The sequence below is a fragment of the Ambystoma mexicanum genome, chromosome 7q, assembly GCF_040938575.1.
Source record: "Ambystoma mexicanum isolate Mex_15411 chromosome 7q, UKY_AmexF1_1, whole genome shotgun sequence".
In the NCBI taxonomy this organism is placed as follows: domain Eukaryota; kingdom Metazoa; phylum Chordata; class Amphibia; order Caudata; family Ambystomatidae; genus Ambystoma; species Ambystoma mexicanum.
In genome coordinates this window covers 1156366110-1156507488 of record NC_090941.1, presented here as the reverse complement: position 1 = coordinate 1156507488, position 141379 = coordinate 1156366110, and positions in this window count along the sequence as shown.

Sequence of the window (141379 nt, the reverse complement as noted above, 5' to 3'; positions counted from 1 at the left end):
CACCCACCCAAAAATATAGCTCTTGCCGACTGGGAGACTCAACAGGATGAAATGTGTAAACCGAATGGTAGTGCGTAAAAAGGGCCAACAAAGGACGTCTTTCTCTTTTTTAATGTGAAGTGGAAAAAAACAAAGGTGAAGTAGTTCCTTGGTTTTGTAGACAGTAGGGGAATAGTTCTATTTTGATATTTGTGTTTGTACCATGCTGCGCTGCCATCATTTCCAGGGTCTCTAGGCACTCTGCAAGTCCTGAAAGAGAGGAGGGAGGGTGGGTGGGTGGGTGGGTGAGGTTAGTGGGGAGAGCGGGGAACATGCAAGCTAACTTTGCTGTTGTGTTGATGGGTGCAGGGGAGTGCTTGAGGGGATGCAACTTCACTTTTCTCTCATTGTGACTGTCAGAGCCTGCTCCCTCTCTCTCTCTCACTCTCTCTGGCTCCCTCTCTCTCTCTCTCACATAGATACATTTGCCCTGTCTGCCACAGAGATCTGGGAATTGACAAATGTGCAGAGGGGGAAGTATAGGGGCTCCACTCATTACCATATGCTAGGTGCTAAGGATGGTGGGAGGAAACATGTTTTGGATAAGAGAAGCAGATCCCTGAGACATGAGGACCCCATGCCCCCATTCAGCTGCCATAGTGCATAGGTTGGCAGGCTTGTCCCTGAGTCAAACCTCACTCTAATTTCCTCAGGTACTGCGCTCAGTGTCCACCCGGGGCATTTGCCCGCCAGGCGTTTGTAAGGCGTTCGTAAGGCGATCGGGGCAGGGGCCAGAATCTCTGGCGCTTTCGCCCAGAAATCTGTTCCGGTGTCTTCTGCAGTCCTCAAACTCTTCTGACACTGCGCACACAGCCAAAGGACAGAATGAAATGGAATGAAATCCCCCTGCCGCCATTCCCCTGGTTTTGTAGCTGTTCCATAACTTCAGTTTCAAAATGATGCTGAAATGCTGCCAGTGGTTCTTCATGGTGAAATGAGGAGCAGGACAGATAAAAGGTGGAGACTGGACCTTCAAGTGCCCCATGAAGCTTGGTGTTCCACCCGTTGGGCATAGAGGGGTGCTGTATTTGCAGGAAGGTAAGGAGAAGCATGTTGACAGAGTAAATGGGAGAGGTTTGGGGCAGGGGGATAGGTCGGCGATCCAGTAACAATGCAATCTGGAGGAGGCCCTTCAGGGTCTCCAGTATGTGCGAGGCAGAGGGATAGCTCTGCTGTCCAATGCCTAACCCTTTAAAGTGCAGTGTGCCCAATGTAGGAGGCTTGAGTTGCTGTCTTTAGCCAGACCATGTGTGAATGAAGCTTGCAGTGAGGTTGCGCCCATTCTCTGTGACAGGAGTTTGTCCTGCTGCACCCGTTCAGTAGGAGGGAAGCCCCTGCTGTAGCACTGTGTGAGTGAAGCTTCCCCTGCTGTTGCCCTGGCCTGGACCGGTCATGTAGTGTGACACTCAGATGTCTGTTAAAGCTGTGCCGGGGAAGCAGATTTGTCAGGGCCCTGCACTTTTCTTGGTTCATCCTTGATGGCTCGGAAATATGCTGAGGAGGGTTTTAGTGGAGCTAGACATGTGAACAGCATGTCCCAAATGGCATGACACATGTTGCTTTTGTATATGTACAGAGCTTAAAATGGTTTGTAGGAGTCACCAAGAAGGAAAGGACCTTCCAATAAATCGCCCTTCCTGGCTCTCACCACCAGCCCTGGGGCCCCGGGGCCCTGAGGGGTCGAGCTCTGGAGCAGCTCAGGAGAAGCTGAGCTGAGGTGTGCCTTTGCCTTGCAAGCTCCCAGCCCTGGGCCCAGGCCCCAGCGGCGGGGGAGGGGAGGCTGTCATTTCACAATGCTCTGCCTGCCTGCCTGAGGGTTCCGTTGGCACGGCGACGGCAGCAGGTGAGCCCTGGAGCAGGGGGCATGGAGAGGTCGAGGCAGACAGAGCTGGGAGCCCCAGGAACAGGACCCAGGCCAGTGGAGGTGGCTCGCAGGAGCCCGCCTGATCGCTCGAGGCCACTCCTCACAGGGCCTCTGCTGCTGTCAGAAGCCCTGGGACCCTGCTACTGGCGGAGGAAGCATTCAGGCCTCAAGGTGCACCGGCCTTCTCTGAGGACTGCGGCTGGGCTCAAAGACAGAAGATGTGAAAAATAGGGCCCAGAAACTGCAGTGAAAACAGGTAGGTTAAGGTGTGAAAACAGAAACACCAGAAAGAAAGGAAAAAGCATAGCTCCTGACACACCACCCTCATATGGACATTGTGGCCAGTCCCTGTAGATTCATTTTCAGTCCCCTAGTCAAGGCTAGGGGTGGGCAAAGTTATCCTCACTGCTGGTGGAACTATATTGCCTAAATTCGCCTCCAGCTCTGTTCTGCCTGCAGGGACTTTTTTTAGCTGTTGTGCCAATTTTCTCTGCAGATTTTGCTTCCTGAAATGTGCTTTTTCCCTGAAATATCATGTTTTTGACCGCTAAAACAACATTTCATGGAAAAAATAAATGTCTTCTGGCAAACCATCTGAAATGGTGTTTTTTTCACAAACTGTCTGTTTTCAGTCTGAAACTTTTTGGGGCCACCAAAAAACAAAATTTCCCATAAAAAACAGAATTTCAGGGAGAAAAAGCCTGAAATTGGCAATTTCTCTGTGTGGGAAGAGCAGGCGAAGTGGCAGAATTTGCCCAGAATTCTGCATTGTTTCTGCTGAGCAAATTTTCGGCCGTTTCGACCACCCCCTAGTCAAGGCCATGCCCTCTATGGACTTCAAGGGGAAGACACTAGCAGCACACAACCCTCACCGTTCTAACACCTTCTCTATTTCCATTGACTTCATAGGGATCACCCACCCAAATATATAGCTCTTGCCGACTGGGAGACTCAACAGGATGAAATGTGTAAACCGAATGGTAGTGCGTAAAAAGGGCCAACAAAGGACGTCTTTCTCTTTTTTAATGTGAAGTGGAAAAAAACAAAGGTGAAGTAGTTCCTTGGTTTTGTAGACAGTAGGGGAATAGTTCTATTTTGATATTTGTGTTTGTACCATGCTGCGCTGCCATCATTTCCAGGGTCTCTAGGCACTCTGCAAGTCCTGAAAGAGAGGAGGGAGGGTGGGTGGGTGAGGTTAGTGGGGAGAGCGGGGAACATGCAAGCTAACTTTGCTGTTGTGTTGATGGGTGCAGGGGAGTGCTTGAGGGGATGCAACTTCACTTTTCTCTCATTGTGACTGTCAGAGCCTGCTCCCTCTCTCTCTCTCACTCTCTCTGGCTCCCTCTCTCTCTCTCACATAGATAAATTTGCCCTGTCTGCCACAGAGATCTGGGAATTGACAAATGTGCAGAGGGGGAAGTATAGGGGCTCCACTCATTACCATATGCTAGGTGCTAAGGATGATGGGAGGAAAGATGTTTTGGATAAGAGAAGCAGATCCCTGAGACATGAGGACCCCATGCCGCCATTCAGCTGCCATAGTGCATAGGTTGGCAGGCTTGTCCCTGAGTCAAACCTCACTCTAATTTCCTCAGGTACTGCGCTCAGTGTCCACCCGGGGCATTTGCCCGCCAGGCATTTGTAAGGCGTTCGTAAGGCGATCGGGGCAGGGGCCAGAATCTCTGGCGCTTTCGCCCAGAAATCTGTTCCAGTGTCTTCTGCAGTCCTCAAACTCTTCTGACACTGCGCACACAGCCAAAGGACATAATGAAATGGAATTAAATCCCCCTGCCGCCATTCCCCTGGTTTTGTAGCTGTTCCATAACTTCAGTTTCAAAATGATGCTGAAATGCTGCCAGTGGTTCTTCATGGTGAAATGAGGAGCAGGACAGATAAAAGGTGGAGACTGGATACCTTCAAGTGCCCCATGAAGCTTGGTGTTCCACCCGTTGGGCATAGAGGGGTGCTGTATTTGCAGGAAGGTAAGGAGAAGCATGTTGACAGAGTAAATGGGAGAGGTTTGGGGCAGGGGGATAGGTCGGCGATCCAGTAACAATGCAATCTGGAGGAGGCCCTTCAGGGTCACCAGTATGTGCGAGGCAGAGGGATAGCTCTGCTGTCCAATGCCTAACCCTTTAAAGTGCAGTGTGCCCAATGTAGGAGGCTTGAGTTGCTGTCTTTAGCCAGACCATGTGTGAATGAAGCTTGCAGTGAGGTTGCGCCCATTCTCTGTGACAGGAGTTTGTCCTGCTGCACCCGTTCAGTAGGAGGGAAGCCCCTGCTGTAGCACTGTGTGAGTGAAGCTTCCCCTGCTGTTGCCCTGGCCTGGACCGGTCATGTAGTGTGACACTCAGATGTCTGTTAAAGCTGTGCCGGGGAAGCAGATTTGTCAGGGCCCTGCACTTTTCTTGGTTCATCCTTGATGGCTCGGAAATATGCTGAGGAGGGTTTTAGTGGAGCTAGACATGTGAACAGCATGTCCCAAATGGCATGACACATGTTGCTTTTGTATATGTACAGAGCTTAAAATGGTTTGTAGGAGTCACCAAGAAGGAAAGGACCTTCCAATAAATCGCCCTTCCTGGCTCTCACCACCAGCCCTGGGGCCCCGGGGCCCTGAGGGGTCGAGCTCTGGAGCAGCTCAGGAGAAGCTGAGCTGAGGTGTGCCTTTGCCTTGCAAGCTCCCAGCCCTGGGCCCAGGCCCAGGCGGGGGAGGGGAGGCTGTCATTTCACAATGCTCTGCCTGCCTGCCTGAGGGTTCCGTTGGCACGGCGACGGCAGCAGGTGAGCCCTGGAGCAGGGGGCATGGAGAGGTCGAGGCAGACAGAGCTGGGAGCCCCAGGAACAGGACCCAGGCCAGTGGAGGTGGCTCGCAGGAGCCCGCCTGATCGCTCGAGGCCACTCCTCACCGGGCCTCTGCTGCTGTCAGAAGCCCTGGGGCCCTGCTACTGGTGGAGGAAGCCTTCAGGCCTCAAGGTGCACTGGCCTTCACTGAGGCCTGTGGCTGGGCTCAAAAACAGAAGATGTGAAAAATAGGGCCCAGAAACTGCAGTGAAAACAGGTAGGTTAAGGTGTGAAAACAGAAACACCAGAAAGAAAGGAAAAAGCATAGCTCCTGACACACCACCCTCATATGGACATTGTGGCCAGTCCCTGTAGATTCATTTTCAGTCCCCTAGTCAAGGCTAGGGGTGGGCAAAGTTATCCTCACTGCTGGTGGAACTATATTGCCTAAATTCGCCTCCAGCTCTGTTCTGCCTGCAGGGACTTTTTTTAGCTGTTGTGCCAATTTTCTCTGCAGATTTTGCTTCCTGAAATGTGCTTTTTCCCTGAAATATCATGTTTTTGACCGCTAAAACAACATTTCATGGAAAAAATAAATGTCTTCTGGCAAACCATCTGAAATGGTGTTTTTTTCACAAACTGTCTGTTTTCAGTCTGAAACTTTTTGGGGCCACCAAAAAACAAAATTTCCCATAAAAAACAGAATTTCAGGGAGAAAAAGCCTGAAATTGGCAATTTCTCTGTGTGGGCAGAGCAGGCGAAGTGGCAGAATTTGCCCAGAATTCTGCATTGTTTCTGCTGAGCAAATTTTCGGCCGTTTCGACCACCCCCTAGTCAAGGCCATGCCCTCTATGGACTTCAAGGGGAAGACACTAGCAGCACACAACCCTCACCGTTCTAACACCTTCTCTATTTCCATTGACTTCATAGGGATCACCCACCCAAATATATAGCTCTTGCCGACTGGGAGACTCAACAGGATGAAATGTGTAAACCGAATGGTAGTGCGTAAAAAGGGCCAACAAAGGACGTCTTTCTCTTTTTTAATGTGAAGTGGAAAAAAACAAAGGTGAAGTAGTTCCTTGGTTTTGTAGACAGTAGGGGAATAGTTCTATTTTGATATTTGTGTTTGTACCATGCTGCGCTGCCATCATTTCCAGGGTCTCTAGGCACTCTGCAAGTCCTGAAAGAGAGTAGGGTGGGTGAGGTTAGTGGGGAGAGCGGGGAACATGCAAGCTAACTTTGCTGTTCTGTTGATGGGTGCAGGGGAGTGCTTGAGGGGATGCAACTTCACTTTTCTCTCATTGTGACTGTCAGAGCCTGCTCCCTCTCTCTCTCTCACTCTCTCTGGCTCCCTCTCTCTCTCTCTCACATAGATACATTTGCCCTGTCTGCCACAGAGATCTGGGAATTGACAAATGTGCAGAGGGGGAAGTATAGGGGCTCCACTCATTACCATATGCTAGGTGCTAAGGATGGTGGGAGGAAACATGTTTTGGATAAGAGAAGCAGATCCCTGAGACATGAGGACCCCATGCCCCCATTCAGCTGCCATAGTGCATAGGTTGGCAGGCTTGTCCCTGAGTCAAACCTCACTCTAATTTCCTCAGGTACTGCGCTCAGTGTCCACCCGGGGCATTTGCCCGCCAGGCGTTTGTAAGGCGTTCGTAAGGCGATCGGGGCAGGGGCCAGAATCTCTGGCGCTTTCGCCCAGAAATCTGTTCCGGTGTCTTCTGCAGTCCTCAAACTCTTCTGACACTGCGCACACAGCCAAAGGACAGAATGAAATGGAATGAAATCCCCCTGCCGCCATTCCCCTGGTTTTGTAGCTGTTCCATAACTTCAGTTTCAAAATGATGCTGAAATGCTGCCAGTGGTTCTTCATGGTGAAATGAGGAGCAGGACAGATAAAAGGTGGAGACTGGACCTTCAAGTGCCCCATGAAGCTTGGTGTTCCACCCGTTGGGCATAGAGGGGTGCTGTATTTGCAGGAAGGTAAGGAGAAGCATGTTGACAGAGTAAATGGGAGAGGTTTGGGGCAGGGGGATAGGTCGGCGATCCAGTAACAATGCAATCTGGAGGAGGCCCTTCAGGGTCTCCAGTATGTGCGAGGCAGAGGGATAGCTCTGCTGTCCAATGCCTAACCCTTTAAAGTGCAGTGTGCCCAATGTAGGAGGCTTGAGTTGCTGTCTTTAGCCAGACCATGTGTGAATGAAGCTTGCAGTGAGGTTGCGCCCATTCTCTGTGACAGGAGTTTGTCCTGCTGCACCCGTTCAGTAGGAGGGAAGCCCCTGCTGTAGCACTGTGTGAGTGAAGCTTCCCCTGCTGTTGCCCTGGCCTGGACCGGTCATGTAGTGTGACACTCAGATGTCTGTTAAAGCTGTGCCGGGGAAGCAGATTTGTCAGGGCCCTGCACTTTTCTTGGTTCATCCTTGATGGCTCGGAAATATGCTGAGGAGGGTTTTAGTGGAGCTAGACATGTGAACAGCATGTCCCAAATGGCATGACACATGTTGCTTTTGTATATGTACAGAGCTTAAAATGGTTTGTAGGAGTCACCAAGAAGGAAAGGACCTTCCAATAAATCGCCCTTCCTGGCTCTCACCACCAGCCCTGGGGCCCCGGGGCCCTGAGGGGTCGAGCTCTGGAGCAGCTCAGGAGAAGCTGAGCTGAGGTGTGCCTTTGCCTTGCAAGCTCCCAGCCCTGGGCCCAGGCCCCAGCGGCGGGGGAGGGGAGGCTGTCATTTCACAATGCTCTGCCTGCCTGCCTGAGGGTTCCGTTGGCACGGCGACGGCAGCAGGTGAGCCCTGGAGCAGGGGGCATGGAGAGGTCGAGGCAGACAGAGCTGGGAGCCCCAGGAACAGGACCCAGGCCAGTGGAGGTGGCTCGCAGGAGCCCGCCTGATCGCTCGAGGCCACTCCTCACAGGGCCTCTGCTGCTGTCAGAAGCCCTGGGACCCTGCTACTGGCGGAGGAAGCATTCAGGCCTCAAGGTGCACCGGCCTTCTCTGAGGACTGCGGCTGGGCTCAAAGACAGAAGATGTGAAAAATAGGGCCCAGAAACTGCAGTGAAAACAGGTAGGTTAAGGTGTGAAAACAGAAACACCAGAAAGAAAGGAAAAAGCATAGCTCCTGACACACCACCCTCATATGGACATTGTGGCCAGTCCCTGTAGATTCATTTTCAGTCCCCTAGTCAAGGCTAGGGGTGGGCAAAGTTATCCTCACTGCTGGTGGAACTATATTGCCTAAATTCGCCTCCAGCTCTGTTCTGCCTGCAGGGACTTTTTTTAGCTGTTGTGCCAATTTTCTCTGCAGATTTTGCTTCCTGAAATGTGCTTTTTCCCTGAAATATCATGTTTTTGACCGCTAAAACAACATTTCATGGAAAAAATAAATGTCTTCTGGCAAACCATCTGAAATGGTGTTTTTTTCACAAACTGTCTGTTTTCAGTCTGAAACTTTTTGGGGCCACCAAAAAACAAAATTTCCCATAAAAAACAGAATTTCAGGGAGAAAAAGCCTGAAATTGGCAATTTCTCTGTGTGGGAAGAGCAGGCGAAGTGGCAGAATTTGCCCAGAATTCTGCATTGTTTCTGCTGAGCAAATTTTCGGCCGTTTCGACCACCCCCTAGTCAAGGCCATGCCCTCTATGGACTTCAAGGGGAAGACACTAGCAGCACACAACCCTCACCGTTCTAACACCTTCTCTATTTCCATTGACTTCATAGGGATCACCCACCCAAATATATAGCTCTTGCCGACTGGGAGACTCAACAGGATGAAATGTGTAAACCGAATGGTAGTGCGTAAAAAGGGCCAACAAAGGACGTCTTTCTCTTTTTTAATGTGAAGTGGAAAAAAACAAAGGTGAAGTAGTTCCTTGGTTTTGTAGACAGTAGGGGAATAGTTCTATTTTGATATTTGTGTTTGTACCATGCTGCGCTGCCATCATTTCCAGGGTCTCTAGGCACTCTGCAAGTCCTGAAAGAGAGGAGGGAGGGTGGGTGGGTGAGGTTAGTGGGGAGAGCGGGGAACATGCAAGCTAACTTTGCTGTTGTGTTGATGGGTGCAGGGGAGTGCTTGAGGGGATGCAACTTCACTTTTCTCTCATTGTGACTGTCAGAGCCTGCTCCCTCTCTCTCTCTCACTCTCTCTGGCTCCCTCTCTCTCTCTCACATAGATAAATTTGCCCTGTCTGCCACAGAGATCTGGGAATTGACAAATGTGCAGAGGGGGAAGTATAGGGGCTCCACTCATTACCATATGCTAGGTGCTAAGGATGATGGGAGGAAAGATGTTTTGGATAAGAGAAGCAGATCCCTGAGACATGAGGACCCCATGCCGCCATTCAGCTGCCATAGTGCATAGGTTGGCAGGCTTGTCCCTGAGTCAAACCTCACTCTAATTTCCTCAGGTACTGCGCTCAGTGTCCACCCGGGGCATTTGCCCGCCAGGCATTTGTAAGGCGTTCGTAAGGCGATCGGGGCAGGGGCCAGAATCTCTGGCGCTTTCGCCCAGAAATCTGTTCCAGTGTCTTCTGCAGTCCTCAAACTCTTCTGACACTGCGCACACAGCCAAAGGACATAATGAAATGGAATTAAATCCCCCTGCCGCCATTCCCCTGGTTTTGTAGCTGTTCCATAACTTCAGTTTCAAAATGATGCTGAAATGCTGCCAGTGGTTCTTCATGGTGAAATGAGGAGCAGGACAGATAAAAGGTGGAGACTGGATACCTTCAAGTGCCCCATGAAGCTTGGTGTTCCACCCGTTGGGCATAGAGGGGTGCTGTATTTGCAGGAAGGTAAGGAGAAGCATGTTGACAGAGTAAATGGGAGAGGTTTGGGGCAGGGGGATAGGTCGGCGATCCAGTAACAATGCAATCTGGAGGAGGCCCTTCAGGGTCACCAGTATGTGCGAGGCAGAGGGATAGCTCTGCTGTCCAATGCCTAACCCTTTAAAGTGCAGTGTGCCCAATGTAGGAGGCTTGAGTTGCTGTCTTTAGCCAGACCATGTGTGAATGAAGCTTGCAGTGAGGTTGCGCCCATTCTCTGTGACAGGAGTTTGTCCTGCTGCACCCGTTCAGTAGGAGGGAAGCCCCTGCTGTAGCACTGTGTGAGTGAAGCTTCCCCTGCTGTTGCCCTGGCCTGGACCGGTCATGTAGTGTGACACTCAGATGTCTGTTAAAGCTGTGCCGGGGAAGCAGATTTGTCAGGGCCCTGCACTTTTCTTGGTTCATCCTTGATGGCTCGGAAATATGCTGAGGAGGGTTTTAGTGGAGCTAGACATGTGAACAGCATGTCCCAAATGGCATGACACATGTTGCTTTTGTATATGTACAGAGCTTAAAATGGTTTGTAGGAGTCACCAAGAAGGAAAGGACCTTCCAATAAATCGCCCTTCCTGGCTCTCACCACCAGCCCTGGGGCCCCGGGGCCCTGAGGGGTCGAGCTCTGGAGCAGCTCAGGAGAAGCTGAGCTGAGGTGTGCCTTTGCCTTGCAAGCTCCCAGCCCTGGGCCCAGGCCCAGGCGGGGGAGGGGAGGCTGTCATTTCACAATGCTCTGCCTGCCTGCCTGAGGGTTCCGTTGGCACGGCGACGGCAGCAGGTGAGCCCTGGAGCAGGGGGCATGGAGAGGTCGAGGCAGACAGAGCTGGGAGCCCCAGGAACAGGACCCAGGCCAGTGGAGGTGGCTCGCAGGAGCCCGCCTGATCGCTCGAGGCCACTCCTCACCGGGCCTCTGCTGCTGTCAGAAGCCCTGGGGCCCTGCTACTGGTGGAGGAAGCCTTCAGGCCTCAAGGTGCACTGGCCTTCACTGAGGCCTGTGGCTGGGCTCAAAAACAGAAGATGTGAAAAATAGGGCCCAGAAACTGCAGTGAAAACAGGTAGGTTAAGGTGTGAAAACAGAAACACCAGAAAGAAAGGAAAAAGCATAGCTCCTGACACACCACCCTCATATGGACATTGTGGCCAGTCCCTGTAGATTCATTTTCAGTCCCCTAGTCAAGGCTAGGGGTGGGCAAAGTTATCCTCACTGCTGGTGGAACTATATTGCCTAAATTCGCCTCCAGCTCTGTTCTGCCTGCAGGGACTTTTTTTAGCTGTTGTGCCAATTTTCTCTGCAGATTTTGCTTCCTGAAATGTGCTTTTTCCCTGAAATATCATGTTTTTGACCGCTAAAACAACATTTCATGGAAAAAATAAATGTCTTCTGGCAAACCATCTGAAATGGTGTTTTTTTCACAAACTGTCTGTTTTCAGTCTGAAACTTTTTGGGGCCACCAAAAAACAAAATTTCCCATAAAAAACAGAATTTCAGGGAGAAAAAGCCTGAAATTGGCAATTTCTCTGTGTGGGCAGAGCAGGCGAAGTGGCAGAATTTGCCCAGAATTCTGCATTGTTTCTGCTGAGCAAATTTTCGGCCGTTTCGACCACCCCCTAGTCAAGGCCATGCCCTCTATGGACTTCAAGGGGAAGACACTAGCAGCACACAACCCTCACCGTTCTAACACCTTCTCTATTTCCATTGACTTCATAGGGATCACCCACCCAAATATATAGCTCTTGCCGACTGGGAGACTCAACAGGATGAAATGTGTAAACCGAATGGTAGTGCGTAAAAAGGGCCAACAAAGGACGTCTTTCTCTTTTTTAATGTGAAGTGGAAAAAAACAAAGGTGAAGTAGTTCCTTGGTTTTGTAGACAGTAGGGGAATAGTTCTATTTTGATATTTGTGTTTGTACCATGCTGCGCTGCCATCATTTCCAGGGTCTCTAGGCACTCTGCAAGTCCTGAAAGAGAGTAGGGTGGGTGAGGTTAGTGGGGAGAGCGGGGAACATGCAAGCTAACTTTGCTGTTCTGTTGATGGGTGCAGGGGAGTGCTTGAGGGGATGCAACTTCACTTTTCTCTCATTGTGACTGTCAGAGCCTGCTCCCTCTCTCTCTCTCACTCTCTCTGGCTCCCTCTCTCTCTCTCACATAGATACATTTGCCCTGTCTGCCACAGAGATCTGGGAATTGACAAATGTGCAGAGGGGGAAGTATAGGGGCTCCACTCATTACCATATGCTAGGTGCTAAGGATGATGGGAGGAAAGATGTTTTGGATAAGAGAAGCAGATCCCTGAGACATGAGGACCCCATGCCGCCATTCAGCTGCCATAGTGCATAGGTTGGCAGGCTTGTCCCTGAGTCAAACCTCACTCTAATTTCCTCAGGTACTGCGCTCAGTGTCCACCCGGGGCATTTGCCCGCCAGGCGTTTGTAAGGCGTTCGTAAGGCGATCGGGGCAGGGGCCAGAATCTCTGGCGCTTTCGCCCAGAAATCTGTTCCGGTGTCTTCTGCAGTCCTCAAACTCTTCTGACACTGCGCACACAGCCAAAGGACAGAATGAAATCCCCCTGCCGCCATTCCCCTGGTTTTGTAGCTGTTCCATAACTTCAGTTTCAAAATGATGCTGAAATGCTGCCAGTGGTTCTTCATGGTGAAATGAGGAGCAGGACAGATAAAAGGTGGAGACTGGATACCTTCAAGTGCCCCATGAAGCTTGGTGTTCCACCCGTTGGGCATAGAGGGGTGCTGTATTTGCAGGAAGGTAAGGAGAAGCATGTTGACAGAGTAAATGGGAGAGGTTTGGGGCAGGGGGATAGGTCGGCGATCCAGTAACAATGCAATCTGGAGGAGGCCCTTCAGGGTCTCCAGTATGTGCGAGGCAGAGGGATAGCTCTGCTGTCCAATGCCTAACCCTTTAAAGTGCAGTGTGCCCAATGTAGGAGGCTTGAGTTGCTGTCTTTAGCCAGACCATGTGTGAATGAAGCTTGCAGTGAGGTTGCGCCCATTCTCTGTGACAGGAGTTTGTCCTGCTGCACCCGTTCAGTAGGGGGGAAGCCCCTGCTGTAGCACTGTGTGAGTGAAGCTTCCCCTGCTGTTGCCCTGGCCTGGACCGGTCATGTAGTGTGACACTCAGATGTCTGTTAAAGCTGTGCCGGGGAAGCAGATTTGTCAGGGCCCTGCACTTTTCTTGGTTCATCCTTGATGGCTCGGAAATATGCTGAGGAGGGTTTTAGTGGAGCTAGACATGTGAACAGCATGTCCCAAATGGCATGACACATGTTGCTTTTGTATATGTACAGAGCTTAAAATGGTTTGTAGGAGTCACCAAGAAGGAAAGGACCTTCCAATAAATCGCCCTTCCTGGCTCTCACCACCAGCCCTGGGGCCCCGGGGCCCTGAGGGGTCGAGCTCTGGAGCAGCTCAGGAGAAGCTGAGCTGAGGTGTGCCTTTGCCTTGCAAGCTCCCAGCCCTGGGCCCAGGCCCCAGCGGCGGGGGAGGGGAGGCTGTCATTTCACAATGCTCTGCCTGCCTGCCTGAGGGTTCCGTTGGCACGGCGACGGCAGCAGGTGAGCCCTGGAGCAGGGGGCATGGAGAGGTCGAGGCAGACAGAGCTGGGAGCCCCAGGAACAGGACCCAGGCCGGAGGGGGTGACTCGCCGGAGCCCGCCTGATCGCTCGAGGCCACTCCTCACAGGGCCTCTGCTGCTGTCAGAAGCCCTGGGGCCCTGGTACTGGTGGAGGAAGCCTTCAGGCCTCAAGGTGCACTGGCCTTCACGGAGGCCTGTGGCTGGGCTCAAAAACAGAAGATGTGAAAAATAGGGCCCAGAAACTGCAGTGAAAACAAGTAGGTTAAGGTGTGAAAACAGAAACACCAGAAAGAAAGGAAAAAGCATAGCTCCTGACACACCACCCTCATATGGACATTGTGGCCAGTCCCTGTAGATTCATTTTCAGTCCCCTAGTCAAGGCTAGGGGTGGGCAAAGTTATCCTCACTGCTGGTGGAACTATATTGCCTAAATTCGCCTCCAGCTCTGTTCTGCCTGCAGGGACTTTTTTTAGCTGTTGTGCCAATTTTCTCTGCAGATTTTGCTTCCTGAAATGTGCTTTTTCCCTGAAATATCATGTTTTTGACCGCTAAAACAACATTTCATGGAAAAAATAAATGTCTTCTGGCAAACCATCTGAAATGGTGTTTTTTTCACAAACTGTCTGTTTTCAGTCTGAAACTTTTTGGGGCCACCAAAAAACAAAATTTCCCATAAAAAACAGAATTTCAGGGAGAAAAAGCCTGAAATTGGCAATTTCTCTGTGTGGGCAGAGCAGGCGAAGTGGCAGAATTTGCCCAGAATTCTGCATTGTTTCTGCTGAGCAAATTTTCGGCCGTTTCGACCACCCCCTAGTCAAGGCCATGCCCTCTATGGACTTCAAGGGGAAGACACTAGCAGCACACAACCCTCACCGTTCTAACACCTTCTCTATTTCCATTGACTTCATAGGGATCACCCACCCAAATATATAGCTCTTGCCGACTGGGAGACTCAACAGGATGAAATGTGTAAACTGAATGGTAGTGCGTAAAAAGGGCCAACAAAGGACGTCTTTCTCTTTTTTAATGTGAAGTGGAAAAAAACAAAGGTGAAGTAGTTCCTTGGTTTTGTAGACAGTAGGGGAATGGTTCTATTTTGATATTTGTGTTTGTACCATGCTGCGCTGCCATCATTTCCAGGGTCTCTAGGCACTCTGCAAGTCCTGAAAGAGAGGAGGGAGGGTGGGTGGGTGGGTGAGGTTAGTGGGGAGAGCGGGGAACATGCAAGCTAACTTTGCTTTTGTGTTGATGGGTGTAGGGGAGTGCTTGAGGGGATGCAACTTCACTTTTCTCTCATTGTGACTGTCAGAGCCTGCTCCCTCTCTCTCTCTCACTCTCTCTGGCTCCCTCTCTCTCTCTCACATAGATACATTTGCCCTGTCTGCCACAGAGATCTGGGAATTGACAAATGTGCAGAGGGGGAAGTATAGGGGCTCCACTCATTACCATATGCTAGGTGCTAAGGATGATGGGAGGAAAGATGTTTTGGATAAGAGAAGCAGATCCCTGAGACATGAGGACCCCATGCCGCCATTCAGCTGCCATAGTGCATAGGTTGGCAGGCTTGTCCCTGAGTCAAACCTCACTCTAATTTCCTCAGGTACTGCGCTCAGTGTCCACCCGGGGCATTTGCCCGCCAGGCGTTTGTAAGGCGTTCGTAAGGCGATCGGGGCAGGGGCCAGAATCTCTGGCGCTTTCGCCCAGAAATCTGTTCCGGTGTCTTCTGCAGTCCTCAAACTCTTCTGACACTGCGCACACAGCCAAAGGACAGAATGAAATCCCCCTGCCGCCATTCCCCTGGTTTTGTAGCTGTTCCATAACTTCAGTTTCAAAATGATGCTGAAATGCTGCCAGTGGTTCTTCATGGTGAAATGAGGAGCAGGACAGATAAAAGGTGGAGGCTGGATACCTTCAAGTGCCCCATGAAGCTTGGTGTTCCACCCGTTGGGCATAGAGGGGTGCTGTATTTGCAGGAAGGTAAGGAGAAGCATGTTGACAGAGTAAATGGGAGAGGTTTGGGGCAGGGGGATAGGTCGGCGATCCAGTAACAATGCAATCTGGAGGAGGCCCTTCAGGGTCTCCAGTATGTGCGAGGCAGAGGGATAGCTCTGCTGTCCAATGCCTAACCCTTTAAAGTGCAGTGTGCCCAATGTAGGAGGCTTGAGTTGCTGTCTTTAGCCAGACCATGTGTGAATGAAGCTTGCAGTGAGGTTGCGCCCATTCTCTGTGACAGGAGTTTGTCCTGCTGCACCCGTTCAGTAGGGGGGAAGCCCCTGCTGTAGCACTGTGTGAGTGAAGCTTCCCCTGCTGTTGCCCTGGCCTGGACCGGTCATGTAGTGTGACACTCAGATGTCTGTTAAAGCTGTGCCGGGGAAGCAGATTTGTCAGGGCCCTGCACTTTTCTTGGTTCATCCTTGATGGCTCGGAAATATGCTGAGGAGGGTTTTAGTGGAGCTAGACATGTGAACAGCATGTCCCAAATGGCATGACACATGTTGCTTTTGTATATGTACAGAGCTTAAAATGGTTTGTAGGAGTCACCAAGAAGGAAAGGACCTTCCAATAAATCGCCCTTCCTGGCTCTCACCACCAGCCCTGGGGCCCCGGGGCCCTGAGGGGTCGAGCTCTGGAGCAGCTCAGGAGAAGCTGAGCTGAGGTGTGCCTTTGCCTTGCAAGCTCCCAGCCCTGGGCCCAGGCCCCGGCGGGGGAGGGGAGGCTGTCATTTCACAATGCTCTGCCTGCCTGCCTGAGGGTTCCGTTGGCACGGCGACGGCAGCAGGTGAGCCCTGGAGCAGGGGGCATGGAGAGGTCGAGGCAGACAGAGCTGGGAGCCCCAGGAACAGGACCCAGGCCAGTGGAGGTGGCTCGCAGGAGCCCGCCTGATCGCTCGAGGCCACTCCTCACAGGGCCTCTGCTGCTGTCAGAAGCCCTGGGACCCTGCTACTGGCGGAGGAAGCATTCAGGCCTCAAGGTGCACCGGCCTTCTCTGAGGCCTGCGGCTGGGCTCAAAAACAGAAGATGTGAAAAATAGGGCCCAGAAACTGCAGTGAAAACAAGTAGGTTAAGGTGTGAAAACAGAAACACCAGAAAGAAAGGAAAAAGCATAGCTCCTGACACACCACCCTCATATGGACATTGTGGCCAGTCCCTGTAGATTCATTTTCAGTCCCCTAGTCAAGGCTAGGGGTGGGCAAAGTTATCCTCACTGCTGGTGGAACTATATTGCCTAAATTCGCCTCCAGCTCTGTTCTGCCTGCAGGGACTTTTTTTAGCTGTTGTGCCAATTTTCTCTGCAGATTTTGCTTCCTGAAATGTGCTTTTTCCCTGAAATATCACGTTTTTGACCGCTAAAACAACATTTCATGGAAAAAATAAATGTCTTCTGGCAAACCATCTGAAATGGTGTTTTTTTCACAAACTGTCTGTTTTCAGTCTGAAACTTTTTGGGGCCACCAAAAAACAAAATTTCCCATAAAAAACAGAATTTCAGGGAGAAAAAGCCTGAAATTGGCAATTTCTCTGTGTGGGCAGAGCAGGCGAAGTGGCAGAATTTGCCCAGAATTCTGCATTGTTTCTGCTGAGCAAATTTTCGGCCGTTTCGACCACCCCCTAGTCAAGGCCATGCCCTCTATGGACTTCAAGGGGAAGACACTAGCAGCACACAACCCTCACCGTTCTAACACCTTCTCTATTTCCATTGACTTCATAGGGATCACCCACCCAAATATATAGCTCTTGCCGACTGGGAGACTCAACAGGATGAAATGTGTAAACCGAATGGTAGTGCGTAAAAAGGGCCAACAAAGGACGTCTTTCTCTTTTTTAATGTGAAGTGGAAAAAAACAAAGGTGAAGTAGTTCCTTGGTTTTGTAGACAGTAGGGGAATAGTTCTATTTTGATATTTGTGTTTGTACCATGCTGCGCTGCCATCATTTCCAGGGTCTCTAGGCACTCTGCAAGTCCTGAAAGAGAGGAGGGAGGGTGGGTGGGTGGGTGAGGTTAGTGGGGAGAGCGGGGAACATGCAAGCTAACTTTGCTGTTGTGTTGATGGGTGCAGGGGAGTGCTTGAGGGGATGCAACTTCACTTTTCTCTCATTGTGACTGTCAGAGCCTGCTCCCTCTCTCTCTCTCACTCTCTCTGGCTCCCTCTCTCTCTCTCACATAGATACATTTGCCCTGTCTGCCACAGAGATCTGGGAATTGACAAATGTGCAGAGGGGGAAGTATAGGGGCTCCACTCATTACCATATGCTAGGTGCTAAGGATGATGGGAGGAAAGATGTTTTGGATAAGAGAAGCAGATCCCTGAGACATGAGGACCCCATGCCGCCATTCAGCTGCCATAGTGCATAGGTTGGCAGGCTTGTCCCTGAGTCAAACCTCACTCTAATTTCCTCAGGTACTGCGCTCAGTGTCCACCCGGGGCATTTGCCCGCCAGGCTTTTGTAAGGCGTTCGTAAGGCGATCGGGGCAGGGGCCAGAATCTCTGGCGCTTTCGCCCAGAAATCTGTTCCGGTGTCTTCTGCAGTCCTCAAACTCTTCTGACACTGCGCACACAGCCAAAGGACAGAATGAAATGGAATGAAATCCCCCTGCCGCCATTCCCCTGGTTTTGTAGCTGTTCCATAACTTCAGTTTCAAAATGATGCTGAAATGCTGCCAGTGGTTCTTCATGGTGAAATGAGGAGCAGGACAGATAAAAGGTGGAGACTGGATACCTTCAAGTGCCCCATGAAGCTTGGTGTTCCACCCGTTGGGCATAGAGGGGTGCTGTATTTGCAGGAAGGTAAGGAGAAGCATGTTGACAGAGTAAATGGGAGAGGTTTGGGGCAGGGGGATAGGTCGGCGATCCAGTAACAATGCAATCTGGAGGAGGCCCTTCAGGGTCTCCAGTATGTGCGAGGCAGAGGGATAGCTCTGCTGTCCAATGCCTAACCCTTTAAAGTGCAGTGTGCCCAATGTAGGAGGCTTGAGTTGCTGTCTTTAGCCAGACCATGTGTGAATGAAGCTTGCAGTGAGGTTGCGCCCATTCTCTGTGACAGGAGTTTGTCCTGCTGCACCCGTTCAGTAGGGGGGAAGCCCCTGCTGTAGCACTGTGTGAGTGAAGCTTCCCCTGCTGTTGCCCTGGCCTGGACCGGTCATGTAGTGTGACACTCAGATGTCTGTTAAAGCTGTGCCGGGGAAGCAGATTTGTCAGGGCCCTGCACTTTTCTTGGTTCATCCTTGATGGCTCGGAAATATGCTGAGGAGGGTTTTAGTGGAGCTAGACATGTGAACAGCATGTCCCAAATGGCATGACACATGTTGCTTTTGTATATGTACAGAGCTTAAAATGGTTTGTAGGAGTCACCAAGAAGGAAAGGACCTTCCAATAAATCGCCCTTCCTGGCTCTCACCACCAGCCCTGGGGCCCCGGGGCCCTGAGGGGTCGAGCTCTGGAGCAGCTCAGGAGAAGCTGAGCTGAGGTGTGCCTTTGCCTTGCAAGCTCCCAGCCCTGGGCCCAGGCCCCAGCGGCGGGGGAGGGGAGGCTGTCATTTCACAATGCTCTGCCTGCCTGCCTGAGGGTTCCGTTGGCACAGCGACGGCAGCAGGTGAGCCCTGGAGCAGGGGGCATGGAGAGGTCGAGGCAGACAGAGCTGGGAGCCCCAGGAACAGGACCCAGGCCAGTGGAGGTGGCTCGCAGGAGCCCGCCTGATCGCTCGAGGCCACTCCTCACAGGGCCTCTGCTGCTGTCAGAAGCCCTGGGACCCTGCTACTGGCGGAGGAAGCATTCAGGCCTCAAGGTGCACCGGCCTTCTCTGAGGCCTGCGGCTGGGCTCAAAAACAGAAGATGTGAAAAATAGGGCCCAGAAACTGCAGTGAAAACAAGTAGGTTAAGGTGTGAAAACAGAAACACCAGAAAGAAAGGAAAAAGCATAGCTCCTGACACACCACCCTCATATGGACATTGTGGCCAGTCCCTGTAGATTCATTTTCAGTCCCCTAGTCAAGGCTAGGGGTGGGCAAAGTTATCCTCACTGCTGGTGGAACTATATTGCCTAAATTCGCCTCCAGCTCTGTTCTGCCTGCAGGGACTTTTTTTAGCTGTTGTGCCAATTTTCTCTGCAGATTTTGCTTCCTGAAATGTGCTTTTTCCCTGAAATATCATGTTTTTGACCGCTAAAACAACATTTCATGGAAAAAATAAATGTCTTCTGGCAAACCATCTGAAATGGTGTTTTTTTCACAAACTGTCTGTTTTCAGTCTGAAACTTTTTGGGGCCACCAAAAAACAAAATTTCCCATAAAAAACAGAATTTCAGGGAGAAAAAGCCTGAAATTGGCAATTTCTCTGTGTGGGCAGAGCAGGCGAAGTGGCAGAATTTGCCCAGAATTCTGCATTGTTTCTGCTGAGCAAATTTTCGGCCGTTTCGACCACCCCCTAGTCAAGGCCATGCCCTCTATGGACTTCAAGGGGAAGACACTAGCAGCACACAACCCTCACCGTTCTAACACCTTCTCTATTTCCATTGACTTCATAGGGATCACCCACCCAAATATATAGCTCTTGCCGACTGGGAGACTCAACAGGATGAAATGTGTAAACCGAATGGTAGTGCGTAAAAAGGGCCAACAAAGGACGTCTTTCTCTTTTTTATTTCTCTTTTTTAATGTGAAGTGGAAAAAAACAAAGGTGAAGTAGTTCCTTGGTTTTGTAGACAGTAGGGGAATAGTTCTATTTTGATATTTGTGTTTGTACCATGCTGCGCTGCCATCATTTCCAGGGTCTCTAGGCACTCTGCAAGTCCTGAAAGAGAGGAGGGAGGGTGGGTGGGTGAGGTTAGTGGGGAGAGCGGGGAACATGCAAGTGGGGAGAGCGGGGAACATGCAAGCTAACTTTGCTGTTCTGTTGATGGGTGCAGGGGAGTGCTTGAGGGGATGCAACTTCACTTTTCTCTCATTGTGACTGTCAGAGCCTGCTCTCTCTCTCTCTCTCACTCTCTCTGGCTCCCTCTCTCTCTCTCACATAGATACATTTGCCCTGTCTGCCACAGAGATCTGGGAATTGACAAATGTGCAGAGGGGGAAGTATAGGGGCTCCACTCATTACCATATGCTAGGTGCTAAGGATGATGGGAGGAAAGATGTTTTGGATAAGAGAAGCAGATCCCTGAGACATGAGGACCCCATGCCGCCATTCAGCTGCCATAGTGCATAGGTTGGCAGGCTTGTCCCTGAGTCAAACCTCACTCTAATTTCCTCAGGTACTGCGCTCAGTGTCCACCCGGGGCATTTGCCCGCCAGGCGTTTGTAAGGCGTTCGTTAGGCGATCGGGGCAGGGGCCAGAATCTCTGGCGCTTTCGCCCAGAAATCTGTTCCGGTGTCTTCTGCAGTCCTCAAACTCTTCTGACACTGCGCACACAGCCAAAGGACAGAATGAAATGGAATGAAATCCCCCTGCCGCCATTCCCCTGGTTTTGTAGCTGTTCCATAACTTCAGTTTCAAAATGATGCTGAAATGCTGCCAGTGGTTCTTCATGGTGAAATGAGGAGCAGGACAGATAAAAGGTGGAGACTGGATACCTTCAAGTGCCCCATGAAGCTTGGTGTTCCACCCGTTGGGCATAGAGGGGTGCTGTATTTGCAGGAAGGTAAGGAGAAGCATGTTGACAGAGTAAATGGGAGAGGTTTGGGGCAGGGGGATAGGTCGGCGATCCAGTAACAATGCAATCTGGAGGAGGCCCTTCAGGGTCTCCAGTATGTGCGAGGCAGAGGGATAGCTCTGCTGTCCAATGCCTAACCCTTTAAAGTGCAGTGTGCCCAATGTAGGAGGCTTGAGTTGCTGTCTTTAGCCAGACCATGTGTGAATGAAGCTTGCAGTGAGGTTGCGCCCATTCTCTGTGACAGGAGTTTGTCCTGCTGCACCCGTTCAGTAGGGGGGAAGCCCCTGCTGTAGCACTGTGTGAGTGAAGCTTCCCCTGCTGTTGCCCTGGCCTGGACCGGTCATGTAGTGTGACACTCAGATGTCTGTTAAAGCTGTGCCGGGGAAGCAGATTTGTCAGGGCCCTGCACTTTTCTTGGTTCATCCTTGATGGCTCGGAAATATGCTGAGGAGGGTTTTAGTGGAGCTAGACATGTGAACAGCATGTCCCAAATGGCATGACACATGTTGCTTTTGTATATGTACAGAGCTTAAAATGGTTTGTAGGAGTCACCAAGAAGGAAAGGACCTTCCAATAAATCGCCCTTCCTGGCTCTCACCACCAGCCCTCGGGCCCCGGGGCCCTGAGGGGTCGAGCTCTGGAGCAGCTCAGGAGAAGCTGAGCTGAGGTGTGCCTTTGCCTTGCAAGCTCCCAGCCCTGGGCCCAGGCCCCGGCGGCGGGGGGAGGGGAGGCTGTCATTTCACAATGCTCTGCCTGCCTGCCTGAGGGTTCCGTTGGCACAGCGACGGCAGCAGGTGAGCCCTGGAGCAGGGGGCATGGAGAGGTCGAGGCAGACAGAGCTGGGAGCCCCAGGAACAGGACCCAGGCCAGTGGAGGTGGCTCGCAGGAGCCCGCCTGATCGCTCGAGGCCACTCCTCACAGGGCCTCTGCTGCTGTCAGAAGCCCTGGGACCCTGCTACTGGCGGAGGAAGCATTCAGGCCTCAAGGTGCACCGGCCTTCTCTGAGGCCTGCGGCTGGGCTCAAAAACAGAAGATGTGAAAAATAGGGCCCAGAAACTGCAGTGAAAACAAGTAGGTTAAGGTGTGAAAACAGAAACACCAGAAAGAAAGGAAAAAGCATAGCTCCTGACACACCACCCTCATATGGACATTGTGGCCAGTCCCTGTAGATTCATTTTCAGTCCCCTAGTCAAGGCTAGGGGTGGGCAAAGTTATCCTCACTGCTGGTGGAACTATATTGCCTAAATTCGCCTCCAGCTCTGTTCTGCCTGCAGGGACTTTTTTTAGCTGTTGTGCCAATTTTCTCTGCAGATTTTGCTTCCTGAAATGTGCTTTTTCCCTGAAATATCATGTTTTTGACCGCTAAAACAACATTTCATGGAAAAAATAAATGTCTTCTGGCAAACCATCTGAAATGGTGTTTTTTTCACAAACTGTCTGTTTTCAGTCTGAAACTTTTTGGGGCCACCAAAAAACAAAATTTCCCATAAAATACAGAATTTCAGGGAGAAAAAGCCTGAAATTGGCAATTTCTCTGTGTGGGCAGAGCAGGCGAAGTGGCAGAATTTGCCCAGAATTCTGCATTGTTTCTGCTGAGCAAATTTTCGGCCGTTTCGACCACCCCCTAGTCAAGGCCATGCCCTCTATGGACTTCAAGGGGAAGACACTAGCAGCACACAACCCTCACCGTTCTAACACCTTCTCTATTTCCATTGACTTCATAGGGATCACCCACCCAAATATATAGCTCTTGCCGACTGGGAGACTCAACAGGATGAAATGTGTAAACCGAATGGTAGTGCGTAAAAAGGGCCAACAAAGGACGTCTTTCTCTTTTTTAATGTGAAGTGGAAAAAAACAAAGGTGAAGTAGTTCCTTGGTTTTGTAGACAGTAGGGGAATAGTTCTATTTTGATATTTGTGTTTGTACCATGCTGCGCTGCCATCATTTCCAGGGTCTCTAGGCACTCTGCAAGTCCTGAAAGAGAGGAGGGAGGGTGGGTGGGTGAGGTTAGTGGGGAGAGCGGGGAACATGCAAGCTAACTTTGCTGTTGTGTTGATGGGTGCAGGGGAGTGCTTGAGGGGATGCAACTTCACTTTTCTCTCATTGTGACTGTCAGAGCCTGCTCCCTCTCTCTCTCTCACTCTCTCTGGCTCCCTCTCTCTCTCTCACATAGATACATTTGCCCTGTCTGCCACAGAGATCTGGGAATTGACAAATGTGCAGAGGGGGAAGTATAGGGGCTCCACTCATTACCATATGCTAGGTGCTAAGGATGATGGGAGGAAAGATGTTTTGGATAAGAGAAGCAGATCCCTGAGACATGAGGACCCCATGCCGCCATTCAGCTGCCATAGTGCATAGGTTGGCAGGCTTGTCCCTGAGTCAAACCTCACTCTAATTTCCTCAGGTATGCGCTCAGTGTCCACCCGGGGCATTTGCCCGCCAGGCGTTTGTAAGGCGTTCGTAAGGCGATCGGGGCAGGGGCCAGAATCTCTGGCGCTTTCGCCCAGAAATCTGTTCCGGTGTCTTCTGCAGTCCTCAAACTCTTCTGACACTACGCACACAGCCAAAGGACAGAATGAAATGGAATGAAATCCCCCTGCCGCCATTCCCCTGGTTTTGTAGCTGTTCCATAACTTCAGTTCCAAAATGATGCTGAAATGCTGCCAGTGGTTCTTCATGGTGAAATGAGGAGCAGGACAGATAAAAGGTGGAGACTGGATACCTTCAAGTGCCCCATGAAGCTTGGTGTTCCACCCGTTGGGCATAGAGGGGTGCTGTATTTGCAGGAAGGTAAGGAGAAGCATGTTGACAGAGTAAATGGGAGAGGTTTGGGGCAGGGGGATAGGTCGGCGATCCAGTAACAATGCAATCTGGAGGAGGCCCTTCAGGGTCTCCAGTATGTGCGAGGCAGAGGGATAGCTCTGCTGTCCAATGCCTAACCCTTTAAAGTGCAGTGTGCCCAATGTAGGAGGCTTGAGTTGCTGTCTTTAGCCAGACCATGTGTGAATGAAGCTTGCAGTGAGGTTGCGCCCATTCTCTGTGACAGGAGTTTGTCCTGCTGCACCCGTTCAGTAGGAGGGAAGCCCCTGCTGTAGCACTGTGTGAGTGAAGCTTCCCCTGCTGTTGCCCTGGCCTGGACCGGTCATGTAGTGTGACACTCAGATGTCTGTTAAAGCTGTGCCGGTGAAGCAGATTTGTCAGGGCCCTGCACTTTTCTTGGTTCATCCTTGATGGCTCGGAAATATGCTGAGGAGGGTTTTAGTGGAGCTAGACATGTGAACAGCATGTCCCAAATGGCATGACACATGTTGCTTTTGTATATGTACAGAGCTTAAAATGGTTTGTAGGAGTCACCAAGAAGGAAAGGACCTTCCAATAAATCGCCCTTCCTGGCTCTCACCACCAGCCCTGGGGCCCCGGGGCCCTGAGGGGTCGAGCTCTGGAGCAGCTCAGGAGAAGCTGAGCTGAGGTGTGCCTTTGCCTTGCAAGCTCCCATCCCTGGGCCCAGGCCCCAGCGGCGGGGGAGAGGAGGCTGTCATTTCACAATGCTCTGCCTGCCTGCCTGAGGGTTCCGTTGGCACGGCGACGGCAGCAGGTGAGCCCTGGAGCAGGGGGCATGGAGAGGTCGAGGCAGACAGAGCTGGGAGCCCCAGGAACAGGACCCAGGCCAGTGGAGGTGGCTTGCAGGAGCCCGCCTGATCGCTCGAGGCCACTCCTCACAGGGCCTCTGCTGCTGTCAGAAGCCCTGGGACCCTGCTACTGGCGGAGGAAGCATTCAGGCCTCAAGGTGCACTGGCCTTCTCTGAGGCCTGCGGCTGGGCTCAAAAACAGAAGATGTGAAAAATAGGGCCCAGAAACTGCAGTGAAAACAGGTAGGTTAAGGTGTGAAAACAGAAACACCAGAAAGAAAGGAAAAAGCATAGCTCCTGACACACCACCCTCATATGGACATTGTGGCCAGTCCCTGTAGATTCATTTTCAGTCCCCTAGTCAAGGCTAGGGGTGGGCAAAGTTATCCTCACTGCTGGTGGAACTATATTGCCTAAATTCGCCTCCAGCTCTGTTCTGCCTGCAGGGACTTTTTTTAGCTGTTGTGCCAATTTTCTCTGCAGATTTTGCTTCCTGAAATGTGCTTTTTCCCTGAAATATCATGTTTTTGACCGCTAAAACAACATTTCATGGAAAAAATAAATGTCTTCTGGCAAACCATCTGAAATGGTGTTTTTTTCACAAACTGTCTGTTTTCAGTCTGAAACTTTTTGGGGCCACCAAAAAACAAAATTTCCCATAAAAAACAGAATTTCAGGGAGAAAAAGCCTGAAATTGGCAATTTCTCTGTGTGGGCAGAGCAGGCGAAGTGGCAGAATTTGCCCAGAATTCTGCATTGTTTCTGCTGAGCAAATTTTCGGCCGTTTCGACCACCCCCTAGTCAAGGCCATGCCCTCTATGGACTTCAAGGGGAAGACACTAGCAGCACACAACCCTCACCGTTCTAACACCTTCTCTATTTCCATTGACTTCATAGGGATCACCCACCCAAATATATAGCTCTTGCCGACTGGGAGACTCAACAGGATGAAATGTGTAAACCGAATGGTAGTGCGTAAAAAGGGCCAACAAAGGACGTCTTTCTCTTTTTTAATGTGAAGTGGAAAAAAACAAAGGTGAAGTAGTTCCTTGGTTTTGTAGACAGTAGGGGAATAGTTCTATTTTGATATTTGTGTTTGTACCATGCTGCGCTGCCATCATTTCCAGGGTCTCTAGGCACTCTGCAAGTCCTGAAAGAGAGGAGGGAGGGTGGGTGGGTGGGTGGGTGAGGTTAGTGGGGAGAGCGGGGAACATGCAAGCTAACTTTGCTGTTGTGTTGATGGGTGCAGTTGAGTGCTTGAGGGGATGCAACTTCACTTTTCTCTCATTGTGACTGTCAGAGCCTGCTCCCTCTCTCTCTCTCACTCTCTCTGGCTCCCTCTCTCTCTCTCACATAGATACATTTGCCCTGTCTGCCACAGAGATCTGGGAATTGACAAATGTGCAGAGGGGGAAGTATAGGGGCTCCACTCATTACCATATGCTAGGTGCTAAGGATGATGGGAGGAAAGATGTTTTGGATAAGAGAAGCAGATCCCTGAGACATGAGGACCCCATGCCGCCATTCAGCTGCCATAGTGCATAGGTTGGCAGGCTTGTCCCTGAGTCAAACCTCACTCTAATTTCCTCAGGTATGCGCTCAGTGTCCACCCGGGGCATTTGCCCGCCAGGCGTTTGTAAGGCGTTCGTAAGGCGATCGGGGCAGGGGCCAGAATCTCTGGCGCTTTCGCCCAGAAATCTGTTCCGGTGTCTTCTGCAGTCCTCAAACTCTTCTGACACTACGCACACAGCCAAAGGACAGAATGAAATGGAATGAAATCCCCCTGCCGCCATTCCCCTGGTTTTGTAGCTGTTCCATAACTTCAGTTCCAAAATGATGCTGAAATGCTGCCAGTGGTTCTTCATGGTGAAATGAGGAGCAGGACAGATAAAAGGTGGAGACTGGATACCTTCAAGTGCCCCATGAAGCTTGGTGTTCCACCCGTTGGGCATAGAGGGGTGCTGTATTTGCAGGAAGGTAAGGAGAAGCATGTTGACAGAGTAAATGGGAGAGGTTTGGGGCAGGGGAATAGGTCGGCGATCCAGTAACAATGCAATCTGGAGGAGGCCCTTCAGGGTCTCCAGTATGTGCGAGGCAGAGGGATAGCTCTGCTGTCCAATGCCTAACCCTTTAAAGTGCAGTGTGCCCAATGTAGGAGGCTTGAGTTGCTGTCTTTAGCCAGACCATGTGTGAATGAAGCTTGCAGTGAGGTTGCGCCCATTCTCTGTGACAGGAGTTTGTCCTGCTGCACCCGTTCAGTAGGAGGGAAGCCCCTGCTGTAGCACTGTGTGAGTGAAGCTTCCCCTGCTGTTGCCCTGGCCTGGACCGGTCATGTAGTGTGACACTCAGATGTCTGTTAAAGCTGTGCCGGTGAAGCAGATTTGTCAGGGCCCTGCACTTTTCTTGGTTCATCCTTGATGGCTCGGAAATATGCTGAGGAGGGTTTTAGTGGAGCTAGACATGTGAACAGCATGTCCCAAATGGCATGACACATGTTGCTTTTGTATATGTACAGAGCTTAAAATGGTTTGTAGGAGTCACCAAGAAGGAAAGGACCTTCCAATAAATCGCCCTTCCTGGCTCTCACCACCAGCCCTGGGGCCCCGGGGCCCTGAGGGGTCGAGCTCTGGAGCAGCTCAGGAGAAGCTGAGCTGAGGTGTGCCTTTGCCTTGCAAGCTCCCAGCCCTGGGCCCATGCCCCGGCGGGGGAGGGGAGGCTGTCATTTCACAATGCTCTGCCTGCCTGAGGGTTCCGTTGGCACGGCGACGGCAGCAGGTGAGCCCTGGAGCAGGGGGCATGGAGAGGTCGAGGCAGACAGAGCTGGGAGCCCCAGGAACAGGACCCAGGCCAGTGGAGGTGGCTTGCAGGAGCCCGCCTGATCGCTCGAGGCCACTCCTCACAGGGCCTCTGCTGCTGTCAGAAGCCCTGGGACCCTGCTACTGGCGGAGGAAGCATTCAGGCCTCAAGGTGCACCGGCCTTCTCTGAGGCCTGCGGCTGGGCTCAAAAACAGAAGATGTGAAAAATAGGGCCCAGAAACTGCAGTGAAAACAGGTAGGTTAAGGTGTGAAAACAGAAACACCAGAAAGAAAGGAAAAAGCATAGCTCCTGACACACCACCCTCATATGGACATTGTGGCCAGTCCCTGTAGATTCATTTTCAGTCCCCTAGTCAAGGCTAGGGGTGGGCAAAGTTATCCTCACTGCTGGCGGAACTATATTGTCTAAATTCGCCTCCAGCTCTGTTCTGCCTGCAGGGACTTTTTTTAGCTGTTGTGCCAATTTTCTCTGCAGATTTTGCTTCCTGAAATGTGCTTTTTCCCTGAAATATCATGTTTTTGACCGCTAAAACAACATTTCATGGAAAAAATAAATGTCTTCTGGCAAACCATCTGAAATGGTGTTTTTTTCACAAACTGTCTGTTTTCAGTCTGAAACTTTTTGGGGCCACCAAAAAACAAAATTTCCCATAAAAAACAGAATTTCAGGTAGAAAAAGCCTGAAATTGGCAATTTCTCTGTGTGGGCAGAGCAGGCGAAGTGGCAGAATTTGCCCAGAATTCTGCATTGTTTCTGCTGAGCAAATTTTCGGCCGTTTCGACCACCCCCTAGTCAAGGCCATGCCCTCTATGGACTTCAAGGGGAAGACACTAGCAGCACACAACCCTCACCGTTCTAACACCTTCTCTATTTCCATTGACTTCATAGGGATCACCCACCCAAATATATAGCTCTTGCCGACTGGGAGACTCAACAGGATGAAATGTGTAAACCGAATGGTAGTGCGTAAAAAGGGCCAACAAAGGACGTCTTTCTCTTTTTTAATGTGAAGTGGAAAAAAATAAAGGTGAAGTAGTTCCTTGGTTTTGTAGACAGTAGGGGAATAGTTCTATTTTGATATTTGTGTTTGTACCATGCTGCGCTGCCATCATTTCCAGGGTCTCTAGGCACTCTGCAAGTCCTGAAAGAGAGGAGGGAGGGTGGGTGGGTGAGGTTAGTGGGGAGAGCGGGGAACATGCAAGCTAACTTTGCTGTTGTGTTGATGGGTGCAGGGGAGTGCTTGAGGGGATGCAACTTCACTTTTCTCTCATTGTGGCTCTCAGAGCCTGCTCCATCTCTCTCTCTCACTCTCTCTGGCTCCCTCTCTCTCTCAGATAGATACATTTGCCCTGTCTGCCACAGAGATCTGGGAATTGACAAATGTGCAAAGGGGGAAGTATAGGGGCTCCACTCATTACCATATGCTAGGTGCTAAGGATGATGGGAGGAAAGATGTTTTGGATAAGAGAAGCAGATCCCTGAGACATGAGGACCCCATGCCCCCATTCAGCTGCCATAGTGCATAGGTTGGCAGGCTTGTCCTTGAGTCAAACCTCACTCTAATTTCCTCAGGTACTGCGCTCAGTGTCCACCCGGGGCATTTGCCCGCCAGGCGTTTGTAAGGCGTTTGTAAGGCGATTGGGGCAGGGCCCAGAATCTCTGGCGCTTTCGCCCAGAAATCTGTTCCGGTGTCTTCTGCAGTCCTCAAACTCTTCTGACACTGCGCACACAGCCAAAGGACAGAATGAAATGGAATGAAATCCCCCTGCCGCCATTCCCCTGTTTTTGTAGCTGTTCCATAACTTCAGTTTCAAAATGATGCTGCCAGTGGTTCTTCATGGTGAAATGAGGAGCAGGACAGGTAAAAGGTGGAGACTGGATACCTTCAAGTGCCCCATGAAGCTTGGTGTTCCACCCGTTGGGCATAGAGGGGTGCTGTATTTGCAGGAAGGTAAGGAGAAGCATGTTGAAAGAGTAAATGGGAGAGGTTTGGGGCAGGGGGATAGGTCGGCGATCCAGTAACAATGCAATCTGGAGGAGGCCCTTCAGGGTCTCCAGTATGTGCGAGGCAGAGGGATAGCTCTGCTGTCCAATGCCTAACCCTTTAAAGTGCAGTGTGCCCAATGTAGGAGGCTTGAGTTGCTGTCTTTAGCCAGACCATGTGTGAATGAAGCTTGCAGTGAGGTTGCGCCCATTCTCTGTGACAGGAGTTTGTCCTGCTGCACCCGTTCAGTAGGAGGGAAGCCCCTGCTGTAGCACTGTGTGAGTGAAGCTTCCCCTGCTGTTGCCCTGGCCTGGACCGGTCATGTAGTGTGACACTCAGATGTCTGTTAAAGCTGTGCCGGTGAAGCAGATTTGTCAGGGCCCTGCACTTTTCTTGGTTCATCCTTGATGGCTCGGAAATATGCTGAGGAGGGTTTGAGTGGAGCTAGACATGTGAACAGCATGTCCCAAATGGCATGACACATGTTGCTTTTGTATATGTACAGAGCTTAAAATGGTTTGTAGGAGTCACCAAGAAGGAAAGGACCTTCCAATAAATCGCCCTTCCTGGCTCTCACCACCAGCCCTGGGGCCCCGGGGCCCTGAGGGGTCGAGCTCTGGAGCAGCTCAGGAGAAGCTGAGCTGAGGTGTGCCTTTGCCTTGCAAGCTCCCAGCCCTGGGCCCAGGCCCAGGCGGGGGAGGGGAGGCTGTCATTTCACAATGCTCTGCCTGCCTGCCTGAGGGTTCCGTTGGCACGGCGACAGCAGCAGGTGAGCCCTGGAGCAGGGGGCATGGAGAGGTTGAGGCAGACAGAGCTGGGAGCCCCAGGAACAGGACCCAGGCCAGTGGAGGTGGCTTGCAGGAGCCCGCCTGATCGCTCGAGGCCACTCCTCACAGGGCCTCTGCTGCTGTCAGAAGCCCTGGGACCCTGCTACTGGTGGAGGAAGCCTTCAGGCCTCAAGGTGCACCGGCCTTCTCTGAGGCCTGCGGCTGGGCTCAAAAACAGAAGATGTGAAAAATAGGGCCCAGACACTGCAGTGAAAACAGGTAGGTTAAGGTGTGAAAACAGAAACACCAGAAAGAAAGGAAAAAGCATAGCTCCTGACACACCACCCTCATATGGACATTGTGGCCAGTCCCTGTAGATTCATTTTCAGTCCCCTAGTCAAGGCTAGGGGTGGGCAAAGTTATCCTCACTGCTGGTGGAACTATATTGCCTAAATTCGCCTCCAGCTCTGTTCTGCCTGCAGGGCCTTTTTTTAGCTGTTGTGCCAATTTTCTCTGCAGATTTTGCTTCCTGAAATGTGCTTTTTCCCTGAAATATCATGTTTTTGACCGCTAAAACAACATTTCATGGAAAAAATAAATGTCTTCTGGCAAACCATCTGAAATGGTGTTTTTTTCACAAACTGTCTGTTTTCAGTCTGAAACTTTTTGGGGCCACCAAAAAACAAAATTTCCCATAAAAAACAGAATTTCAGGGAGAAAAAGCCTGAAATTGGCAATTTCTCTGTGTGGGCAGAGCAGGCGAAGTGGCAGAATTTGCCCAGAATTCTGCATTGTTTCTGCTGAGCAAATTTTCGGCCGTTTCGACCACCCCCTAGTCAAGGCCATGCCCTCTATGGACTTCAAGGGGAAGACACTAGCAGCACACAACCCTCACCGTTCTAACACCTTCTCTATTTCCATTGACTTCATAGGGATCACCCACCCAAATATATAGCTCTTGCCGACTGGGAGACTCAACAGGATGAAATGTGTAAACCGAATGGTAGTGCGTAAAAAGGGCCAACAAAGGACGTCTTTCTCTTTTTTAATGTGAAGTGGAAAAAAACAAAGGTGAAGTAGTTCCTTGGTTTTGTAGACAGTAGGGGAATAGTTCTATTTTGATATTTGTGTTTGTACCATGCTGCGCTGCCATCATTTCCAGGGTCTCTAGGCACTCTGCAAGTCCTGAAAGAGAGGAGGGAGGGTGGGTGGGTGAGGTTAGTGGGGAGAGCGGGGAACATGCAAGCTAACTTTGCTGTTGTGTTGATGGGTGCAGGGGAGTGCTTGAGGGGATGCAACTTCACTTTTCTCTCATTGTGACTGTCAGAGCCTGCTCCCTCTCTCTCTCTCACTCTCTCTGGCTCCCTCTCTCTCTCTCACATAGATACATTTGCCCTGTCTGCCACAGAGATCTGGGAATTGACAAATGTGCAGAGGGGGAAGTATAGGGGCTCCACTCATTACCATATGCTAGGTGCTAAGGATGATGGGAGGAAAGATGTTTTGGATAAGAGAAGCAGATCCCTGAGACATGAGGACCCCATGCCGCCATTCAGCTGCCATAGTGCATAGGTTGGCAGGCTTGTCTCTGAGTCAAACCTCACTCTAATTTCCTCAGGTACTGCGCTCAGTGTCCACCCGGGGCATTTGCCCGCCAGGCGTTTGTAAGGCGTTCGTAAGGCGATCGGGGCAGGGGCCAGAATCTCTGGCGCTTTTGCCCAGAAATCTGTTCCGGTGTCTTCTGCAGTCCTCAAACTCTTCTGACACTGCGCACACAGCCAAAGGACAGAATGAAATGGAATGAAATCCCCCTGCCGCCATTCCCCTGGTTTTGTAGCTGTTCCATAACTTCAGTTTCAAAATGATGCTGAAATGCTGCCAGTGGTTCTTCATGGTGAAATGAGGAGCAGGACAGATAAAAGGTGGAGACTGGATACCTTCAAGTGCCCCATGAAGCTTGGTGTTCCACCCGTTGGGCATAGAGGGGTGCTGTATTTGCAGGAAGGTAAGGAGAAGCATGTTGACAGAGTAAATGGGAGAGGTTTGGGGCAGGGGGATAGGTCGGCGATCCAGTAACAATGCAATCTGGAGGAGGCCCTTCAGGGTCTCCAGTATGTGCGAGGCAGAGGGATAGCTCTGCTGTCCAATGCCTAACCCTTTAAAGTGCAGTGTGCCCAATGTAGGAGGCTTGAGTTGCTGTCTTTAGCCAGACCATGTGTGAATGAAGCTTGCAGTGAGGTTGCGCCCATTCTCTGTGACAGGAGTTTGTCCTGCTGCACCCGTTCAGTAGGAGGGAAGCCCCTGCTGTAGCACTGTGTGAGTGAAGCTTCCCCTGCTGTTGCCCTGGCCTGGACCGGTCATGTAGTGTGACACTCAGATGTCTGTTAAAGCTGTGCCGGGGAAGCAGATTTGTCAGGGCCCTGCACTTTTCTTGGTTCATCCTTGATGGCTCGGAAATATGCTGAGGAGGGTTTTAGTGGAGCTAGACATGTGAACAGCATGTCCCAAATGGCATGACACATGTTGCTTTTGTATATGTACAGAGCTTAAAATGGTTTGTAGGAGTCACCAAGAAGGAAAGGACCTTCCAATAAATCGTCCTTCCTGGCTCTCAGCACCAGCCCTGGGGCCCCAGGGCCCTGAGGGGTCGAGCTCTGGAGCAGCTCAGGAGAAGCTGAGCTGAGGTGTGTCTTTGCCTTGCAAGCTCCCAGCCCTGGGCCCAGGCCCAGGCGGGGGAGGGGAGGCTGTCATTTCACAATGCTCTGCCTGCCTGAGGGTTCCGTTGGCACGGCGACGGCAGCAGGTGAGCCCTGGAGCAGGGGGCATGGAGAGGTCGAGGCAGACAGAGCTGGGAGCCCCAGGAACAGGACCCAGGCCAGTGGAGGTGGCTTGCAGGAGCCCGCCTGATCGCTCGAGGCCACTCCTCACAGGGCCTCTGCTGCTGTCAGAAGCCCTGGGACCCTGCTACTGGCGGAGGAAGCATTCAGGCCTCAAGGTGCACCGGCCTTCTCTGAGGCCTGCGGCTGGGCTCAAAAACAGAAGATGTGAAAAATAGGGCCCAGAAACTGCAGTGAAAACAGGTAGGTTAAGGTGTGAAAACAGAAACACCAGAAAGAAAGGAAAAAGCATAGCTCCTGACACACCACCCTCATATGGACATTGTGGCCAGTCCCTGTAGATTCATTTTCAGTCCCCTAGTCAAGGCTAGGGGTGGGCAAAGTTATCCTCACTGCTGGTGGAACTATATTGCCTAAATTCGCCTCCAGCTCTGTTCTGCCTGCAGGGACTTTTTTTAGCTGTTGTGCCAATTTTCTCTGCAGATTTTGCTTCCTGAAATGTGCTTTTTCCCTGAAATATCATGTTTTTGACCGCTAAAACAACATTTCATGGAAAAAATAAATGTCTTCTGGCAAACCATCTGAAATGGTGTTTTTTTCACAAACTGTCTGTTTTCAGTCTGAAACTTTTTGGGGCCACCAAAAAACAAAATTTCCCATAAAAAACAGAATTTCAGGGAGAAAAAGCCTGAAATTGGCAATTTCTCTGTGTGGGCAGAGCAGGCGAAGTGGCAGAATTTGCCCAGAATTCTGCATTGTTTCTGCTGAGCAAATTTTCGGCCGTTTCGACCACCCCCTAGTCAAGGCCATGCCCTCTATGGACTTCAAGGGGAAGACACTAGCAGCACACAACCCTCACCGTTCTAACACCTTCTCTATTTCCATTGACTTCATAGGGATCACCCACCCAAATATATAGCTCTTGCCGACTGGGAGACTCAACAGGATGAAATGTGTAAACCGAATGGTAGTGCGTAAAAAGGGCCAACAAAGGACGTCTTTCTCTTTTTTAATGTGAAGTGGAAAAAAACAAAGGTGAAGTAGTTCCTTGGTTTTGTAGACAGTAGGGGAATAGTTCTATTTTGATATTTGTGTTTGTACCATGCTGCGCTGCCATCATTTCCAGGGTCTCTAGGCACTCTGCAAGTCCTGAAAGAGAGGAGGGATGGTGGGTGGGTGAGGTTAGTGGGGAGAGCGGGGAACATGCAAGCTAACTTTGCTGTTGTGTTGATGGGTGCAGGGGAGTGCTTGAGGGGATGCAACTTCACTTTTCTCTCATTGTGGCTCTCAGAGCCTGCTCCATCTCTCTCTCTCACTCTCTCTGGCTCCCTCTCTCTCTCACATAGATACATTTGCCCTGTCTGCCACAGAGATCTGGGAATTGACAAATGTGCAAAGGGGGAAGTATAGGGGCTCCACTCATTACCATATGCTAGGTGCTAAGGATGATGGGAGGAAAGATGTTTTGGATAAGAGAAGCAGATCCCTGAGACATGAGGACCCCATGCCCCCATTCAGCTGCCATAGTGCATAGGTTGGCAGGCTTGTCCTTGAGTCAAACCTCACTCTAATTTCCTCAGGTACTGCGCTCAGTGTCTACCCGGGGCATTTGCCCGCCAGGCGTTTGTAAGGCGTTTGTAAGGCGATTGGGGCAGGGCCCAGAATCTCTGGCGCTTTCGCCCAGAAATCTGTTCCGGTGTCTTCTGCAGTCCTCAAACTCTTCTGACACTGCGCACACAGCCAAAGGACAGAATGAAATGGAATGAAATCCCCCTGCCGCCATTCCCCTGGTTTTGTAGCTGTTCCATAACTTCAGTTTCAAAATGATGCTGAATTGCTGCCAGTGGTTCTTCATGGTGAAATGAGGAGCAGGACAGATAAAAGGTGGAGACTGGATACCTTCAAGTGCCCCAGGAAGCTTGGTGTTCCACCCGTTGGGCATAGAGGGGTGCTGTATTTGCAGGAAGGTAAGGAGAAGCATGTTGACAGAGTAAATGGGAGAGGTTTGGGGCAGGGGGATAGGTCGGCGATCCAGTAACAATGCAATCTGGAGGAGGCCCTTCAGGGTCTCCAGTATGTGCGAGGCAGAGGGATAGCTCTGCTGTCCAATGCCTAACCCTTTAAAGTGCAGTGTGCCCAATGTAGGAGGCTTGAGTTGCTGTCTTTAGCCAGATCATGTGTGAATGAAGCTTGCAGTGAGGTTGCGCCCATTCTCTGTGACAGGAGTTTGTCCTGCTGCACCCGTTCAGTAGGAGGGAAGCCCCTGCTGTAGCACTGTGTGAGTGAAGCTTCCCCTGCTGTTGCCCTGGCCTGGACCGGTCATGTAGTGTGACACTCAGATGTCTGTTAAAGCTGTGCCGGTGAAGCAGATTTGTCAGGGCCCTGCACTTTTCTTGGTTCATCCTTGATGGCTCGGAAATATGCTGAGGAGGGTTTGAGTGGAGCTAGACATGTGAACAGCATGTCCCAAATGGCATGACACATGTTGCTTTTGTATATGTACAGAGCTTAAAATGGTTTGTAGGAGTCACCAAGAAGGAAAGGACCTTCCAATAAATCGCCCTTCCTGGCTCTCACCACCAGCCCTGGGGCCCCGGGGCCCTGAGGGGTCGAGCTCTGGAGCAGCTCAGGAGAAGCTGAGTTGAGGTGTGCCTTTGCCTTGCAAGCTCCCAGCCCTGGGCCCAGGCCCAGGCGGGGGAGGGGAGGCTGTCATTTCACAATGCTCTGCCCAGCCTGAGGGTTCCGTTGGCACGGCGACAGCAGCAGGTGAGCCCTGGAGCAGGGGGCATGGAGAGGTCAAGGCAGACAGAGCTGGGAGCCCCAGGAACAGGACCCAGGCCAGTGGAGGTGGCTCGCAGGAGCCCGCCTGATCGCTCGAGGCCACTCCTCACAGGGCCTCTGCTGCTGTCAGAAGCCCTGGGGCCCTGCTACTGGTGGAGGAAGCCTTCAGGCCTCAAGGTGCACTGGCCTTCACTGAGGCCTGTGGCTGGGCTCAAAAACAGAAGATGTGAAAAATAGGGCCCAGAAACTGCAGTGAAAACAGGTAGGTTAAGGTGTGAAAACAGAAACACCAGAAAGAAAGGAAAAAGCATAGCTCCTGACACACCACCCTCATATGGACATTGTGGCCAGTCCCTGTGGATTCATTTTCAGTCCCCTAGTCAAGGCTAGGGGTGGGCAAAGTTATCCTCACTGCTGGTGGAACTATATTGCCTAAATTCGCCTCCAGCTCTGTTCTGCCTGCAGGGACTTTTTTTAGCTGTTGTGCCAATTTTCTCTGCAGATTTTGCTTCCTGAAATGTGCTTTTTCCCTGAAATATCATGTTTTTGACCGCTAAAACAACATTTCATGGAAAAAATAAATGTCTTCTGGCAAACCATCTGAAATGGTGTTTTTTTCACAAACTGTCTGTTTTCAGTCTGAAACTTTTTGGGGCCACCAAAAAACAAAATTTCCCATAAAAAACAGAATTTCAGGGAGAAAAAGCCTGAAATTGGCAATTTCTCTGTGTGGGCAGAGCAGGCGAAGTGGCAGAATTTGCCCAGAATTCTGCATTGTTTCTGCTGAGCAAATTTTCGGCCGTTTCGACCACCCCCTAGTCAAGGCCATGCCCTCTATGGACTTCAAGGGGAAGACACTAGCAGCACACAACCCTCACCGTTCTAACACCTTCTCTATTTCCATTGACTTCATAGGGATCACCCACCCAAATATATAGCTCTTGCCGACTGGGAGACTCAACAGGATGAAATGTGTAAACCGAATGGTAGTGCGTAAAAAGGGCCAACAAAGGACGTCTTTCTCTTTTTTAATGTGAAGTGGAAAAAAAAAAGGTGAAGTAGTTCCTTGGTTTTGTAGACAGTAGGGGAATAGTTCTATTTTGATATTTGTGTTTGTACCATGCTGCGCTGCCATCATTTCCAGGGTCTCTAGGCACTCTGCAAGTCCTGAAAGAGAGGAGGGAGGGTGGGTGGGTGAGGTTAGTGGGGAGAGCGGGGAACATGCAAGCTAACTTTGCTGTTGTGTTGATGGGTGCAGGGGAGTGCTTGAGGGGATGCAACTTCACTTTTCTCTCATTGTGACTGTCAGAGCCTGCTCCCTCTCTCTCTCTCACTCTCTCTGGCTCCCTCTCTCTCTCTCACATAGATACATTTGCCCTGTCTGCCACAGAGATCTGGGAATTGACAAATGTGCAGAGGGGGAAGTATAGGGGCTCCACTCATTACCATATGCTAGGTGCTAAGGATGATGGGAGGAAAGATGTTTTGGATAAGAGAAGCAGATCCCTGAGACATGAGGACCCCATGCCGCCATTCAGCTGCCATAGTGCATAGGTTGGTGGCTTGTCTCTGAGTCAAACCTCACTCTAATTTCCTCAGGTACTGCGCTCAGTGTCCACCCGGGGCATTTGCCCGCCAGGCGTTTGTAAGGCGTTCGTAAGGCGATCGGGGCAGGGGCCAGAATCTCTGGCGCTTTTGCCCAGAAATCTGTTCCGGTGTCTTCTGCAGTCCTCAAACTCTTCTGACACTGCGCACACAGCCAAAGGACAGAATGAAATGGAATGAAATCCCCCTGCCGCCATTCCCCTGGTTTTGTAGCTGTTCCATAACTTCAGTTTCAAAATGATGCTGAAATGCTGCCAGTGGTTCTTCATGGTGAAATGAGGAGCAGGACAGATAAAAGGTGGAGACTGGATACCTTCAAGTGCCCCATGAAGCTTGGTGTTCCACCCGTTGGGCATAGAGGGGTGCTGTATTTGCAGGAAGGTAAGGTGAAGCATGTTGACAGAGTAAATGGGAGAGGTTTGGGGCAGGGGGATAGGTCGGCGATCCAGTAACAATGCAATCTGGAGGAGGCCCTTCAGGGTCTCCAGTATGTGCGAGGCAGAGGGATAGCTCTGCTGTCCAATGCCTAACCCTTTAAAGTGCAGTGTGCCCAATGTAGGAGGCTTGAGTTGCTGTCTTTAGCCAGACCATGTGTGAATGAAGCTTGCAGTGAGGTTGCGCCCATTCTCTGTGACAGGAGTTTGTCCTGCTGCACCCGTTCAGTAGGAGGGAAGCCCCTGCTGTAGCACTGTGTGAGTGAAGCTTCCCCTGCTGTTGCCCTGGCCTGGACCGGTCATGTAGTGTGACACTCAGATGTCTGTTAAAGCTGTGCCGGGGAAGCAGATTTGTCAGGGCCCTGCACTTTTCTTGGTTCATCCTTGATGGCTCGGAAATATGCTGAGGAGGGTTTTAGTGGAGCTAGACATGTGAACAGCATGTCCCAAATGGCATGACACATGTTGCTTTTGTATATGTACAGAGCTTAAAATGGTTTGTAGGAGTCACCAAGAAGGAAAGGACCTTCCAATAAATCGTCCTTCCTGGCTCTCAGCACCAGCCCTGGGGCCCCGGGGCCCTGAGGGGTCGAGCTCTGGAGCAGCTCAGGAGAAGCTGAGCTGAGGTGTGTCTTTGCCTTGCAAGCTCCCAGCCCTGGGCCCAGGCCCAGGCGGGGGAGGGGAGGCTGTCATTTCACAATGCTCTGCCTGCCTGCCTGAGGGTTCCGTTGGCACGGCGACGGCAGCAGGTGAGCCCTGGAGCAGGGGGCATGGAGAGGTCGAGGCAGACAGAGCTGGGAGCCCCAGGAACAGGACCCAGGCCAGTGGAGGTGGCTCGCAGGAGCCCGCCTGATCGCTCGAGGCCACTCCTCACAGGGCCTCTGCTGCTGTCAGAAGCCCTGGGACCCTGCTACTGGCGGAGGAAGCATTCAGGCCTCAAGGTGCACCGGCCTTCTCTGAGGCCTGCGGCTGGGCTCAAAAACAGAAGATGTGAAAAATAGGGCCCAGAAACTGCAGTGAAAACAGGTAGGTTAAGGTGTGAAAACAGAAACACCAGAAAGAAAGGAAAAAGCATAGCTCCTGACACACCACCCTCATATGGACATTGTGGCCAGTCCCTGTAGATTCATTTTCAGTCCCCTAGTCAAGGCTAGGGGTGGGCAAAGTTATCCTCACTGCTGGTGGAACTATATTGCCTAAATTCGCCTCCAGCTCTGTTCTGCCTGCAGGGACTTTTTTTAGCTGTTCTGCCAATTTTCTCTGCAGATTTTGCTTCCTGAAATGTGCTTTTTCCCTGAAATATCATGTTTTTGACCGCTAAAACAACATTTCATGGAAAAAATAAATGTCTTCTGGCAAACCATCTGAAATGGTGTTTTTTTCACAAACTGTCTGTTTTCAGTCTGAAACTTTTTGGGGCCACCAAAAAACAAAATTTCCCATAAAAAACAGAATTTCAGGGAGAAAAAGCCTGAAATTGGCAATTTCTCTGTGTGGGCAGAGCAGGCGAAGTGGCAGAATTTGCCCAGAATTCTGCATTGTTTCTGCTGAGCAAATTTTCGGCCGTTTCGACCACCCCCTAGTCAAGGCCATGCCCTCTATGGACTTCAAGGGGAAGACACTAGCAGCACACAACCCTCACCGTTCTAACACCTTCTCTATTTCCATTGACTTCATAGGGATCACCCACCCAAATATATAGCTCTTGCCGACTGGGAGACTCAACAGGATGAAGTGTGTAAACCGAATGGTAGTGCGTAAAAAGGGCCAACAAAGGACGTCTTTCTCTTTTTTAATGTGAAGTGGAAAAAAACAAAGGTGAAGTAGTTCCTTGGTTTTGTAGACAGTAGGGGAGTAGTTCTATTTTGATATTTGTGTTTGTACCATGCTGCGCTGCCATCATTTCCAGGGTCTCTAGGCACTCTGCAAGTCCTGAAAGAGAGGAGGGAGGGTGGGTGGGTGAGGTTAGTGGGGAGAGCGGGGAACATGCAAGCTAACTTTGCTGTTGTGTTGATGGGTGCAGGGGAGTGCTTGAGGGGATGCAACTTCACTTTTCTCTCATTGTGACTGTCAGAGCCTGCTCCCTCTCTCTCTCTCACTCTCTCTGGCTCCCTCTCTCTCTCTCACATAGATACATTTGCCCTGTCTGCCACAGAGATCTGGGAATTGACAAATGTGCAGAGGGGGAAGTATAGGGGCTCCACTCATTACCATATGCTAGGTGCTAAGGATGATGGGAGGAAAGATGTTTTGGATAAGAGAAGCAGATCCCTGAGACATGAGGACCCCATGCCGCCATTCAGCTGCCATAGTGCATAGGTTGGCAGGCTTGTCCCTGAGTCAAACCTCACTCTAATTTCCTCAGGTACTGCGCTCAGTGTCCACCCGGGGCATTTGCCCGCCAGGCGTTTGTAAGGCGTTCGTAAGGCGATCGGGGCAGGGGCCAGAATCTCTGGCGCTTTCGCCCAGAAATCTGTTCCGGTGTCTTCTGCAGTCCTCAAACTCTTCTGACACTGCGCACACAGCCAAAGGACAGAATGAAATGGAATGAAATCCCCCTGCCGCCATTCCCCTGGTTTTGTAGCTGTTCCATAACTTCAGTTTCAAAATGATGCTGAAATGCTGCCAGTGGTTCTTCATGGTGAAATGAGGAGCAGGACAGATAAAAGGTGGAGACTGGATACCTTCAAGTGCCCCATGAAGCTTGGTGTTCCACCCGTTGGGCATAGAGGGGTGCTGTATTTGCAGGAAGGTAAGGAGAAGCATGTTGACAGAGTAAATGGGAGAGGTTTGGGGCAGGGGGATAGGTCGGCGATCCAGTAACAATGCAATCTGGAGGAGGCCCTTCAGGGTCTCCAGTATGTGCGAGGCAGAGGGATAGCTCTGCTGTCCAATGCCTAACCCTTTAAAGTGCAGTGTGCCCAATGTAGGAGGCTTGAGTTGCTGTCTTTAGCCAGACCATGTGTGAATGAAGCTTGCAGTGAGGTTGCGCCCATTCTCTGTGACAGGAGTTTGTCCTGCTGCACCCGTTCAGTAGGAGGGAAGCCCCTGCTGTAGCACTGTGTGAGTGAAGCTTCCCCTGCTGTTGCCCTGGCCTGGACCGGTCATGTAGTGTGACAGTCAGATGTCTGTTAAAGCTGTGCCGGGGAAGCAGATTTGTCAGGGCCCTGCACTTTTCTTGGTTCATCCTTGATGGCTCGGAAATATGCTGAGGAGGGTTTTAGTGGAGCTAGACATGTGAACAGCATGTCCCAAATGGCATGACACATGTTGCTTTTGTATATGTACAGAGCTTAAAATGGTTTGTAGGAGTCACCAAGAAGGAAAGGACCTTCCAATAAATCGCCCTTCCTGGCTCTCACCACCAGCCCTGGGGCCCCGGGGCCCTGAGGGGTCGAGCTCTGGAGCAGCTCAGGAGAAGCTGAGCTGAGGTGTGCCTTTGCCTTGCAAGCTCCCAGCCCTGGGCCCAGGCCCCAGCGGCGGGGGAGGGGAGGCTGTCATTTCACAATGCTCTGCCTGCCTGCCTGAGGGTTCCGTTGGCACGGCGACGGCAGCAGGTGAGCCCTGGAGCAGGGGGCATGGAGAGGTCAAGGCAGACAGAGCTGGGAGCCCCAGGAACAGGACCCAGGCCAGTGGAGGTGGCTCGCAGGAGCCCGCCTGATCGCTCGAGGCCACTCCTCACAGGGCCTCTGCTGCTGTCAGAAGCCCTGGGGCCCTGCTACTGGTGGAGGGAGCCTTCAGGCCTCAAGGTGCACTGGCCTTCTCTGAGGCCTGTGACTGGGCTCAAAAACAGAACATGTGAAAAATAGGGCCCAGAAACTGCAGTGAAAACAGGTAGGCTAAGGTGTGAAAACAGAAACACCAATAAGAAAGGAAAAAGCATAGCTCCTGACACACCACCCTCATATGGACTTTGTGGCCAGTCCCTGTAAATTCATTTTCAGTCCCCTAGTCAAGGCTAGGGGTGGGCAAAGTTATCCTCACTGCTGGTGGAACTATATTGCCTAAATTCGCCTCCAGCTCTGTTCTGCCTGCAGGGACTTTTTTTAGCTGTTGTGCCAATTTTCTCTGCAGATTTTGCTTCCTGAAATGTGCTTTTTCCCTGAAATATCATGTTTTTGACCGCTAAAACAACATTTCATGGAAAAAATAAATGTCTTCTGGCAAACCATCTGAAATGGTGTTTTTTTCACAAACTGTCTGTTTTCAGTCTGAAACTTTTTGGGGCCACCAAAAAACAAAATTTCCCATAAAAAACAGAATTTCAGGGAGAAAAAGCCTGAAATTGGCAATTTCTCTGTGTGGGCAGAGCAGGCGAAGTGGCAGAATTTGCCCAGAATTCTGCATTGTTTCTGCTGAGCAAATTTTCGGCCGTTTCGACCACCCCCTAGTCAAGGCCATGCCCTCTATGGACTTCAAGGGGAAGACACTAGCAGCACACAACCCTCACCGTTCTAACACCTTCTCTATTTCCATTGACTTCATAGGGATCACCCACCCAAATATATAGCTCTTGCCGACTGGGAGACTCAACAGGATGAAATGTGTAAACCGAATGGTAGTGCGTAAAAAGGGCCAACAAAGGACGTCTTTCTCTTTTTTAATGTGAAGTGGAAAAAAATAAAGGTGAAGTAGTTCCTTGGTTTTGTAGACAGTAGGGGAATAGTTCTATTTTGATATTTGTGTTTGTACCATGCTGCGCTGCCATCATTTCCAGGGTCTCTAGGCACTCTGCAAGTCCTGAAAGAGAGGAGGGAGGGTGGGTGGGTGGGTGAGGTTAGTGGGGAGAGCGGGGAACATGCAAGATAACTTTGCTGTTGTGTTGATGGGTGCAGGGGAGTGCTTGAGGGGATGCAACTTCACTTTTCTCTCATTGTGACTGTCTGAGCCTGCTCCCTCTCTCTCTCTCACTCTCTCTGGCTCCCTCTCTCTCTCTCACATAGATACATTTGCCCTGTCTGCCACAGAGATCTGGGAATTGACAAATGTGCAGAGGGGGAAGTATAGGGGCTCCACTCATTACCATATGCTAGGTGCTAAGGATGATGGGAGGAAAGATGTTTTGGATAAGAGAAGCAGATCCCTGAGACATGAGGACCCCATGCCGCCATTCAGCTGCCATAGTGCATAGGTTGGCAGGCTTGTCCCTGAGTCAAACCTCACTCTAATTTCCTCAGGTACTGCGCTCAGTGTCCACCCGGGGCATTTGCCCGCCAGGCGTTTGTAAGGCGTTCGTAAGGCGATCGGGGCAGGGGCCAGAATCTCTGGCGCTTTCGCCCAGAAATCTGTTCCGGTGTCTTCTGCAGTCCTCAAACTCTTCTGACACTGCGCACACAGCCAAAGGACAGAATGAAATGGAATGAAATCCCCCTGCCGCCATTCCCCTGGTTTTGTAGCTGTTCCATAACTTCAGTTTCAAAATGATGCTGAAATGCTGCCAGTGGTTCTTCATGGTGAAATGAGGAGCAGGACAGATAAAAGGTGGAGACTGGATACCTTCAAGTGCCCCATGAAGCTTGGTGTTCCACCCGTTGGGCATAGAGGGGTGCTGTATTTGCAGGAAGGTAAGGAGAAGCATGTTGACAGAGTAAATGGGAGAGGTTTGGGGCAGGGGGATAGGTCGGCGATCCAGTAACAATGCAATCTGGAGGAGGCCCTTCAGGGTCTCCAGTATGTGCGAGGCAGAGGGATAGCTCTGCTGTCCAATGCCTAACCCTTTAAAGTGCAGTGTGCCCAATGTAGGAGGCTTGAGTTGCTGTCTTTAGCCAGACCATGTGTGAATGAAGCTTGCAGTGAGGTTGCGCCCATTCTCTGTGACAGGAGTTTGTCCTGCTGCACCCGTTCAGTAGGAGGGAAGCCCCTGCTGTAGCACTGTGTGAGTGAAGCTTCCCCTGCTGTTGCCCTGGCCTGGACCGGTCATGTAGTGTGACACTCAGATGTCTGTTAAAGCTGTGCCGGTGAAGCAGATTTGTCAGGGCCCTGCACTTTTCTTGGTTCATCCTTGATGGCTCAGAAATATGCTGAGGAGGGTTTTAGTGGAGCTAGACATGTGAACAGCATGTCCCAAATGGCATGACACATGTTGCTTTTGTATATGTACAGAGCTTAAAATGGTTTGTAGGAGTCACCAAGAAGGAAAGGACCTTCCAATAAATCGCCCTTCCTGGCTCTCACCACCAGCCCTGGGGCCCCGGGGCCCTGAGGGGTCGAGCTCTGGAGCAGCTCAGGAGAAGCTGAGCTGAGGTGTGCCTTTGCCTTGCAAGCTCCCAGCCCTGGGCCCAGGCCCAGGCGGGGGAGGGGAGGCTGTCATTTCACAATGCTCTGCCTGCCTGCCTGAGGGTTCCGTTGGCACGGCGACGGCAGCAGGTGAGCCCTGGAGCAGGGGGTATGGAGAGGTCAAGGCAGACAGAGCTGGGAGCCCCAGGAACAGGACCCAGGCCAGAGGAGGTGGCTCGCAGGAGCCCGCCTGATCGCTCGAGGCCACTCCTCACAGGGCCTCTGCTGCTGTCAGAAGCCCTGGGACCCTGCTACTGGCGGAGGAAGCATTCAGGCCTCAAGGTGCACCGGCCTTCTCTGAGGCCTGCGGCTGGGCTCAAAAACAGAAGATGTGAAAAATAGGGCCCAGAAACTGCAGTGAAAACAGGTAGGTTAAGGTGTGAAAACAGAAATACCAGAAAGAAAGGAAAAAGCATAGCTCCTGACACACCACCCTCATATGGACATTGTGGCCAGTCCCTGTAGATTCATTTTCAGTCCCCTAGTCAAGGCTAGGGGTGGGCAAAGTTATCCTCACTGCTGGTGGAACTATATTGCCTAAATTCGCCTCCAGCTCTGTTCTGCCTGCAGGGACTTTTTTTAGCTGTTGTGCCAATTTTCTCTGCAGATTTTGCTTCCTGAAATGTGCTTTTTCCCTGAAATATCATGTTTTTGACCGCTAAAACAACATTTCATGGAAAAAATAAATGTCTTCTGGCAAACCATCTGAAATGGTGTTTTTTTCACAAACTGTCTGTTTTCAGTCTGAAACTTTTTGGGGCCACCAAAAAACAAAATTTCCCATAAAAAACAGAATTTCAGGGAGAAAAAGCCTGAAATTGGCAATTTCTCTGTGTGGGCAGAGCAGGCGAAGTGGCAGAATTTGCCCAGAATTCTGCATTGTTTCTGCTGAGCAAATTTTCGGCCGTTTCGACCACCCCCTAGTCAAGGCCATGCCCTCTATGGACTTCAAGGGGAAGACACTAGCAGCACACAACCCTCACCGTTCTAACACCTTCTCTATTTCCATTGACTTCATAGGGATCACCCACCCAAATATATAGCTCTTGCCGACTGGGAGACTCAACAGGATGAAATGTGTAAACCGAATGGTAGTGCGTAAAAAGGGCCAACAAAGGACGTCTTTCTCTTTTTTAATGTGAAGTGGAAAAAAACAAAGGTGAAGTAGTTCCTTGGTTTTGTAGACAGTAGGGGAATAGTTCTATTTTGATATTTGTGTTTGTACCATGCTGCGCTGCCATCATTTCCAGGGTCTCTAGGCACTCTGCAAGTCCTGAAAGAGAGGAGGGAGGGTGGGTGGGTGAGGTTAGTGGGGAGAGCGGGGAACATGCAAGCTAACTTTGCTGTTGTGTTGATGGGTGCAGGGGAGTGCTTGAGGGGATGCAACTTCACTTTTCTCTCATTGTGACTGTCAGAGCCTGCTCCCTCTCTCTCTCTCACTCTCTCTGGCTCCCTCTCTCTCTCTCACATAGATACATTTGCCCTGTCTGCCACAGAGATCTGGGAATTGACAAATGTGCAGAGGGGGAAGTATAGGGGCTCCACTCATTACCATATGCTAGGTGCTAAGGATGATGGGAGGAAAGATGTTTTGGATAAGAGAAGCAGATCCCTGAGACATGAGGACCCCATGCCGCCATTCAGCTGCCATAGTGCATAGGTTGGCAGGCTTGTCCCTGAGTCAAACCTCACTCTAATTTCCTCAGGTACTGCGCTCAGTGTCCACCCGGGGCATTTGCCCGCCAGGCGTTTGTAAGGCGTTCGTAAGGCGATCGGGGCAGGGGCCAGAATCTCTGGCGCTTTCGCCCAGAAATCTGTTCCGGTGTCTTCTGCAGTCCTCAAACTCTTCTGACACTGCGCACACAGCCAAAGGACAGAATGAAATGGAATGAAATCCCCCTGCCGCCATTCCCCTGGTTTTGTAGCTGTTCCATAACTTCAGTTTCAAAATGATGCTGAAATGCTGCCAGTGGTTCTTCATGGTGAAATGAGGAGCAGGACAGATAAAAGGTGGAGACTGGATACCTTCAAGTGCCCCATGAAGCTTGGTGTTCCACCCGTTGGGCATAGAGGGGTGCTGTATTTGCAGGAAGGTAAGGAGAAGCATGTTGACAGAGTAAATGGGAGAGGTTTGGGGCAGGGGGATAGGTCGGCGATCCAGTAACAATGCAATCTGGAGGAGGCCCTTCAGGGTCTCCAGTATGTGCGAGGCAGAGGGATAGCTCTGCTGTCCAATGCCTAACCCTTTAAAGTGCAGTGTGCCCAATGTAGGAGGCTTGAGTTGCTGTCTTTAGCCAGACCATGTGTGAATGAAGCTTGCAGTGAGGTTGCGCCCATTCTCTGTGACAGGAGTTTGTCCTGCTGCACCCGTTCAGTAGGAGGGAAGCCCCTGCTGTAGCACTGTGTGAGTGAAGCTTCCCCTGCTGTTGCCCTGGCCTGGACCGGTCATGTAGTGTGACACTCAGATGTCTGTTAAAGCTGTGCCGGTGAAGCAGATTTGTCAGGGCCCTGCACTTTTCTTGGTTCATCCTTGATGGCTCAGAAATATGCTGAGGAGGGTTTTAGTGGAGCTAGACATGTGAACAGCATGTCCCAAATGGCATGACACATGTTGCTTTTGTATATGTACAGAGCTTAAAATGGTTTGTAGGAGTCACCAAGAAGGAAAGGACCTTCCAATAAATCGCCCTTCCTGGCTCTCACCACCAGCCCTGGGGCCCCGGGGCCCTGAGGGGTCGAGCTCTGGAGCAGCTCAGGAGAAGCTGAGCTGAGGTGTGCCTTTGCCTTGCAAGCTCCCAGCCCTGGGCCCAGGCCCAGGCGGGGGAGGGGAGGCTGTCATTTCACAATGCTCTGCCTGCCTGCCTGAGGGTTCCATTGGCACGGCGACGGCAGCAGGTGAGCCCTGGAGCAGGGGGCATGGAGAGGTCAAGGCAGACAGAGCTGGGAGCCCCAGGAACAGGACCCAGGCCAGAGGAGGTGGCTCGCAGGAGCCCGCCTGATCGCTCGAGGCCACTCCTCACAGGGCCTCTGCTGCTGTCAGAAGCCCTGGGACCCTGCTACTGGCGGAGGAAGCATTCAGGCCTCAAGGTGCACCGGCCTTCTCTGAGGCCTGCGGCTGGGCTCAAAAACAGAAGATGTGAAAAATAGGGCCCAGAAACTGCAGTGAAAACAGGTAGGTTAAGGTGTGAAAACAGAAACACCAGAAAGAAAGGAAAAAGCATAGCTCCTGACACACCACCCTCATATGGACATTGTGGCCAGTCCCTGTAGATTCATTTTCAGTCCCCTAGTCAAGGCTAGGGGTGGGCAAAGTTATCCTCACTGCTGGTGGAACTATATTGCCTAAATTCGCCTCCAGCTCTGTTCTGCCTGCAGGGACTTTTTTTAGCTGTTGTGCCAATTTTCTCTGCAGATTTTGCTTCCTGAAATGTGCTTTTTCCCTGAAATATCATGTTTTTGACCGCTAAAACAACATTTCATGGAAAAAATAAATGTCTTCTGGCAAACCATCTGAAATGGTGTTTTTTTCACAAACTGTCTGTTTTCAGTCTGAAACTTTTTGGGGCCACCAAAAAACAAAATTTCCCATAAAAAACAGAATTTCAGGGAGAAAAAGCCTGAAATTGGCAATTTCTCTGTGTGGGCAGAGCAGGCGAAGTGGCAGAATTTGCCCAGAATTCTGCATTGTTTCTGCTGAGCAAATTTTCGGCCGTTTCGACCACCCCCTAGTCAAGGCCATGCCCTCTATGGACTTCAAGGGGAAGACACTAGCAGCACACAACCCTCACCGTTCTAACACCTTCTCTATTTCCATTGACTTCATAGGGATCACCCACCCAAATATATAGCTCTTGCCGACTGGGAGACTCAACAGGATGAAATGTGTAAACCGAATGGTAGTGCGTAAAAAGGGCCAACAAAGGACGTCTTTCTCTTTTTTAATGTGAAGTGGAAAAAAACAAAGGTGAAGTAGTTCCTTGGTTTTGTAGACAGTAGGGGAATAGTTCTATTTTGATATTTGTGTTTGTACCATGCTGCGCTGCCATCATTTCCAGGGTCTCTAGGCACTCTGCAAGTCCTGAAAGAGAGGAGGGAGGGTGGGTGGGTGAGGTTAGTGGGGAGAGCGGGGAACATGCAAGCTAACTTTGCTGTTGTGTTGATGGGTGCAGGGGAGTGCTTGAGGGGATGCAACTTCACTTTTCTCTCATTGTGACTGTCAGAGCCTGCTCCCTCTCTCTCTCTCACTCTCTCTGGCTCCCTCTCTCTCTCTCACATAGATACATTTGCCCTGTCTGCCACAGAGATCTGGGAATTGACAAATGTGCAGAGGGGGAAGTATAGGGGCTCCACTCATTACCATATGCTAGGTGCTAAGGATGATGGGAGGAAAGATGTTTTGGATAAGAGAAGCAGATCCCTGAGACATGAGGACCCCATGCCGCCATTCAGCTGCCATAGTGCATAGGTTGGCAGGCTTGTCCCTGAGTCAAACCTCACTCTAATTTCCTCAGGTACTGCGCTCAGTGTCCACCCGGGGCATTTGCCCGCCAGGCGTTTGTAAGGCGTTCGTAAGGCGATCGGGGCAGGGGCCAGAATCTCTGGCGCTTTCGCCCAGAAATCTGTTCCGGTGTCTTCTGCAGTCCTCAAACTCTTCTGACACTGCGCACACAGCCAAAGGACAGAATGAAATGGAATGAAATCCCCCTGCCGCCATTCCCCTGGTTTTGTAGCTGTTCCATAACTTCAGTTTCAAAATGATGCTGAAATGCTGCCAGTGGTTCTTCATGGTGAAATGAGGAGCAGGACAGATAAAAGGTGGAGACTGGATACCTTCAAGTGCCCCATGAAGCTTGGTGTTCCACCCGTTGGGCATAGAGGGGTGCTGTATTTGCAGGAAGGTAAGGAGAAGCATGTTGACAGAGTAAATGGGAGAGGTTTGGGGCAGGGGGATAGGTCGGCGATCCAGTAACAATGCAATCTGGAGGAGGCCCTTCAGGGTCTCCAGTATGTGCGAGGCAGAGGGATAGCTCTGCTGTCCAATGCCTAACCCTTTAAAGTGCAGTGTGCCCAATGTAGGAGGCTTGAGTTGCTGTCTTTAGCCAGACCATGTGTGAATGAAGCTTGCAGTGAGGTTGCGCCCATTCTCTGTGACAGGAGTTTGTCCTGCTGCACCCGTTCAGTAGGAGGGAAGCCCCTGCTGTAGCACTGTGTGAGTGAAGCTTCCCCTGCTGTTGCCCTGGCCTGGACCGGTCATGTAGTGTGACACTCAGATGTCTGTTAAAGCTGTGCCGGTGAAGCAGATTTGTCAGGGCCCTGCACTTTTCTTGGTTCATCCTTGATGGCTCAGAAATATGCTGAGGAGGGTTTTAGTGGAGCTAGACATGTGAACAGCATGTCCCAAATGGCATGACACATGTTGCTTTTGTATATGTACAGAGCTTAAAATGGTTTGTAGGAGTCACCAAGAAGGAAAGGACCTTCCAATAAATCGCCCTTCCTGGCTCTCACCACCAGCCCTGGGGCCCCGGGGCCCTGAGGGGTCGAGCTCTGGAGCAGCTCAGGAGAAGCTGAGCTGAGGTGTGCCTTTGCCTTGCAAGCTCCCAGCCCTGGGCCCAGGCCCAGGCGGGGGAGGGGAGGCTGTCATTTCACAATGCTCTGCCTGCCTGCCTGAGGGTTCCATTGGCACGGCGACGGCAGCAGGTGAGCCCTGGAGCAGGGGGCATGGAGAGGTCAAGGCAGACAGAGCTGGGAGCCCCAGGAACAGGACCCAGGCCAGAGGAGGTGGCTCGCAGGAGCCCGCCTGATCGCTCGAGGCCACTCCTCACAGGGCCTCTGCTGCTGTCAGAAGCCCTGGGACCCTGCTACTGGCGGAGGAAGCATTCAGGCCTCAAGGTGCACCGGCCTTCTCTGAGGCCTGCGGCTGGGCTCAAAAACAGAAGATGTGAAAAATAGGGCCCAGAAACTGCAGTGAAAACAGGTAGGTTAAGGTGTGAAAACAGAAACACCAGAAAGAAAGGAAAAAGCATAGCTCCTGACACACCACCCTCATATGGACATTGTGGCCAGTCCCTGTAGATTCATTTTCAGTCCCCTAGTCAAGGCTAGGGGTGGGCAAAGTTATCCTCACTGCTGGTGGAACTATATTGCCTAAATTCGCCTCCAGCTCTGTTCTGCCTGCAGGGACTTTTTTTAGCTGTTGTGCCAATTTTCTCTGCAGATTTTGCTTCCTGAAATGTGCTTTTTCCCTGAAATATCATGTTTTTGACCGCTAAAACAACATTTCATGGAAAAAATAAATGTCTTCTGACAAACCATCTGAAATGGTGTTTTTTTCACAAACTGTCTGTTTTCAGTCTGAAACTTTTTGGGGCCACCAAAAAACAAAATTTCCCATAAAAAACAGAATTTCAGGGAGAAAAAGCCTGAAATTGGCAATTTCTCTGTGTGGGCAGAGCAGGCGAAGTGGCAGAATTTGCCCAGAATTCTGCATTGTTTCTGCTGAGCAAATTTTCGGCCGTTTCGACCACCCCCTAGTCAAGGCCATGCCCTCTATGGACTTCAAGGGGAAGACACTAGCAGCACACAACCCTCACCGTTCTAACACCTTCTCTATTTCCATTGACTTCATAGGGATCACCCACCCAAATATATAGCTCTTGCCGACTGGGAGACTCAACAGGATGAAATGTGTAAACCGAATGGTAGTGCGTAAAAAGGGCCAACAAAGGACGTCTTTCTCTTTTTTAATGTGAAGTGGAAAAAAACAAAGGTGAAGTAGTTCCTTGGTTTTGTAGACAGTAGGGGAATAGTTCTATTTTGATATTTGTGTTTGTACCATGCTGCGCTGCCATCATTTCCAGGGTCTCTAGGCACTCTGCAAGTCCTGAAAGAGAGGAGGGAGGGTGGGTGGGTGAGGTTAGTGGGGAGAGCGGGGAACATGCAAGCTAACTTTGCTGTTGTGTTGATGGGTGCAGGGGAGTGCTTGAGGGGATGCAACTTCACTTTTCTCTCATTGTGACTGTCAGAGCCTGCTCCCTCTCTCTCTCTCACTCTCTCTGGCTCCCTCTCTCTCTCTCACATAGATACATTTGCCCTGTCTGCCACAGAGATCTGGGAATTGACAAATGTGCAGAGGGGGAAGTATAGGGGCTCCACTCATTACCATATGCTAGGTGCTAAGGATGATGGGAGGAAAGATGTTTTGGATAAGAGAAGCAGATCCCTGAGACATGAGGACCCCATGCCGCCATTCAGCTGCCATAGTGCATAGGTTGGCAGGCTTGTCTCTGAGTCAAACCTCACTCTAATTTCCTCAGGTACTGCGCTCAGTGTCCACCCGGGGCATTTGCCCGCCAGGCGTTTGTAAGGCGTTCGTAAGGCGATCGGGGCAGGGGCCAGAATCTCTGGCGCTTTTGCCCAGAAATCTGTTCCGGTGTCTTCTGCAGTCCTCAAACTCTTCTGACACTGCGCACACAGCCAAAGGACAGAATGAAATGGAATGAAATCCCCCTGCCGCCATTCCCCTGGTTTTGTAGCTGTTCCATAACTTCAGTTTCAAAATGATGCTGAAATGCTGCCAGTGGTTCTTCATGGTGAAATGAGGAGCAGGACAGATAAAAGGTGGAGACTGGATACCTTCAAGTGCCCCATGAAGCTTGGTGTTCCACCCGTTGGGCATAGAGGGGTGCTGTATTTGCAGGAAGGTAAGGAGAAGCATGTTGACAGAGTAAATGGGAGAGGTTTGGGGCAGGGGGATAGGTCGGCGATCCAGTAACAATGCAATCTGGAGGAGGCCCTTCAGGGTCTCCAGTATGTGCGAGGCAGAGGGATAGCTCTGCTGTCCAATGCCTAACCCTTTAAAGTGCAGTGTGCCCAATGTAGGAGGCTTGAGTTGCTGTCTTTAGCCAGACCATGTGGGAATGAAGCTTGCAGTGAGGTTGCGCCCATTCTCTGTGACAGGAGTTTGTCCTGCTGCACCCGTTCAGTAGGAGGGAAGCCCCTGCTGTAGCACTGTGTGAGTGAAGCTTCCCCTGCTGTTGCCCTGGCCTGGACCGGTCATGTAGTGTGACACTCAGATGTCTGTTAAAGCTGTGCCGGGGAAGCAGATTTGTCAGGGCCCTGCACTTTTCTTGGTTCATCCTTGATGGCTCGGAAATATGCTGAGGAGGGTTTTAGTGGAGCTAGACATGTGAACAGCATGTCCCAAATGGCATGACACATGTTGCTTTTGTATATGTACAGAGCTTAAAATGGTTTGTAGGAGTCACCAAGAAGGAAAGGACCTTCCAATAAATCGTCCTTCCTGGCTCTCAGCACCAGCCCTGGGGCCCCGGGGCCCTGAGGGGTCGAGCTCTGGAGCAGCTCAGGAGAAGCTGAGCTGAGGTGTGCCTTTGCCTTGCAAGCTCCCAGCCCTGGGCCCAGGCCCAGGCGGGGGAGGGGAGGCTGCCATTTCACAATGCTCTGCCTGCCTGCCTGAGGGTTCCGTTGGCACGGCGACGGCAGCAGGTGAGCCCTGGAGCAGGGGGCATGGAGAGGTCGAGGCAGACAGAGCTGGGAGCCCCAGGAACAGGACCCAGGCCAGTGGAGGTGGCTCGCAGGAGCCCGCCTGATCGCTCGAGGCCACTCCTCACAGGGCCTCTGCTGCTGTCAGAAGCCCTGGGACCCTGCTACTGGCGGAGGAAGCATTCAGGCCTCAAGGTGCACTGGCCTTCACTGAGGCCTGTGGCTGGGCTCAAAAACAGAAGATGTGAAAAATAGGGCCCAGAAACTGCAGTGAAAACAGGTAGGTTAAGGTGTGAAAACAGAAACACCAGAAAGAAAGGAAAAAGCATAGCTCCTGACACACCACCCTCATATGGACATTGTGGCCAGTCCCTGTAGATTCATTTTCAGTCCCCTAGTCAAGGCTAGGGGTGGGCAAAGTTATCCTCACTGCTGGTGGAACTATATTGCCTAAATTCGCCTCCAGCTCTGTTCTGCCTGCAGGGACTTTTTTTAGCTGTTGTGCCAATTTTCTCTGCAGATTTTGCTTCCTGAAATGTGCTTTTTCCCTGAAATATCATGTTTTTGACCGCTAAAACAACATTTCATGGAAAAAATAAATGTCTTCTGGCAAACCATCTGAAATGGTGTTTTTTTCACAAACTGTCTGTTTTCAGTCTGAAACTTTTTGGGGCCACCAAAAAACAAAATTTCCCATAAAAAACAGAATTTCAGGGAGAAAAAGCCTGAAATTGGCAATTTCTCTGTGTGGGCAGAGCAGGCGAAGTGGCAGAATTTGCCCAGAATTCTGCATTGTTTCTGCTGAGCAAATTTTCGGCCGTTTCGACCACCCCCTAGTCAAGGCCATGCCCTCTATGGACTTCAAGGGGAAGACACTAGCAGCACACAACCCTCACCGTTCTAACACCTTCTCTATTTCCATTGACTTCATAGGGATCACCCACCCAAATATATAGCTCTTGCCGACTGGGAGACTCAACAGGATGAAATGTGTAAACCGAATGGTAGTGCGTAAAAAGGGCCAACAAAGGACGTCTTTCTCTTTTTTAATGTGAAGTGGAAAAAAACAAAGGTGAAGTAGTTCCTTGGTTTTGTAGACAGTAGGGGAATAGTTCTATTTTGATATTTGTGTTTGTACCATGCTGCGCTGCCATCATTTCCAGGGTCTCTAGGCACTCTGCAAGTCCTGAAAGAGAGGAGGGAGGGTGGGTGGGTGAGGTTAGTGGGGAGAGCGGGGAACATGCAAGCTAACTTTGCTGTTGTGTTGATGGGTGCAGGGGAGTGCTTGAGGGGATGCAACTTCACTTTTCTCTCATTGTGGCTCTCAGAGCCTGCTCCATCTCTCTCTCTCACTCTCTCTGGCTCCCTCTCTCTCTCACATAGATACATTTGCCCTGTCTGCCACAGAGATCTGGGAATTGACAAATGTGCAAAGGGGGAAGTATAGGGGCTCCACTCATTACCATATGCTAGGTGCTAAGGATAATGGGAGGAAAGATGTTTTGGATAAGAGAAGCAGATCCCTGAGACATGAGGACCCCATGCCCCCATTCAGCTGCCATAGTGCATAGGTTGGCAGGCTTGTCCTTGAGTCAAACCTCACTCTAATTTCCTCAGGTACTGCGCTCAGTGTCTACCCGGGGCATTTGCCCGCCAGGCGTTTGTAAGGCGTTTGTAAGGCGATTGGGGCAGGGCCCAGAATCTCTGGCGCTTTCGCCCAGAAATCTGTTCCGGTGTCTTCTGCAGTCCTCAAACTCTTCTGACACTGCGCACACAGCCAAAGGACAGAATGAAATGGAATGAAATCCCCCTGCCGCCATTCCCCTGGTTTTGTAGCTGTTCCATAACTTCAGTTTCAAAATGATGCTGAAATGCTGCCAGTGGTTCTTCATGGTGAAATGAGGAGCAGGACAGATAAAAGGTGGAGACTGGATACCTTCAAGTGCCCCATGAAGCTTGGTGTTCCACCCGTTGGGCATAGAGGGGTGCTGTATTTGCAGGAAGGTAAGGAGAAGCATGTTGACAGAGTAAATGGGAGAGGTTTGGGGCAGGGGGATAGGTCGGCGATCCAGTAACAATGCAATCTGGAGGAGGCCCTTCAGGGTCTCCAGTATGTGCGAGGCAGAGGGATAGCTCTGCTGTCCAATGCCTAACCCTTTAAAGTGCAGTGTGCCCAATGTAGGAGGCTTGAGTTGCTGTCTTTAGCCAGACCATGTGTGAATGAAGCTTGCAGTGAGGTTGCGCCCATTCTCTGTGACAGGAGTTTGTCCTGCTGCACCCGTTCAGTAGGAGGGAAGCCCCTGCTGTAGCACTGTGTGAGTGAAGCTTCCCCTGCTGTTGCCCTGGCCTGGACCGGTCATGTAGTGTGACACTCAGATGTCTGTTAAAGCTGTGCCGGTGAAGCAGATTTGTCAGGGCCCTGCACTTTTCTTGGTTCATCCTTGATGGCTCGGAAATATGCTGAGGAGGGTTTTAGTGGAGCTAGACATGTGAACAGCATGTCCCAAATGGCATGACACATGTTGCTTTTGTATATGTACAGAGCTTAAAATGGTTTGTAGGAGTCACCAAGAAGGAAAGGACCTTCCAATAAATCGCCCTTCCTGGCTCTCACCACCAGCCCTCGGGCCCCGGGGCCCCGGGGGGTCGAGCTCTGGAGCGGCTCAGGAGAAGCTGAGCTGAGGTGTGCCTTTGCCTTGCAAGCTCCCAGCCCTGGGCCCAGGCCCCAGCGGCGGGGGAGGGGAGGCTGTCATTTCACAATGCTCTGCCTGCCTGAGGGTTCCGTTGGCACGGCGACAGCAGCAGGTGAGCCCTGGAGCAGGGGGCATGGAGAGGTCGAGGCAGACAGAGCTGGGAGCCCCAGGAACAGGACCCAGGCCAGAGGAGGTGGCTCGCAGGAGCCCGCCTGATCGCTCGAGGCCACTCCTCACAGGGCCTCTGCTGCTGTCAGAAGCCCTGGGACCCTGCTACTGGCGGAGGAAGCATTCAGGCCTCAAGGTGCACTGGCCTTCACCGAGGCCTGTGGCTGGGCTCAAAAACAGAAGATGTGAAAAATAGGGCCCAGAAACTGCAGTGAAAACAGGTAGGTTAAGGTGTGAAAACAGAAACACCAGAAAGAAAGGAAAAAGCATAGCTCCTGACACACCACCCTCATATGGACATTGTGGCCAGTCCCTGTAGATTCATTTTCAGTCCCCTAGTCAAGGCTAGGGGTGGGCAAAGTTATCCTCACTGCTGGTGGAACTATATTGCCTAAATTCGCCTCCAGCTCTGTTCTGCCTGCAGGGACTTTTTTTAGCTGTTGTGCCAATTTTCTCTGCAGATTTTGCTTCCTGAAATGTGCTTTTTCCCTGAAATATCATGTTTTTGACCGCTAAAACAACATTTCATGGAAAAAATAAATGTCTTCTGGCAAACCATCTGAAATGGTGTTTTTTTCACAAACTGTCTGTTTTCAGTCTGAAACTTTTTGGGGCCACCAAAAAACAAAATTTCCCATAAAAAACAGAATTTCAGGGAGAAAAAGCCTGAAATTGGCAATTTCTCTGTGTGGGCAGAGCAGGCGAAGTGGCAGAATTTGCCCAGAATTCTGCATTGTTTCTGCTGAGCAAATTTTCGGCCGTTTCGACCACCCCCTAGTCAAGGCCATGCCCTCTATGGACTTCAAGGGGAAGACACTAGCAGCACACAACCCTCACCGTTCTAACACCTTCTCTATTTCCATTGACTTCATAGGGATCACCCACCCAAATATATAGCTCTTGCCGACTGGGAGACTCAACAGGATGAAATGTGTAAACCGAATGGTAGTGCGTAAAAAGGGCCAACAAAGGACGTCTTTCTCTTTTTTAATGTGAAGTGGAAAAAAACAAAGGTGAAGTAGTTCCTTGGTTTTGTAGACAGTAGGGGAATAGTTCTATTTTGATATTTGTGTTTGTACCATGCTGCGCTGCCATCATTTCCAGGGTCTCTAGGCACTCTGCAAGTCCTGAAAGAGAGGAGGGAGGGTGGGTGGGTGAGGTTAGTGGGGAGAGCGGGGAACATGCAAGCTAACTTTGCTGTTGTGTTGATGGGTGCAGGGGAGTGCTTGAGGGGATGCAACTTCACTTTTCTCTCATTGTGACTGTCAGAGCCTGCTCCCTCTCTCTCTCTCACTCTCTCTGGCTCCCTCTCTCTCTCTCACATAGATAAATTTGCCCTGTCTGCCACAGAGATCTGGGAATTGACAAATGTGCAGAGGGGGAAGTATAGGGGCTCCACTCATTACCATATGCTAGGTGCTAAGGATGATGGGAGGAAAGATGTTTTGGATAAGAGAAGCAGATCCCTGAGACATGAGGACCCCATGCCGCCATTCAGCTGCCATAGTGCATAGGTTGGCAGGCTTGTCTCTGAGTCAAACCTCACTCTAATTTCCTCAGGTACTGCGCTCAGTGTCCACCCGGGGCATTTGCCCGCCAGGCGTTTGTAAGGCGTTCGTAAGGCGATCGGGGCAGGGGCCAGAATCTCTGGCGCTTTTGCCCAGAAATCTGTTCCGGTGTCTTCTGCAGTCCTCAAACTCTTCTGACACTGCGCACACAGCCAAAGGACAGAATGAAATGGAATGAAATCCCCCTGCCGCCATTCCCCTGGTTTTGTAGCTGTTCCATAACTTCAGTTTCAAAATGATGCTGAAATGCTGCCAGTGGTTCTTCATGGTGAAATGAGGAGCAGGACAGATAAAAGGTGGAGACTGGATACCTTCAAGTGCCCCATGAAGCTTGGTGTTCCACCCGTTGGGCATAGAGGGGTGCTGTATTTGCAGGAAGGTAAGGAGAAGCATGTTGACAGAGTAAATGGGAGAGGTTTGGGGCAGGGGGATAGGTCGGCGATCCAGTAACAATGCAATCTGGAGGAGGCCCTTCAGGGTCTCCAGTATGTGCGAGGCAGAGGGATAGCTCTGCTGTCCAATGCCTAACCCTTTAAAGTGCAGTGTGCCCAATGTAGGAGGCTTGAGTTGCTGTCTTTAGCCAGACCATGTGTGAATGAAGCTTGCAGTGAGGTTGCGCCCATTCTCTGTGACAGGAGTTTGTCCTGCTGCACCCGTTCAGTAGGAGGGAAGCCCCTGCTGTAGCACTGTGTGAGTGAAGCTTCCCCTGCTGTTGCCCTGGCCTGGACCGGTCATGTAGTGTGACACTCAGATGTCTGTTAAAGCTGTGCCGGGGAAGCAGATTTGTCAGGGCCCTGCACTTTTCTTGGTTCATCCTTGATGGCTCGGAAATATGCTGAGGAGGGTTTTAGTGGAGCTAGACATGTGAACAGCATGTCCCAAATGGCATGACACATGTTGCTTTTGTATATGTACAGAGCTTAAAATGGTTTGTAGGAGTCACCAAGAAGGAAAGGACCTTCCAATAAATCGTCCTTCCTGGCTCTCAGCACCAGCCCTGGGGCCCCGGGGCCCTGAGGGGTCGAGCTCTGGAGCAGCTCAGGAGAAGCTGAGCTGAGGTGTGTCTTTGCCTTGCAAGCTCCCAGCCCTGGGCCCAGGCCCAGGCGGGGGAGGGGAGGCTGTCATTTCACAATGCTCTGCCTGCCTGCCTGAGGGTTCCGTTGGCACGGCGACGGCAGCAGGTGAGCCCTGGAGCAGGGGGCATGGAGAGGTCGAGGCAGACAGAGCTGGGAGCCCCAGGAACAGGACCCAGGCCAGTGGAGGTGGCTCGCAGGAGCCCGTCTGATCGCTCGAGGCCACTCCTCACAGGGCCTCTGCTGCTGTCAGAAGCCCTGGGACCCTGCTACTGGCGGAGGAAGCATTCAGGCCTCAAGGTGCACCGGCCTTCTCTGAGGCCTGCGGCTGGGCTCAAAAACAGAAGATGTGAAAAATAGGGCCCAGAAACTGCAGTGAAAACAGGTAGGTTAAGGTGTGAAAACAGAAACACCAGAAAGAAAGGAAAAAGCATAGCTCCTGACACACCACCCTCATATGGACATTGTGGCCAGTCCCTGTAGATTCATTTTCAGTCCCCTAGTCAAGGCTAGGGGTGGGCAAAGTTATCCTCACTGCTGGTGGAACTATATTGCCTAAATTCGCCTCCAGCTCTGTTCTGCCTGCAGGGACTTTTTTTAGCTGTTCTGCCAATTTTCTCTGCAGATTTTGCTTCCTGAAATGTGCTTTTTCCCTGAAATATCATGTTTTTGACCGCTAAAACAACATTTCATGGAAAAAATAAATGTCTTCTGGCAAACCATCTGAAATGGTGTTTTTTTCACAAACTGTCTGTTTTCAGTCTGAAACTTTTTGGGGCCACCAAAAAACAAAATTTCCCATAAAAAACAGAATTTCAGGGAGAAAAAGCCTGAAATTGGCAATTTCTCTGTGTGGGCAGAGCAGGCGAAGTGGCAGAATTTGCCCAGAATTCTGCATTGTTTCTGCTGAGCAAATTTTCGGCCGTTTCGACCACCCCCTAGTCAAGGCCATGCCCTCTATGGACTTCAAGGGGAAGACACTAGCAGCACACAACCCTCACCGTTCTAACACCTTCTCTATTTCCATTGACTTCATAGGGATCACCCACCCAAATATATAGCTCTTGCCGACTGGGAGACTCAACAGGATGAAGTGTGTAAACCGAATGGTAGTGCGTAAAAAGGGCCAACAAAGGACGTCTTTCTCTTTTTAAATGTGAAGTGGAAAAAAACAAAGGTGAAGTAGTTCCTTGGTTTTGTAGACAGTAGGGGAATAGTTCTATTTTGATATTTGTGTTTGTACCATGCTGCGCTGCCATCATTTCCAGGGTCTCTAGGCACTCTGCAAGTCCTGAAAGAGAGGAGGGAGGGTGGGTGGGTGAGGTTAGTGGGGAGAGCGGGGAACATGCAAGCTAACTTTGCTGTTGTGTTGATGGGTGCAGGGGAGTGCTTGAGGGGATGCAACTTCACTTTTCTCTCATTGTGACTGTCAGAGCCTGCTCCCTCTCTCTCTCTCACTCTCTCTGGCTCCCTCTCTCTCTCTCACATAGATACATTTGCCCTGTCTGCCACAGAGATCTGGGAATTGACAAATGTGCAGAGGGGGAAGTATAGGGGCTCCACTCATTACCATATGCTAGGTGCTAAGGATGATGGGAGGAAAGATGTTTTGGATAAGAGAAGCAGATCCCTGAGACATGAGGACCCCATGCCGCCATTCAGCTGCCATAGTGCATAGGTTGGCAGGCTTGTCCCTGAGTCAAACCTCACTCTAATTTCCTCAGGTACTGCGCTCAGTGTCCACCCGGGGCATTTGCCCGCCAGGCGTTTGTAAGGCGTTCGTAAGGCGATCGGGGCAGGGGCCAGAATCTCTGGCGCTTTCGCCCAGAAATCTGTTCCGGTGTCTTCTGCAGTCCTCAAACTCTTCTGACACTGCGCACACAGCCAAAGGACAGAATGAAATGGAATGAAATCCCCCTGCCGCCATTCCCCTGGTTTTGTAGCTGTTCCATAACTTCAGTTTCAAAATGATGCTGAAATGCTGCCAGTGGTTCTTCATGGTGAAATGAGGAGCAGGACAGATAAAAGGTGGAGACTGGATACCTTCAAGTGCCCCATGAAGCTTGGTGTTCCACCCGTTGGGCATAGAGGGGTGCTGTATTTGCAGGAAGGTAAGGAGAAGCATGTTGACAGAGTAAATGGGAGAGGTTTGGGGCAGGGGGATAGGTCGGCGATCCAGTAACAATGCAATCTGGAGGAGGCCCTTCAGGGTCTCCAGTATGTGCGAGGCAGAGGGATAGCTCTGCTGTCCAATGCCTAACCCTTTAAAGTGCAGTGTGCCCAATGTAGGAGGCTTGAGTTGCTGTCTTTAGCCAGACCATGTGTGAATGAAGCTTGCAGTGAGGTTGCGCCCATTCTCTGTGACAGGAGTTTGTCCTGCTGCACCCGTTCAGTAGGAGGGAAGCCCCTGCTGTAGCACTGTGTGAGTGAAGCTTCCCCTGCTGTTGCCCTGGCCTGGACCGGTCATGTAGTGTGACAGTCAGATGTCTGTTAAAGCTGTGCCGGGGAAGCAGATTTGTCAGGGCCCTGCACTTTTCTTGGTTCATCCTTGATGGCTCGGAAATATGCTGAGGAGGGTTTTAGTGGAGCTAGACATGTGAACAGCATGTCCCAAATGGCATGACACATGTTGCTTTTGTATATGTACAGAGCTTAAAATGGTTTGTAGGAGTCACCAAGAAGGAAAGGACCTTCCAATAAATCGCCCTTCCTGGCTCTCACCACCAGCCCTGGGGCCCCGGGGCCCTGAGGGGTCGAGCTCTGGAGCAGCTCAGGAGAAGCTGAGCTGAGGTGTGCCTTTGCCTTGCAAGCTCCCAGCCCTGGGCCCAGGCCCAGGCGGGGGAGGGGAGGCTGTCATTTCACAATGCTCTGCCTGCCTGAGGGTTCCGTTGGCACGGCGACGGCAGCAGGTGAGCCCTGGAGCAGGGGGCATGGAGAGGTCAAGGCAGACAGAGCTGGGAGCCCCAGGAACAGGACCCAGGCCGGAGGGGGTGACTCGCCGGAGCCCGCCTGATCGCTCGAGGCCACTCCTCACAGGGCCTCTGCTGCTCTCAGAAGCCCTGGGACCCTGCTACTGGCGGAGGAAGCATTCAGGCCTCAAGGTGCACCGGCCTTCTCTGAGGCCTGCGGCTGGGCTCAAAAACAGAAGATGTGAAAAATAGGGCCCAGAAACTGCAGTGAAAACAGGTAGGTTAAGGTGTGAAAACAGAAACACCAGAAAGAAAGGAAAAAGCATAGCTCCTGACACACCACCCTCATATGGACATTGTGGCCAGTCCCTGTAGATTCATTTTCAGTCCCCTAGTCAAGGCTAGGGGTGGGCAAAGTTATCCTCACTGCTGGTGGAACTATATTGCCTAAATTCGCCTCCAGCTCTGTTCTGCCTGCAGGGACTTTTTTTAGCTGTTGTGCCAATTTTCTCTGCAGATTTTGCTTCCTGAAATGTGCTTTTTCCCTGAAATATCATGTTTTTGACCGCTAAAACAACATTTCATGGAAAAAATAAATGTCTTCTGGCAAACCATCTGAAATGGTGTTTTTTTCACAAACTGTCTGTTTTCAGTCTGAAACTTTTTGGGGCCACCAAAAAACAAAATTTCCCATAAAAAACAGAATTTCAGGGAGAAAAAGCCTGAAATTGGCAATTTCTCTGTGTGGGCAGAGCAGGCGAAGTGGCAGAATTTGCCCAGAATTCTGCATTGTTTCTGCTGAGCAAATTTTCGGCCGTTTCGACCACCCCCTAGTCAAGGCCATGCCCTCTATGGACTTCAAGGGGAAGACACTAGCAGCACACAACCCTCACCGTTCTAACACCTTCTCTATTTCCATTGACTTCATAGGGATCACCCACCCAAATATATAGCTCTTGCCGACTGGGAGACTCAACAGGATGAAATGTGTAAACCGAATGGTAGTGCGTAAAAAGGGCCAACAAAGGACGTCTTTCTCTTTTTTATTTCTCTTTTTTAATGTGAAGTGGAAAAAAACAAAGGTGAAGTAGTTCCTTGGTTTTGTAGACAGTAGGGGAATAGTTCTATTTTGATATTTGTGTTTGTACCATGCTGCGCTGCCATCATTTCCAGGGTCTCTAGGCACTCTGCAAGTCCTGAAAGAGAGGAGGGAGGGTGGGTGGGTGAGGTTAGTGGGGAGAGCGGGGAACATGCAAGTGGGGAGAGCGGGGAACATGCAAGCTAACTTTGCTGTTCTGTTGATGGGTGCAGGGGAGTGCTTGAGGGGATGCAACTTCACTTTTCTCTCATTGTGACTGTCAGAGCCTGCTCTCTCTCTCTCTCTCACTCTCTCTGGCTCCCTCTCTCTCTCTCACATAGATACATTTGCCCTGTCTGCCACAGAGATCTGGGAATTGACAAATGTGCAGAGGGGGAAGTATAGGGGCTCCACTCATTACCATATGCTAGGTGCTAAGGATGATGGGAGGAAAGATGTTTTGGATAAGAGAAGCAGATCCCTGAGACATGAGGACCCCATGCCGCCATTCAGCTGCCATAGTGCATAGGTTGGCAGGCTTGTCCCTGAGTCAAACCTCACTCTAATTTCCTCAGGTACTGCGCTCAGTGTCCACCCGGGGCATTTGCCCGCCAGGCGTTTGTAAGGCGTTCGTTAGGCGATCGGGGCAGGGGCCAGAATCTCTGGCGCTTTCGCCCAGAAATCTGTTCCGGTGTCTTCTGCAGTCCTCAAACTCTTCTGACACTGCGCACACAGCCAAAGGACAGAATGAAATGGAATGAAATCCCCCTGCCGCCATTCCCCTGGTTTTGTAGCTGTTCCATAACTTCAGTTTCAAAATGATGCTGAAATGCTGCCAGTGGTTCTTCATGGTGAAATGAGGAGCAGGACAGATAAAAGGTGGAGACTGGATACCTTCAAGTGCCCCATGAAGCTTGGTGTTCCACCCGTTGGGCATAGAGGGGTGCTGTATTTGCAGGAAGGTAAGGAGAAGCATGTTGACAGAGTAAATGGGAGAGGTTTGGGGCAGGGGGATAGGTCGGCGATCCAGTAACAATGCAATCTGGAGGAGGCCCTTCAGGGTCTCCAGTATGTGCGAGGCAGAGGGATAGCTCTGCTGTCCAATGCCTAACCCTTTAAAGTGCAGTGTGCCCAATGTAGGAGGCTTGAGTTGCTGTCTTTAGCCAGACCATGTGTGAATGAAGCTTGCAGTGAGGTTGCGCCCATTCTCTGTGACAGGAGTTTGTCCTGCTGCACCCGTTCAGTAGGAGGGAAGCCCCTGCTGTAGCACTGTGTGAGTGAAGCTTCCCCTGCTGTTGCCCTGGCCTGGACCGGTCATGTAGTGTGACACTCAGATGTCTGTTAAAGCTGTGCCGGGGAAGCAGATTTGTCAGGGCCCTGCACTTTTCTTGGTTCATCCTTGATGGCTCGGAAATATGCTGAGGAGGGTTTTAGTGGAGCTAGACATGTGAACAGCATGTCCCAAATGGCATGACACATGTTGCTTTTGTATATGTACAGAGCTTAAAATGGTTTGTAGGAGTCACCAAGAAGGAAAGGACCTTCCAATAAATCGTCCTTCCTGGCTCTCAGCACCAGCCCTGGGGCCCCGGGGCCCTGAGGGGTCGAGCTCTGGAGCAGCTCAGGAGAAGCTGAGCTGAGGTGTGTCTTTGCCTTGCAAGCTCCCAGCCCTGGGCCCAGGCCCAGGCGGGGGAGGGGAGGCTGTCATTTCACAATGCTCTGCCTGCCTGCCTGAGGGTTCCGTTGGCACGGCGACGGCAGCAGGTGAGCCCTGGAGCAGGGGGCATGGAGAGGTCGAGGCAGACAGAGCTGGGAGCCCCAGGAACAGGACCCAGGCCAGTGGAGGTGGCTCGCAGGAGCCCGCCTGATCGCTCGAGGCCACTCCTCACAGGGCCTCTGCTGCTGTCAGAAGCCCTGGGACCCTGCTACTGGCGGAGGAAGCATTCAGGCCTCAAGGTGCACCGGCCTTCTCTGAGGCCTGCGGCTGGGCTCAAAAACAGAAGATGTGAAAAATAGGGCCCAGAAACTGCAGTGAAAACAGGTAGGTTAAGGTGTGAAAACAGAAACACCAGAAAGAAAGGAAAAAGCATAGCTCCTGACACACCACCCTCATATGGACATTGTGGCCAGTCCCTGTAGATTCATTTTCAGTCCCCTAGTCAAGGCTAGGGGTGGGCAAAGTTATCCTCACTGCTGGTGGAACTATATTGCCTAAATTCGCCTCCAGCTCTGTTCTGCCTGCAGGGACTTTTTTTAGCTGTTGTGCCAATTTTCTCTGCAGATTTTGCTTCCTGAAATGTGCTTTTTCCCTGAAATATCATGTTTTTGACCGCTAAAACAACATTTCATGGAAAAAATAAATGTCTTCTGGCAAACCATCTGAAATGGTGTTTTTTTCACAAACTGTCTGTTTTCAGTCTGAAACTTTTTGGGGCCACCAAAAAACAAAATTTCCCATAAAAAACAGAATTTCAGGGAGAAAAAGCCTGAAATTGGCAATTTCTCTGTGTGGGCAGAGCAGGCGAAGTGGCAGAATTTGCCCAGAATTCTGCATTGTTTCTGCTGAGCAAATTTTCGGCCGTTTCGACCACCCCCTAGTCAAGGCCATGCCCTCTATGGACTTCAAGGGGAAGACACTAGCAGCACACAACCCTCACCGTTCTAACACCTTCTCTATTTCCATTGACTTCATAGGGATCACCCACCCAAATATATAGCTCTTGCCGACTGGGAGACTCAACAGGATGAAGTGTGTAAACCGAATGGTAGTGCGTAAAAAGGGCCAACAAAGGACGTCTTTCTCTTTTTTAATGTGAAGTGGAAAAAAACAAAGGTGAAGTAGTTCCTTGGTTTTGTAGACAGTAGGGGAATAGTTCTATTTTGATATTTGTGTTTGTACCATGCTGCGCTGCCATCATTTCCAGGGTCTCTAGGCACTCTGCAAGTCCTGAAAGAGAGGAGGGAGGGTGGGTGGGTGAGGTTAGTGGGGAGAGCGGGGAACATGCAAGCTAACTTTGCTGTTGTGTTGATGGGTGCAGGGGAGTGCTTGAGGGGATGCAACTTCACTTTTCTCTCATTGTGACTGTCAGAGCCTGCTCCCTCTCTCTCTCTCACTCTCTCTGGCTCCCTCTCTCTCTCTCACATAGATACATTTGCCCTGTCTGCCACAGAGATCTGGGAATTGACAAATGTGCAGAGGGGGAAGTATAGGGGCTCCACTCATTACCATATGCTAGGTGCTAAGGATGATGGGAGGAAAGATGTTTTGGATAAGAGAAGCAGATCCCTGAGACATGAGGACCCCATGCCGCCATTCAGCTGCCATAGTGCATAGGTTGGCAGGCTTGTCCCTGAGTCAAACCTCACTCTAATTTCCTCAGGTACTGCGCTCAGTGTCCACCCGGGGCATTTGCCCGCCAGGCGTTTGTAAGGCGTTCGTAAGGCGATCGGGGCAGGGGCCAGAATCTCTGGCGCTTTCGCCCAGAAATCTGTTCCGGTGTCTTCTGCAGTCCTCAAACTCTTCTGACACTGCGCACACAGCCAAAGGACAGAATGAAATGGAATGAAATCCCCCTGCCGCCATTCCCCTGGTTTTGTAGCTGTTCCATAACTTCAGTTTCAAAATGATGCTGAAATGCTGCCAGTGGTTCTTCATGGTGAAATGAGGAGCAGGACAGATAAAAGGTGGAGACTGGATACCTTCAAGTGCCCCATGAAGCTTGGTGTTCCACCCGTTGGGCATAGAGGGGTGCTGTATTTGCAGGAAGGTAAGGAGAAGCATGTTGACAGAGTAAATGGGAGAGGTTTGGGGCAGGGGGATAGGTCGGCGATCCAGTAACAATGCAATCTGGAGGAGGCCCTTCAGGGTCTCCAGTATGTGCGAGGCAGAGGGATAGCTCTGCTGTCCAATGCCTAACCCTTTAAAGTGCAGTGTGCCCAATGTAGGAGGCTTGAGTTGCTGTCTTTAGCCAGACCATGTGTGAATGAAGCTTGCAGTGAGGTTGCGCCCATTCTCTGTGACAGGAGTTTGTCCTGCTGCACCCGTTCAGTAGGAGGGAAGCCCCTGCTGTAGCACTGTGTGAGTGAAGCTTCCCCTGCTGTTGCCCTGGCCTGGACCGGTCATGTAGTGTGACAGTCAGATGTCTGTTAAAGCTGTGCCGGGGAAGCAGATTTGTCAGGGCCCTGCACTTTTCTTGGTTCATCCTTGATGGCTCGGAAATATGCTGAGGAGGGTTTTAGTGGAGCTAGACATGTGAACAGCATGTCCCAAATGGCATGACACATGTTGCTTTTGTATATGTACAGAGCTTAAAATGGTTTGTAGGAGTCACCAAGAAGGAAAGGACCTTCCAATAAATCGCCCTTCCTGGCTCTCACCACCAGCCCTGGGGCCCCGGGGCCCTGAGGGGTCGAGCTCTGGAGCAGCTCAGGAGAAGCTGAGCTGAGGTGTGCCTTTGCCTTGCAAGCTCCCAGCCCTGGGCCCAGGCCCCAGCGGCGGGGGAGGGGAGGCTGTCATTTCACAATGCTCTGCCTGCCTGCCTGAGGGTTCCGTTGGCACGGCGACGGCAGCAGGTGAGCCCTGGAGCAGGGGGCATGGAGAGGTCAAGGCAGACAGAGCTGGGAGCCCCAGGAACAGGACCCAGGCCAGTGGAGGTGGCTCGCAGGAGCCCGCCTGATCGCTCGAGGCCACTCCTCACAGGGCCTCTGCTGCTGTCAGAAGCCCTGGGGCCCTGCTACTGGTGGAGGGAGCCTTCAGGCCTCAAGGTGCACTGGCCTTCTCTGAGGCCTGTGACTGGGCTCAAAAACAGAACATGTGAAAAATAGGGCCCAGAAACTGCAGTGAAAACAGGTAGGCTAAGGTGTGAAAACAGAAACACCAATAAGAAAGGAAAAAGCATAGCTCCTGACACACCACCCTCATATGGACTTTGTGGCCAGTCCCTGTAAATTCATTTTCAGTCCCCTAGTCAAGGCTAGGGGTGGGCAAAGTTATCCTCACTGCTGGTGGAACTATATTGCCTAAATTCGCCTCCAGCTCTGTTCTGCCTGCAGGGACTTTTTTTAGCTGTTGTGCCAATTTTCTCTGCAGATTTTGCTTCCTGAAATGTGCTTTTTCCCTGAAATATCATGTTTTTGACCGCTAAAACAACATTTCATGGAAAAAATAAATGTCTTCTGGCAAACCATCTGAAATGGTGTTTTTTTCACAAACTGTCTGTTTTCAGTCTGAAACTTTTTGGGGCCACCAAAAAACAAAATTTCCCATAAAAAACAGAATTTCAGGGAGAAAAAGCCTGAAATTGGCAATTTCTCTGTGTGGGCAGAGCAGGCGAAGTGGCAGAATTTGCCCAGAATTCTGCATTGTTTCTGCTGAGCAAATTTTCGGCCGTTTCGACCACCCCCTAGTCAAGGCCATGCCCTCTATGGACTTCAAGGGGAAGACACTAGCAGCACACAACCCTCACCGTTCTAACACCTTCTCTATTTCCATTGACTTCATAGGGATCACCCACCCAAATATATAGCTCTTGCCGACTGGGAGACTCAACAGGATGAAATGTGTAAACCGAATGGTAGTGCGTAAAAAGGGCCAACAAAGGACGTCTTTCTCTTTTTTAATGTGAAGTGGAAAAAAATAAAGGTGAAGTAGTTCCTTGGTTTTGTAGACAGTAGGGGAATAGTTCTATTTTGATATTTGTGTTTGTACCATGCTGCGCTGCCATCATTTCCAGGGTCTCTAGGCACTCTGCAAGTCCTGAAAGAGAGGAGGGAGGGTGGGTGGGTGGGTGAGGTTAGTGGGGAGAGCGGGGAACATGCAAGATAACTTTGCTGTTGTGTTGATGGGTGCAGGGGAGTGCTTGAGGGGATGCAACTTCACTTTTCTCTCATTGTGACTGTCTGAGCCTGCTCCCTCTCTCTCTCTCACTCTCTCTGGCTCCCTCTCTCTCTCTCACATAGATACATTTGCCCTGTCTGCCACAGAGATCTGGGAATTGACAAATGTGCAGAGGGGGAAGTATAGGGGCTCCACTCATTACCATATGCTAGGTGCTAAGGATGATGGGAGGAAAGATGTTTTGGATAAGAGAAGCAGATCCCTGAGACATGAGGACCCCATGCCGCCATTCAGCTGCCATAGTGCATAGGTTGGCAGGCTTGTCCCTGAGTCAAACCTCACTCTAATTTCCTCAGGTACTGCGCTCAGTGTCCACCCGGGGCATTTGCCCGCCAGGCGTTTGTAAGGCGTTCGTAAGGCGATCGGGGCAGGGGCCAGAATCTCTGGCGCTTTCGCCCAGAAATCTGTTCCGGTGTCTTCTGCAGTCCTCAAACTCTTCTGACACTGCGCACACAGCCAAAGGACAGAATGAAATGGAATGAAATCCCCCTGCCGCCATTCCCCTGGTTTTGTAGCTGTTCCATAACTTCAGTTTCAAAATGATGCTGAAATGCTGCCAGTGGTTCTTCATGGTGAAATGAGGAGCAGGACAGATAAAAGGTGGAGACTGGATACCTTCAAGTGCCCCATGAAGCTTGGTGTTCCACCCGTTGGGCATAGAGGGGTGCTGTATTTGCAGGAAGGTAAGGAGAAGCATGTTGACAGAGTAAATGGGAGAGGTTTGGGGCAGGGGGATAGGTCGGCGATCCAGTAACAATGCAATCTGGAGGAGGCCCTTCAGGGTCTCCAGTATGTGCGAGGCAGAGGGATAGCTCTGCTGTCCAATGCCTAACCCTTTAAAGTGCAGTGTGCCCAATGTAGGAGGCTTGAGTTGCTGTCTTTAGCCAGACCATGTGTGAATGAAGCTTGCAGTGAGGTTGCGCCCATTCTCTGTGACAGGAGTTTGTCCTGCTGCACCCGTTCAGTAGGAGGGAAGCCCCTGCTGTAGCACTGTGTGAGTGAAGCTTCCCCTGCTGTTGCCCTGGCCTGGACCGGTCATGTAGTGTGACACTCAGATGTCTGTTAAAGCTGTGCCGGTGAAGCAGATTTGTCAGGGCCCTGCACTTTTCTTGGTTCATCCTTGATGGCTCAGAAATATGCTGAGGAGGGTTTTAGTGGAGCTAGACATGTGAACAGCATGTCCCAAATGGCATGACACATGTTGCTTTTGTATATGTACAGAGCTTAAAATGGTTTGTAGGAGTCACCAAGAAGGAAAGGACCTTCCAATAAATCGCCCTTCCTGGCTCTCACCACCAGCCCTGGGGCCCCGGGGCCCTGAGGGGTCGAGCTCTGGAGCAGCTCAGGAGAAGCTGAGCTGAGGTGTGCCTTTGCCTTGCAAGCTCCCAGCCCTGGGCCCAGGCCCAGGCGGGGGAGGGGAGGCTGTCATTTCACAATGCTCTGCCTGCCTGCCTGAGGGTTCCGTTGGCACGGCGACGGCAGCAGGTGAGCCCTGGAGCAGGGGGTATGGAGAGGTCAAGGCAGACAGAGCTGGGAGCCCCAGGAACAGGACCCAGGCCAGAGGAGGTGGCTCGCAGGAGCCCGCCTGATCGCTCGAGGCCACTCCTCACAGGGCCTCTGCTGCTGTCAGAAGCCCTGGGACCCTGCTACTGGCGGAGGAAGCATTCAGGCCTCAAGGTGCACCGGCCTTCTCTGAGGCCTGCGGCTGGGCTCAAAAACAGAAGATGTGAAAAATAGGGCCCAGAAACTGCAGTGAAAACAGGTAGGTTAAGGTGTGAAAACAGAAATACCAGAAAGAAAGGAAAAAGCATAGCTCCTGACACACCACCCTCATATGGACATTGTGGCCAGTCCCTGTAGATTCATTTTCAGTCCCCTAGTCAAGGCTAGGGGTGGGCAAAGTTATCCTCACTGCTGGTGGAACTATATTGCCTAAATTCGCCTCCAGCTCTGTTCTGCCTGCAGGGACTTTTTTTAGCTGTTGTGCCAATTTTCTCTGCAGATTTTGCTTCCTGAAATGTGCTTTTTCCCTGAAATATCATGTTTTTGACCGCTAAAACAACATTTCATGGAAAAAATAAATGTCTTCTGGCAAACCATCTGAAATGGTGTTTTTTTCACAAACTGTCTGTTTTCAGTCTGAAACTTTTTGGGGCCACCAAAAAACAAAATTTCCCATAAAAAACAGAATTTCAGGGAGAAAAAGCCTGAAATTGGCAATTTCTCTGTGTGGGCAGAGCAGGCGAAGTGGCAGAATTTGCCCAGAATTCTGCATTGTTTCTGCTGAGCAAATTTTCGGCCGTTTCGACCACCCCCTAGTCAAGGCCATGCCCTCTATGGACTTCAAGGGGAAGACACTAGCAGCACACAACCCTCACCGTTCTAACACCTTCTCTATTTCCATTGACTTCATAGGGATCACCCACCCAAATATATAGCTCTTGCCGACTGGGAGACTCAACAGGATGAAATGTGTAAACCGAATGGTAGTGCGTAAAAAGGGCCAACAAAGGACGTCTTTCTCTTTTTTAATGTGAAGTGGAAAAAAACAAAGGTGAAGTAGTTCCTTGGTTTTGTAGACAGTAGGGGAATAGTTCTATTTTGATATTTGTGTTTGTACCATGCTGCGCTGCCATCATTTCCAGGGTCTCTAGGCACTCTGCAAGTCCTGAAAGAGAGGAGGGAGGGTGGGTGGGTGAGGTTAGTGGGGAGAGCGGGGAACATGCAAGCTAACTTTGCTGTTGTGTTGATGGGTGCAGGGGAGTGCTTGAGGGGATGCAACTTCACTTTTCTCTCATTGTGACTGTCAGAGCCTGCTCCCTCTCTCTCTCTCACTCTCTCTGGCTCCCTCTCTCTCTCTCACATAGATACATTTGCCCTGTCTGCCACAGAGATCTGGGAATTGACAAATGTGCAGAGGGGGAAGTATAGGGGCTCCACTCATTACCATATGCTAGGTGCTAAGGATGATGGGAGGAAAGATGTTTTGGATAAGAGAAGCAGATCCCTGAGACATGAGGACCCCATGCCGCCATTCAGCTGCCATAGTGCATAGGTTGGCAGGCTTGTCCCTGAGTCAAACCTCACTCTAATTTCCTCAGGTACTGCGCTCAGTGTCCACCCGGGGCATTTGCCCGCCAGGCGTTTGTAAGGCGTTCGTAAGGCGATCGGGGCAGGGGCCAGAATCTCTGGCGCTTTCGCCCAGAAATCTGTTCCGGTGTCTTCTGCAGTCCTCAAACTCTTCTGACACTGCGCACACAGCCAAAGGACAGAATGAAATGGAATGAAATCCCCCTGCCGCCATTCCCCTGGTTTTGTAGCTGTTCCATAACTTCAGTTTCAAAATGATGCTGAAATGCTGCCAGTGGTTCTTCATGGTGAAATGAGGAGCAGGACAGATAAAAGGTGGAGACTGGATACCTTCAAGTGCCCCATGAAGCTTGGTGTTCCACCCGTTGGGCATAGAGGGGTGCTGTATTTGCAGGAAGGTAAGGAGAAGCATGTTGACAGAGTAAATGGGAGAGGTTTGGGGCAGGGGGATAGGTCGGCGATCCAGTAACAATGCAATCTGGAGGAGGCCCTTCAGGGTCTCCAGTATGTGCGAGGCAGAGGGATAGCTCTGCTGTCCAATGCCTAACCCTTTAAAGTGCAGTGTGCCCAATGTAGGAGGCTTGAGTTGCTGTCTTTAGCCAGACCATGTGTGAATGAAGCTTGCAGTGAGGTTGCGCCCATTCTCTGTGACAGGAGTTTGTCCTGCTGCACCCGTTCAGTAGGAGGGAAGCCCCTGCTGTAGCACTGTGTGAGTGAAGCTTCCCCTGCTGTTGCCCTGGCCTGGACCGGTCATGTAGTGTGACACTCAGATGTCTGTTAAAGCTGTGCCGGTGAAGCAGATTTGTCAGGGCCCTGCACTTTTCTTGGTTCATCCTTGATGGCTCAGAAATATGCTGAGGAGGGTTTTAGTGGAGCTAGACATGTGAACAGCATGTCCCAAATGGCATGACACATGTTGCTTTTGTATATGTACAGAGCTTAAAATGGTTTGTAGGAGTCACCAAGAAGGAAAGGACCTTCCAATAAATCGCCCTTCCTGGCTCTCACCACCAGCCCTGGGGCCCCGGGGCCCTGAGGGGTCGAGCTCTGGAGCAGCTCAGGAGAAGCTGAGCTGAGGTGTGCCTTTGCCTTGCAAGCTCCCAGCCCTGGGCCCAGGCCCAGGCGGGGGAGGGGAGGCTGTCATTTCACAATGCTCTGCCTGCCTGCCTGAGGGTTCCATTGGCACGGCGACGGCAGCAGGTGAGCCCTGGAGCAGGGGGCATGGAGAGGTCAAGGCAGACAGAGCTGGGAGCCCCAGGAACAGGACCCAGGCCAGAGGAGGTGGCTCGCAGGAGCCCGCCTGATCGCTCGAGGCCACTCCTCACAGGGCCTCTGCTGCTGTCAGAAGCCCTGGGACCCTGCTACTGGCGGAGGAAGCATTCAGGCCTCAAGGTGCACCGGCCTTCTCTGAGGCCTGCGGCTGGGCTCAAAAACAGAAGATGTGAAAAATAGGGCCCAGAAACTGCAGTGAAAACAGGTAGGTTAAGGTGTGAAAACAGAAACACCAGAAAGAAAGGAAAAAGCATAGCTCCTGACACACCACCCTCATATGGACATTGTGGCCAGTCCCTGTAGATTCATTTTCAGTCCCCTAGTCAAGGCTAGGGGTGGGCAAAGTTATCCTCACTGCTGGTGGAACTATATTGCCTAAATTCGCCTCCAGCTCTGTTCTGCCTGCAGGGACTTTTTTTAGCTGTTGTGCCAATTTTCTCTGCAGATTTTGCTTCCTGAAATGTGCTTTTTCCCTGAAATATCATGTTTTTGACCGCTAAAACAACATTTCATGGAAAAAATAAATGTCTTCTGGCAAACCATCTGAAATGGTGTTTTTTTCACAAACTGTCTGTTTTCAGTCTGAAACTTTTTGGGGCCACCAAAAAACAAAATTTCCCATAAAAAACAGAATTTCAGGGAGAAAAAGCCTGAAATTGGCAATTTCTCTGTGTGGGCAGAGCAGGCGAAGTGGCAGAATTTGCCCAGAATTCTGCATTGTTTCTGCTGAGCAAATTTTCGGCCGTTTCGACCACCCCCTAGTCAAGGCCATGCCCTCTATGGACTTCAAGGGGAAGACACTAGCAGCACACAACCCTCACCGTTCTAACACCTTCTCTATTTCCATTGACTTCATAGGGATCACCCACCCAAATATATAGCTCTTGCCGACTGGGAGACTCAACAGGATGAAATGTGTAAACCGAATGGTAGTGCGTAAAAAGGGCCAACAAAGGACGTCTTTCTCTTTTTTAATGTGAAGTGGAAAAAAACAAAGGTGAAGTAGTTCCTTGGTTTTGTAGACAGTAGGGGAATAGTTCTATTTTGATATTTGTGTTTGTACCATGCTGCGCTGCCATCATTTCCAGGGTCTCTAGGCACTCTGCAAGTCCTGAAAGAGAGGAGGGAGGGTGGGTGGGTGAGGTTAGTGGGGAGAGCGGGGAACATGCAAGCTAACTTTGCTGTTGTGTTGATGGGTGCAGGGGAGTGCTTGAGGGGATGCAACTTCACTTTTCTCTCATTGTGACTGTCAGAGCCTGCTCCCTCTCTCTCTCTCACTCTCTCTGGCTCCCTCTCTCTCTCTCACATAGATACATTTGCCCTGTCTGCCACAGAGATCTGGGAATTGACAAATGTGCAGAGGGGGAAGTATAGGGGCTCCACTCATTACCATATGCTAGGTGCTAAGGATGATGGGAGGAAAGATGTTTTGGATAAGAGAAGCAGATCCCTGAGACATGAGGACCCCATGCCGCCATTCAGCTGCCATAGTGCATAGGTTGGCAGGCTTGTCTCTGAGTCAAACCTCACTCTAATTTCCTCAGGTACTGCGCTCAGTGTCCACCCGGGGCATTTGCCCGCCAGGCGTTTGTAAGGCGTTCGTAAGGCGATCGGGGCAGGGGCCAGAATCTCTGGCGCTTTTGCCCAGAAATCTGTTCCGGTGTCTTCTGCAGTCCTCAAACTCTTCTGACACTGCGCACACAGCCAAAGGACAGAATGAAATGGAATGAAATCCCCCTGCCGCCATTCCCCTGGTTTTGTAGCTGTTCCATAACTTCAGTTTCAAAATGATGCTGAAATGCTGCCAGTGGTTCTTCATGGTGAAATGAGGAGCAGGACAGATAAAAGGTGGAGACTGGATACCTTCAAGTGCCCCATGAAGCTTGGTGTTCCACCCGTTGGGCATAGAGGGGTGCTGTATTTGCAGGAAGGTAAGGAGAAGCATGTTGACAGAGTAAATGGGAGAGGTTTGGGGCAGGGGGATAGGTCGGCGATCCAGTAACAATGCAATCTGGAGGAGGCCCTTCAGGGTCTCCAGTATGTGCGAGGCAGAGGGATAGCTCTGCTGTCCAATGCCTAACCCTTTAAAGTGCAGTGTGCCCAATGTAGGAGGCTTGAGTTGCTGTCTTTAGCCAGACCATGTGTGAATGAAGCTTGCAGTGAGGTTGCGCCCATTCTCTGTGACAGGAGTTTGTCCTGCTGCACCCGTTCAGTAGGAGGGAAGCCCCTGCTGTAGCACTGTGTGAGTGAAGCTTCCCCTGCTGTTGCCCTGGCCTGGACCGGTCATGTAGTGTGACACTCAGATGTCTGTTAAAGCTGTGCCGGGGAAGCAGATTTGTCAGGGCCCTGCACTTTTCTTGGTTCATCCTTGATGGCTCGGAAATATGCTGAGGAGGGTTTTAGTGGAGCTAGACATGTGAACAGCATGTCCCAAATGGCATGACACATGTTGCTTTTGTATATGTACAGAGCTTAAAATGGTTTGTAGGAGTCACCAAGAAGGAAAGGACCTTCCAATAAATCGTCCTTCCTGGCTCTCAGCACCAGCCCTGGGGCCCCGGGGCCCTGAGGGGTCGAGCTCTGGAGCAGCTCAGGAGAAGCTGAGCTGAGGTGTGCCTTTGCCTTGCAAGCTCCCAGCCCTGGGCCCAGGCCCAGGCGGGGGAGGGGAGGCTGCCATTTCACAATGCTCTGCCTGCCTGCCTGAGGGTTCCGTTGGCACGGCGACGGCAGCAGGTGAGCCCTGGAGCAGGGGGCATGGAGAGGTCGAGGCAGACAGAGCTGGGAGCCCCAGGAACAGGACCCAGGCCAGTGGAGGTGGCTCGCAGGAGCCCGCCTGATCGCTCGAGGCCACTCCTCACAGGGCCTCTGCTGCTGTCAGAAGCCCTGGGACCCTGCTACTGGCGGAGGAAGCATTCAGGCCTCAAGGTGCACCGGCCTTCTCTGAGGCCTGCGGCTGGGCTCAAAAACAGAAGATGTGAAAAATAGGGCCCAGAAACTGCAGTGAAAACAGGTAGGTTAAGGTGTGAAAACAGAAACACCAGAAAGAAAGGAAAAAGCATAGCTCCTGACACACCACCCTCATATGGACATTGTGGCCAGTCCCTGTAGATTCATTTTCAGTCCCCTAGTCAAGGCTAGGGGTGGGCAAAGTTATCCTCACTGCTGGTGGAACTATATTGCCTAAATTCGCCTCCAGCTCTGTTCTGCCTGCAGGGACTTTTTTTAGCTGTTGTGCCAATTTTCTCTGCAGATTTTGCTTCCTGAAATGTGCTTTTTCCCTGAAATATCATGTTTTTGACCGCTAAAACAACATTTCATGGAAAAAATAAATGTCTTCTGGCAAACCATCTGAAATGGTGTTTTTTTCACAAACTGTCTGTTTTCAGTCTGAAACTTTTTGGGGCCACCAAAAAACAAAATTTCCCATAAAAAACAGAATTTCAGGGAGAAAAAGCCTGAAATTGGCAATTTCTCTGTGTGGGCAGAGCAGGCGAAGTGGCAGAATTTGCCCAGAATTCTGCATTGTTTCTGCTGAGCAAATTTTCGGCCGTTTCGACCACCCCCTAGTCAAGGCCATGCCCTCTATGGACTTCAAGGGGAAGACACTAGCAGCACACAACCCTCACCGTTCTAACACCTTCTCTATTTCCATTGACTTCATAGGGATCACCCACCCAAATATATAGCTCTTGCCGACTGGGAGACTCAACAGGATGAAATGTGTAAACCGAATGGTAGTGCGTAAAAAGGGCCAACAAAGGACGTCTTTCTCTTTTTTAATGTGAAGTGGAAAAAAACAAAGGTGAAGTAGTTCCTTGGTTTTGTAGACAGTAGGGGAATAGTTCTATTTTGATATTTGTGTTTGTACCATGCTGCGCTGCCATCATTTCCAGGGTCTCTAGGCACTCTGCAAGTCCTGAAAGAGAGGAGGGAGGGTGGGTGGGTGAGGTTAGTGGGGAGAGCGGGGAACATGCAAGCTAACTTTGCTGTTGTGTTGATGGGTGCAGGGGAGTGCTTGAGGGGATGCAACTTCACTTTTCTCTCATTGTGGCTCTCAGAGCCTGCTCCATCTCTCTCTCTCACTCTCTCTGGCTCCCTCTCTCTCTCACATAGATACATTTGCCCTGTCTGCCACGGAGATCTGGGAATTGACAAATGTGCAAAGGGGGAAGTATAGGGGCTCCACTCATTACCATATGCTAGGTGCTAAGGATAATGGGAGGAAAGATGTTTTGGATAAGAGAAGCAGATCCCTGAGACATGAGGACCCCATGCCCCCATTCAGCTGCCATAGTGCATAGGTTGGCAGGCTTGTCCTTGAGTCAAACCTCACTCTAATTTCCTCAGGTACTGCGCTCAGTGTCTACCCGGGGCATTTGCCCGCCAGGCGTTTGTAAGGCGTTTGTAAGGCGATTGGGGCAGGGCCCAGAATCTCTGGCGCTTTCGCCCAGAAATCTGTTCCGGTGTCTTCTGCAGTCCTCAAACTCTTCTGACACTGCGCACACAGCCAAAGGACAGAATGAAATGGAATGAAATCCCCCTGCCACCATTCCCCTGGTTTTGTAGCTGTTCCATAACTTCAGTTTCAAAATGATGCTGAAATGCTGCCAGTGGTTCTTCATGGTGAAATGAGGAGCAGGACAGATAAAAGGTGGAGACTGGATACCTTCAAGTGCCCCATGAAGCTTGGTGTTCCACCCGTTGGGCATAGAGGGGTGCTGTATTTGCAGGAAGGTAAGGAGAAGCATGTTGACAGAGTAAATGGGAGAGGTTTGGGGCAGGGGGATAGGTCGGCGATCCAGTAACAATGCAATCTGGAGGAGGCCCTTCAGGGTCTCCAGTATGTGCGAGGCAGAGGGATAGCTCTGCTGTCCAATGCCTAACCCTTTAAAGTGCAGTGTGCCCAATGTAGGAGGCTTGAGTTGCTGTCTTTAGCCAGACCATGTGTGAATGAAGCTTGCAGTGAGGTTGCGCCCATTCTCTGTGACAGGAGTTTGTCCTGCTGCACCCGTTCAGTAGGAGGGAAGCCCCTGCTGTAGCACTGTGTGAGTGAAGCTTCCCCTGCTGTTGCCCTGGCCTGGACCGGTCATGTAGTGTGACACTCAGATGTCTGTTAAAGCTGTGCCGGTGAAGCAGATTTGTCAGGGCCCTGCACTTTTCTTGGTTCATCCTTGATGGCTCGGAAATATGCTGAGGAGGGTTTTAGTGGAGCTAGACATGTGAACAGCATGTCCCAAATGGCATGACACATGTTGCTTTTGTATATGTACAGAGCTTAAAATGGTTTGTAGGAGTCACCAAGAAGGAAAGGACCTTCCAATAAATCGCCCTTCCTGGCTCTCACCACCAGCCCTCGGGCCCCGGGGCCCCGGGGGGTCGAGCTCTGGAGCGGCTCAGGAGAAGCTGAGCTGAGGTGTGCCTTTGCCTTGCAAGCTCCCAGCCCTGGGCCCAGGCCCCAGCGGCGGGGGAGGGGAGGCTGTCATTTCACAATGCTCTGCCTGCCTGAGGGTTCCGTTGGCACGGCGACAGCAGCAGGTGAGCCCTGGAGCAGGGGGCATGGAGAGGTCGAGGCAGACAGAGCTGGGAGCCCCAGGAACAGGACCCAGGCCAGAGGAGGTGGCTCGCAGGAGCCCGCCTGATCGCTCGAGGCCACTCCTCACAGGGCCTCTGCTGCTGTCAGAAGCCCTGGGACCCTGCTACTGGCGGAGGAAGCATTCAGGCCTCAAGGTGCACTGGCCTTCACCGAGGCCTGTGGCTGGGCTCAAAAACAGAAGATGTGAAAAATAGGGCCCAGAAACTGCAGTGAAAACAGGTAGGTTAAGGTGTGAAAACAGAAACACCAGAAAGAAAGGAAAAAGCATAGCTCCTGACACACCACCCTCATATGGACATTGTGGCCAGTCCCTGTAGATTCATTTTCAGTCCCCTAGTCAAGGCTAGGGGTGGGCAAAGTTATCCTCACTGCTGGTGGAACTATATTGCCTAAATTCGCCTCCAGCTCTGTTCTGCCTGCAGGGACTTTTTTTAGCTGTTGTGCCAATTTTCTCTGCAGATTTTGCTTCCTGAAATGTGCTTTTTCCCTGAAATATCATGTTTTTGACCGCTAAAACAACATTTCATGGAAAAAATAAATGTCTTCTGGCAAACCATCTGAAATGGTGTTTTTTTCACAAACTGTCTGTTTTCAGTCTGAAACTTTTTGGGGCCACCAAAAAACAAAATTTCCCATAAAAAACAGAATTTCAGGGAGAAAAAGCCTGAAATTGGCAATTTCTCTGTGTGGGCAGAGCAGGCGAAGTGGCAGAATTTGCCCAGAATTCTGCATTGTTTCTGCTGAGCAAATTTTCGGCCGTTTCGACCACCCCCTAGTCAAGGCCATGCCCTCTATGGACTTCAAGGGGAAGACACTAGCAGCACACAACCCTCACCGTTCTAACACCTTCTCTATTTCCATTGACTTCATAGGGATCACCCACCCAAATATATAGCTCTTGCCGACTGGGAGACTCAACAGGATGAAATGTGTAAACCGAATGGTAGTGCGTAAAAAGGGCCAACAAAGGACGTCTTTCTCTTTTTTAATGTGAAGTGGAAAAAAACAAAGGTGAAGTAGTTCCTTGGTTTTGTAGACAGTAGGGGAATAGTTCTATTTTGATATTTGTGTTTGTACCATGCTGCGCTGCCATCATTTCCAGGGTCTCTAGGCACTCTGCAAGTCCTGAAAGAGAGGAGGGAGGGTGGGTGGGTGAGGTTAGTGGGGAGAGCGGGGAACATGCAAGCTAACTTTGCTGTTGTGTTGATGGGTGCAGGGGAGTGCTTGAGGGGATGCAACTTCACTTTTCTCTCATTGTGGCTCTCAGAGCCTGCTCCATCTCTCTCTCTCACTCTCTCTGGCTCCCTCTCTCTCTCACATAGATACATTTGCCCTGTCTGCCACAGAGATCTGGGAATTGACAAATGTGCAAAGGGGGAAGTATAGGGGCTCCACTCATTACCATATGCTAGGTGCTAAGGATAATGGGAGGAAAGATGTTTTGGATAAGAGAAGCAGATCCCTGAGACATGAGGACCCCATGCCCCCATTCAGCTGCCATAGTGCATAGGTTGGCAGGCTTGTCCTTGAGTCAAACCTCACTCTAATTTCCTCAGGTACTGCGCTCAGTGTCTACCCGGGGCATTTGCCCGCCAGGCGTTTGTAAGGCGTTTGTAAGGCGATTGGGGCAGGGCCCAGAATCTCTGGCGCTTTCGCCCAGAAATCTGTTCCGGTGTCTTCTGCAGTCCTCAAACTCTTCTGACACTGCGCACACAGCCAAAGGACAGAATGAAATGGAATGAAATCCCCCTGCCGCCATTCCCCTGGTTTTGTAGCTGTTCCATAACTTCAGTTTCAAAATGATGCTGAAATGCTGCCAGTGGTTCTTCATGGTGAAATGAGGAGCAGGACAGATAAAAGGTGGAGACTGGATACCTTCAAGTGCCCCATGAAGCTTGGTGTTCCACCCGTTGGGCATAGAGGGGTGCTGTATTTGCAGGAAGGTAAGGAGAAGCATGTTGACAGAGTAAATGGGAGAGGTTTGGGGCAGGGGGATAGGTCGGCGATCCAGTAACAATGCAATCTGGAGGAGGCCCTTCAGGGTCTCCAGTATGTGCGAGGCAGAGGGATAGCTCTGCTGTCCAATGCCTAACCCTTTAAAGTGCAGTGTGCCCAATGTAGGAGGCTTGAGTTGCTGTCTTTAGCCAGACCATGTGTGAATGAAGCTTGCAGTGAGGTTGCGCCCATTCTCTGTGACAGGAGTTTGTCCTGCTGCACCCGTTCAGTAGGAGGGAAGCCCCTGCTGTAGCACTGTGTGAGTGAAGCTTCCCCTGCTGTTGCCCTGGCCTGGACCGGTCATGTAGTGTGACACTCAGATGTCTGTTAAAGCTGTGCCGGTGAAGCAGATTTGTCAGGGCCCTGCACTTTTCTTGGTTCATCCTTGATGGCTCGGAAATATGCTGAGGAGGGTTTTAGTGGAGCTAGACATGTGAACAGCATGTCCCAAATGGCATGACACATGTTGCTTTTGTATATGTACAGAGCTTAAAATGGTTTGTAGGAGTCACCAAGAAGGAAAGGACCTTCCAATAAATCGCCCTTCCTGGCTCTCACCACCAGCCCTCGGGCCCCGGGGCCCCGGGGGGTCGAGCTCTGGAGCGGCTCAGGAGAAGCTGAGCTGAGGTGTGCCTTTGCCTTGCAAGCTCCCAGCCCTGGGCCCAGGCCCCAGCGGCGGGGGAGGGGAGGCTGTCATTTCACAATGCTCTGCCTGCCTGAGGGTTCCGTTGGCACGGCGACAGCAGCAGGTGAGCCCTGGAGCAGGGGGCATGGAGAGGTCGAGGCAGACAGAGCTGGGAGCCCCAGGAACAGGACCCAGGCCAGAGGAGGTGGCTCGCAGGAGCCCGCCTGATCGCTCGAGGCCACTCCTCACAGGGCCTCTGCTGCTGTCAGAAGCCCTGGGACCCTGCTACTGGCGGAGGAAGCATTCAGGCCTCAAGGTGCACTGGCCTTCACCGAGGCCTGTGGCTGGGCTCAAAAACAGAAGATGTGAAAAATAGGGCCCAGAAACTGCAGTGAAAACAGGTAGGTTAAGGTGTGAAAACAGAAACACCAGAAAGAAAGGAAAAAGCATAGCTCCTGACACACCACCCTCATATGGACATTGTGGCCAGTCCCTGTAGATTCATTTTCAGTCCCCTAGTCAAGGCTAGGGGTGGGCAAAGTTATCCTCACTGCTGGTGGAACTATATTGCCTAAATTCGCCTCCAGCTCTGTTCTGCCTGCAGGGACTTTTTTTAGCTGTTGTGCCAATTTTCTCTGCAGATTTTGCTTCCTGAAATGTGCTTTTTCCCTGAAATATCATGTTTTTGACCGCTAAAACAACATTTCATGGAAAAAATAAATGTCTTCTGGCAAACCATCTGAAATGGTGTTTTTTTCACAAACTGTCTGTTTTCAGTCTGAAACTTTTTGGGGCCACCAAAAAACAAAATTTCCCATAAAAAACAGAATTTCAGGGAGAAAAAGCCTGAAATTGGCAATTTCTCTGTGTGGGCAGAGCAGGCGAAGTGGCAGAATTTGCCCAGAATTCTGCATTGTTTCTGCTGAGCAAATTTTCGGCCGTTTCGACCACCCCCTAGTCAAGGCCATGCCCTCTATGGACTTCAAGGGGAAGACACTAGCAGCACACAACCCTCACCGTTCTAACACCTTCTCTATTTCCATTGACTTCATAGGGATCACCCACCCAAATATATAGCTCTTGCCGACTGGGAGACTCAACAGGATGAAATGTGTAAACCGAATGGTAGTGCGTAAAAAGGGCCAACAAAGGACGTCTTTCTCTTTTTTAATGTGAAGTGGAAAAAAACAAAGGTGAAGTAGTTCCTTGGTTTTGTAGACAGTAGGGGAATAGTTCTATTTTGATATTTGTGTTTGTACCATGCTGCGCTGCCATCATTTCCAGGGTCTCTAGGCACTCTGCAAGTCCTGAAAGAGAGGAGGGAGGGTGGGTGGGTGAGGTTAGTGGGGAGAGCGGGGAACATGCAAGCTAACTTTGCTGTTGTGTTGATGGGTGCAGGGGAGTGCTTGAGGGGATGCAACTTCACTTTTCTCTCATTGTGACTGTCAGAGCCTGCTCCCTCTCTCTCTCTCACTCTCTCTGGCTCCCTCTCTCTCTCTCACATAGATACATTTGCCCTGTCTGCCACAGAGATCTGGGAATTGACAAATGTGCAGAGGGGGAAGTATAGGGGCTCCACTCATTACCATATGCTAGGTGCTAAGGATGATGGGAGGAAAGATGTTTTGGATAAGAGAAGCAGATCCCTGAGACATGAGGACCCCATGCCGCCATTCAGCTGCCATAGTGCATAGGTTGGCAGGCTTGTCTCTGAGTCAAACCTCACTCTAATTTCCTCAGGTACTGCGCTCAGTGTCCACCCGGGGCATTTGCCCGCCAGGCGTTTGTAAGGCGTTCGTAAGGCGATCGGGGCAGGGGCCAGAATCTCTGGCGCTTTTGCCCAGAAATCTGTTCCGGTGTCTTCTGCAGTCCTCAAACTCTTCTGACACTGCGCACACAGCCAAAGGACAGAATGAAATGGAATGAAATCCCCCTGCCGCCATTCCCCTGGTTTTGTAGCTGTTCCATAACTTCAGTTTCAAAATGATGCTGAAATGCTGCCAGTGGTTCTTCATGGTGAAATGAGGAGCAGGACAGATAAAAGGTGGAGACTGGATACCTTCAAGTGCCCCATGAAGCTTGGTGTTCCACCCGTTGGGCATAGAGGGGTGCTGTATTTGCAGGAAGGTAAGGAGAAGCATGTTGACAGAGTAAATGGGAGAGGTTTGGGGCAGGGGGATAGGTCGGCGATCCAGTAACAATGCAATCTGGAGGAGGCCCTTCAGGGTCTCCAGTATGTGCGAGGCAGAGGGATAGCTCTGCTGTCCAATGCCTAACCCTTTAAAGTGCAGTGTGCCCAATGTAGGAGGCTTGAGTTGCTGTCTTTAGCCAGACCATGTGTGAATGAAGCTTGCAGTGAGGTTGCGCCCATTCTCTGTGACAGGAGTTTGTCCTGCTGCACCCGTTCAGTAGGAGGGAAGCCCCTGCTGTAGCACTGTGTGAGTGAAGCTTCCCCTGCTGTTGCCCTGGCCTGGACCGGTCATGTAGTGTGACACTCAGATGTCTGTTAAAGCTGTGCCGGGGAAGCAGATTTGTCAGGGCCCTGCACTTTTCTTGGTTCATCCTTGATGGCTCGGAAATATGCTGAGGAGGGTTTTAGTGGAGCTAGACATGTGAACAGCATGTCCCAAATGGCATGACACATGTTGCTTTTGTATATGTACAGAGCTTAAAATGGTTTGTAGGAGTCACCAAGAAGGAAAGGACCTTCCAATAAATCGTCCTTCCTGGCTCTCAGCACCAGCCCTGGGGCCCCGGGGCCCTGAGGGGTCGAGCTCTGGAGCAGCTCAGGAGAAGCTGAGCTGAGGTGTGTCTTTGCCTTGCAAGCTCCCAGCCCTGGGCCCAGGCCCAGGCGGGGGAGGGGAGGCTGTCATTTCACAATGCTCTGCCTGCCTGCCTGAGGGTTCCGTTGGCACGGCGACGGCAGCAGGTGAGCCCTGGAGCAGGGGGCATGGAGAGGTCGAGGCAGACAGAGCTGGGAGCCCCAGGAACAGGACCCAGGCCAGTGGAGGTGGCTCGCAGGAGCCCGTCTGATCGCTCGAGGCCACTCCTCACAGGGCCTCTGCTGCTGTCAGAAGCCCTGGGACCCTGCTACTGGCGGAGGAAGCATTCAGGCCTCAAGGTGCACCGGCCTTCTCTGAGGCCTGCGGCTGGGCTCAAAAACAGAAGATGTGAAAAATAGGGCCCAGAAACTGCAGTGAAAACAGGTAGGTTAAGGTGTGAAAACAGAAACACCAGAAAGAAAGGAAAAAGCATAGCTCCTGACACACCACCCTCATATGGACATTGTGGCCAGTCCCTGTAGATTCATTTTCAGTCCCCTAGTCAAGGCTAGGGGTGGGCAAAGTTATCCTCACTGCTGGTGGAACTATATTGCCTAAATTCGCCTCCAGCTCTGTTCTGCCTGCAGGGACTTTTTTTAGCTGTTCTGCCAATTTTCTCTGCAGATTTTGCTTCCTGAAATGTGCTTTTTCCCTGAAATATCATGTTTTTGACCGCTAAAACAACATTTCATGGAAAAAATAAATGTCTTCTGGCAAACCATCTGAAATGGTGTTTTTTTCACAAACTGTCTGTTTTCAGTCTGAAACTTTTTGGGGCCACCAAAAAACAAAATTTCCCATAAAAAACAGAATTTCAGGGAGAAAAAGCCTGAAATTGGCAATTTCTCTGTGTGGGCAGAGCAGGCGAAGTGGCAGAATTTGCCCAGAATTCTGCATTGTTTCTGCTGAGCAAATTTTCGGCCGTTTCGACCACCCCCTAGTCAAGGCCATGCCCTCTATGGACTTCAAGGGGAAGACACTAGCAGCACACAACCCTCACCGTTCTAACACCTTCTCTATTTCCATTGACTTCATAGGGATCACCCACCCAAATATATAGCTCTTGCCGACTGGGAGACTCAACAGGATGAAGTGTGTAAACCGAATGGTAGTGCGTAAAAAGGGCCAACAAAGGACGTCTTTCTCTTTTTTAATGTGAAGTGGAAAAAAACAAAGGTGAAGTAGTTCCTTGGTTTTGTAGACAGTAGGGGAATAGTTCTATTTTGATATTTGTGTTTGTACCATGCTGCGCTGCCATCATTTCCAGGGTCTCTAGGCACTCTGCAAGTCCTGAAAGAGAGGAGGGAGGGTGGGTGGGTGAGGTTAGTGGGGAGAGCGGGGAACATGCAAGCTAACTTTGCTGTTGTGTTGATGGGTGCAGGGGAGTGCTTGAGGGGATGCAACTTCACTTTTCTCTCATTGTGACTGTCAGAGCCTGCTCCCTCTCTCTCTCTCACTCTCTCTGGCTCCCTCTCTCTCTCTCACATAGATACATTTGCCCTGTCTGCCACAGAGATCTGGGAATTGACAAATGTGCAGAGGGGGAAGTATAGGGGCTCCACTCATTACCATATGCTAGGTGCTAAGGATGATGGGAGGAAAGATGTTTTGGATAAGAGAAGCAGATCCCTGAGACATGAGGACCCCATGCCGCCATTCAGCTGCCATAGTGCATAGGTTGGCAGGCTTGTCCCTGAGTCAAACCTCACTCTAATTTCCTCAGGTACTGCGCTCAGTGTCCACCCGGGGCATTTGCCCGCCAGGCGTTTGTAAGGCGTTCGTAAGGCGATCGGGGCAGGGGCCAGAATCTCTGGCGCTTTCGCCCAGAAATCTGTTCCGGTGTCTTCTGCAGTCCTCAAACTCTTCTGACACTGCGCACACAGCCAAAGGACAGAATGAAATGGAATGAAATCCCCCTGCCGCCATTCCCCTGGTTTTGTAGCTGTTCCATAACTTCAGTTTCAAAATGATGCTGAAATGCTGCCAGTGGTTCTTCATGGTGAAATGAGGAGCAGGACAGATAAAAGGTGGAGACTGGATACCTTCAAGTGCCCCATGAAGCTTGGTGTTCCACCCGTTGGGCATAGAGGGGTGCTGTATTTGCAGGAAGGTAAGGAGAAGCATGTTGACAGAGTAAATGGGAGAGGTTTGGGGCAGGGGGATAGGTCGGCGATCCAGTAACAATGCAATCTGGAGGAGGCCCTTCAGGGTCTCCAGTATGTGCGAGGCAGAGGGATAGCTCTGCTGTCCAATGCCTAACCCTTTAAAGTGCAGTGTGCCCAATGTAGGAGGCTTGAGTTGCTGTCTTTAGCCAGACCATGTGTGAATGAAGCTTGCAGTGAGGTTGCGCCCATTCTCTGTGACAGGAGTTTGTCCTGCTGCACCCGTTCAGTAGGAGGGAAGCCCCTGCTGTAGCACTGTGTGAGTGAAGCTTCCCCTGCTGTTGCCCTGGCCTGGACCGGTCATGTAGTGTGACACTCAGATGTCTGTTAAAGCTGTGCCGGTGAAGCAGATTTGTCAGGGCCCTGCACTTTTCTTGGTTCATCCTTGATGGCTCAGAAATATGCTGAGGAGGGTTTTAGTGGAGCTAGACATGTGAACAGCATGTCCCAAATGGCATGACACATGTTGCTTTTGTATATGTACAGAGCTTAAAATGGTTTGTAGGAGTCACCAAGAAGGAAAGGACCTTCCAATAAATCGCCCTTCCTGGCTCTCACCACCAGCCCTGGGGCCCCGGGGCCCTGAGGGGTCGAGCTCTGGAGCAGCTCAGGAGAAGCTGAGCTGAGGTGTGCCTTTGCCTTGCAAGCTCCCAGCCCTGGGCCCAGGCCCAGGCGGGGGAGGGGAGGCTGTCATTTCACAATGCTCTGCCTGCCTGAGGGTTCCGTTGGCACGGCGACGGCAGCAGGTGAGCCCTGGAGCAGGGGGCATGGAGAGGTCAAGGCAGACAGAGCTGGGAGCCCCAGGAACAGGACCCAGGCCGGAGGGGGTGACTCGCCGGAGCCCGCCTGATCGCTCGAGGCCACTCCTCACAGGGCCTCTGCTGCTCTCAGAAGCCCTGGGACCCTGCTACTGGCGGAGGAAGCATTCAGGCCTCAAGGTGCACCGGCCTTCTCTGAGGCCTGCGGCTGGGCTCAAAAACAGAAGATGTGAAAAATAGGGCCCAGAAACTGCAGTGAAAACAGGTAGGTTAAGGTGTGAAAACAGAAACACCAGAAAGAAAGGAAAAAGCATAGCTCCTGACACACCACCCTCATATGGACATTGTGGCCAGTCCCTGTAGATTCATTTTCAGTCCCCTAGTCAAGGCTAGGGGTGGGCAAAGTTATCCTCACTGCTGGTGGAACTATATTGCCTAAATTCGCCTCCAGCTCTGTTCTGCCTGCAGGGACTTTTTTTAGCTGTTGTGCCAATTTTCTCTGCAGATTTTGCTTCCTGAAATGTGCTTTTTCCCTGAAATATCATGTTTTTGACCGCTAAAACAACATTTCATGGAAAAAATAAATGTCTTCTGGCAAACCATCTGAAATGGTGTTTTTTTCACAAACTGTCTGTTTTCAGTCTGAAACTTTTTGGGGCCACCAAAAAACAAAATTTCCCATAAAAAACAGAATTTCAGGGAGAAAAAGCCTGAAATTGGCAATTTCTCTGTGTGGGCAGAGCAGGCGAAGTGGCAGAATTTGCCCAGAATTCTGCATTGTTTCTGCTGAGCAAATTTTCGGCCGTTTCGACCACCCCCTAGTCAAGGCCATGCCCTCTATGGACTTCAAGGGGAAGACACTAGCAGCACACAACCCTCACCGTTCTAACACCTTCTCTATTTCCATTGACTTCATAGGGATCACCCACCCAAATATATAGCTCTTGCCGACTGGGAGACTCAACAGGATGAAATGTGTAAACCGAATGGTAGTGCGTAAAAAGGGCCAACAAAGTACGTCTTTCTCTTTTTTATTTCTCTTTTTTAATGTGAAGTGGAAAAAAACAAAGGTGAAGTAGTTCCTTGGTTTTGTAGACAGTAGGGGAATAGTTCTATTTTGATATTTGTGTTTGTACCATGCTGCGCTGCCATCATTTCCAGGGTCTCTAGGCACTCTGCAAGTCCTGAAAGAGAGGAGGGAGGGTGGGTGGGTGAGGTTAGTGGGGAGAGCGGGGAACATGCAAGTGGGGAGAGCGGGGAACATGCAAGCTAACTTTGCTGTTCTGTTGATGGGTGCAGGGGAGTGCTTGAGGGGATGCAACTTCACTTTTCTCTCATTGTGACTGTCAGAGCCTGCTCTCTCTCTCTCTCTCACTCTCTCTGGCTCCCTCTCTCTCTCTCACATAGATACATTTGCCCTGTCTGCCACAGAGATCTGGGAATTGACAAATGTGCAGAGGGGGAAGTATAGGGGCTCCACTCATTACCATATGCTAGGTGCTAAGGATGATGGGAGGAAAGATGTTTTGGATAAGAGAAGCAGATCCCTGAGACATGAGGACCCCATGCCGCCATTCAGCTGCAATAGTGCACAGGTTGGCAGGCTTGTCCCTGAGTCAAACCTCACTCTAATTTCCTCAGGTACTGCGCTCAGTGTCCACCCGGGGCATTTGCCCGCCAGGCGTTTGTAAGGCGTTCGTTAGGCGATCGGGGCAGGGGCCAGAATCTCTGGCGCTTTCGCCCAGAAATCTGTTCCGGTGTCTTCTGCAGTCCTCAAACTCTTCTGACACTGCGCACACAGCCAAAGGACAGAATGAAATGGAATGAAATCCCCCTGCCGCCATTCCCCTGGTTTTGTAGCTGTTCCATAACTTCAGTTTCAAAATGATGCTGAAATGCTGCCAGTGGTTCTTCATGGTGAAATGAGGAGCAGGACAGATAAAAGGTGGAGACTGGATACCTTCAAGTGCCCCATGAAGCTTGGTGTTCCACCCGTTGGGCATAGAGGGGTGCTGTATTTGCAGGAAGGTAAGGAGAAGCATGTTGACAGAGTAAATGGGAGAGGTTTGGGGCAGGGGGATAGGTCGGCGATCCAGTAACAATGCAATCTGGAGGAGGCCCTTCAGGGTCTCCAGTATGTGCGAGGCAGAGGGATAGCTCTGCTGTCCAATGCCTAACCCTTTAAAGTGCAGTGTGCCCAATGTAGGAGGCTTGAGTTGCTGTCTTTAGCCAGACCATGTGTGAATGAAGCTTGCAGTGAGGTTGCGCCCATTCTCTGTGACAGGAGTTTGTCCTGCTGCACCCGTTCAGTAGGGGGGAAGCCCCTGCTGTAGCACTGTGTGAGTGAAGCTTCCCCTGCTGTTGCCCTGGCCTGGACCGGTCATGTAGTGTGACACTCAGATGTCTGTTAAAGCTGTGCCGGGGAAGCAGATTTGTCAGGGCCCTGCACTTTTCTTGGTTCATCCTTGATGGCTCGGAAATATGCTGAGGAGGGTTTTAGTGGAGCTAGACATGTGAACAGCATGTCCCAAATGGCATGACACATGTTGCTTTTGTATATGTACAGAGCTTAAAATGGTTTGTAGGAGTCACCAAGAAGGAAAGGACCTTCCAATAAATCGCCCTTCCTGGCTCTCACCACCAGCCCTCGGGCCCCGGGGCCCTGAGGGGTCGAGCTCTGGAGCAGCTCAGGAGAAGCTGAGCTGAGGTGTGCCTTTGCCTTGCAAGCTCCCAGCCCTGGGCCCAGGCCCCGGCGGCGGGGGGAGGGGAGGCTGTCATTTCACAATGCTCTGCCTGCCTGCCTGAGGGTTCCGTTGGCACAGCGACGGCAGCAGGTGAGCCCTGGAGCAGGGGGCATGGAGAGGTCGAGGCAGACAGAGCTGGGAGCCCCAGGAACAGGACCCAGGCCAGTGGAGGTGGCTCGCAGGAGCCCGCCTGATCGCTCGAGGCCACTCCTCACAGGGCCTCTGCTGCTGTCAGAAGCCCTGGGACCCTGCTACTGGTGGAGGAAGCATTCAGGCCTCAAGGTGCACCGGCCTTCTCTGAGGCCTGCGGCTGGGCTCAAAAACAGAAGATGTGAAAAATAGGGCCCAGAAACTGCAGTGAAAACAAGTAGGTTAAGGTGTGAAAACAGAAACACCAGAAAGAAAGGAAAAAGCATAGCTCCTGACACACCACCCTCATATGGACATTGTGGCCAGTCCCTGTAGATTCATTTTCAGTCCCCTAGTCAAGGCTAGGGGTGGGCAAAGTTATCCTCACTGCTGGTGGAACTATATTGCCTAAATTCGCCTCCAGCTCTGTTCTGCCTGCAGGGACTTTTTTTAGCTGTTGTGCCAATTTTCTCTGCAGATTTTGCTTCCTGAAATGTGCTTTTTCCCTGAGATATCATGTTTTTGACCGCTAAAACAACATTTCATGGAAAAAATAAATGTCTTCTGGCAAACCATCTGAAATGGTGTTTTTTTCACAAACTGTCTGTTTTCAGTCTGAAACTTTTTGGGGCCACCAAAAAACAAAATTTCCCATAAAATACAGAATTTCAGGGAGAAAAAGCCTGAAATTGGCAATTTCTCTGTGTGGGCAGAGCAGGCGAAGTGGCAGAATTTGCCCAGAATTCTGCATTGTTTCTGCTGAGCAAATTTTCGGCCGTTTCAACCACCCCCTAGTCAAGGCCATGCCCTCTATGGACTTCAAGGGGAAGACACTAGCAGCACACAACCCTCACCGTTCTAACACCTTCTCTATTTCCATTGACTTCATAGGGATCACCCACCCAAATATATAGCTCTTGCCGACTGGGAGACTCAACAGGATGAAATGTGTAAACCGAATGGTAGTGCGTAAAAAGGGCCAACAAAGGACGTCTTTCTCTTTTTTAATGTGAAGTGGAAAAAAACAAAGGTGAAGTAGTTCCTTGGTTTTGTAGACAGTAGGGGAATAGTTCTATTTTGATATTTGTGTTTGTACCATGCTGCGCTGCCATCATTTCCAGGGTCTCTAGGCACTCTGCAAGTCCTGAAAGAGAGGAGGGAGGGTGGGTGGGTGAGGTTAGTGGGGAGAGCGGGGAACATGCAAGCTAACTTTGCTGTTGTGTTGATGGGTGCAGGGGAGTGCTTGAGGGGATGCAACTTCACTTTTCTCTCATTGTGACTGTCAGAGCCTGCTCCCTCTCTCTCTCTCACTCTCTCTGGCTCCCTCTCTCTCTCTCACATAGATACATTTGCCCTGTCTGCCACAGAGATCTGGGAATTGACAAATGTGCAGAGGGGGAAGTATAGGGGCTCCACTCATTACCATATGCTAGGTGCTAAGGATGATGGGAGGAAAGATGTTTTGGATAAGAGAAGCAGATCCCTGAGACATGAGGACCCCATGCCGCCATTCAGCTGCCATAGTGCATAGGTTGGCAGGCTTGTCCCTGAGTCAAACCTCACTCTAATTTCCTCAGGTACTGCGCTCAGTGTCCACCCGGGGCATTTGCCCGCCAGGCGTTTGTAAGGCGATCGGGGCAGGGGCCAGAATCTCTGGCGCTTTCGCCCAGAAATCTGTTCCGGTGTCTTCTGCAGTCCTCAAACTCTTCTGACACTGCGCACACAGCCAAAGGACAGAATGAAATGGAATGAAATCCCCCTGCCGCCATTCCCCTGGTTTTGTAGCTGTTCCATAACTTCAGTTTCAAAATGATGCTGAAATGCTGCCAGTGGTTCTTCATGGTGAAATGAGGAGCAGGACAGATAAAAGGTGGAGACTGGATACCTTCAAGTGCCCCATGAAGCTTGGTGTTCCACCCGTTGGGCATAGAGGGGTGCTGTATTTGCAGGAAGGTAAGGAGAAGCAAGTTGACAGAGTAAATGGGAGAGGTTTGGGGCAGGGGGATAGGTCGGCGATCCAGTAACAATGCAATCTGGAGGAGGCCCTTCAGGGTCTCCAGTATGTGCGAGGCAGAGGGATAGCTCTGCTGTCCAATGCCTAACCCTTTAAAGTGCAGTGTGCCCAATGTAGGAGGCTTGAGTTGCTGTCTTTAGCCAGACCATGTGTGAATGAAGCTTGCAGTGAGGTTGCGCCCATTCTCTGTGACAGGAGTTTGTCCTGCTGCACCCGTTCAGTAGGAGGGAAGCCCCTGCTGTAGCACTGTGTGAGTGAAGCTTCCCCTGCTGTTGCCCTGGCCTGGACCGGTCATGTAGTGTGACAGTCAGATGTCTGTTAAAGCTGTGCCGGGGAAGCAGATTTGTCAGGGCCCTGCACTTTTCTTGGTTCATCCTTGATGGCTCGGAAATATGCTGAGGAGGGTTTTAGTGGAGCTAGACATGTGAACAGCATGTCCCAAATGGCATGACATATGTTGCTTTTGTATATGTACAGAGCTTAAAATGGTTTGTAGGAGTCACCAAGAAGGAAAGGACCTCCCAATAAATCGCCCTTCCTGGCTCTCACCACCAGCCCTGGGGCCCCAGGGCCCTGAGGGGTCGAGCTCTGGAGCAGCTCAGGAGAAGCTGAGCTGAGGTGTGCCTTTGCCTTGCAAGCTCCCAGCCCTGGGCCCAGGCCCCAGCGGCGGGGGAGGGGAGGCTGTCATTTCACAATGCTCTGCCTGCCTGCCTGAGGGTTCCGTTGGCACGGCGACGGCAGCAGGTGAGCCCTGGAGCAGGGGGCATGGAGAGGTCGAGGCAGACAGAGCTGGGAGCCCCAGGAACAGGACCCAGGCCAGTGGAGGTGGCTCGCAGGAGCCCGCCTGATCGCTCGAGGCCACTCCTCACAGGGCTTCTGCTGCTGTCAGAAGCCCTGGGGCCCTGCTACTGGTGGAGGAAGCATTCAGGCCTCAAGGTGCACCGGCCTTCTCTGAGGCCTGCGGCTGGGCTCAAAAACAGAAGATGTGAAAAATAGGGCCCAGAAACTGCAGTGAAAACAGGTAGGTTAAGGTGTGAAAACAGAAACACCAGAAAGAAAGGAAAAAGCATAGCTCCTGACACACCACCCTCATATGGACATTGTGGCCAGTCCCTGTAGATTCATTTTCAGTCCCCTAGTCAAGGCTAGGGGTGGGCAAAGTTATCCTCACTGCTGGCGGAACTATATTGCCTAAATTCGCCTCCAGCTCTGTTCTGCCTGCAGGGACTTTTTTTAGCTGTTGTGCCAATTTTCTCTGCAGATTTTGCTTCCTGAAATGTGCTTTTTCCCTGAAATATCATGTTTTTGACCGCTAAAACAACATTTCATGGAAAAAATAAATGTCTTCTGGCAAACCATCTGAAATGGTGTTTTTTTCACAAACTGTCTGTTTTCAGTCTGAAACTTTTTGGGGCCACCAAAAAACAAAATTTCCCATAAAAAACAGAATTTCAGGGAGAAAAAGCCTGAAATTGGCAATTTCTCTGTGTGGGCAGAGCAGGCGAAGTGGCAGAATTTGCCCAGAATTCTGCATTGTTTCTGCTGAGCAAATTTTCGGCCGTTTCGACCACCCCCTAGTCAAGGCCATGCCCTCTATGGACTTCAAGGGGAAGACACTAGCAGCACACAACCCTCACCGTTCTAACACCTTCTCTATTTCCATTGACTTCATAGGGATCACCCACCCAAATATATAGCTCTTGCCGACTGGGAGACTCAACAGGATGAAATGTGTAAACCGAATGGTAGTGCGTAAAAAGGGCCAACAAAGGACGTCTTTCTCTTTTTTAATGTGAAGTGGAAAAAAATAAAGGTGAAGTAGTTCCTTGGTTTTGTAGACAGTAGGGGAATAGTTCTATTTTGATATTTGTGTTTGTACCATGCTGCCCTGCCATCATTTCCAGGGTCTCTAGGCACTCTGCAAGTCCTGAAAGAGAGGAGGGAGGGTGGGTGGGTGAGGTTAGTGGGGAGAGCGGGGAACATGCAAGCTAACTTTGCTGTTGTGTTGATGGGTGCAGGGGAGTGCTTGAGGGGATGCAACTTCACTTTTCTCTCATTGTGGCTCTCAGAGCCTGCTCCATCTCTCTCTCTCACTCTCTCTGGCTCCCTCTCTCTCTCAGATAGATACATTTGCCCTGTCTGCCACAGAGATCTGGGAATTGACAAATGTGCAAAGGGGGAAGTATAGGGGCTCCACTCATTACCATATGCTAGGTGCTAAGGATGATGGGAGGAAAGATGTTTTGGATAAGAGAAGCAGATCCCTGAGACATGAGGACCCCATGCCCCCATTCAGCTGCCATAGTGCATAGGTTGGCAGGCTTGTCCTTGAGTCAAACCTCACTCTAATTTCCTCAGGTACTGCGCTCAGTGTCCACCCGGGGCATTTGCCCGCCAGGCGTTTGTAAGGCGTTTGTAAGGCGATTGGGGCAGGGCCCAGAATCTCTGGCGCTTTCGCCCAGAAATCTGTTCCGGTGTCTTCTGCAGTCCTCAAACTCTTCTGACACTGCGCACACAGCCAAAGGACAGAATGAAATGGAATGAAATCCCCCTGCCGCCATTCCCCTGTTTTTGTAGCTGTTCCATAACTTCAGTTTCAAAATGATGCTGCCAGTGGTTCTTCATGGTGAAATGAGGAGCAGGACAGATAAAAGGTGGAGACTGGATACCTTCAAGTGCCCCATGAAGCTTGGTGTTCCACCCGTTGGGCATAGAGGGGTGCTGTATTTGCAGGAAGGTAAGGAGAAGCATGTTGAAAGAGTAAATGGGAGAGGTTTGGGGCAGGGGGATAGGTCGGCGATCCAGTAACAATGCAATCTGGAGGAGGCCCTTCAGGGTCTCCAGTATGTGCGAGGCAGAGGGATAGCTCTGCTGTCCAATGCCTAACCCTTTAAAGTGCAGTGTGCCCAATGTAGGAGGCTTGAGTTGCTGTCTTTAGCCAGACCATGTGTGAATGAAGCTTGCAGTGAGGTTGCGCCCATTCTCTGTGACAGGAGTTTGTCCTGCTGCACCCGTTCAGTAGGAGGGAAGCCCCTGCTGTAGCACTGTGTGAGTGAAGCTTCCCCTGCTGTTGCCCTGGCCTGGACCGGTCATGTAGTGTGACACTCAGATGTCTGTTAAAGCTGTGCCGGTGAAGCAGATTTGTCAGGGCCCTGCACTTTTCTTGGTTCATCCTTGATGGCTCGGAAATATGCTGAGGAGGGTTTGAGTGGAGCTAGACATGTGAACAGCATGTCCCAAATGGCATGACACATGTTGCTTTTGTATATGTACAGAGCTTAAAATGGTTTGTAGGAGTCACCAAGAAGGAAAGGACCTTCCAATAAATCGCCCTTCCTGGCTCTCACCACCAGCCCTGGGGCCCCGGGGCCCTGAGGGGTCGAGCTCTGGAGCAGCTCAGGAGAAGCTGAGCTGAGGTGTGCCTTTGCCTTGCAAGCTCCCAGCCCTGGGCCCAGGCCCAGGCGGGGGAGGGGAGGCTGTCATTTCACAATGCTCTGCCTGCCTGCCTGAGGGTTCCGTTGGCACGGCGACAGCAGCAGGTGAGCCCTGGAGCAGGGGGCATGGAGAGGTTGAGGCAGACAGAGCTGGGAGCCCCAGGAACAGGACCCAGGCCAGTGGAGGTGGCTTGCAGGAGCCCGCCTGATCGCTCGAGGCCACTCCTCACAGGGCCTCTGCTGCTGTCAGAAGCCCTGGGACCCTGCTACTGGCGGAGGAAGCATTCAGGCCTCAAGGTGCACCGGCCTTCTCTGAGGCCTGCGGCTGGGCTCAAAAACAGAAGATGTGAAAAATAGGGCCCAGACACTGCAGTGAAAACAGGTAGGTTAAGGTGTGAAAACAGAAACACCAGAAAGAAAGGAAAAAGCATAGCTCCTGACACACCACCCTCATATGGACATTGTGGCCAGTCCCTGTAGATTCATTTTCAGTCCCCTAGTCAAGGCTAGGGGTGGGCAAAGTTATCCTCACTGCTGGTGGAACTATATTGCCTAAATTCGCCTCCAGCTCTGTTCTGCCTGCAGGGCCTTTTTTTAGCTGTTGTGCCAATTTTCTCTGCAGATTTTGCTTCCTGAAATGTGCTTTTTCCCTGAAATATCATGTTTTTGACCGCTAAAACAACATTTCATGGAAAAAATAAATGTCTTCTGGCAAACCATCTGAAATGGTGTTTTTTTCACAAACTGTCTGTTTTCAGTCTGAAACTTTTTGGGGCCACCAAAAAACAAAATTTCCCATAAAAAACAGAATTTCAGGGAGAAAAAGCCTGAAATTGGCAATTTCTCTGTGTGGGCAGAGCAGGCGAAGTGGCAGAATTTGCCCAGAATTCTGCATTGTTTCTGCTGAGCAAATTTTCGGCCGTTTCGACCACCCCCTAGTCAAGGCCATGCCCTCTATGGACTTCAAGGGGAAGACACTAGCAGCACACAACCCTCACCGTTCTAACACCTTCTCTATTTCCATTGACTTCATAGGGATCACCCACCCAAATATATAGCTCTTGCCGACTGGGAGACTCAACAGGATGAAATGTGTAAACCGAATGGTAGTGCGTAAAAAGGGCCAACAAAGGACGTCTTTCTCTTTTTTAATGTGAAGTGGAAAAAAACAAAGGTGAAGTAGTTCCTTGGTTTTGTAGACAGTAGGGGAATAGTTCTATTTTGATATTTGTGTTTGTACCATGCTGCGCTGCCATCATTTCCAGGGTCTCTAGGCACTCTGCAAGTCCTGAAAGAGAGGAGGGAGGGTGGGTGGGTGAGGTTAGTGGGGAGAGCGGGGAACATGCAAGCTAACTTTGCTGTTGTGTTGATGGGTGCAGGGGAGTGCTTGAGGGGATGCAACTTCACTTTTCTCTCATTGTGACTGTCAGAGCCTGCTCCCTCTCTCTCTCTCACTCTCTCTGGCTCCCTCTCTCTCTCTCACATAGATACATTTGCCCTGTCTGCCACAGAGATCTGGGAATTGACAAATGTGCAGAGGGGGAAGTATAGGGGCTCCACTCATTACCATATGCTAGGTGCTAAGGATGATGGGAGGAAAGATGTTTTGGATAAGAGAAGCAGATCCCTGAGACATGAGGACCCCATGCCGCCATTCAGCTGCCATAGTGCATAGGTTGGCAGGCTTGTCTCTGAGTCAAACCTCACTCTAATTTCCTCAGGTACTGCGCTCAGTGTCCACCCGGGGCATTTGCCCGCCAGGCGTTTGTAAGGCGTTCGTAAGGCGATCGGGGCAGGGGCCAGAATCTCTGGCGCTTTTGCCCAGAAATCTGTTCCGGTGTCTTCTGCAGTCCTCAAACTCTTCTGACACTGCGCACACAGCCAAAGGACAGAATGAAATGGAATGAAATCCCCCTGCCGCCATTCCCCTGGTTTTGTAGCTGTTCCATAACTTCAGTTTCAAAATGATGCTGAAATGCTGCCAGTGGTTCTTCATGGTGAAATGAGGAGCAGGACAGATAAAAGGTGGAGACTGGATACCTTCAAGTGCCCCATGAAGCTTGGTGTTCCACCCGTTGGGCATAGAGGGGTGCTGTATTTGCAGGAAGGTAAGGAGAAGCATGTTGACAGAGTAAATGGGAGAGGTTTGGGGCAGGGGGATAGGTCGGCGATCCAGTAACAATGCAATCTGGAGGAGGCCCTTCAGGGTCTCCAGTATGTGCGAGGCAGAGGGATAGCTCTGCTGTCCAATGCCTAACCCTTTAAAGTGCAGTGTGCCCAATGTAGGAGGCTTGAGTTGCTGTCTTTAGCCAGACCATGTGTGAATGAAGCTTGCAGTGAGGTTGCGCCCATTCTCTGTGACAGGAGTTTGTCCTGCTGCACCCGTTCAGTAGGAGGGAAGCCCCTGCTGTAGCACTGTGTGAGTGAAGCTTCCCCTGCTGTTGCCCTGGCCTGGACCGGTCATGTAGTGTGACACTCAGATGTCTGTTAAAGCTGTGCCGGGGAAGCAGATTTGTCAGGGCCCTGCACTTTTCTTGGTTCATCCTTGATGGCTCGGAAATATGCTGAGGAGGGTTTTAGTGGAGCTAGACATGTGAACAGCATGTCCCAAATGGCATGACACATGTTGCTTTTGTATATGTACAGAGCTTAAAATGGTTTGTAGGAGTCACCAAGAAGGAAAGGACCTTCCAATAAATCGTCCTTCCTGGCTCTCAGCACCAGCCCTGGGGCCCCAGGGCCCTGAGGGGTCGAGCTCTGGAGCAGCTCAGGAGAAGCTGAGCTGAGGTGTGTCTTTGCCTTGCAAGCTCCCAGCCCTGGGCCCAGGCCCAGGCGGGGGAGGGGAGGCTGTCATTTCACAATGCTCTGCCTGCCTGCCTGAGGGTTCCGTTGGCACGGCGACGGCAGCAGGTGAGCCCTGGAGCAGGGGGCATGGAGAGGTCGAGGCAGACAGAGCTGGGAGCCCCAGGAACAGGACCCAGGCCAGTGGAGGTGGCTTGCAGGAGCCCGCCTGATCGCTCGAGGCCACTCCTCACAGGGCCTCTGCTGCTGTCAGAAGCCCTGGGACCCTGCTACTGGCGGAGGAAGCATTCAGGCCTCAAGGTGCACCGGCCTTCTCTGAGGCCTGCGGCTGGGCTCAAAAACAGAAGATGTGAAAAATAGGGCCCAGAAACTGCAGTGAAAACAGGTAGGTTAAGGTGTGAAAACAGAAACACCAGAAAGAAAGGAAAAAGCATAGCTCCTGACACACCACCCTCATATGGACATTGTGGCCAGTCCCTGTAGATTCATTTTCAGTCCCCTAGTCAAGGCTAGGGGTGGGCAAAGTTATCCTCACTGCTGGTGGAACTATATTGCCTAAATTCGCCTCCAGCTCTGTTCTGCCTGCAGGGACTTTTTTTAGCTGTTGTGCCAATTTTCTCTGCAGATTTTGCTTCCTGAAATGTGCTTTTTCCCTGAAATATCATGTTTTTGACCGCTAAAACAACATTTCATGGAAAAAATAAATGTCTTCTGGCAAACCATCTGAAATGGTGTTTTTTTCACAAACTGTCTGTTTTCAGTCTGAAACTTTTTGGGGCCACCAAAAAACAAAATTTCCCATAAAAAACAGAATTTCAGGGAGAAAAAGCCTGAAATTGGCAATTTCTCATTGTGGGCAGAGCAGGCGAAGTGGCAGAATTTGCCCAGAATTCTGCATTGTTTCTGCTGAGCAAATTTTCGGCCGTTTCGACCACCCCCTAGTCAAGGCCATGCCCTCTATGGACTTCAAGGGGAAGACACTAGCAGCACACAACCCTCACCGTTCTAATACCTTCTCTATTTCCATTGACTTCATAGGGATCACCCACCCAAATATATAGCTCTTGCCGACTGGGAGACTCAACAGGATGAAATGTGTAAACCGAATGGTAGTGCGTAAAAAGGGCCAACAAAGGACGTCTTTCTCTTTTTTAATGTGAAGTGGAAAAAAACAAAGGTGAAGTAGTTCCTTGGTTTTGTAGACAGTAGGGGAATAGTTCTATTTTGATATTTGTGTTTGTACCATGCTGCGCTGCCATCATTTCCAGGGTCTCTAGGCACTCTGCAAGTCCTGAAAGAGAGGAGGGAGGGTGGGTGGGTGAGGTTAGTGGGGAGAGCGGGGAACATGCAAGCTAACTTTGCTGTTGTGTTGATGGGTGCAGGGGAGTGCTTGAGGGGATGCAACTTCACTTTTCTCTCATTGTGGCTCTCAGAGCCTGCTCCATCTCTCTCTCTCACTCTCTCTGGCTCCCTCTCTCTCTCACATAGATACATTTGCCCTGTCTGCCACAGAGATCTGGGAATTGACAAATGTGCAAAGGGGGAAGTATAGGGGCTCCACTCATTACCATATGCTAGGTGCTAAGGATGATGGGAGGAAAGATGTTTTGGATAAGAGAAGCAGATCCCTGAGACATGAGGACCCCATGCCCCCATTCAGCTGCCATAGTGCATAGGTTGGCAGGCTTGTCTCTGAGTCAAACCTCACTCTAATTTCCTCAGGTACTGCGCTCAGTGTCCACCCGGGGCATTTGCCCGCCAGGCGTTTGTAAGGCGTTCGTAAGGCGATCGGGGCAGGGGCCAGAATCTCTGGCGCTTTTGCCCAGAAATCTGTTCCGGTGTCTTCTGCAGTCCTCAAACTCTTCTGACACTGCGCACACAGCCAAAGGACAGAATGAAATGGAATGAAATCCCCCTGCCGCCATTCCCCTGGTTTTGTAGCTGTTCCATAACTTCAGTTTCAAAATGATGCTGAAATGCTGCCAGTGGTTCTTCATGGTGAAATGAGGAGCAGGACAGATAAAAGGTGGAGACTGGATACCTTCAAGTGCCCCATGAAGCTTGGTGTTCCACCCGTTGGGCATAGAGGGGTGCTGTATTTGCAGGAAGGTAAGGAGAAGCATGTTGACAGAGTAAATGGGAGAGGTTTGGGGCAGGGGGATAGGTCGGCGATCCAGTAACAATGCAATCTGGAGGAGGCCCTTCAGGGTCTCCAGTATGTGCGAGGCAGAGGGATAGCTCTGCTGTCCAATGCCTAACCCTTTAAAGTGCAGTGTGCCCAATGTAGGAGGCTTGAGTTGCTGTCTTTAGCCAGACCATGTGTGAATGAAGCTTGCAGTGAGGTTGCGCCCATTCTCTGTGACAGGAGTTTGTCCTGCTGCACCCGTTCAGTAGGAGGGAAGCCCCTGCTGTAGCACTGTGTGAGTGAAGCTTCCCCTGCTGTTGCCCTGGCCTGGACCGGTCATGTAGTGTGACACTCAGATGTCTGTTAAAGCTGTGCCGGGGAAGCAGATTTGTCAGGGCCCTGCACTTTTCTTGGTTCATCCTTGATGGCTCGGAAATATGCTGAGGAGGGTTTTAGTGGAGCTAGACATGTGAACAGCATGTCCCAAATGGCATGACACATGTTGCTTTTGTATATGTACAGAGCTTAAAATGGTTTGTAGGAGTCACCAAGAAGGAAAGGACCTTCCAATAAATCGTCCTTCCTGGCTCTCAGCACCAGCCCTGGGGCCCCAGGGCCCTGAGGGGTCGAGCTCTGGAGCAGCTCAGGAGAAGCTGAGCTGAGGTGTGTCTTTGCCTTGCAAGCTCCCAGCCCTGGGCCCAGGCCCAGGCGGGGGAGGGGAGGCTGTCATTTCACAATGCTCTGCCTGCCTGAGGGTTCCGTTGGCACGGCGACGGCAGCAGGTGAGCCCTGGAGCAGGGGGCATGGAGAGGTCGAGGCAGACAGAGCTGGGAGCCCCAGGAACAGGACCCAGGCCAGTGGAGGTGGCTTGCAGGAGCCCGCCTGAACGCTCGAGGCCACTCCTCACAGGGCCTCTGCTGCTGTCAGAAGCCCTGGGACCCTGCTACTGGCGGAGGAAGCATTCAGGCCTCAAGGTGCACCGGCCTTCTCTGAGGCCTGCGGCTGGGCTCAAAAACAGAAGATGTGAAAAATAGGGCCCAGAAACTGCAGTGAAAACAGGTAGGTTAAGGTGTGAAAACAGAAACACCAGAAAGAAAGGAAAAAGCATAGCTCCTGACACACCACCCTCATATGGACATTGTGGCCAGTCCCTGTAGATTCATTTTCAGTCCCCTAGTCAAGGCTAGGGGTGGGCAAAGTTATCCTCACTGCTGGTGGAACTATATTGCCTAAATTCGCCTCCAGCTCTGTTCTGCCTGCAGGGACTTTTTTTAGCTGTTGTGCCAATTTTCTCTGCAGATTTTGCTTCCTGAAATGTGCTTTTTCCCTGAAATATCATGTTTTTGACCGCTAAAACAACATTTCATGGAAAAAATAAATGTCTTCTGGCAAACCATCTGAAATGGTGTTTTTTTCACAAACTGTCTGTTTTCAGTCTGAAACTTTTTGGGGCCACCAAAAAACAAAATTTCCCATAAAAAACAGAATTTCAGGGAGAAAAAGCCTGAAATTGGCAATTTCTCTGTGTGGGCAGAGCAGGCGAAGTGGCAGAATTTGCCCAGAATTCTGCATTGTTTCTGCTGAGCAAATTTTCGGCCGTTTCGACCACCCCCTAGTCAAGGCCATGCCCTCTATGGACTTCAAGGGGAAGACACTAGCAGCACACAACCCTCACCGTTCTAACACCTTCTCTATTTCCATTGACTTCATAGGGATCACCCACCCAAATATATAGCTCTTGCCGACTGGGAGACTCAACAGGATGAAATGTGTAAACCGAATGGTAGTGCGTAAAAAGGGCCAACAAAGGACGTCTTTCTCTTTTTTAATGTGAAGTGGAAAAAAACAAAGGTGAAGTAGTTCCTTGGTTTTGTAGACAGTAGGGGAATAGTTCTATTTTGATATTTGTGTTTGTACCATGCTGCGCTGCCATCATTTCCAGGGTCTCTAGGCACTCTGCAAGTCCTGAAAGAGAGGAGGGAGGGTGGGTGGGTGAGGTTAGTGGGGAGAGCGGGGAACATGCAAGCTAACTTTGCTGTTGTGTTGATGGGTGCAGGGGAGTGCTTGAGGGGATGCAACTTCACTTTTCTCTCATTGTGGCTCTCAGAGCCTGCTCCATCTCTCTCTCTCACTCTCTCTGGCTCCCTCTCTCTCTCACATAGATACATTTGCCCTGTCTGCCACAGAGATCTGGGAATTGACAAATGTGCAAAGGGGGAAGTATAGGGGCTCCACTCATTACCATATGCTAGGTGCTAAGGATGATGGGAGGAAAGATGTTTTGGATAAGAGAAGCAGATCCCTGAGACATGAGGACCCCATGCCCCCATTCAGCTGCCATAGTGCATAGGTTGGCAGGCTTGTCCTTGAGTCAAACCTCACTCTAATTTCCTCAGGTACTGCGCTCAGTGTCTACCCGGGGCATTTGCCCGCCAGGCGTTTGTAAGGCGTTTGTAAGGCGATTGGGGCAGGGCCCAGAATCTCTGGCGCTTTCGCCCAGAAATCTGTTCCGGTGTCTTCTGCAGTCCTCAAACTCTTCTGACACTGCGCACACAGCCAAAGGACAGAATGAAATGGAATGAAATCCCCCTGCCGCCATTCCCCTGGTTTTGTAGCTGTTCCATAACTTCAGTTTCAAAATGATGCTGAAATGCTGCCAGTGGTTCTTCATGGTGAAATGAGGAGCAGGACAGATAAAAGGTGGAGACTGGATACCTTCAAGTGCCCCATGAAGCTTGGTGTTCCACCCGTTGGGCATAGAGGGGTGCTGTATTTGCAGGAAGGTAAGGAGAAGCATGTTGACAGAGTAAATGGGAGAGGTTTGGGGCAGGGGGATAGGTCGGCGATCCAGTAACAATGCAATCTGGAGGAGGCCCTTCAGGGTCTCCAGTATGTGCGAGGCAGAGGGATAGCTCTGCTGTCCAATGCCTAACCCTTTAAAGTGCAGTGTGCCCAATGTAGGAGGCTTGAGTTGCTGTCTTTAGCCAGATCATGTGTGAATGAAGCTTGCAGTGAGGTTGCGCCCATTCTCTGTGACAGGAGTTTGTCCTGCTGCACCCGTTCAGTAGGAGGGAAGCCCCTGCTGTAGCACTGTGTGAGTGAAGCTTCCCCTGCTGTTGCCCTGGCCTGGACCGGTCATGTAGTGTGACACTCAGATGTCTGTTAAAGCTGTGCCGGTGAAGCAGATTTGTCAGGGCCCTGCACTTTTCTTGGTTCATCCTTGATGGCTCGGAAATATGCTGAGGAGGGTTTGAGTGGAGCTAGACATGTGAACAGCATGTCCCAAATGGCATGACACATGTTGCTTTTGTATATGTACAGAGCTTAAAATGGTTTGTAGGAGTCACCAAGAAGGAAAGGACCTTCCAATAAATCGCCCTTCCTGGCTCTCACCACCAGCCCTGGGGCCCCGGGGCCCTGAGGGGTCGAGCTCTGGAGCAGCTCAGGAGAAGCTGAGTTGAGGTGTGCCTTTGCCTTGCAAGCTCCCAGCCCTGGGCCCAGGCCCAGGCGGGGGAGGGGAGGCTGTCATTTCACAATGCTCTGCCCAGCCTGAGGGTTCCGTTGGCACGGCGACAGCAGCAGGTGAGCCCTGGAGCAGGGGGCATGGAGAGGTCAAGGCAGACAGAGCTGGGAGCCCCAGGAACAGGACCCAGGCCAGTGGAGGTGGCTCGCAGGAGCCCGCCTGATCGCTCGAGGCCACTCCTCACAGGGCCTCTGCTGCTGTCAGAAGCCCTGGGGCCCTGCTACTGGTGGAGGAAGCCTTCAGGCCTCAAGGTGCACTGGCCTTCACTGAGGCCTGTGGCTGGGCTCAAAAACAGAAGATGTGAAAAATAGGGCCCAGAAACTGCAGTGAAAACAGGTAGGTTAAGGTGTGAAAACAGAAACACCAGAAAGAAAGGAAAAAGCATAGCTCCTGACACACCACCCTCATATGGACATTGTGGCCAGTCCCTGTGGATTCATTTTCAGTCCCCTAGTCAAGGCTAGGGGTGGGCAAAGTTATCCTCACTGCTGGTGGAACTATATTGCCTAAATTCGCCTCCAGCTCTGTTCTGCCTGCAGGGACTTTTTTTAGCTGTTGTGCCAATTTTCTCTGCAGATTTTGCTTCCTGAAATGTGCTTTTTCCCTGAAATATCATGTTTTTGACCGCTAAAACAACATTTCATGGAAAAAATAAATGTCTTCTGGCAAACCATCTGAAATGGTGTTTTTTTCACAAACTGTCTGTTTTCAGTCTGAAACTTTTTGGGGCCACCAAAAAACAAAATTTCCCATAAAAAACAGAATTTCAGGGAGAAAAAGCCTGAAATTGGCAATTTCTCTGTGTGGGCAGAGCAGGCGAAGTGGCAGAATTTGCCCAGAATTCTGCATTGTTTCTGCTGAGCAAATTTTCGGCCGTTTCGACCACCCCCTAGTCAAGGCCATGCCCTCTATGGACTTCAAGGGGAAGACACTAGCAGCACACAACCCTCACCGTTCTAACACCTTCTCTATTTCCATTGACTTCATAGGGATCACCCACCCAAATATATAGCTCTTGCCGACTGGGAGACTCAACAGGATGAAATGTGTAAACCGAATGGTAGTGCGTAAAAAGGGCCAACAAAGGACGTCTTTCTCTTTTTTAATGTGAAGTGGAAAAAAACAAAGGTGAAGTAGTTCCTTGGTTTTGTAGACAGTAGGGGAATAGTTCTATTTTGATATTTGTGTTTGTACCATGCTGCGCTGCCATCATTTCCAGGGTCTCTAGGCACTCTGCAAGTCCTGAAAGAGAGGAGGGAGGGTGGGTGGGTGAGGTTAGTGGGGAGAGCGGGGAACATGCAAGCTAACTTTGCTGTTGTGTTGATGGGTGCAGGGGAGTGCTTGAGGGGATGCAACTTCACTTTTCTCTCATTGTGACTGTCAGAGCCTGCTCCCTCTCTCTCTCTCACTCTCTCTGGCTCCCTCTCTCTCTCTCACATAGATACATTTGCCCTGTCTGCCACAGAGATCTGGGAATTGACAAATGTGCAGAGGGGGAAGTATAGGGGCTCCACTCATTACCATATGCTAGGTGCTAAGGATGATGGGAGGAAAGATGTTTTGGATAAGAGAAGCAGATCCCTGAGACATGAGGACCCCATGCCGCCATTCAGCTGCCATAGTGCATAGGTTGGCAGGCTTGTCTCTGAGTCAAACCTCACTCTAATTTCCTCAGGTACTGCGCTCAGTGTCTACCCGGGGCATTTGCCCGCCAGGCGTTTGTAAGGCGTTCGTAAGGCGATCGGGGCAGGGGCCAGAATCTCTGGCGCTTTTGCCCAGAAATCTGTTCCGGTGTCTTCTGCAGTCCTCAAACTCTTCTGACACTGCGCACACAGCCAAAGGACAGAATGAAATGGAATGAAATCCCCCTGCCGCCATTCCCCTGGTTTTGTAGCTGTTCCATAACTTCAGTTTCAAAATGATGCTGAAATGCTGCCAGTGGTTCTTCATGGTGAAATGAGGAGCAGGACAGATAAAAGGTGGAGACTGGATACCTTCAAGTGCCCCATGAAGCTTGGTGTTCCACCCGTTGGGCATAGAGGGGTGCTGTATTTGCAGGAAGGTAAGGTGAAGCATGTTGACAGAGTAAATGGGAGAGGTTTGGGGCAGGGGGATAGGTCGGCGATCCAGTAACAATGCAATCTGGAGGAGGCCCTTCAGGGTCTCCAGTATGTGCGAGGCAGAGGGATAGCTCTGCTGTCCAATGCCTAACCCTTTAAAGTGCAGTGTGCCCAATGTAGGAGGCTTGAGTTGCTGTCTTTAGCCAGACCATGTGTGAATGAAGCTTGCAGTGAGGTTGCGCCCATTCTCTGTGACAGGAGTTTGTCCTGCTGCACCCGTTCAGTAGGAGGGAAGCCCCTGCTGTAGCACTGTGTGAGTGAAGCTTCCCCTGCTGTTGCCCTGGCCTGGACCGGTCATGTAGTGTGACACTCAGATGTCTGTTAAAGCTGTGCCGGGGAAGCAGATTTGTCAGGGCCCTGCACTTTTCTTGGTTCATCCTTGATGGCTCGGAAATATGCTGAGGAGGGTTTTAGTGGAGCTAGACATGTGAACAGCATGTCCCAAATGGCATGACACATGTTGCTTTTGTATATGTACAGAGCTTAAAATGGTTTGTAGGAGTCACCAAGAAGGAAAGGACCTTCCAATAAATCGTCCTTCCTGGCTCTCAGCACCAGCCCTGGGGCCCCGGGGCCCTGAGGGGTCGAGCTCTGGAGCAGCTCAGGAGAAGCTGAGCTGAGGTGTGTCTTTGCCTTGCAAGCTCCCAGCCCTGGGCCCAGGCCCAGGCGGGGGAGGGGAGGCTGTCATTTCACAATGCTCTGCCTGCCTGCCTGAGGGTTCCGTTGGCACGGCAACGGCAGCAGGTGAGCCCTGGAGCAGGGGGCATGGAGAGGTCGAGGCAGACAGAGCTGGGAGCCCCAGGAACAGGACCCAGGCCAGTGGAGGTGGCTCGCAGGAGCCCGCCTGATCGCTCGAGGCCACTCCTCACAGGGCCTCTGCTGCTGTCAGAAGCCCTGGGACCCTGCTACTGGCGGAGGAAGCATTCAGGCCTCAAGGTGCACCGGCCTTCTCTGAGGCCTGCGGCTGGGCTCAAAAACAGAAGATGTGAAAAATAGGGCCCAGAAACTGCAGTGAAAACAGGTAGGTTAAGGTGTGAAAACAGAAACACCAGAAAGAAAGGAAAAAGCATAGCTCCTGACACACCACCCTCATATGGACATTGTGGCCAGTCCCTGTAGATTCATTTTCAGTCCCCTAGTCAAGGCTAGGGGTGGGCAAAGTTATCCTCACTGCTGGTGGAACTATATTGCCTAAATTCGCCTCCAGCTCTGTTCTGCCTGCAGGGACTTTTTTTAGCTGTTCTGCCAATTTTCTCTGCAGATTTTGCTTCCTAAAATGTGCTTTTTCCCTGAAATATCATGTTTTTGACCGCTAAAACAACATTTCATGGAAAAAATAAATGTCTTCTGGCAAACCATCTGAAATGGTGTTTTTTTCACAAACTGTCTGTTTTCAGTCTGAAACTTTTTGGGGCCACCAAAAAACAAAATTTCCCATAAAAAACAGAATTTCAGGGAGAAAAAGCCTGAAATTGGCAATTTCTCTGTGTGGGCAGAGCAGGCGAAGTGGCAGAATTTGCCCAGAATTCTGCATTGTTTCTGCTGAGCAAATTTTCGGCCGTTTCGACCACCCCCTAGTCAAGGCCATGCCCTCTATGGACTTCAAGGGGAAGACACTAGCAGCACACAACCCTCACCGTTCTAACACCTTCTCTATTTCCATTGACTTCATAGGGATCACCCACCCAAATATATAGCTCTTGCCGACTGGGAGACTCAACAGGATGAAGTGTGTAAACCGAATGGTAGTGCGTAAAAAGGGCCAACAAAGGACGTCTTTCTCTTTTTTAATGTGAAGTGGAAAAAAACAAAGGTGAAGTAGTTCCTTGGTTTTGTAGACAGTAGGGGAATAGTTCTATTTTGATATTTGTGTTTGTACCATGCTGCGCTGCCATCATTTCCAGGGTCTCTAGGCACTCTGCAAGTCCTGAAAGAGAGGAGGGAGGGTGGGTGGGTGAGGTTAGTGGGGAGAGCGGGGAACATGCAAGCTAACTTTGCTGTTGTGTTGATGGGTGCAGGGGAGTGCTTGAGGGGATGCAACTTCACTTTTCTCTCATTGTGACTGTCAGAGCCTGCTCCCTCTCTCTCTCTCACTCTCTCTGGCTCCCTCTCTCTCTCTCACATAGATACATTTGCCCTGTCTGCCACAGAGATCTGGGAATTGACAAATGTGCAGAGGGGGAAGTATAGGGGCTCCACTCATTACCATATGCTAGGTGCTAAGGATGATGGGAGGAAAGATGTTTTGGATAAGAGAAGCAGATCCCTGAGACATGAGGACCCCATGCCGCCATTCAGCTGCCATAGTGCATAGGTTGGCAGGCTTGTCCCTGAGTCAAAGCTCACTCTAATTTCCTCAGGTACTGCGCTCAGTGTCCACCCGGGGCATTTGCCCGCCAGGCGTTTGTAAGGCGTTCGTAAGGCGATCGGGGCAGGGGCCAGAATCTCTGGCGCTTTCGCCCAGAAATCTGTTCCGGTGTCTTCTGCAGTCCTCAAACTCTTCTGACACTGCGCACACAGCCAAAGGACAGAATGAAATGGAATGAAATCCCCCTGCCGCCATTCCCCTGGTTTTGTAGCTGTTCCATAACTTCAGTTTCAAAATGATGCTGAAATGCTGCCAGTGGTTCTTCATGGTGAAATGAGGAGCAGGACAGATAAAAGGTGGAGACTGGATACCTTCAAGTGCCCCATGAAGCTTGGTGTTCCACCCGTTGGGCATAGAGGGGTGCTGTATTTGCAGGAAGGTAAGGAGAAGCATGTTGACAGAGTAAATGGGAGAGGTTTGGGGCAGGGGGATAGGTCGGCGATCCAGTAACAATGCAATCTGGAGGAGGCCCTTCAGGGTCTCCAGTATGTGCGAGGCAGAGGGATAGCTCTGCTGTCCAATGCCTAACCCTTTAAAGTGCAGTGTGCCCAATGTAGGAGGCTTGAGTTGCTGTCTTTAGCCAGACCATGTGTGAATGAAGCTTGCAGTGAGGTTGCGCCCATTCTCTGTGACAGGAGTTTGTCCTGCTGCACCCGTTCAGTAGGAGGGAAGCCCCTGCTGTAGCACTGTGTGAGTGAAGCTTCCCCTGCTGTTGCCCTGGCCTGGACCGGTCATGTAGTGTGACAGTCAGATGTCTGTTAAAGCTGTGCCGGGGAAGCAGATTTGTCAGGGCCCTGCACTTTTCTTGGTTCATCCTTGATGGCTCGGAAATATGCTGAGGAGGGTTTTAGTGGAGCTAGACATGTGAACAGCATGTCCCAAATGGCATGACACATGTTGCTTTTGTATATGTACAGAGCTTAAAATGGTTTGTAGGAGTCACCAAGAAGGAAAGGACCTTCCAATAAATCGCCCTTCCTGGCTCTCACCACCAGCCCTGGGGCCCCGGGGCCCTGAGGGGTCGAGCTCTGGAGCAGCTCAGGAGAAGCTGAGCTGAGGTGTGCCTTTGCCTTGCAAGCTCCCAGCCCTGGGCCCAGGCCCCAGCGGCGGGGGAGGGGAGGCTGTCATTTCACAATGCTCTGCCTGCCTGCCTGAGGGTTCCGTTGGCACGGCGACGGCAGCAGGTGAGCCCTGGAGCAGGGGGCATGGAGAGGTCAAGGCAGACAGAGCTGGGAGCCCCAGGAACAGGACCCAGGCCAGAGGAGGTGGCTCAGCTGAGCCCGCCTGATCGCTCGAGGCCACTCCTCACAGGGCCTCTGCTGCTGTCAGAAGCCCTGGGGCCCTGCTACTGGTGGAGGGAGCCTTCAGGCCTCAAGGTGCACCGGCCTTCTCTGAGGCCTGTGGCTGGGCTCAAAAACAGAAGATGTGAAAAATAGGGCCCAGAAACTGCAGTGAAAACAGGTAGGCTAAGGTGTGAAAACAGAAACACCAATAAGAAAGGAAAAAGCATAGCTCCTGACACACCACCCTCATATGGACTTTGTGGCCAGTCCCTGTAAATTCATTTTCAGTCCCCTAGTCAAGGCTAGGGGTGGGCAAAGTTATCCTCACTGCTGGTGGAACTATATTGCCTAAATTCGCCTCCAGCTCTGTTCTGCCTGCAGGGACTTTTTTTAGCTGTTGTGCCAATTTTCTCTGCAGATTTTGCTTCCTGAAATGTGCTTTTTCCCTGAAATATCATGTTTTTGACCGCTAAAACAACATTTCATGGAAAAAATAAATGTCTTCTGGCAAACCATCTGAAATGGTGTTTTTTTCACAAACTGTCTGTTTTCAGTCTGAAACTTTTTGGGGCCACCAAAAAACAAAATTTCCCATAAAAAACAGAATTTCAGGGAGAAAAAGCCTGAAATTGGCAATTTCTCTGTGTGGGCAGAGCAGGCGAAGTGGCAGAATTTGCCCAGAATTCTGCATTGTTTCTGCTGAGCAAATTTTCGGCCGTTTCGACCACCCCCTAGTCAAGGCCATGCCCTCTATGGACTTCAAGGGGAAGACACTAGCAGCACACAACCCTCACCGTTCTAACACCTTCTCTATTTCCATTGACTTCATAGGGATCACCCACCCAAATATATAGCTCTTGCCGACTGGGAGACTCAACAGGATGAAATGTGTAAACCGAATGGTAGTGCGTAAAAAGGGCCAACAAAGGACGTCTTTCTCTTTTTTAATGTGAAGTGGAAAAAAATAAAGGTGAAGTAGTTCCTTGGTTTTGTAGACAGTAGGGGAATAGTTCTATTTTGATATTTGTGTTTGTACCATGCTGCGCTGCCATCATTTCCAGGGTCTCTAGGCACTCTGCAAGTCCTGAAAGAGAGGAGGGAGGGTGGGTGGGTGGGTGAGGTTAGTGGGGAGAGCGGGGAACATGCAAGATAACTTTGCTGTTGTGTTGATGGGTGCAGGGGAGTGCTTGAGGGGATGCAACTTCACTTTTCTCTCATTGTGACTGTCTGAGCCTGCTCCCTCTCTCTCTCTCACTCTCTCTGGCTCCCTCTCTCTCTCTCACATAGATACATTTGCCCTGTCTGCCACAGAGATCTGGGAATTGACAAATGTGCAGAGGGGGAAGTATAGGGGCTCCACTCATTACCATATGCTAGGTGCTAAGGATGATGGGAGGAAAGATGTTTTGGATAAGAGAAGCAGATCCCTGAGACATGAGGACCCCATGCCGCCATTCAGCTGCCATAGTGCATAGGTTGGCAGGCTTGTCCCTGAGTCAAACCTCACTCTAATTTCCTCAGGTACTGCGCTCAGTGTCCACCCGGGGCATTTGCCCGCCAGGCGTTTGTAAGGCGTTCGTAAGGCGATCGGGGCAGGGGCCAGAATCTCTGGCGCTTTCGCCCAGAAATCTGTTCCGGTGTCTTCTGCAGTCCTCAAACTCTTCTGACACTGCGCACACAGCCAAAGGACAGAATGAAATGGAATGAAATCCCCCTGCCGCCATTCCCCTGGTTTTGTAGCTGTTCCATAACTTCAGTTTCAAAATGATGCTGAAATGCTGCCAGTGGTTCTTCATGGTGAAATGAGGAGCAGGACAGATAAAAGGTGGAGACTGGATACCTTCAAGTGCCCCATGAAGCTTGGTGTTCCACCCGTTGGGCATAGAGGGGTGCTGTATTTGCAGGAAGGTAAGGAGAAGCATGTTGACAGAGTAAATGGGAGAGGTTTGGGGCAGGGGGATAGGTCGGCGATCCAGTAACAATGCAATCTGGAGGAGGCCCTTCAGGGTCTCCAGTATGTGCGAGGCAGAGGGATAGCTCTGCTGTCCAATGCCTAACCCTTTAAAGTGCAGTGTGCCCAATGTAGGAGGCTTGAGTTGCTGTCTTTAGCCAGACCATGTGTGAATGAAGCTTGCAGTGAGGTTGCGCCCATTCTCTGTGACAGGAGTTTGTCCTGCTGCACCCGTTCAGTAGGAGGGAAGCCCCTGCTGTAGCACTGTGTGAGTGAAGCTTCCCCTGCTGTTGCCCTGGCCTGGACCGGTCATGTAGTGTGACACTCAGATGTCTGTTAAAGCTGTGCCGGTGAAGCAGATTTGTCAGGGCCCTGCACTTTTCTTGGTTCATCCTTGATGGCTCAGAAATATGCTGAGGAGGGTTTTAGTGGAGCTAGACATGTGAACAGCATGTCCCAAATGGCATGACACATGTTGCTTTTGTATATGTACAGAGCTTAAAATGGTTTGTAGGAGTCACCAAGAAGGAAAGGACCTTCCAATAAATCGCCCTTCCTGGCTCTCACCACCAGCCCTGGGGCCCCGGGGCCCTGAGGGGTCGAGCTCTGGAGCAGCTCAGGAGAAGCTGAGCTGAGGTGTGCCTTTGCCTTGCAAGCTCCCAGCCCTGGGCCCAGGCCCAGGCGGGGGAGGGGAGGCTGTCATTTCACAATGCTCTGCCTGCCTGCCTGAGGGTTCCGTTGGCACGGCGACGGCAGCAGGTGAGCCCTGGAGCAGGGGGCATGGAGAGGTCAAGGCAGACAGAGCTGGGAGCCCCAGGAACAGGACCCAGGCCAGAGGAGGTGGCTCGCAGGAGCCCGCCTGATCGCTCGAGGCCACTCCTCACAGGGCCTCTGCTGCTGTCAGAAGCCCTGGGACCCTGCTACTGGCGGAGGAAGCATTCAGGCCTCAAGGTGCACCGGCCTTCTCTGAGGCCTGCGGCTGGGCTCAAAAACAGAAGATGTGAAAAATAGGGCCCAGAAACTGCAGTGAAAACAGGTAGGTTAAGGTGTGAAAACAGAAATACCAGAAAGAAAGGAAAAAGCATAGCTCCTGACACACCACCCTCATATGGACATTGTGGCCAGTCCCTGTAGATTCATTTTCAGTCCCCTAGTCAAGGCTAGGGGTGGGCAAAGTTATCCTCACTGCTGGTGGAACTATATTGCCTAAATTCGCCTCCAGCTCTGTTCTGCCTGCAGGGACTTTTTTTAGCTGTTGTGCCAATTTTCTCTGCAGATTTTGCTTCCTGAAATGTGCTTTTTCCCTGAAATATCATGTTTTTGACCGCTAAAACAACATTTCATGGAAAAAATAAATGTCTTCTGGCAAACCATCTGAAATGGTGTTTTTTTCACAAACTGTCTGTTTTCAGTCTGAAACTTTTTGGGGCCACCAAAAAACAAAATTTCCCATAAAAAACAGAATTTCAGGGAGAAAAAGCCTGAAATTGGCAATTTCTCTGTGTGGGCAGAGCAGGCGAAGTGGCAGAATTTGCCCAGAATTCTGCATTGTTTCTGCTGAGCAAATTTTCGGCCGTTTCGACCACCCCCTAGTCAAGGCCATGCCCTCTATGGACTTCAAGGGGAAGACACTAGCAGCACACAACCCTCACCGTTCTAACACCTTCTCTATTTCCATTGACTTCATAGGGATCACCCACCCAAATATATAGCTCTTGCCGACTGGGAGACTCAACAGGATGAAATGTGTAAACCGAATGGTAGTGCGTAAAAAGGGCCAACAAAGGACGTCTTTCTCTTTTTTAATGTGAAGTGGAAAAAAACAAAGGTGAAGTAGTTCCTTGGTTTTGTAGACAGTAGGGGAATAGTTCTATTTTGATATTTGTGTTTGTACCATGCTGCGCTGCCATCATTTCCAGGGTCTCTAGGCACTCTGCAAGTCCTGAAAGAGAGGAGGGAGGGTGGGTGGGTGAGGTTAGTGGGGAGAGCGGGGAACATGCAAGCTAACTTTGCTGTTGTGTTGATGGGTGCAGGGGAGTGCTTGAGGGGATGCAACTTCACTTTTCTCTCATTGTGACTGTCAGAGCCTGCTCCCTCTCTCTCTCTCACTCTCTCTGGCTCCCTCTCTCTCTCTCACATAGATACATTTGCCCTGTCTGCCACAGAGATCTGGGAATTGACAAATGTGCAGAGGGGGAAGTATAGGGGCTCCACTCATTACCATATGCTAGGTGCTAAGGATGATGGGAGGAAAGATGTTTTGGATAAGAGAAGCAGATCCCTGAGACATGAGGACCCCATGCCGCCATTCAGCTGCCATAGTGCATAGGTTGGCAGGCTTGTCCCTGAGTCAAACCTCACTCTAATTTCCTCAGGTACTGCGCTCAGTGTCCACCCGGGGCATTTGCCCGCCAGGCGTTTGTAAGGCGATCGTAAGGCGATCGGGGCAGGGGCCAGAATCTCTGGCGCTTTCGCCCAGAAATCTGTTCCGGTGTCTTCTGCAGTCCTCAAACTCTTCTGACACTGCGCACACAGCCAAAGGACAGAATGAAATGGAATGAAATCCCCCTGCCGCCATTCCCCTGGTTTTGTAGCTGTTCCATAACTTCAGTTTCAAAATGATGCTGAAATGCTGCCAGTGGTTCTTCATGGTGAAATGAGGAGCAGGACAGATAAAAGGTGGAGACTGGATACCTTCAAGTGCCCCATGAAGCTTGGTGTTCCACCCGTTGGGCATAGAGGGGTGCTGTATTTGCAGGAAGGTAAGGAGAAGCATGTTGACAGAGTAAATGGGAGAGGTTTGGGGCAGGGGGATAGGTCGGCGATCCAGTAACAATGCAATCTGGAGGAGGCCCTTCAGGGTCTCCAGTATGTGCGAGGCAGAGGGATAGCTCTGCTGTCCAATGCCTAACCCTTTAAAGTGCAGTGTGCCCAATGTAGGAGGCTTGAGTTGCTGTCTTTAGCCAGACCATGTGTGAATGAAGCTTGCAGTGAGGTTGCGCCCATTCTCTGTGACAGGAGTTTGTCCTGCTGCACCCGTTCAGTAGGAGGGAAGCCCCTGCTGTAGCACTGTGTGAGTGAAGCTTCCCCTGCTGTTGCCCTGGCCTGGACCGGTCATGTAGTGTGACACTCAGATGTCTGTTAAAGCTGTGCCGGTGAAGCAGATTTGTCAGGGCCCTGCACTTTTCTTGGTTCATCCTTGATGGCTCAGAAATATGCTGAGGAGGGTTTTAGTGGAGCTAGACATGTGAACAGCATGTCCCAAATGGCATGACACATGTTGCTTTTGTATATGTACAGAGCTTAAAATGGTTTGTAGGAGTCACCAAGAAGGAAAGGACCTTCCAATAAATCGCCCTTCCTGGCTCTCACCACCAGCCCTGGGGCCCCGGGGCCCTGAGGGGTCGAGCTCTGGAGCAGCTCAGGAGAAGCTGAGCTGAGGTGTGCCTTTGCCTTGCAAGCTCCCAGCCCTGGGCCCAGGCCCAGGCGGGGGAGGGGAGGCTGTCATTTCACAATGCTCTGCCTGCCTGCCTGAGGGTTCCGTTGGCACGGCGACGGCAGCAGGTGAGCCCTGGAGCAGGGGGCATGGAGAGGTCAAGGCAGACAGAGCTGGGAGCCCCAGGAACAGGACCCAGGCCAGAGGAGGTGGCTCGCAGGAGCCCGCCTGATCGCTCGAGGCCACTCCTCACAGGGCCGGTGCTGCTGTCAGAAGCCCTGGGACCCTGCTACTGGCGGAGGAAGCATTCAGGCCTCAAGGTGCACCGGCCTTCTCTGAGGCCTGCGGCTGGGCTCAAAAACAGAAGATGTGAAAAATAGGGCCCAGAAACTGCAGTGAAAACAGGTAGGTTAAGGTGTGAAAACAGAAACACCAGAAAGAAAGGAAAAAGCATAGCTCCTGACACACCACCCTCATATGGACATTGTGGCCAGTCCCTGTAGATTCATTTTCAGTCCCCTAGTCAAGGCTAGGGGTGGGCAAAGTTATCCTCACTGCTGGTGGAACTATATTGCCTAAATTCGCCTCCAGCTCTGTTCTGCCTGCAGGGACTTTTTTTAGCTGTTGTGCCAATTTTCTCTGCAGATTTTGCTTCCTGAAATGTGCTTTTTCCCTGAAATATCATGTTTTTGACCGCTAAAACAACATTTCATGGAAAAAATAAATGTCTTCTGGCAAACCATCTGAAATGGTGTTTTTTTCACAAACTGTCTGTTTTCAGTCTGAAACTTTTTGGGGCCACCAAAAAACAAAATTTCCCATAAAAAACAGAATTTCAGGGAGAAAAAGCCTGAAATTGGCAATTTCTCTGTGTGGGCAGAGCAGGCGAAGTGGCAGAATTTGCCCAGAATTCTGCATTGTTTCTGCTGAGCAAATTTTCGGCCGTTTCGACCACCCCCTAGTCAAGGCCATGCCCTCTATGGACTTCAAGGGGAAGACACTAGCAGCACACAACCCTCACCGTTCTAACACCTTCTCTATTTCCATTGACTTCATAGGGATCACCCACCCAAATATATAGCTCTTGCCGACTGGGAGACTCAACAGGATGAAATGTGTAAACCGAATGGTAGTGCGTAAAAAGGGCCAACAAAGGACGTCTTTCTCTTTTTTAATGTGAAGTGGAAAAAAACAAAGGTGAAGTAGTTCCTTGGTTTTGTAGACAGTAGGGGAATAGTTCTATTTTGATATTTGTGTTTGTACCATGCTGCGCTGCCATCATTTCCAGGGTCTCTAGGCACTCTGCAAGTCCTGAAAGAGAGGAGGGAGGGTGGGTGGGTGAGGTTAGTGGGGAGAGCGGGGAACATGCAAGCTAACTTTGCTGTTGTGTTGATGGGTGCAGGGGAGTGCTTGAGGGGATGCAACTTCACTTTTCTCTCATTGTGACTGTCAGAGCCTGCTCCCTCTCTCTCTCTCACTCTCTCTGGCTCCCTCTCTCTCTCTCACATAGATACATTTGCCCTGTCTGCCACAGAGATCTGGGAATTGACAAATGTGCAGAGGGGGAAGTATAGGGGCTCCACTCATTACCATATGCTAGGTGCTAAGGATGATGGGAGGAAAGATGTTTTGGATAAGAGAAGCAGATCCCTGAGACATGAGGACCCCATGCCGCCATTCAGCTGCCATAGTGCATAGGTTGGCAGGCTTGTCCCTGAGTCAAACCTCACTCTAATTTCCTCAGGTACTGCGCTCAGTGTCCACCCGGGGCATTTGCCCGCCAGGCGTTTGTAAGGCGTTCGTAAGGCGATCGGGGCAGGGGCCAGAATCTCTGGCGCTTTCGCCCAGAAATCTGTTCCGGTGTCTTCTGCAGTCCTCAAACTCTTCTGACACTGCGCACACAGCCAAAGGACAGAATGAAATGGAATGAAATCCCCCTGCCGCCATTCCCCTGGTTTTGTAGCTGTTCCATAACTTCAGTTTCAAAATGATGCTGAAATGCTGCCAGTGGTTCTTCATGGTGAAATGAGGAGCAGGACAGATAAAAGGTGGAGACTGGATACCTTCAAGTGCCCCATGAAGCTTGGTGTTCCACCCGTTGGGCATAGAGGGGTGCTGTATTTGCAGGAAGGTAAGGAGAAGCATGTTGACAGAGTAAATGGGAGAGGTTTGGGGCAGGGGGATAGGTCGGCGATCCAGTAACAATGCAATCTGGAGGAGGCCCTTCAGGGTCTCCAGTATGTGCGAGGCAGAGGGATAGCTCTGCTGTCCAATGCCTAACCCTTTAAAGTGCAGTGTGCCCAATGTAGGAGGCTTGAGTTGCTGTCTTTAGCCAGACCATGTGTGAATGAAGCTTGCAGTGAGGTTGCGCCCATTCTCTGTGACAGGAGTTTGTCCTGCTGCACCCGTTCAGTAGGAGGGAAGCCCCTGCTGTAGCACTGTGTGAGTGAAGCTTCCCCTGCTGTTGCCCTGGCCTGGACCGGTCATGTAGTGTGACAGTCAGATGTCTGTTAAAGCTGTGCCGGGGAAGCAGATTTGTCAGGGCCCTGCACTTTTCTTGGTTCATCCTTGATGGCTCGGAAATATGCTGAGGAGGGTTTTAGTGGAGCTAGACATGTGAACAGCATGTCCCAAATGGCATGACACATGTTGCTTTTGTATATGTACAGAGCTTAAAATGGTTTGTAGGAGTCACCAAGAAGGAAAGGACCTTCCAATAAATCGCCCTTCCTGGCTCTCACCACCAGCCCTGGGGCCCCGGGGCCCTGAGGGGTCGAGCTCTGGAGCAGCTCAGGAGAAGCTGAGCTGAGGTGTGCCTTTGCCTTGCAAGCTCCCAGCCCTGGGCCCAGGCCCCAGCGGCGGGGGAGGGGAGGCTGTCATTTCACAATGCTCTGCCTGCCTGCCTGAGGGTTCCGTTGGCACGGCGACGGCAGCAGGTGAGCCCTGGAGCAGGGGGCATGGAGAGGTCAAGGCAGACAGAGCTGGGAGCCCCAGGAACAGGACCCAGGCCAGTGGAGGTGGCTCACAGGAGCCCGCCTGATCGCTCGAGGCCACTCCTCACAGGGCCTCTGCTGCTGTCAGAAGCCCTGGGGCCCTGCTACTGGTGGAGGGAGCCTTCAGGCCTCAAGGTGCACTGGCCTTCTCTGAGGCCTGTGACTGGGCTCAAAAACAGAACATGTGAAAAATAGGGCCCAGAAACTGCAGTGAAAACAGGTAGGCTAAGGTGTGAAAACAGAAACACCAATAAGAAAGGAAAAAGCATAGCTCCTGACACACCACCCTCATATGGACTTTGTGGCCAGTCCCTGTAAATTCATTTTCAGTCCCCTAGTCAAGGCTAGGGGTGGGCAAAGTTATCCTCACTGCTGGTGGAACTATATTGCCTAAATTCGCCTCCAGCTCTGTTCTGCCTGCAGGGACTTTTTTTAGCTGTTGTGCCAATTTTCTCTGCAGATTTTGCTTCCTGAAATGTGCTTTTTCCCTGAAATATCATGTTTTTGACCGCTAAAACAACATTTCATGGAAAAAATAAATGTCTTCTGGCAAACCATCTGAAATGGTGTTTTTTTCACAAACTGTCTGTTTTCAGTCTGAAACTTTTTGGGGCCACCAAAAAACAAAATTTCCCATAAAAAACAGAATTTCAGGGAGAAAAAGCCTGAAATTGGCAATTTCTCTGTGTGGGCAGAGCAGGCGAAGTGGCAGAATTTGCCCAGAATTCTGCATTGTTTCTGCTGAGCAAATTTTCGGCCGTTTCGACCACCCCCTAGTCAAGGCCATGCCCTCTATGGACTTCAAGGGGAAGACACTAGCAGCACACAACCCTCACCGTTCTAACACCTTCTCTATTTCCATTGACTTCATAGGGATCACCCACCCAAATATATAGCTCTTGCCGACTGGGAGACTCAACAGGATGAAATGTGTAAACCGAATGGTAGTGCGTAAAAAGGGCCAACAAAGGACGTCTTTCTCTTTTTTAATGTGAAGTGGAAAAAAATAAAGGTGAAGTAGTTCCTTGGTTTTGTAGACAGTAGGGGAATAGTTCTATTTTGATATTTGTGTTTGTACCATGCTGCGCTGCCATCATTTCCAGGGTCTCTAGGCACTCTGCAAGTCCTGAAAGAGAGGAGGGAGGGTGGGTGGGTGGGTGAGGTTAGTGGGGAGAGCGGGGAACATGCAAGATAACTTTGCTGTTGTGTTGATGGGTGCAGGGGAGTGCTTGAGGGGATGCAACTTCACTTTTCTCTCATTGTGACTGTCTGAGCCTGCTCCCTCTCTCTCTCTCACTCTCTCTGGCTCCCTCTCTCTCTCTCACATAGATACATTTGCCCTGTCTGCCACAGAGATCTGGGAATTGACAAATGTGCAGAGGGGGAAGTATAGGGGCTCCACTCATTACCATATGCTAGGTGCTAAGGATGATGGGAGGAAAGATGTTTTGGATAAGAGAAGCAGATCCCTGAGACATGAGGACCCCATGCCGCCATTCAGCTGCCATAGTGCATAGGTTGGCAGGCTTGTCCCTGAGTCAAACCTCACTCTAATTTCCTCAGGTACTGCGCTCAGTGTCCACCCGGGGCATTTGCCCGCCAGGCGTTTGTAAGGCGTTCGTAAGGCGATCGGGGCAGGGGCCAGAATCTCTGGCGCTTTCGCCCAGAAATCTGTTCCGGTGTCTTCTGCAGTCCTCAAACTCTTCTGACACTGCGCACACAGCCAAAGGACAGAATGAAATGGAATGAAATCCCCCTGCCGCCATTCCCCTGGTTTTGTAGCTGTTCCATAACTTCAGTTTCAAAATGATGCTGAAATGCTGCCAGTGGTTCTTCATGGTGAAATGAGGAGCAGGACAGATAAAAGGTGGAGACTGGATACCTTCAAGTGCCCCATGAAGCTTGGTGTTCCACCCGTTGGGCATAGAGGGGTGCTGTATTTGCAGGAAGGTAAGGAGAAGCATGTTGACAGAGTAAATGGGAGAGGTTTGGGGCAGGGGGATAGGTCGGCGATCCAGTAACAATGCAATCTGGAGGAGGCCCTTCAGGGTCTCCAGTATGTGCGAGGCAGAGGGATAGCTCTGCTGTCCAATGCCTAACCCTTTAAAGTGCAGTGTGCCCAATGTAGGAGGCTTGAGTTGCTGTCTTTAGCCAGACCATGTGTGAATGAAGCTTGCAGTGAGGTTGCGCCCATTCTCTGTGACAGGAGTTTGTCCTGCTGCACCCGTTCAGTAGGAGGGAAGCCCCTGCTGTAGCACTGTGTGAGTGAAGCTTCCCCTGCTGTTGCCCTGGCCTGGACCGGTCATGTAGTGTGACACTCAGATGTCTGTTAAAGCTGTGCCGGTGAAGCAGATTTGTCAGGGCCCTGCACTTTTCTTGGTTCATCCTTGATGGCTCAGAAATATGCTGAGGAGGGTTTTAGTGGAGCTAGACATGTGAACAGCATGTCCCAAATGGCATGACACATGTTGCTTTTGTATATGTACAGAGCTTAAAATGGTTTGTAGGAGTCACCAAGAAGGAAAGGACCTTCCAATAAATCGCCCTTCCTGGCTCTCACCACCAGCCCTGGGGCCCCGGGGCCCTGAGGGGTCGAGCTCTGGAGCAGCTCAGGAGAAGCTGAGCTGAGGTGTGCCTTTGCCTTGCAAGCTCCCAGCCCTGGGCCCAGGCCCAGGCGGGGGAGGGGAGGCTGTCATTTCACAATGCTCTGCCTGCCTGCCTGAGGGTTCCGTTGGCACGGCGACGGCAGCAGGTGAGCCCTGGAGCAGGGGGCATGGAGAGGTCAAGGCAGACAGAGCTGGGAGCCCCAGGAACAGGACCCAGGCCAGAGGAGGTGGCTCGCAGGAGCCCGCCTGATCGCTCGAGGCCACTCCTCACAGGGCCTCTGCTGCTGTCAGAAGCCCTGGGACCCTGCTACTGGCGGAGGAAGCATTCAGGCCTCAAGGTGCACCGGCCTTCTCTGAGGCCTGCGGCTGGGCTCAAAAACAGAAGATGTGAAAAATAGGGCCCAGAAACTGCAGTGAAAACAGGTAGGTTAAGGTGTGAAAACAGAAATACCAGAAGGAAAGGAAAAAGCATAGCTCCTGACACACCACCCTCATATGGACATTGTGGCCAGTCCCTGTAGATTCATTTTCAGTCCCCTAGTCAAGGCTAGGGGTGGGCAAAGTTATCCTCACTGCTGGTGGAACTATATTGCCTAAATTCGCCTCCAGCTCTGTTCTGCCTGCAGGGACTTTTTTTAGCTGTTGTGCCAATTTTCTCTGCAGATTTTGCTTCCTGAAATGTGCTTTTTCCCTGAAATATCATGTTTTTGACCGCTAAAACAACATTTCATGGAAAAAATAAATGTCTTCTGGCAAACCATCTGAAATGGTGTTTTTTTCACAAACTGTCTGTTTTCAGTCTGAAACTTTTTGGGGCCACCAAAAAACAAAATTTCCCATAAAAAACAGAATTTCAGGGAGAAAAAGCCTGAAATTGGCAATTTCTCTGTGTGGGCAGAGCAGGCGAAGTGGCAGAATTTGCCCAGAATTCTGCATTGTTTCTGCTGAGCAAATTTTCGGCCGTTTCGACCACCCCCTAGTCAAGGCCATGCCCTCTATGGACTTCAAGGGGAAGACACTAGCAGCACACAACCCTCACCGTTCTAACACCTTCTCTATTTCCATTGACTTCATAGGGATCACCCACCCAAATATATAGCTCTTGCCGACTGGGAGACTCAACAGGATGAAATGTGTAAACCGAATGGTAGTGCGTAAAAAGGGCCAACAAAGGACGTCTTTCTCTTTTTTAATGTGAAGTGGAAAAAAACAAAGGTGAAGTAGTTCCTTGGTTTTGTAGACAGTAGGGGAATAGTTCTATTTTGATATTTGTGTTTGTACCATGCTGCGCTGCCATCATTTCCAGGGTCTCTAGGCACTCTGCAAGTCCTGAAAGAGAGGAGGGAGGGTGGGTGGGTGAGGTTAGTGGGGAGAGCGGGGAACATGCAAGCTAACTTTGCTGTTGTGTTGATGGGTGCAGGGGAGTGCTTGAGGGGATGCAACTTCACTTTTCTCTCATTGTGACTGTCAGAGCCTGCTCCCTCTCTCTCTCTCACTCTCTCTGGCTCCCTCTCTCTCTCTCACATAGATACATTTGCCCTGTCTGCCACAGAGATCTGGGAATTGACAAATGTGCAGAGGGGGAAGTATAGGGGCTCCACTCATTACCATATGCTAGGTGCTAAGGATGATGGGAGGAAAGATGTTTTGGATAAGAGAAGCAGATCCCTGAGACATGAGGACCCCATGCCGCCATTCAGCTGCCATAGTGCATAGGTTGGCAGGCTTGTCCCTGAGTCAAACCTCACTCTAATTTCCTCAGGTACTGCGCTCAGTGTCCACCCGGGGCATTTGCCCGCCAGGCGTTTGTAAGGCGTTCGTAAGGCGATCGGGGCAGGGGCCAGAATCTCTGGCGCTTTCGCCCAGAAATCTGTTCCGGTGTCTTCTGCAGTCCTCAAACTATTCTGACACTGCGCACACAGCCAAAGGACAGAATGAAATGGAATGAAATCCCCCTGCCGCCATTCCCCTGGTTTTGTAGCTGTTCCATAACTTCAGTTTCAAAATGATGCTGAAATGCTGCCAGTGGTTCTTCATGGTGAAATGAGGAGCAGGACAGATAAAAGGTGGAGACTGGATACCTTCAAGTGCCCCATGAAGCTTGGTGTTCCACCCGTTGGGCATAGAGGGGTGCTGTATTTGCAGGAAGGTAAGGAGAAGCATGTTGACAGAGTAAATGGGAGAGGTTTGGGGCAGGGGGATAGGTCGGCGATCCAGTAACAATGCAATCTGGAGGAGGCCCTTCAGGGTCTCCAGTATGTGCGAGGCAGAGGGATAGCTCTGCTGTCCAATGCCTAACCCTTTAAAGTGCAGTGTGCCCAATGTAGGAGGCTTGAGTTGCTGTCTTTAGCCAGACCATGTGTGAATGAAGCTTGCAGTGAGGTTGCGCCCATTCTCTGTGACAGGAGTTTGTCCTGCTGCACCCGTTCAGTAGGAGGGAAGCCCCTGCTGTAGCACTGTGTGAGTGAAGCTTCCCCTGCTGTTGCCCTGGCCTGGACCGGTCATGTAGTGTGACACTCAGATGTCTGTTAAAGCTGTGCCGGTGAAGCAGATTTGTCAGGGCCCTGCACTTTTCTTGGTTCATCCTTGATGGCTCAGAAATATGCTGACGAGGGTTTTAGTGGAGCTAGACATGTGAACAGCATGTCCCAAATGGCATGACACATGTTGCTTTTGTATATGTACAGAGCTTAAAATGGTTTGTAGGAGTCACCAAGAAGGAAAGGACCTTCCAATAAATCGCCCTTCCTGGCTCTCACCACCAGCCCTGGGGCCCCGGGGCCCTGAGGGGTCGAGCTCTGGAGCAGCTCAGGAGAAGCTGAGCTGAGGTGTGCCTTTGCCTTGCAAGCTCCCAGCCCTGGGCCCAGGCCCAGGCGGGGGAGGGGAGGCTGTCATTTCACAATGCTCTGCCTGCCTGCCTGAGGGTTCCGTTGGCACGGCGACGGCAGCAGGTGAGCCCTGGAGCAGGGGGCATGGAGAGGTCAAGGCAGACAGAGCTGGGAGCCCCAGGAACAGGACCCAGGCCAGAGGAGGTGGCTCGCAGGAGCCCGCCTGATCGCTCGAGGCCACTCCTCACAGGGCCGGTGCTGCTGTCAGAAGCCCTGGGACCCTGCTACTGGCGGAGGAAGCATTCAGGCCTCAAGGTGCACCGGCCTTCTCTGAGGCCTGCGGCTGGGCTCAAAAACAGAAGATGTGAAAAATAGGGCCCAGAAACTGCAGTGAAAACAGGTAGGTTAAGGTGTGAAAACAGAAACACCAGAAAGAAAGGAAAAAGCATAGCTCCTGACACACCACCCTCATATGGACATTGTGGCCAGTCCCTGTAGATTCATTTTCAGTCCCCTAGTCAAGGCTAGGGGTGGGCAAAGTTATCCTCACTGCTGGTGGAACTATATTGCCTAAATTCGCCTCCAGCTCTGTTCTGCCTGCAGGGACTTTTTTTAGCTGTTGTGCCAATTTTCTCTGCAGATTTTGCTTCCTGAAATGTGCTTTTTCCCTGAAATATCATGTTTTTGACCGCTAAAACAACATTTCATGGAAAAAATAAATGTCTTCTGGCAAACCATCTGAAATGGTGTTTTTTTCACAAACTGTCTGTTTTCAGTCTGAAACTTTTTGGGGCCACCAAAAAACAAAATTTCCCATAAAAAACAGAATTTCAGGGAGAAAAAGCCTGAAATTGGCAATTTCTCTGTGTGGGCAGAGCAGGCGAAGTGGCAGAATTTGCCCAGAATTCTGCATTGTTTCTGCTGAGCAAATTTTCGGCCGTTTCGACCACCCCCTAGTCAAGGCCATGCCCTCTATGGACTTCAAGGGGAAGACACTAGCAGCACACAACCCTCACCGTTCTAACACCTTCTCTATTTCCATTGACTTCATAGGGATCACCCACCCAAATATATAGCTCTTGCCGACTGGGAGACTCAACAGGATGAAATGTGTAAACCGAATGGTAGTGCGTAAAAAGGGCCAACAAAGGACGTCTTTCTCTTTTTTAATGTGAAGTGGAAAAAAACAAAGGTGAAGTAGTTCCTTGGTTTTGTAGACAGTAGGGGAATAGTTCTATTTTGATATTTGTGTTTGTACCATGCTGCGCTGCCATCATTTCCAGGGTCTCTAGGCACTCTGCAAGTCCTGAAAGAGAGGAGGGAGGGTGGGTGGGTGAGGTTAGTGGGGAGAGCGGGGAACATGCAAGCTAACTTTGCTGTTGTGTTGATGGGTGCAGGGGAGTGCTTGAGGGGCTGCAACTTCACTTTTCTCTCATTGTGACTGTCAGAGCCTGCTCCCTCTCTCTCTCTCACTCTCTCTGGCTCCCTCTCTCTCTCTCACATAGATACATTTGCCCTGTCTGCCACAGAGATCTGGGAATTGACAAATGTGCAGAGGGGGAAGTATAGGGGCTCCACTCATTACCATATGCTAGGTGCTAAGGATGATGGGAGGAAAGATGTTTTGGATAAGAGAAGCAGATCCCTGAGACATGAGGACCCCATGCCGCCATTCATCTGCCATAGTGCATAGGTTGGCAGGCTTGTCTCTGAGTCAAACCTCACTCTAATTTCCTCAGGTACTGCGCTCAGTGTCCACCCGGGGCATTTGCCCGCCAGGCGTTTGTAAGGCGTTCGTAAGGCGATCGGGGCAGGGGCCAGAATCTCTGGCGCTTTTGCCCAGAAATCTGTTCCGGTGTCTTCTGCAGTCCTCAAACTCTTCTGACACTGCGCACACAGCCAAAGGACAGAATGAAATGGAATGAAATCCCCCTGCCGCCATTCCCCTGGTTTTGTAGCTGTTCCATAACTTCAGTTTCAAAATGATGCTGAAATGCTGCCAGTGGTTCTTCATGGTGAAATGAGGAGCAGGACAGATAAAAGGTGGAGACTGGATACCTTCAAGTGCCCCATGAAGCTTGGTGTTCCACCCGTTGGGCATAGAGGGGTGCTGTATTTGCAGGAAGGTAAGGAGAAGCATGTTGACAGAGTAAATGGGAGAGGTTTGGGGCAGGGGGATAGGTCGGCGATCCAGTAACAATGCAATCTGGAGGAGGCCCTTCAGGGTCTCCAGTATGTGCGAGGCAGAGGGATAGCTCTGCTGTCCAATGCCTAACCCTTTAAAGTGCAGTGTGCCCAATGTAGGAGGCTTGAGTTGCTGTCTTTAGCCAGACCATGTGTGAATGAAGCTTGCAGTGAGGTTGCGCCCATTCTCTGTGACAGGAGTTTGTCCTGCTGCACCCGTTCAGTAGGAGGGAAGCCCCTGCTGTAGCACTGTGTGAGTGAAGCTTCCCCTGCTGTTGCCCTGGCCTGGACCGGTCATGTAGTGTGACACTCAGATGTCTGTTAAAGCTGTGCCGGGGAAGCAGATTTGTCAGGGCCCTGCACTTTTCTTGGTTCATCCTTGATGGCTCGGAAATATGCTGAGGAGGGTTTTAGTGGAGCTAGACATGTGAACAGCATGTCCCAAATGGCATGACACATGTTGCTTTTGTATATGTACAGAGCTTAAAATGGTTTGTAGGAGTCACCAAGAAGGAAAGGACCTTCCAATAAATCGTCCTTCCTGGCTCTCAGCACCAGCCCTGGGGCCCCGGGGCCCTGAGGGGTCGAGCTCTGGAGCAGCTCAGGAGAAGCTGAGCTGAGGTGTGTCTTTGCCTTGCAAGCTCCCAGCCCTGGGCCCAGGCCCAGGCGGGGGAGGGGAGGCTGTCATTTCACAATGCTCTGCCTGCCTGCCTGAGGGTTCCGTTGGCACGGCGACGGCAGCAGGTGAGCCCTGGAGCAGGGGGCATGGAGAGGTCGAGGCAGACAGAGCTGGGAGCCCCAGGAACAGGACCCAGGCCAGTGGAGGTGGCTCGCAGGAGCCCGCCTGATCGCTCGAGGCCACTCCTCACAGGGCCTCTGCTGCTGTCAGAAGCCCTGGGACCCTGCTACTGGCGGAGGAAGCATTCAGGCCTCAAGGTACACCGGCCTTCTCTGAGGCCTGCGGCTGGGCTCAAAAACAGAAGATGTGAAAAATAGGGCCCAGAAACTGCAGTGAAAACAGGTAGGTTAAGGTGTGAAAACAGAAACACCAGAAAGAAAGGAAAAAGCATAGCTCCTGACACACCACCCTCATATGGACATTGTGGCCAGTCCCTGTAGATTCATTTTCAGTCCCCTAGTCAAGGCTAGGGGTGGGCAAAGTTATCCTCACTGCTGGTGGAACTATATTGCCTAAATTCGCCTCCAGCTCTGTTCTGCCTGCAGGGACTTTTTTTAGCTGTTGTGCCAATTTTCTCTGCAGATTTTGCTTCCTGAAATGTGCTTTTTCCCTGAAATATCATGTTTTTGACCGCTAAAACAACATTTCATGGAAAAAATAAATGTCTTCTGGCAAACCATCTGAAATGGTGTTTTTTTCACAAACTGTCTGTTTTCAGTCTGAAACTTTTTGGGGCCACCAAAAAACAAAATTTCCCATAAAAAACAGAATTTCAGGGAGAAAAAGCCTGAAATTGGCAATTTCTCTGTGTGGGCAGAGCAGGCGAAGTGGCAGAATTTGCCCAGAATTCTGCATTGTTTCTGCTGAGCAAATTTTCGGCCGTTTCGACCACCCCCTAGTCAAGGCCATGCCCTCTATGGACTTCAAGGGGAAGACACTAGCAGCACACAACCCTCACCGTTCTAACACCTTCTCTATTTCCATTGACTTCATAGGGATCACCCACCCAAATATATAGCTCTTGCCGACTGGGAGACTCAACAGGATGAAATGTGTAAACCGAATGGTAGTGCGTAAAAAGGGCCAACAAAGGACGTCTTTCTCTTTTTTAATGTGAAGTGGAAAAAAACAAAGGTGAAGTAGTTCCTTGGTTTTGTAGACAGTAGGGGAATAGTTCTATTTTGATATTTGTGTTTGTACCATGCTGCGCTGCCATCATTTCCAAGGTCTCTAGGCACTCTGCAAGTCCTGAAAGAGAGGAGGGAGGGTGGGTGGGTGAGGTTAGTGGGGAGAGCGGGGAACATGCAAGCTAACTTTGCTGTTGTGTTGATGGGTGCAGGGGAGTGCTTGAGGGGATGCAACTTCACTTTTCTCTCATTGTGACTGTCAGAGCCTGCTCCCTCTCTCTCTCTCACTCTCTCTGGCTCCCTCTCTCTCTCTCACATAGATACATTTGCCCTGTCTGCCACAGAGATCTGGGAATTGACAAATGTGCAGAGGGGGAAGTATAGGGGCTCCACTCATTACCATATGCTAGGTGCTAAGGATGATGGGAGGAAAGATGTTTTGGATAAGAGAAGCAGATCCCTGAGACATGAGGACCCCATGCCGCCATTCAGCTGCCATAGTGCATAGGTTGGCAGGCTTGTCTCTGAGTCAAACCTCACTCTAATTTCCTCAGGTACTGCGCTCAGTGTCCACCCGGGGCATTTGCCCGCCAGGCGTTTGTAAGGCGTTCGTAAGGCGATCGGGGCAGGGGCCAGAATCTCTGGCGCTTTTGCCCAGAAATCTGTTCCGGTGTCTTCTGCAGTCCTCAAACTCTTCTGACACTGCGCACACAGCCAAAGGACAGAATGAAATGGAATGAAATCCCCCTGCCGCCATTCCCCTGGTTTTGTAGCTGTTCCATAACTTCAGTTTCAAAATGATGCTGAAATGCTGCCAGTGGTTCTTCATGGTGAAATGAGGAGCAGGACAGATAAAAGGTGGAGACTGGATACCTTCAAGTGCCCCATGAAGCTTGGTGTTCCACCCGTTGGGCATAGAGGGGTGCTGTATTTGCAGGAAGGTAAGGAGAAGCATGTTGACAGAGTAAATGGGAGAGGTTTGGGGCAGGGGGATAGGTCGGCGATCCAGTAACAATGCAATCTGGAGGAGGCCCTTCAGGGTCTCCAGTATGTGCGAGGCAGAGGGATAGCTCTGCTGTCCAATGCCTAACCCTTTAAAGTGCAGTGTGCCCAATGTAGGAGGCTTGAGTTGCTGTCTTTAGCCAGACCATGTGTGAATGAAGCTTGCAGTGAGGTTGCGCCCATTCTCTGTGACAGGAGTTTGTCCTGCTGCACCCGTTCAGTAGGAGGGAAGCCCCTGCTGTAGCACTGTGTGAGTGAAGCTTCCCCTGCTGTTGCCCTGGCCTGGACCGGTCATGTAGTGTGACACTCAGATGTCTGTTAAAGCTGTGCCGGGGAAGCAGATTTGTCAGGGCCCTGCACTTTTCTTGGTTCATCCTTGATGGCTCGGAAATATGCTGAGGAGGGTTTTAGTGGAGCTAGACATGTGAACAGCATGTCCCAAATGGCATGACACATGTTGCTTTTGTATATGTACAGAGCTTAAAATGGTTTGTAGGAGTCACCAAGAAGGAAAGGACCTTCCAATAAATCGTCCTTCCTGGCTCTCAGCACCAGCCCTGGGGCCCCGGGGCCCTGAGGGGTCGAGCTCTGGAGCAGCTCAGGAGAAGCTGAGCTGAGGTGTGTCTTTGCCTTGCAAGCTCCCAGCCCTGGGCCCAGGCCCAGGCGGGGGAGGGGAGGCTGTCATTTCACAATGCTCTGCCTGCCTGAGGGTTCTGTTGGCACGGCGACGGCAGCAGGTGAGCCCTGGAGCAGGGGGCATGGAGAGGTCGAGGCAGACAGAGCTGGGAGCCCCAGGAACAGGACCCAGGCCAGTGGAGGTGGCTCGCAGGAGCCCGCCTGATCGCTCGAGGCCACTCCTCACAGGGCCTCTGCTGCTGTCAGAAGCCCTGGGACCCTGCTACTGGCGGAGGAAGCATTCAGGCCTCAAGGTACACCGGCCTTCTCTGAGGCCTGCGGCTGGGCTCAAAAACAGAAGATGTGAAAAATAGGGCCCAGAAACTGCAGTGAAAACAGGTAGGTTAAGGTGTGAAAACAGAAACACCAGAAAGAAAGGAAAAAGCATAGCTCCTGACACACCACCCTCATATGGACATTGTGGCCAGTCCCTGTAGATTCATTTTCAGTCCCCTAGTCAAGGCTAGGGGTGGGCAAAGTTATCCTCACTGCTGGTGGAACTATATTGCCTAAATTCGCCTCCAGCTCTGTTCTGCCTGCAGGGACTTTTTTTAGCTGTTGTGCCAATTTTCTCTGCAGATTTTGCTTCCTGAAATGTGCTTTTTCCCTGAAATATCATGTTTTTGACCGCTAAAACAACATTTCATGGAAAAAATAAATGTCTTCTGGCAAACCATCTGAAATGGTGTTTTTTTCACAAACTGTCTGTTTTCAGTCTGAAACTTTTTGGGGCCACCAAAAAACAAAATTTCCCATAAAAAACAGAATTTCAGGGAGAAAAAGCCTGAAATTGGCAATTTCTCTGTGTGGGCAGAGCAGGCGAAGTGGCAGAATTTGCCCAGAATTCTGCATTGTTTCTGCTGAGCAAATTTTCGGCCGTTTCGACCACCCCCTAGTCAAGGCCATGCCCTCTATGGACTTCAAGGGGAAGACACTAGCAGCACACAACCCTCACCGTTCTAACACCTTCTCTATTTCCATTGACTTCATAGGGATCACCCACCCAAATATATAGCTCTTGCCGACTGGGAGACTCAACAGGATGAAATGTGTAAACCGAATGGTAGTGCGTAAAAAGGGCCAACAAAGGACGTCTTTCTCTTTTTTAATGTGAAGTGGAAAAAAACAAAGGTGAAGTAGTTCCTTGGTTTTGTAGACAGTAGGGGAATAGTTCTATTTTGATATTTGTGTTTGTACCATGCTGCGCTGCCATCATTTCCAGGGTCTCTAGGCACTCTGCAAGTCCTGAAAGAGAGGAGGGAGGGTGGGTGGGTGAGGTTAGTGGGGAGAGCGGGGAACATGCAAGCTAACTTTGCTGTTGTGTTGATGGGTGCAGGGGAGTGCTTGAGGGGATGCAACTTCACTTTTCTCTCATTGTGGCTCTCAGAGCCTGCTCCATCTCTCTCTCTCACTCTCTCTGGCTCCCTCTCTCTCTCACATAGATACATTTGCCCTGTCTGCCACAGAGATCTGGGAATTGACAAATGTGCAGAGGGGGAAGTATAGGGGCTCCACTCATTACCATATGCTAGGTGCTAAGGATGATGGGAGGAAAGATGTTTTGGATAAGAGAAGCAGATCCCTGAGACATGAGGACCCCATGCCCCCATTCAGCTGCCATAGTGCATAGGTTGGCAGGCTTGTCCTTGAGTCAAACCTCACTCTAATTTCCTCAGGTACTGCGCTCAGTGTCTACCCGGGGCATTTGCCCGCCAGGCGTTTGTAAGGCGTTTGTAAGGCGATTGGGGCAGGGCCCAGAATCTCTGGCGCTTTCGCCCAGAAATCTGTTCCGGTGTCTTCTGCAGTCCTCAAACTCTTCTGACACTGCGCACACAGCCAAAGGACAGAATGAAATGGAATGAAATCCCCCTGCCGCCATTCCCCTGGTTTTGTAGCTGTTCCATAACTTCAGTTTCAAAATGATGCTGAAATGCTGCCAGTGGTTCTTCATGGTGAAATGAGGAGCAGGACAGATAAAAGGTGGAGACTGGATACCTTCAAGTGCCCCATGAAGCTTGGTGTTCCACCCGTTGGGCATAGAGGGGTGCTGTATTTGCAGGAAGGTAAGGAGAAGCATGTTGACAGAGTAAATGGGAGAGGTTTGGGGCAGGGGGATAGGTCGGCGATCCAGTAACAATGCAATCTGGAGGAGGCCCTTCAGGGTCTCCAGTATGTGCGAGGCAGAGGGATAGCTCTGCTGTCCAATGCCTAACCCTTTAAAGTGCAGTGTGCCCAATGTAGGAGGCTTGAGTTGCTGTCTTTAGCCAGATCATGTGTGAATGAAGCTTGCAGTGAGGTTGCGCCCATTCTCTGTGACAGGAGTTTGTCCTGCTGCACCCGTTCAGTAGGAGGGAAGCCCCTGCTGTAGCACTGTGTGAGTGAAGCTTCCCCTGCTGTTGCCCTGGCCTGGACCGGTCATGTAGTGTGACACTCAGATGTCTGTTAAAGCTGTGCCGGTGAAGCAGATTTGTCAGGGCCCTGCACTTTTCTTGGTTCATACTTGATGGCTCGGAAATATGCTGAGGAGGGTTTGAGTGGAGCTAGACATGTGAACAGCATGTCCCAAATGGCATGACACATGTTGCTTTTGTATATGTACAGAGCTTAAAATGGTTTGTAGGAGTCACCAAGAAGGAAAGGACCTTCCAATAAATCGCCCTTCCTGGCTCTCACCACCAGCCCTGGGGCCCCGGGGCCCTGAGGGGTCGAGCTCTGGAGCAGCTCAGGAGAAGCTGAGTTGAGGTGTGCCTTTGCCTTGCAAGCTCCCAGCCCTGGGCCCAGGCCCCAGCGGCGGGGGAGGGGAGGCTGTCATTTCACAATGCTCTGCCTGCCTGCCTGAGGGTTCCGTTGGCACGGCGACAGCAGCAGGTGAGCCCTGGAGCAGGGGGCATGGAGAGGTCAAGGCAGACAGAGCTGGGAGCCCCAGGAACAGGACCCAGGCCAGTGGAGGTGGCTTGCAGGAGCCCGACTGATCGCTCGAGGCCACTCCTCACAGGGCCTCTGCTGCTGTCAGAAGCCCTGGGACCCTGCTACTGGCGGAGGAAGCATTCAGGCCTCAAGGTGCACCGGCCTTCTCTGAGGCCTGCGGCTGGGCTCAAAAACAGAAGATGTGAAAAATAGGGCCCAGAAACTGCAGTGAAAACAGGTAGGTTAAGGTGTGAAATACAGAAACACCAGAAAGAAAGGAAAAAGCATAGCTCCTGACACACCACCCTCATATGGACATTGTGGCCAGTCCCTGTAGATTCATTTTCAGTCCCCTAGTCAAGGCTAGGGGTGGGCAAAGTTATCCTCACTGCTGGTGGAACTATATTGCCTAAATTCGCCTCCAGCTCTGTTCTGCCTGCAGGGACTTTTTTTAGCTGTTGTGCCAATTTTCTCTGCAGATTTTGCTTCCTGAAATGTGCTTTTTCCCTGAAATATCATGTTTTTGACCGCTAAAACAACATTTCATGGAAAAAATAAATGTCTTCTGGCAAACCATCTGAAATGGTGTTTTTTTCACAAACTGTCTGTTTTCAGTCTGAAACTTTTTGGGGCCACCAAAAAACAAAATTTCCCATAAAAAACAGAATTTCAGGGAGAAAAAGCCTGAAATTGGCAATTTCTCTGTGTGGGCAGAGCAGGCGAAGTGGCAGAATTTGCCCAGAATTCTGCATTGTTTCTGCTGAGCAAATTTTCGGCCGTTTCGACCACCCCCTAGTCAAGGCCATGCCCTCTATGGACTTCAAGGGGAAGACACTAGCAGCACACAACCCTCACCGTTCTAACACCTTCTCTATTTCCATTGACTTCATAGGGATCACCCACCCAAATATATAGCTCTTGCCGACTGGGAGACTCAACAGGATGAAATGTGTAAACCGAATGGTAGTGCGTAAAAAGGGCCAACAAAGGACGTCTTTCTCTTTTTTAATGTGAAGTGGAAAAAAACAAAGGTGAAGTAGTTCCTTGGTTTTGTAGACAGTAGGGGAATAGTTCTATTTTGATATTTGTGTTTGTACCATGCTGCGCTGCCATCATTTCCAGGGTCTCTAGGCACTCTGCAAGTCCTGAAAGAGAGGAGGGAGGGTGGGTGGGTGAGGTTAGTGGGGAGAGCGGGGAACATGCAAGCTAACTTTGCTGTTGTGTTGATGGGTGCAGGGGAGTGCTTGAGGGGATGCAACTTCACTTTTCTCTCATTGTGACTGTCAGAGCCTGCTCCCTCTCTCTCTCTCACTCTCTCTGGCTCCCTCTCTCTCTCTCACATAGATACATTTGCCCTGTCTGCCACAGAGATCTGGGAATTGACAAATGTGCAGAGGGGGAAGTATAGGGGCTCCACTCATTACCATATGCTAGGTGCTAAGGATGATGGGAGGAAAGATGTTTTGGATAAGAGAAGCAGATCCCTGAGACATGAGGACCCCATGCCGCCATTCAGCTGCCATAGTGCATAGGTTGGCAGGCTTGTCTCTGAGTCAAACCTCACTCTAATTTCCTCAGGTACTGCGCTCAGTGTCCACCCGGGGCATTTGCCCGCCAGGCGTTTGTAAGGCGTTCGTAAGGCGATCGGGGCAGGGGCCAGAATCTCTGGCGCTTTTGCCCAGAAATCTGTTCCGGTGTCTTCTGCAGTCCTCAAACTCTTCTGACACTGCGCACACAGCCAAAGGACAGAATGAAATGGAATGAAATCCCCCTGCCGCCATTCCCCTGGTTTTGTAGCTGTTCCATAACTTCAGTTTCAAAATGATGCTGAAATGCTGCCAGTGGTTCTTCATGGTGAAATGAGGAGCAGGACAGATAAAAGGTGGAGACTGGATACCTTCAAGTGCCCCATGAAGCTTGGTGTTCCACCCGTTGGGCATAGAGGGGTGCTGTATTTGCAAGAAGGTAAGGTGAAGCATGTTGACAGAGTAAATGGGAGAGGTTTGGGGCAGGGGGATAGGTCGGCGATCCAGTAACAATGCAATCTGGAGGAGGCCCTTCAGGGTCTCCAGTATGTGCGAGGCAGAGGGATAGCTCTGCTGTCCAATGCCTAACCCTTTAAAGTGCAGTGTGCCCAATGTAGGAGGCTTGAGTTGCTGTCTTTAGCCAGACCATGTGTGAATGAAGCTTGCAGTGAGGTTGCGCCCATTCTCTGTGACAGGAGTTTGTCCTGCTGCACCCGTTCAGTAGGAGGGAAGCCCCTGCTGTAGCACTGTGTGAGTGAAGCTTCCCCTGCTGTTGCCCTGGCCTGGACCGGTCATGTAGTGTGACACTCAGATGTCTGTTAAAGCTGTGCCGGGGAAGCAGATTTGTCAGGGCCCTGCACTTTTCTTGGTTCATCCTTGATGGCTCGGAAATATGCTGAGGAGGGTTTTAGTGGAGCTAGACATGTGAACAGCATGTCCCAAATGGCATGACACATGTTGCTTTTGTATATGTACAGAGCTTAAAATGGTTTGTAGGAGTCACCAAGAAGGAAAGGACCTTCCAATAAATCGTCCTTCCTGGCTCTCAGCACCAGCCCTGGGGCCCCGGGGCCCTGAGGGGTCGAGCTCTGGAGCAGCTCAGGAGAAGCTGAGCTGAGGTGTGTCTTTGCCTTGCAAGCTCCCAGCCCTGGGCCCAGGCCCCGGCGGGGGAGGGGAGGCTGTCATTTCACAATGCTCTGCCTGCCTGCCTGAGGGTTCCGTTGGCACGGCGACGGCAGCAGGTGAGCCCTGGAGCAGGGGGCATGGAGAGGTCGAGGCAGACAGAGCTGGGAGCCCCAGGAACAGGACCCAGGCCAGTGGAGGTGGCTCGCAGGAGCCCGCCTGATCGCTCGAGGCCACTCCTCACAGGGCCTCTGCTGCTGTCAGAAGCCCTGGGACCCTGCTACTGGCGGAGGAAGCATTCAGGCCTCAAGGTGCACCGGCCTTCTCTGAGGCCTGCGGCTGGGCTCAAAAACAGAAGATGTGAAAAATAGGGCCCAGAAACTGCAGTGAAAACAGGTAGGTTAAGGTGTGAAAACAGAAACACCAGAAAGAAAGGAAAAAGCATAGCTCCTGACACACCACCCTCATATGGACATTGTGGCCAGTCCCTGTAGATTCATTTTCAGTCCCCTAGTCAAGGCTAGGGGTGGGCAAAGTTATCCTCACTGCTGGTGGAACTATATTGCCTAAATTCGCCTCCAGCTCTGTTCTGCCTGCAGGGACTTTTTTTAGCTGTTCTGCCAATTTTCTCTGCAGATTTTGCTTCCTGAAATGTGCTTTTTCCCTGAAATATCATGTTTTTGACCGCTAAAACAACATTTCATGGAAAAAATAAATGTCTTCTGGCAAACCATCTGAAATGGTGTTTTTTTCACAAACTGTCTGTTTTCAGTCTGAAACTTTTTGGGGCCACCAAAAAACAAAATTTCCCATAAAAAACAGAATTTCAGGGAGAAAAAGCCTGAAATTGGCAATTTCTCTGTGTGGGCAGAGCAGGCGAAGTGGCAGAATTTGCCCAGAATTCTGCATTGTTTCTGCTGAGCAAATTTTCGGCCGTTTCGACCACCCCCTAGTCAAGGCCATGCCCTCTATGGACTTCAAGGGGAAGACACTAGCAGCACACAACCCTCACCGTTCTAACACCTTCTCTATTTCCATTGACTTCATAGGGATCACCCACCCAAATATATAGCTCTTGCCGACTGGGAGACTCAACAGGATGAAATGTGTAAACCGAATGGTAGTGCGTAAAAAGGGCCAACAAAGGACGTCTTTCTCTTTTTTAATGTGAAGTGGAAAAAAACAAAGGTGAAGTAGTTCCTTGGTTTTGTAGACAGTAGGGGAATAGTTCTATTTTGATATTTGTGTTTGTACCATGCTGCGCTGCCATCATTTCCAGGGTCTCTAGGCACTCTGCAAGTCCTGAAAGAGAGGAGGGAGGGTGGGTGGGTGGGTGAGGTTAGTGGGGAGAGCGGGGAACATGCAAGATAACTTTGCTGTTGTGTTGATGGGTGCAGGGGAGTGCTTGAGGGGATGCAACTTCACTTTTCTCTCATTGTGACTGTCTGAGCCTGCTCCCTCTCTCTCTCTCACTCTCTCTGGCTCCCTCTCTCTCTCTCACATAGATACATTTGCCCTGTCTGCCACAGAGATCTGGGAATTGACAAATGTGCAGAGGGGGAAGTATAGGGGCTCCACTCATTACCATATGCTAGGTGCTAAGGATGATGGGAGGAAAGATGTTTTGGATAAGAGAAGCAGATCCCTGAGACATGAGGACCCCATGCCGCCATTCAGCTGCCATAGTGCATAGGTTGGCAGGCTTGTCCCTGAGTCAAACCTCACTCTAATTTCCTCAGGTACTGCGCTCAGTGTCCACCCGGGGCATTTGCCCGCCAGGCGTTTGTAAGGCGTTCGTAAGGCGATCGGGGCAGGGGCCAGAATCTCTGGCGCTTTCGCCCAGAAATCTGTTCCGGTGTCTTCTGCAGTCCTCAAACTCTTCTGACACTGCGCACACAGCCAAAGGACAGAATGAAATGGAATGAAATCCCCCTGCCGCCATTCCCCTGGTTTTGTAGCTGTTCCATAACTTCAGTTTCAAAATGATGCTGAAATGCTGCCAGTGGTTCTTCATGGTGAAATGAGGAGCAGGACAGATAAAAGGTGGAGACTGGATACCTTCAAGTGCCCCATGAAGCTTGGTGTTCCACCCGTTGGGCATAGAGGGGTGCTGTATTTGCAGGAAGGTAAGGAGAAGCATGTTGACAGAGTAAATGGGAGAGGTTTGGGGCAGGGGGATAGGTCAGCGATCCAGTAACAATGCAATCTGGAGGAGGCCCTTCAGGGTCTCCAGTATGTGCGAGGCAGAGAGATAGCTCTGCTGTCCAATGCCTAACCCTTTAAAGTGCAGTGTGCCCAATGTAGGAGGCTTGAGTTGCTGTCTTTAGCCAGACCATGTGTGAATGAAGCTTGCAGTGAGGTTGCGCCCATTCTCTGTGACAGGAGTTTGTCCTGCTGCACCCGTTCAGTAGGAGGGAAGCCCCTGCTGTAGCACTGTGTGAGTGAAGCTTCCCCTGCTGTTGCCCTGGCCTGGACCGGTCATGTAGTGTGACACTCAGATGTCTGTTAAAGCTGTGCCGGTGAAGCAGATTTGTCAGGGCCCTGCACTTTTCTTGGTTCATCCTTGATGGCTCAGAAATATGCTGAGGAGGGTTTTAGTGGAGCTAGACATGTGAACAGCATGTCCCAAATGGCATGACACATGTTGCTTTTGTATATGTACAGAGCTTAAAATGGTTTGTAGGAGTCACCAAGAAGGAAAGGACCTTCCAATAAATCGCCCTTCCTGGCTCTCACCACCAGCCCTGGGGCCCCGGGGCCCTGAGGGGTCGAGCTCTGGAGCAGCTCAGGAGAAGCTGAGCTGAGGTGTGCCTTTGCCTTGCAAGCTCCCAGCCCTGGGCCCAGGCCCAGGCGGGGGAGGGGAGGCTGTCATTTCACAATGCTCTGCCTGCCTGCCTGAGGGTTCCGTTGGCACGGCGACGGCAGCAGGTGAGCCCTGGAGCAGGGGGCATGGAGAGGTCAAGGCAGACAGAGCTGGGAGCCCCAGGAACAGGACCCAGGCCAGAGGAGGTGGCTCGCAGGAGCCCGCCTGATCGCTCGAGGCCACTCCTCACAGGGCCTCTGCTGCTGTCAGAAGCCCTGGGACCCTGCTACTGGCGGAGGAAGCATTCAGGCCTCAAGGTGCACCGGCCTTCTCTGAGGCCTGCGGCTGGGCTCAAAAACAGAAGATGTGAAAAATAGGGCCCAGAAACTGCAGTGAAAACAGGTAGGTTAAGGTGTGAAAACAGAAACACCAGAAAGAAAGGAAAAAGCATAGCTCCTGACACACCACCCTCATATGGACATTGTGGCCAGTCCCTGTAGATTCATTTTCAGTCCCCTAGTCAAGGCTAGGGGTGGGCAAAGTTATCCTCACTGCTGGTGGAACTATATTGCCTAAATTCGCCTCCAGCTCTGTTCTGCCTGCAGGGACTTTTTTTAGCTGTTGTGCCAATTTTCTCTGCAGATTTTGCTTCCTGAAATGTGCTTTTTCCCTGAAATATCATGTTTTTGACCGCTAAAACAACATTTCATGGAAAAAATAAATGTCTTCTGGCAAACCATCTGAAATGGTGTTTTTTTCACAAACTGTCTGTTTTCAGTCTGAAACTTTTTGGGGCCACCAAAAAACAAAATTTCCCATAAAAAACAGAATTTCAGGGAGAAAAAGCCTGAAATTGGCAATTTCTCTGTGTGGGCAGAGCAGGCGAAGTGGCAGAATTTGCCCAGAATTCTGCATTGTTTCTGCTGAGCAAATTTTCGGCCGTTTCGACCACCCCCTAGTCAAGGCCATGCCCTCTATGGACTTCAAGGGGAAGACACTAGCAGCACACAACCCTCACCGTTCTAACACCTTCTCTATTTCCATTGACTTCATAGGGATCACCCACCCAAATATATAGCTCTTGCCGACTGGGAGACTCAACAGGATGAAATGTGTAAACCGAATGGTAGTGCGTAAAAAGGGCCAACAAAGGACGTCTTTCTCTTTTTTAATGTGAAGTGGAAAAAAACAAAGGTGAAGTAGTTCCTTGGTTTTGTAGACAGTAGGGGAATAGTTCTATTTTGATATTTGTGTTTGTACCATGCTGCGCTGCCATCATTTCCAGGGTCTCTAGGCACTCTGCAAGTCCTGAAAGAGAGGAGGGAGGGTGGGTGGGTGAGGTTAGTGGGGAGAGCGGGGAACATGCAAGCTAACTTTGCTGTTGTGTTGATGGGTGCAGGGGAGTGCTTGAGGGGATGCAACTTCACTTTTCTCTCATTGTGACTGTCAGAGCCTGCTCCCTCTCTCTCTCTCACTCTCTCTGGCTCCCTCTCTCTCTCTCACATAGATACATTTGCCCTGTCTGCCACAGAGATCTGGGAATTGACAAATGTGCAGAGGGGGAAGTATAGGGGCTCCACTCATTACCATATGCTAGGTGCTAAGGATGATGGGAGGAAAGATGTTTTGGATAAGAGAAGCAGATCCCTGAGACATGAGGACCCCATGCCGCCATTCAGCTGCCATAGTGCATAGGTTGGCAGGCTTGTCTCTGAGTCAAACCTCACTCTAATTTCCTCAGGTACTGCGCTCAGTGTCCACCCGGGGCATTTGCCCGCCAGGCGTTTGTAAGGCGTTTGTAAGGCGATCGGGGCAGGGGCCAGAATCTCTGGCGCTTTTGCCCAGAAATCTGTTCCGGTGTCTTCTGCAGTCCTCAAACTCTTCTGACACTGCGCACACAGCCAAAGGACAGAATGAAATGGAATGAAATCCCCCTGCCGCCATTCCCCTGGTTTTGTAGCTGTTCCATAACTTCAGTTTCAAAATGATGCTGAAATGCTGCCAGTGGTTCTTCATGGTGAAATGAGGAGCAGGACAGATAAAAGGTGGAGACTGGATACCTTCAAGTGCCCCATGAAGCTTGGTGTTCCACCCGTTGGGCATAGAGGGGTGCTGTATTTGCAGGAAGGTAAGGTGAAGCATGTTGACAGAGTAAATGGGAGAGGTTTGGGGCAGGGGGATAGGTCGGCGATCCAGTAACAATGCAATCTGGAGGAGGCCCTTCAGGGTCTCCAGTATGTGCGAGGCAGAGGGATAGCTCTGCTGTCCAATGCCTAACCCTTTAAAGTGCAGTGTGCCCAATGTAGGAGGCTTGAGTTGCTGTCTTTAGCCAGACCATGTGTGAATGAAGCTTGCAGTGAGGTTGCGCCCATTCTCTGTGACAGGAGTTTGTCCTGCTGCACCCGTTCAGTAGGAGGGAAGCCCCTGCTGTAGCACTGTGTGAGTGAAGCTTCCCCTGCTGTTGCCCTGGCCTGGACCGGTCATGTAGTGTGACACTCAGATGTCTGTTAAAGCTGTGCCGGGGAAGCAGATTTGTCAGGGCCCTGCACTTTTCTTGGTTCATCCTTGATGGCTCGGAAATATGCTGAGGAGGGTTTTAGTGGAGCTAGACATGTGAACAGCATGTCCCAAATGGCATGACACATGTTGCTTTTGTATATGTACAGAGCTTAAAATGGTTTGTAGGAGTCACCAAGAAGGAAAGGACCTTCCAATAAATCGTCCTTCCTGGCTCTCAGCACCAGCCCTGGGGCCCCGGGGCCCTGAGGGGTCGAGCTCTGGAGCAGCTCAGGAGAAGCTGAGCTGAGGTGTGTCTTTGCCTTGCAAGCTCCCAGCCCTGGGCCCAGGCCCAGGCGGGGGAGGGGAGGCTGTCATTTCACAATGCTCTGCCTGCCTGCCTGAGGGTTCCGTTGGCACGGCAACGGCAGCAGGTGAGCCCTGGAGCAGGGGGCATGGAGAGGTCGAGGCAGACAGAGCTGGGAGCCCCAGGAACAGGACCCAGGCCAGTGGAGGTGGCTCGCAGGAGCCCGCCTGATCGCTCGAGGCCACTCCTCACAGGGCCTCTGCTGCTGTCAGAAGCCCTGGGACCCTGCTACTGGCGGAGGAAGCATTCAGGCCTCAAGGTGCACCGGCCTTCTCTGAGGCCTGCGGCTGGGCTCAAAAACAGAAGATGTGAAAAATAGGGCCCAGAAACTGCAGTGAAAACAGGTAGGTTAAGGTGTGAAAACAGAAACACCAGAAAGAAAGGAAAAAGCATAGCTCCTGACACACCACCCTCATATGGACATTGTGGCCAGTCCCTGTAGATTCATTTTCAGTCCCCTAGTCAAGGCTAGGGGTGGGCAAAGTTATCCTCACTGCTGGTGGAACTATATTGCCTAAATTCGCCTCCAGCTCTGTTCTGCCTGCAGGGACTTTTTTTAGCTGTTCTGCCAATTTTCTCTGCAGATTTTGCTTCCTAAAATGTGCTTTTTCCCTGAAATATCATGTTTTTGACCGCTAAAACAACATTTCATGGAAAAAATAAATGTCTTCTGGCAAACCATCTGAAATGGTGTTTTTTTCACAAACTGTCTGTTTTCAGTCTGAAACTTTTTGGGGCCACCAAAAAACAAAATTTCCCATAAAAAACAGAATTTCAGGGAGAAAAAGCCTGAAATTGGCAATTTCTCTGTGTGGGCAGAGCAGGCGAAGTGGCAGAATTTGCCCAGAATTCTGCATTGTTTCTGCTGAGCAAATTTTCGGCCGTTTCGACCACCCCCTAGTCAAGGCCATGCCCTCTATGGACTTCAAGGGGAAGACACTAGCAGCACACAACCCTCACCGTTCTAACACCTTCTCTATTTCCATTGACTTCATAGGGATCACCCACCCAAATATATAGCTCTTGCCGACTGGGAGACTCAACAGGATGAAGTGTGTAAACCGAATGGTAGTGCGTAAAAAGGGCCAACAAAGGACGTCTTTCTCTTTTTTAATGTGAAGTGGAAAAAAACAAAGGTGAAGTAGTTCCTTGGTTTTGTAGACAGTAGGGGAATAGTTCTATTTTGATATTTGTGTTTGTACCATGCTGCGCTGCCATCATTTCCAGGGTCTCTAGGCACTCTGCAAGTCCTGAAAGAGAGGAGGGAGGGTGGGTGGGTGAGGTTAGTGGGGAGAGCGGGGAACATGCAAGCTAACTTTGCTGTTGTGTTGATGGGTGCAGGGGAGTGCTTGAGGGGATGCAACTTCACTTTTCTCTCATTGTGACTGTCAGAGCCTGCTCCCTCTCTCTCTCTCACTCTCTCTGGCTCCCTCTCTCTCTCTCACATAGATACATTTGCCCTGTCTGCCACAGAGATCTGGGAATTGACAAATGTGCAGAGGGGGAAGTATAGGGGCTCCACTCATTACCATATGCTAGGTGCTAAGGATGATGGGAGGAAAGATGTTTTGGATAAGAGAAGCAGATCCCTGAGACATGAGGACCCCATGCCGCCATTCAGCTGCCATAGTGCATAGGTTGGCAGGCTTGTCCCTGAGTCAAAGCTCACTCTAATTTCCTCAGGTACTGCGCTCAGTGTCCACCCGGGGCATTTGCCCGCCAGGCGTTTGTAAGGCGTTCGTAAGGCGATCGGGGCAGGGGCCAGAATCTCTGGCGCTTTCGCCCAGAAATCTGTTCCGGTGTCTTCTGCAGTCCTCAAACTCTTCTGACACTGCGCACACAGCCAAAGGACAGAATGAAATGGAATGAAATCCCCCTGCCGCCATTCCCCTGGTTTTGTAGCTGTTCCATAACTTCAGTTTCAAAATGATGCTGAAATGCTGCCAGTGGTTCTTCATGGTGAAATGAGGAGCAGGACAGATAAAAGGTGGAGACTGGATACCTTCAAGTGCCCCATGAAGCTTGGTGTTCCACCCGTTGGGCATAGAGGG